The sequence below is a fragment of the Magnolia sinica genome, chromosome 19, assembly GCF_029962835.1.
Source record: "Magnolia sinica isolate HGM2019 chromosome 19, MsV1, whole genome shotgun sequence".
Classification (NCBI taxonomy): Eukaryota; Viridiplantae; Streptophyta; class Magnoliopsida; order Magnoliales; family Magnoliaceae; genus Magnolia; species Magnolia sinica.
This window is the reverse complement of record NC_080591.1, coordinates 10,971,674-11,106,295: the sequence shown is the minus strand read 5'-3', so window position 1 is coordinate 11,106,295 and position 134,622 is coordinate 10,971,674. Positions and strand designations below refer to the sequence as shown.

Genomic DNA, 134,622 nt, shown 5'->3' with positions numbered 1-134,622 from the left:
ATGCTTGTCCTAGTCCGCATGACCATACCGGATGGAGTTAACTCCCGACCTGGAGTACTCGGCCAACATACGCACTTATCCAACTTATCGAGTTATTATGAAAACTTGATTTTTCACAAACTTCGACTAAAACCAATTCAAAGCAATACTTATATATATATATATATATATATTTATATATATATATATATATATATATATATATATATATATATATATATATATATATATATGCTTTTTAAGAAAAATACTATTTGCAAAAGTCTAATAAAAACAACTCGATACTGTTGGCGGAGAAGTCTTCAAGTGCGTATTTATAGTTCTAAAAACTTGGTGTAGCTGTCACGGGATCTTCCCCACGCAGATGTGTAATTTGAAATTAATCAAGCTGCTTTCCTAGTGTAACTGAGTCTGGCCAATCAAGGACCTTTCGTCATAGTACACTAAAGTAGCAACACTCAATCTCATTCTCATATACACAAGTGGAGGGTAGCTAAGGACACAAAGAGTCACCTACGGGACTGGCTACTCACACATTGCAATGATTAGATCGAATCAAAGCAATCTGTAGGTAATAGGTCCCAGCACGTGGCTACAATCCACGTCGTAAAGTAGACAATACTAGGTGAATGTCGGGTCTACAATACGCAGGTCATTCTACATAAGGTGTGAATCATCTCATAACCTCATAACCTTGCTTTAATTTCAGGCCATAACATTGATCGCATGTAACAGAATGGAGCGATTATGTTATTCGACTGTATCAGTCTCATCTACAATCTTTATAAGATTATAGGCGGATACGACTTAATCATATCATCATCTTTTATTATTCACAATAAAGGGAAGTCCATACCTTAATTTATAAACATAGCCCCAAATGTACCTCTCTTGTACATTCAAGGTTAGTCAACTCGTGCGAGTGGGTGACCGGCCTGCCGACAAAAAATAGAAATCCTACATGATTTCAAGGTAAATGTTGATGATCTTCATACCTAGTTATATTAGTGTTCAATACTGAATAAAAAGGAATATAATATTCATTAATGAAAGATCAAATGCACTACAAAAAAAGTACATCAGTCAACCTTTCCTCAATCCCATCTGCCTGATGTGAACCTAAAATAGATATCTAGCTATAGGTTTCATCATGGGATTAGCCATCATCTCCTTAGTAGGAATGTAGCTGAGGGCGACCTTCTTATCTCTCACTTGATCACGGACGTAATGATACTTGATCTCAATGTGCTTAGATTTTTTGTGGTGTTTAGGGTCCTTTGCTAAGTCAATGGTAGAAGTATTGTCTATCTTCAGCGATATAGGCTGACTAACACTTGGTACAACACCCAGACTCAATAGAAATCTGCGAACCCATACACACTCCTGAACTGCAGCACAACATGCAATGTACTCGGCCTCCATAGATGAAAGAGCTGTGAATGTCTGTTTCTTACTCGACCATGAGATAGCTCCTCCTCTGAGTAAGAATACATATCCTGAAGTAGACTTTCCCTCGTCGGCGTCATTACCCCAAGCAGCATCTGAATATCCTTTGAGCTCGAGGCTTGTGCCTTTATAACACAACATTAGGTCTTTTGTTCCTCTGAGATAACGGAATATACGTTTAACGGCTTGCCAATGAGACTGTTCCGGGTTACTCTGATAACGGCTGACTATGCCAACTGCATAGCTAATATCCGGTCTGGTGCAAAGCATAGCATACATTAAGCTCCCTACTGCGCTTGCATAAGGTACTGAGGACATAGCCAATTTCTCGACTTTATTCTGGGGACACGATTTCTTGTCTAGCTTGGTAGCTTTATCCATAGGGGTTTCAACAGCTTTTGAATTTTTCATCCTGAACCGCTCTAAGATCTTTTGTATATAGGTTTCTTGAGACAAGCCTAAAAATTTCTTAGGACGATCCTTGATGATTTTTACCCTAATAATAAAGTTGGCTTCACCGAGGTCTTTCATCTCAAAGTTCGAGAATAGCCAATCTTTAGTCAATATCAACAATTGCATGTCATTACCAATTAATAGGATATCGTCTACATATAGAGATAGTATCAGAAAAGATCTTTCAGACCGTTTCATGTATACACAATGATCTTCTTCACTAATCGTGAATCCAAAAGTGGTGATGGCCAAGTGGAACCTCATGTACCACTGTCTTAAAGATTGCTTCAGCCCATAAATAGATTTTAACAACTTGCAGACTTTCTTTGGATGCTTTTTGTCCACATAACCCATGGGCTGTTACATGTATATCTCTTCATCCAAGTCACCATTTAAGAATGCGGTCTTTACATCCATCTGATATAACTCTAAGTTTAAATTTGCGACAATGGACAAGATCATGCGGATTGAGGAGAACTTTGCAATAGGTGAAAAGGTCTCCTCGTAATCAATGCCTTCTTGTTGTGTAAAACCTTTAACAACTAATCGTGCTTTATATTTGTCCACTGTACCATCTGCCTTTCTTTTGATCTTAAATACTCATTTATTACTTATCGCTTTGCGATTAGAAGACAGATCAACAAGTTTCCAGACTTTATTCTTCTCCATGGAAGCGATCTCTTCGTCCATAGCATTTACCCAATCGGCCATGTTAGAAGATGCATCCTGATACGAATCAGGTTCATCATCATCAACTGCAACGGAAGAGAATGTTTGCCCCTCAATATCGAAGTATCTTTGGGGAATCAATTCTCTTTCACTTCGACGTAACTTAGGAGCCTGCTGAGATGTCCTCCCACTGTCCTGGTGAACTATAGGAGCATCTTCATCTTGAGGAGCAAAACTCCAACTCTCCTGAGATACATCGGGTATTTTAAAAAGTTCTATTGGAACCTTTTGCTTCATTCGGCTTGGGTATCTGTCTTCAACGAAAGTCACGTCTTGGGATTCTATCTCAATCCATCGTCCATGGTCCTCATAAACTAGAATGTATCCCTTTGAATGCATAGGTACCTAATGAACACGCATTAAATGGTTTTACTATCAAGTTTACCTCTATGTTGAGTAGGTAGCAAAACATATCTCAAAGATCCCCAAGGGCGTATGTTGGCTAAAGAAGGAGTCCTCCCAGACCACATCTCATATGGAGTCTTAGAAATGGATTTGGATGAGACTCTATTAAGGACGTAGACGGCTGTTAACAGTGCGTCTCCCCAGAATATGGTAGAGAGATTGGCTTGTGCCATCATCGATCTAACCATGTCCAATAGTGTCCTATTTCTTCTCTCTACAACACCGTTTTGTTATGGAGTGTAAGCCATTGTGTACTGCCGAACAATTCCAACGTTTTCACAATATGATTTAAACGTTTCAGATGTATACTCGCCACTTCTATTAGATCGAAGGATTTTAATCTTTTTTTCAAGCTGATTTTCCACCTCAGCTTTATATTTAAGAAAACAATCAAAAGCCTCAGATTTGTGTGAGATGAGATACACATATCCATAGCGGGAGTAATCGTCAATGAAAGTGATAAAGTATTGACATCCGTTTCTGGCATGTACATTAAAAGGTCCACAGATATCTGAATAGATTATCTCTAGTGTGCCCTTGGACCTAGCCGCTTTGGAAAATGGCTTCTTCGATGTCTTCCCGGACACAATGGTCACAAAATGACAAATCAACTTTGGATAAGGAGTCTAACAGACCAGAACGTACTAGTCTTGTCATATGATCATTTCCAATGTGACCTAACCTCACGTGCCATTTTTGAGATTCAGATACTACATTTTTATTCGACATAGCAGATAAAGCAAGAGGGGCATTATCACAATCTACGTCTAGAATAAATAAATCTGAAATTAAATTTTTCCATGCAAAGATGAGGTTATTCAGTCTCAAAGAAACTCTAGTCCCGGAAAATCGAATATCAAAACCATCAAATAATAACCTAGAAACATAAATTAAATTTCGACGCATCCCCGGTGCAAAAAGAGTATCACGAAGGATTATTGTTTGCCCTATACGTGTACGGAGATGGAGAACGTCAATCCCTAGTACGTATTCAACAACGTTATTACCCATATACAACTTGTAACTACCTTTGGCTACAGGCTGAAATTCCTCGAGTCCTCGACGACTCTGTGTCACGTGCTTTATTACGCCTGAATCCAAAATCCACTCGTTAGATATAGTATCAACAGAAAGGATTTCAGAACAAATGCTTACATACAAAGTATCTTGTGACCGAGAAATTACCGTCTTTTTGTGGGCACACTGCCGAGCATAATGGCCAGAATTTCCATAGACAAAGCAGATTATATTTATTTTTTTCTGCTTCTTCTTTCCATTCCCCTTCTTGAGATTTGGAGGAGGTGTTATGGTCTTCTGTTCTTGATTATTCTTCTTCACCTTCTTGCGAGCTTTGAACCGTTTATTGTTAGCTTTTCACTTATGGGTCTTTGCTACAAAGGCCTTGGCCGAACCTGGCTGAATTGCATTCATTTCAACCTTACGTACCAAGTGGCCACAAAAGTCTCTGAACATAGTGATAGAATCAGTATGGTTCAGAATTCTTTTGATTTGGGCCCAAGATTCAGGCAAGGAACGGTGCATGGCTATAATCTTCTGATTTTCAGTCAATTTGCACCCAACATTCCTAAGGGCACCTATCATTTGCTCCATCTTATGAATATGATCTTTGATGGGACAGCCGACAGACATCTTGTACTCCTGGAATTCTAATTCCATTGCCTTAACTCTCGCATCTGACTTCTGCACATAGGCATCTATCAGTGCTTCCCAAATTCCCTTAGCAGTTTATGCACTTCATACGTAGGTATGAGTTCTTTGTGCATAGTGCTAAGAAGGACATTACGGGCTGATCGATTTTGTTTTCGCCACTTATTATACCGAGTCATCGCAACCCTATGTTCTTGTAAATTCTCGTTTTCAGCTAGGATGGGTTCCTCTTGAACTACATCGAGTGTGTGAGAAATGTCGTCCTCGTCCAGAAAGTATCGCACCGCGCGGGACCAGTCTTCATAATTGTTGCCGTCGAAATGTTATCCTTTCAGTTGTTCAGCGATTAACGCTTTGGTGGCCATCTCTACATTACATGAGTATCACTACTTAGCTATGATCTAAGGTATTGATATTAATCATCAGCATTTCTACGTGTTATATAAATTTTCAAAGTATAAAAGTAGTAAACGCATCTTAATGAGATCTGAAAGTCTACATACCTGAATAGGCGGTGTAGAACAATCAAGTTCTCCTTTTAAGAAGAGATTTAATGCTTTTATAAGAATAAATTTATATAACGTGCAACCTGCAATTACTTAGTTGCATGCATTATTTGATGGAGGAGAATAAACTCCCACTCAGGTTATGCACAATCTTTTTTTTATGTGTATAAGGAGTATCTAAGCACTAAGTTTTACAATTTCCAATGATATATATATATATATATATATATATATATATATATAAGGAGCTTAGATCTAAATACATTAAGCCAAATATTTTCTCATATATAAACATCATCATCAGAAAGAAAAATGAAGTACTAAGATATCAGGAGAGTTCTATCTTCACATCTGATCATGACCATTAGTGATGGATCCGATCATTACCGATAATGATCATTGTTGATGATGGATCCTTTCATCAACATTGATCATTATAGTTGATGATCGTTCCGATTACTAATGAGCTTTAGATCAACAGTGAAGAAGATATAATAAAGGAAACAACATTCTTGATATGTGTCCATCATCTCATAAGAAATATATATGATTAAATTAAAAAAAAATCAGGATATCACATTCAGGTTGTAACATATCTGAATGTGGGCCACACAATTGTTTCGTAGATTAAGCATGAATTCATCATATATGTGCACTCGTTTTTCAACAGATCTACACATGTGGAATTGGAAAAACTAAAACATAGTTGCTGCACCTATACATCAGCGCACGTCCGCCAACACGTATACTCTAGCGCATTGACCAAGTGCTTATTGTACTTCTCCAGTATAAATCCAAGCTCATCAAATGGATGGACGGTTTGGATTCAACACATATATAGTGAAGAGATCTGTGTTATACACGGATCAGATCCACATGTGCAGCTGATGTATATTACCACATGTGTTATAGTACAATACGGCTTGCCAATGAGTGGTACGCACATGTGCGGCTGATATGTTGCACAGAACAATGTGTTTAACCAACATGTGTGGCTGATGTTTCATAGTTCAGCGAACGTGTCATAGTGCAATACGTTGCTAACATGATTTGCTGAGATGTACATCAGCCAACGTTGCACTTGTATAGTAGCCACCATGTGAGATGTACAGCAGCTAACGTGTCATAGTGCAATACGTTGCTAACATGATTTGCTGAGATGTACATCAGCCAACGTGTCATAGTGCAATACGTTGGATATATGATTTAATGAGATATACACGTTAGATGTAATGTACACGTGAGATGTACAGTAGCCAATGTTGCACGTTTACAGCATGTGTTGCACACCAGCTACATATGTGTAAAACACATCAGCTAATCACACGTGTTTCAGTTAGATTTTTAGCAGACGTATTACTGTAAACAATCTACATGTGCAACATGGTAACGTGTTATACTACATCATGTAAACGTGTTGCTGTTAAACTACATGTGTAAATAACATGCTAGTGTGTTATGATACATCATATAACAATGTGCTGACATGTGTACATAACAACATGTTGTCATGTGTACAGAAACCATGTGTATAAAACAACATATGTACAAAACAACACCTGTACAAATACAAGGGTCTGTTTTGTACACACGTGTAAACATGGGTCTGATGTGTATACTTGCACATCATTCAAGTATGGTGAAATACGTCACCAACAACTTAAGCACACGTGGAATAGTTCAATACAACAACAATTGCTGTATATTATGTGATATGTACACGTATGTACTTCAATACAACAACTTATGTAAAGTACCAGAATGTATACATCCATGCCGTCCATCCGTTTCGACGGCTTATTTTAAGGCATGCTTATATATAATAAAAAAAAATCATATCCAAAGATAAAGTGCTAGTAGATCATTTTTAGTTCATCCATGAATGGCTAAGAAACTGTCCATTCCAAAAATCAATTGGGCCACATGTGAACCTTATTTATTTTAACCGTTGGTTAAAATTTTGGTATACATGAGGGGCCCACTCCATTGATATGGAGAACAAGAGCAAGATCTTAATCATTCATATGAAAATCTATTATTGATATAATATGTTGTGGCCATAAATCATGCATGACAGCTAATCAAGTGATTTAGATTTCATATACATCAAGTGCACCATTGTAATCTGAATTCTATTTTTCTTCTCAAGCCTAAAAACAAGCACGCCGAATGGATGGACGTTAATACAGAAACAATATTTTTGACGTACAGCAGCTATATTTCTGACGTACAACCTAAAATCAAACATGGATTCCAATCCAAAAAGAAAGGATGGGCCACTTACCTTTTTAGATGAATATAATCGAAGATCCGCCGTTGATTGCTCTGATACCATTGTAAGGAAGCGCGGAAGGTGAGCCCTCAAGATCTAACGGTCTACACGATGTTTGGAACCTTTACAAAGTAGAAGATTGACGCTCCAACGGCCCACCTATCTACTATTGGAGCAGATAGAACTATTCACACCTCTGATCCTATGGTATATAGTGGCCTCGAATTGCGATCTATGGATCAGATCGTCCCAAGGACAAGCTAAAATGGACAGACTATAGCGCACACAATTTCTCTCTGTATACTCTCGATTTATCGTATGACTCAATACTTTACACGAGAGAAGCGCATTCCTTTTTATAACAAAGGAAGGAGAGTTTGGGTGGCATTGGGATAAGGCCAAATAATCCGATAAGATCCCTATCTTCAATTAAAAATCAAATTCATATTTGAATTTGAAATTTAATTCAAAGGAAAAGACCGGAGAAAACATAGGACGTACCCACTAGTGATTGCTCACAAGTGGGCCCCACTGGCCTACGTCCAACAAATATAACACGAGTAGCCGGGGGCATAATTTTGAAATATATTTATGGGTCGGTTGGCAGCCTAGATTTGAGAGTATTTGGATGTATTTTAAATCTAAGGGTCATCTTTTTGCATTGACAGCGAGTATTTACGGAATCAAAGGTACTATTTTAATGTGTTTTGGAATCTCAATCCTTTGGCTGTGATGAGAGTATAATAGAAGTGAAATACCTTTTCTAACTCCCTTTTAAAGCAAGAGAGTCATATATGCAACAAATGCGTCATTAGGCTACTAATACTTTATGCATCTCATGCTGATGATACTCCAAAACAATCCAATGATAGCTTACAACAATAAAATCATATCAATAAATTTATCTGAACTGTCCGAGTGTTGTCCCATGTAAATGGACAATTTAAAAACATTTGTGAGTCACTTGTTTGTGATCTTTACATTTGTTGCCCACCCGAGGCTTGAAAATTACTCATTTTTTAGCCAACGTACACATTTCAATGAATTTATTACATGCATTCTATCAAGTATCACATGTATACTGATTTCAAATATTAAAGTTGATTTAGTTTATCAAATTCAGCTCTTGTGAATGTACTAAATTCCAATGCATTCCAAATACAAACTCACAAACAAAGGTATGGATTCCAATGGCAGTGCATTCCTTCCAACACAATTAAAGATTTGGAAACACTTAGGGTGTGTTTGGATTCTCGTATAGTATTGTTTTGCACTGTAAAAGAGTACGGAGCTAGTATTCCACAAACTGTAGCACAGTGTATGTCTTGAAGGTCGTAAACTACCACACCATTTGTTTTTTTACCCAGAATTCATATATGTATTAATTGCAGAATTCAATGTCGACGTTTGGGAAGAGACTCTTCGTTGGGCCCAACATGTGTAATTAACGGAGTACAATATATATATATATATATCAGGCATCTTTATCACGATTAGGTTCACAGTATCTGGAGGTGAATCCTACGGGATTTTCTCCCGATTTGCAAAAATGTCACGGTGGTACAGTAGATTGTAAAAGCTATTTCGGATGTACTGCGTGGGTTGCCCGCATCGTAGAGGGAGAGGAAATCTTGGTCCAACACCCATAGAGATGCGACTGTAACTCATAGGGTGCATCATGATATATACGGAGATAAGGAAGACCAACATGCAAGGGATAAGATCGATCACACGGCGTTTTTAGATCCCCTCTTCCCCAATAACGCAATGACATTGCATTATATGCAGAAGGTTTTAAAATTACCTGTACGCAATACCTGGATACCAGTGAATCTGTGAGAAGATTGTTGTAGCAGTTGAAAGCGAGATGGAATCAGGGCAAGTTCACGGCGACTCGCCGATCTACGGATCCTTAGACGAGCACATAACGTTCGCAGAGAACCAAGAGGACCGCACGTAACCATCCATGTCTCGGATCTTCTGGATCTGCAATGACATTCTCTTGCAGGATGATTAGTGAGGAAGAAGGGAATGGATGAGGGAGGGAGTATCTGCGCCTGATGGAGTATGTGCGTCTGATGGTCCACGGGACTGAAACCTTTGGTCTTTACTTTTTCGTCACATGGTGGTGCAGTGCAATGATTGCAATGCACTGCACGATGCATTGAACTCTAATAGGAGATAACGCGTGGTAGCCGAAATCTGGTTCGGCCATACACAAGTCTCTTGTCCATGACCGCTTTCAATTTGAATTCAAATGTCGGATAACGTACGGCCCACGTGTAAACACAGTGCAACACTACCTGGGCCATGAATCCAAACACGCCCTTAGATTCCAATATAATTGTGATTTGGATTCAAACGCATTCCAATTACAAGCTCCTAAATGGGCCATAGATTTTTTGAGTTTTGCTAAGCCAGCACAATAAATCTCATGTCCATGCCACACGTGGCAACCTGGCACATGAGTAAGATATATAATCCATCCATCAGTTGGTATGACCGTGAACATGTTTTACCAAAAATAGAATCTGGTCCAAACAGCATATGTGCCCCAATATTGCAAACAGGTGGATGGGTAAGAAAACCTGAGGGTCTTCAGAGCCATTCATTTGTTTTACATACCGTGGCCCACCTGACCAATGGATCAACAAGATTCTTGGGCTAGGGCAACAATGCAGTGGTGCCATCCTGATGGATGGATTGGATGTCACATGTATGGTGCGTGAGCTTTATTGCACACTCATGTGGGCTTACCAACGGTCAGTTCTTTTAGTACCTTAATGTTTGCCTTATTAAAGGACATGGATGGCTATTAAAGGGCTTTGAACCTAAAGCAAGGTATTCTGCAGACGATGGAATAACTCGTCTGCTTTTGTGATGCTAGACGAATACTGATGACAATCAGATGTACTGTTTTAGGGCGCTGACTTCGTTCTCGGTGGGTGAATGGATTTTTAGCCACTACTTCCATGACATCCCATTCAAAATTCTGATCTTGAAAATAAGTGTGATGAAAGATTTTTTATTTTTTTTTTGGCTTTTCTTGAGAACAAGTCACTCCTTGCTGTTGCTTGGGTTGAAAGTTCAAATATGTCTTTAGGGCCTGTATGGATTCGCGTATAAGAGTGTATTGTATTGTATCCAACTACTGTTTATCTATACGTTCGATCAATTTCACAATATATCCAAATCAACATGCCATAACTCAATGTTTGGATAGGAGGTATTGTTCGGGCAAGTATACATATTTTTCCTCTGATCAATGTTTGGATACGATGTGTTAGGGCTGCATATTGTATATACGTATAATATTGATAACACTTGTATGACGGTGGCTATTTTTAAGTTCTCAAAATGGAACCCAAGTGGGGCCCACTGTCATCTTTATGAATAATACTACTCGTCCATCCATTTTGTGATCTCATTTTAGTACATGTTGCCAAAATTGAACCGTATGAAAAGCGGGCATGAGTGTAATCCTCCTTAATTAGATGTCCACAGTTGAAATAGGGATGGGGCCACGGAAGTTTTGATTCATGCTAGTATGTTTGTTTTCAGTTCATCCCAATCGGAATGATGTTATTAACGTTATGGATGGCATCTCTAATGGACGAGGATGATTATTCACAAACATGACAGTGGGCCCCACCTGGGTTACCAGCGCAGGATTCTCCTGTGAAAGGCGTACACCCCATCAACGAGAGGCCTCTTGCACTCCAAGAGAGCCATGTAGCTTCTAACCTGAATCGGCTCATGGTTACAGGGTAGATGTATATTGCAGTACGATTGAGAAGGGAGATATTCATAGCTGAGCAATCGGCTTTCCGCCGAACAATCTGGTGAACGATTGCCCAATTTGCTACAATCTAACGTGGATCGAAGTGTATTTTTCGACTGTATTTTGAAATCAGACCTTCGGAAGAGAACCTTCTCAGCTGAATAGCCACATGCAGAAGGTTGAAGATGATTTAAGGCGCTGCTGGAGTAGAAATATTAGGTCCTCCTCAGATTAAAAAAAAACCCTCTGCAACAAACTCTGCCTCTACCGCACGCGAATACAGCGTCTTGAATAGGCTATACTGAAGGAAACAGAGTCGTCTGACAATACACTACTGTCGCTTGAATTTTTTGAAGAAAAGATGTATTCGTGTACATGGTGTTCCACGAATCTCAATTCCAAATCAAACACTGTATAATGTATTTTAACCCTTTTAATATAATACAATTCAATTCCCACCGCGAATCCAAACAGATTCTTAAATTCCATTCCTTTAAATGACGCTATTGGTTCATTAGACTCAAACGATGGGGAAAGATCTTTGATAACATATATATCTTGAGGGTGGTGAGATAGAATTTCATTTTTTATTGTTATCTTTTGAAATTCTTTTCATAAAAAATCTGGACTCTAGGAGTTTTAGAAACTGTTGTCACAGTAATTGAGCCTTTAAAGGAGCATCTGTCTTTAATTTGTCGATTCTAATAAAGAGATAAAGTAAAAAATCTGAATATTATAAATAAGAAATAAAAAATAAAAAATTATCTAGAGAGTTGAAGTATGTTACAGTCAGTCTTAAAAACAAATTTTCCCTCACAATAAAGATTTTAGATACATTAGGTCCCAACAACTCTGTCTTCGAGATACAACAAATCTCCTTCAAAATGAACACCTTTGATTAAGCGAACATGCAATCTTAGCCATACAAATCCAAGCTTGCTCTTGCCGATTTTTCCAGTTGAAAGAATGCAGAGAGAAAAAACAAAGAAGAGAAAGGGAGAGATTTTTTTTTAGCTAGAATAGAAGGACGAGATCATGGGTTTGAGTACCCATTATGGTGAAATCTTATTATGGTGTGAGTGCGTGTGTATAAATAAATATATAAATAAATAAATAAATAAAAAGAAAGGATGAGAAGCCTTTATATATATATATATATATATATATATATATATATATATATATATATATATATATATATAGCCATTAGACTCAAGGTGCATGTGAGCAACTCCGCTTATGAGCACATGTACGAGACATCACTAATGTAGAGAAAAACAAAATAGGCCGAAATGCACTGCACCCATGGCCGCGCATGTGCGAGCTTGATCCCATGGCATACCCTTGATTCCCATGCAAATGATAAGTTCAAGATTCTAATATAAGAGTAATTTTTCCATTTTCCTTTAACAGTTTTTTTTTTTTTTTCTTTTCTTTTTAATCCAATTTTCTTTTTCTAACAGAGAGTGAGTAAGAAGCACGGATGCAATTCACCAGAAGTCTATGGAAGAGGTGATGCGGTCTGCAAATATGAGATCCGGGCATTCAACAGATAGGGCCCACTTCGGAGGTGATGCGGCATGTTCCACCCATGCGTGAGATACGGGCTCTCAGTCAGGGGATGTCCAAAGTAGGCCCTACCTTCTGAATGGCCCCTCCCTCACACAAATGCCCGTCCTCTGTCCAAAGTAGACCCAACAATACAGAACCGCCGTTGATCTGGGCTTTTCACCAATGGACAGTTAGTCTCACATGCTGATTTCTCTATGTCATCAGGACCATCAGTTGGACCAGGACCCCTCTGAGAACATTACATTACCTCTTCACCATGCATGCAAGAAAGATTATACTGGTCCACTCATCAGGTGGTAGCATGCGGTCAGATGGCAACATGACCAATGTACTTTGTTCAATGTCCATGTGCAATAACGTGTTCACGTTGGGGTCCATCTGATGAATGCTCCAAATCCTGCACACATGCATCACCTGGACACGTGCTGTAATTCATCTCTTCAATCTGCCTTTGCTGTCACCAATAACAAAATCCCAATAACTGTCCAATGTGTCAGTTATGTAGAACATCCGCTCCATTGAAACGGTGGGTGCACAAAAATCATGTGTGTCAACTTAACAAGGCAGACCAGACCAAAGAAACTGATCCACGGCTAAGATCTGATCCAATGAACAGGTGCGGCCACCTAAGAAGTGGATCACCTTGATTTTCAAGACAGTAGACTTTATGATGTTCCCACCTTTTGGACGAGTTAAATGTCCAGCACATGTGACATATTCGCTGGAGGGAAAGACAGATTTCTAAGGTGAGGAAAATTTTGATACTGGCAGTGTGATGGATGATCCACAGGTACTTATAAATTGCATACTTCGAGCAACTATGTACGAGATGCTTATCTCACCAGTTCCATTGAATGGTTTGCAATGCCTAAACATGGCTGCTCGAAGATTGTAGGGGTAAGTAACATAGGCTAGGAGATTATTGATATTCAAAAGGGTTTTGATTACGGATTGAGGCATTGAACTGAAATTATGATTTGACCCGTCAGCTTCGAAAAATAACTAAAAATTTTGAGGTTTGAAATCTGATTGAATCCGATCAAAGATCTATTCATATGTAAAGCCAAGTATGGAAGCTATGAAGATGAGGGTTGCCAAAAAAGATTGGGCAACGGTTTATCTGGTCATCTAAAGTACCTACAAAATGAGACATCTCGATGCTATGTTTGTCAAGGAGATAGCATGTTTCACGACCTCCAATCTTTCAAATGGTTCAATAATTGTATTGAAGTTGCCTCACACCAATAACAGGTCGTTTTAACCAATGGCGTAGAGATCATTTCATGAGGCTCTTCGATATGATACAATAGAAGATGTTATGAATGACTTCTGAGCAAACACAACTGAAAAATCTATGCTGTCCTTCCAAAGTATCCAAAATCATAATAACCTTCATTGCCCGGATGATGGGTCCCAGTTTAGATGTATAATGAGCCAGAAATTGCTCTTATTTAATTTAGATATCTATAAGACTGGTGGACATACAACCATGTTTCAGCAAACAACTGTCCACGACTCAGAGATTAGTGTCATTCTACTAATCTGATCTTGGGACTGTAGCGTGATTTCCACAGCTTTATTTGAATTAATGCACGCCTGCTAACAATTTCTGAGTGCTTGAGTTGCAACCAGAGTATCAAATAACTCCCCAAGTATGTGGAGAATGGGAAGTGATCAAGGGCCTACGCCAACCGCCATTATTACAAATCAAAAGTGAAATCTTTCTAATGACCGTTTGAATCAACACCAAACATCCTGTTTACCTAAAATTATAAATTTACCTCATGTGCTCTAAAGAGCACTGTAAGTTATAGTGCTCCTAGTTCAATAGTCCAGTTGATCGATCTGAACCGTTCATCAAGTCCGTAAGACATTTCGCAGACTACCATGCAAAAATTGTAGTGATCAGATAATTCAATCCATCTTTGATTTACCTTATTTCTACAGACATACGTTTTCAAAGGCATGTATGGATGTTAACAATTGCCTAACAAAGGTGATTCTTTAGAATCATGAGCATTCCATGATGAGCTCTAACAAAGAGATGGATCAAATTGTTGTTTGGACCTATTTTTATATAAATGGATATTGACCATCCATATTATTGACCACTATCAAATGTTTCACACTTGTCGGATCCTTGTGATGTTTGCATGGTAGCCCATGGTATATGCGCTGAACATAATGAACAGTCTAGATCAGTGGATTGGACTGTCTAAGAGTCCCAATGCAACTAGGATCACTGTAACTTATAGTGCACTGAGAGCACCGGAAAAATCTCTCTAAAATATAAATATAATCAAAGATCATGCGCATGGGCGTGTGTGCATGCAATGCTGAGAATTTGATTGCAATTACAGTATCATCTCAAGTAGAGTAGCTTTTAGGAGCCTGTTATTTGAAATAAGACAGAATCTAGAAATTAAAATGCTCTGATATTTTCAAGAGGTTTGTTAACCACTCGTCTGTACAAGGCATACCATCTACACGCCACCACACATGCCACATGGCAGACATTCAATACCCAAGCCACCCATCAGACGGGTACGACCGTGTAGATGTTCTCGCACAAACATCAGGCTGGTCCACTCATCAGGTGGGAGAATGTTAGAAACAGGTTTGTGAACTGTGGCCCACCTGGTTTCTGAATGGACCTGATTCTTGGGCCAGGACATCAAAACAGAAGAATGCTCATGGTGGATAAATCTCGTACCTTGTGGCATGCTGGCATGTGCGGTGGCTTGTACCTGAGATGCCCTGCTGAATCCACACGTGTGGGCTTAGCAAAGCTCTACTTTATATCATCCACAGGAACGCAACAGGGGATCTGAAATCCATCACCGTGGCCGAGCGGATATATCACAGCGTCAATAGCCTGTTAGCATTGGATTATTCAAACACAAGCCAATCTCAACAAATCTACAGATTGAAGCAGCCAATTCCAAGTCTAATCTAAAGTTCTTTTGAGCTTTCTCACCTAGGAAGGGAAATCAACTTCCCTTCACAAAATCACTATCCCTACAGATGCTCACTCTCTTTCTCTCTATTGATCAAACTGCCGGATTAAGATCACGCTCGATTTCCTCTAAGGACCGGCCCTTTGTCTCCACGACATTGGCGGCTATGTACAAAACTGCAAGTAGGCAGACAGTAGCGAATCCCAAGTAGACAGTGCTGATCCCGAACTTGTTAACAACACTCAGGAAGTACAGGCCAATAACAAAGTTGGAAACCTGTGGAAGAAGCATTTTGAGCAGTTAATGATTGATACTTGAACCACAAAAACAACCCACCTTCATTACAACACTGCCAAAAAAAGGCATATTGCCCTCATTTTCATCTGAAAAATGACACAAAGGAAACAGTGCCAGAAAATGATGCTTTGGAGTAGGCTTTGCACAGTATAACTAGGCTTTCACTTCTCATGACCGGATCTGCTGTTTTCATGATCTGTTGGCAATCTAAATTGGCAGTTCATGCATGCTGTAATTCTTCTCTATCCCTTCCCAGTATCTCCTATATATCCAGTGAGTCTGAAGTGTGACCTGACTGCATATATGACTCACCTGATTAGTGGAATTTTCTCCACTGTATGGACTTGAGTATTTCTGTTCCAGCCATCCATTTGTAGGCCAATGGGCAGGTGGCGGTTAGGATTCTCTGACCAGTGCAACTTTTGGGCCCCAGCAACCTCACTCATGGTGCATCATTGTTGCCCACATGATGAACTGTGGTGAGGGCATGATGTATAGAACAGTAGGAAAAAAAAACCCAAGCTATTTTCAACCCATCATGGGACTAAAGAAACTAAGGACTGCTCATAAGCTCAAATATCTGGATCAATTATCCATTTTCTTGAATGTTTTCAAACACACACGCACGCACACATGCACACACACATGCACACAATTAATACTCCTGCAAATAGATTTTAAACAATAAGTAGAGGTGGCATGAGCTATTTTCCGATAAGAAATGATCAAGCACTGCCATCATCAGCACCATAAGCTCACCGTCATATGGCTTTTATTTTCCTGCCAATGTGTCATATTTGTAGGATATCCAATCCTTGCAAAAGGTCAGTCGCATCGTGTAAATCAGCTGGCATTAAAATCAGGCTGCTCCACTCATCAGGTGGGTCTAGACGATTGAAATCAGTGGATAGCTGACAATCCGATCCAAGATAAAGGTCTGGCCCACCTGATGACTAGATAGGTCTGATTTTCATGCCAACAAGGGATTCATGGTGAGAACAGACTTTTTCACTGCTTGGATGTTCAAAGGGAAAGGTGCAGTACAGTAAGCTTATGGTGCTGATGTCAATACATTATCATTTCTCTTTCATTTATATTGATATGCAGCCGAAGCTTGAAATGGAGGTATTTTGGTCAGTTAAGCAAATCAAGATTGCTCATGGTAAATTTCAGACTATGGGCATTCAGTTCATGAAAATGAACAATCGATAGTTCTCCCCAGACAATGAATGCATAACCCTAGATCTGTGTGACTTACCCAGTGCATGCCCAGGGACAAGGCAACTGCCTTGGCTCTGATTTTGGAGGCGAATATCTCTGGAAGTAGAAGAGCTGGCACAGGTCCCGCACCGAGTGAGAAGGACAACACATAGCTGTTCAAATTGAATTAAAACCCAAGTTATTCCAGTTATCAGGTGCTCAGCAAAAAGGGTACAGTTGGAAGTTGCTATTTTGCATCGAGCAGAATGGCCATTTTGCTCAATTCAGCTGCCTGCCGTAATGAACTTGCATGCCATTTCAAGCCAATTTTTCTGACTTCCTCAATTCTGATAAATGCAGAATGGGGTCTCTGCACTACCCATACAGAATCCTATTTAAAAATGCAAGTTGGCACTGTTTAAATAGAACTGAAATGAGTATTTGCACTCTTTCCAAACTGAGCCTTATGTAGGAAAAGTAGTAACTTACAGGACCGTGCCAAGAACAGCAAGGGTACCAGAATATGGTGCCAGGACACTCCAAGTGAAGGACAGGGAAAGGAGCAGCATTGAAAGAGCCTTTAAAAAATAAAAAAATTAATTAATTAATTATTATTATTATTATTATTTATTTTTTTAAAAAAAGAACAGAATCAGCAATCAAGAAATACAAGACAGGTGTGATATGAGAACTTTAGGTATCCCGTGAAGCAACCAAGAATCATGAGCATTAATCATGGGATCTGGAAAAAGAAACGATAGTATGCTTATGATTAGAACCAGAACCCAAGATGTGCACAAGTTAGAAATTCATAAACATATAGGTGTGCATTAATGCGTGGGCAATTGTTCCATGCAAGCAAAGTGGCATGGCCCACCATGCCGTGTACATCCACTCCAACCATTAGATGTGTCACCCAACTTTAGGTCCAGGGCCCAAAATTCAGCTGATCCATGATTCAGGTCAGCCACACCAATGGAAACAGTTGGGAGAGGGGATGCCCACCCTTGCTTTTACAGGCCCCACTGTGTTGTGTAGGTCACATCCACTCTGACCATTAGAGATGTGTCACCTGACATGCCCAGGGCCAAAATCAGGCCAATCTGGGCTTCTGGTTGGCCAGACCAAGGGGAACAGTATGGAGAGTGGGCGTTCCCCTGTATGGTGTTCCCGATCATGTGGTGCACCTGAATCATGGACGGGCCTAGCATTGAGTGACACATCCAATGGTCGGCATGGATGTCACATATGCATCATGGTGGAGCCCACCAGAGCCATGCCCAATTTACTCGCACGGAATGTCTCCTGCACCACTGCTCGCAGGGATGTTTCTCATATACATGGGTTTGAACCCTAAATGATGAAAAAAATCATTTACTGTTAGAATGCATCTCACTTTCAAAGATTCAAACCATGTGCTTTATATGAATAGGCCAATGATTTGAATAAGGTCATACCATTCCAGTGAAGCTGATGATTAGAAGACTTTTTCTTCCTTGCCTGTCCATCAAAGAAGATGCAATGGCTGTGCCTGTAAAGAAAATAGAACCCCAATGAGAGAGAGAGAGGGAGAGAGGGAGGGAGAGAGAGAGAGAGAGTCATGCATATAATCTGCATCTGAGAAATAAAGATAATCATGCATATAATCTGCATCTATGGATATGATGTTCCTAATCAGTGTACATGGATTGTAAAATTCTAAAGGACAGCTTCACTTAATAAAATGCTAACCAAAGACATTTGATGCACCAACAAGAGCACTCGCTGCAACATCAGAAGCAATTCCAGCGCTGCGGAACACAGCAGTCGAATAGTATACCACAGCATTTATTCCAGCTAGCTGTTGAAACAAGAACAGTGCTGCCCCCACGCTTACAACTGCAGTTGGACATACTCGTTAGTAACAACATGCCCCCATATTTTAGATTCCTTACCCTGTTTCAGCTCAAAAACATTAACAGAAAACAGCATAATGAAATGATTGCTAGAAAACAAATCAGCAGGACAACTTCAAAATTATGAGCTTTTTGCTTAGTCCGGATGTGCCCACATGTGCTGACTTGCCACATCAGGGGACATCCAAGCCAATCATTGGGAGAGCTCCCTGTGGAGATGATCTAGCCCCAAAATCAGGCCAGTCAACTCATCAGGTCGGCCCCACATGTAGGATACAATGAGCATTTCAAGAAAAAAAATGCCAACAACGACATCAAAGTATGCTTGCAGCCAAAGTGGTGACTGGATCAGCATACTTTTAGGCCAGGTCATCTACATGGAGGGGCCCACATGATGCACGATTCAGATGTCCAAGGCACATATGCCAACAACGACATCAAAGTATGCTTGTGGCCAAAGTGGTGAATGGATCAGCCTACTTTTAGGCCAGGTCATCTACATGGTGGGGCCCACATGATGCATGATTCAGATGTCCAAGGCACATACATGGCTGTGTATGGAGGGGTGAGTGTGGGCTCAGCAAAACTCTCAAATTACAGCAAAATTTCAAGGCATGCCATATTGGTACCATGGGCATGAAGTTTGTGTCTGTCGTGGCTGGATGGTTTTATTGTCATCAATAACTGATTGATTTGATGGATTTTACCAAAGCTACCCTTTCTCAGACTTCGCTAATGTATATTCCTTTCGCTATTCAGTTGGTTTGGGGCCAAAAATGCCTTAATTGGCCAAAAGCATTAATGGTGGTATTAATGTTGATGCTGTTGAGCTTCATGAGATACTTTCACTTTTCAATCTTGGGATTGGATAGAACAGTCTTTAATTTGGACCATCTCAGTAAATGGTGACCGTTGACCAATTGTAAGGAAACGGTGGTAATATTGGTACTAAAAATTCTTTGTTGCAGGATCCTTCTAACTAGGTGCTGCTCCTACTTCGAATCACACTTCAGACTCTCGCTCCTGCTCCCACTTCCTACCTATTTATTATTGTTCACAGTTTGAAATGGATGCTTTCTCACTCCAACACTTGAATCTATTGCTGCTTCACTTTATGCCGCATGCAACTATTAGTAAAATACTTGACATTTTACTGATCTTCCATATGGAGGATGGATGAATAATGGATTAGCATGCATCCAACATTTATGGTGTCTCTTCAGTTTATGATTGGGAATGGGACCATTATATGCTTTTGTGAGAGGTGTAGGCTGAGCTCATGGTCTTTTATAAGAGGCTACTTACAAGTAGGACTGGGGAATGCAATTATCTTGTAGCGGAAGGGGATGCGCTCACTAACTCTAATGAATTGCATGGTAAGGGAATTTACCTATGTAGATCAGTTTTTTTGTTTTGCACATTTTTATGGCTTTTAAATATACAACTCAATGTGTACAGACATGCGCATGCGCAGAAAGAGAGAAGTAAGCAGTAGCGTGAACCTCTTCACTAAATCATTCTGGAATGTTCAAGTGCAGGCAAGTGGGACTTTATTTTGACCACCACAAAAGGGCCATGTTATTGTCCACATAAGGGGCAAAAATGGAATTTGTATGTCCGATCAATAGTAAACTCATTTTAGCACAGTTACAGAAAACAAAAGCACAAGCACTATATAACATGGAAAGCATGTCAAATGTGCAGATATACCTTTCCAATAGCGTTTACTGAAAAGATCAAACCAACCGGCATCTTGTTCTGATGAACCCTGACCCCCGGCTCTTAAATCATTCATAACCTCAGCAACCTTTTCTTTTCCAAAGAGTGTCTTTATAGTGGTTTCTGCTTGAGAATATTTCCCTTGCTGTATGAGAAACATAACAGTTAGTTTACATTCTTAATAATTTGCATGAACAAAATGCAAGATTTACAGATACAAACAGTAAAATGTAAATCTAGATCCCAAGCATGCATGACCAGATTAGTCTTATAAATAAACCTGAAAAAGCCACCGAGGACTTTCTGGAGAAATAGCCATCCCCAATGCCATTAGGACAGAGGGTACAACTGCAATACCAAACATTGTCCTCCACCTGATAATAAGATGAATCCAATCAGAATGACTAAAGATGGATGACAAAGACCATACATTTGTAACCAGCTCCGACAAACAGCATTATTTCTCAAACATTCATGGATAGACTGAATCTGTCAAGTCTTCAAGGCAAATTATAGTTTGGTCGACTGATCCTCAGCAGCATTTAATTCTTAGCCCCAAGGCCCCAACATGTAGACCAGGGCATTCTTCAGGATATACCATCTATCACAATGGTCCTTTCCCATTCATGCAACTCATTACCTCATCTTTACTTCGTTATACTGGTGAAATACCATGCCTCATAAATCTAAAGTCATGGTAGGAACAATTACAGATATCCCACGAAAAAAATAAAAAATAAAATTGGACAGCAGTCACCAGTTGATCATACAAGTAAAATACCATGTATCAAAAATCTGAAGTCAGAGTTTGAATATTTCCAGATATCCCACCAAAATAAAAAGAAATAAATTTTGAAAGGCAATTACTGGTCAACAACTTCTCTAGAATCAGGTGAACAATACTCAACGATATACATCAAGAAACCTCACAAATTGCACCCATCAGACTTGCACAGCAATGTCATAATCATTATCATCTCATAATGGCAAATAATTGTGAAAAAGATGATACTGCTGGAGAGGAGAATTACAGTGATGTCATCTCTCTCATATTTCTTTGCCGTGTTCATCAGCTCTCTTAAATTTGGCAGCTGTATCCAAAACCATAAGCAGTAGTGAAATGATCTCCCTCTAAAACTGGTCTGAAACACCACATGCCTATCTGGTGTTTCAGAGATGGTAACAGAACTATGAGAGGAAGAAATATAGTGAAGGATTTCCTGTTAATAGCAATCAAGTGTGACCATCTGAACTATACGGTTACATCACTTTTTTCAGAACTGGGAAATCAAATCTATATATGTATATAGACAAAGTTAGTTTGCGGTAGTATTTTTTTAGAAGGCATTCTGGAACTCAGCTTGTCACTGTGAATATCACATTATACACTTCATTCTTCTGATTTAGAAATATTAATAGAATGACTGAGAGAAATACCATAGTGGATTTCCGGCTAAAGGCAATCCGGCCACCAAAGCTGCAAGAATTCCTATGCAAATGAAAAGTTGGTTGACTGATCCAAGTGCACCTCGAATCTCGGTGGGTGATATCTAAAGCCACCAAACATTTGATGGAAATAAAAAATTCGAACACTAAAGATTACATATGAACCATTTTAACTTCCAAAGTCCACTACCTCAGATATGTAAAGTGGCACAATGGCAGACGAGATGCCTATCCCAATCCCGGCAAGTAAACGACCAATTATCATCGTTTGTACACTCTGGGCCGTAGCACTGCAAAATTTTGCTAAGCACATTACACAAAATACCTTGCTACTACTAAATCCAATTTTACAAATAGTCAAAGAATATGTCACAGACCAGAGAAATGCTCCACTTGCAAGTGGGATTGCATCTAGTTGAAAAGTCCTTGTTCTACCGAATTTATCAGCTAACGCTCCCCCAGTGAATGAACCAACAGTGGCACCTGCAAGGGTTGTGCTAACAACCCAACCTGTCCAAAAATTTAAATGTTATGAGAATTTGTAATGTTGAACACTTGAAAGATAAACAATGGAGATCATATGAAACTCTATTACAAGGCGTGAACAAGTGTGGATTGAATGAAATTGTAAGGTCAGAAGGTTAAAATAGGTTAACTGTAGCATGCCATGACACTTAGTTTTAATTGGACTGATATGAATAAGAAATGTTGATTTGCATCATGATCAAAGAAATGCATCATTGCTGCACTTGCCTTGTAGCACAGTGTTCTCAACAATCCCAAGATCCTTAGAAAGGTATTCCAGAGCCCCATTCACCACACTGCAGTAAAAGAAGAATATCATGTGATATTTCAGTAAGCACCTTGTCCATTTACATTCTATGATGAGAAATCATAAAGATGTCAACAAGCAGCCTTACTCCAGATATACATCCTAAATGAAATCAACCAAAGTTCTTAAAGTGATGAGTTTAGAGAACAGGTGCCATTAAGTGGTCCAATGAAAACGTACCCTAGATGATATCCAAACAAAATTGCACCCAAACAAGCAACACCAACATATGGCAAAACTGTTCCAGAAGATTTAGTTTGGAGCTTGTCAGATGCAACATCCTCAACGTCTCCGTCTGCGACAAATTAACAGCAAAAATCACATGGTGAGCCCAAAAAAACCTAATGCACTGACAAACATGTAGGGATCATCATCATCATCATCATCTAAGCCTTATCCCAACTAATTGGCCCAGGCTACATGTATACAGGTGTATTTTACATGTGCATGTGTCTCTAGTTTTGCTAATGTCCCCCTCTTTATGGGGATGTTTCATACAACTAGGAGCAAGCCATAGTGCAAAAATCATGACAATCAGATGATCCTAAATATCCAATCAATAGCATGAAAAATGAGTGGTTGACTTGAGTGGAGAAACAAAATATAGGTCCAATCATCATCTTGAAATGTCTTTTTGATAGATCCCCCTTTGGATTGCTTATGATTCCAAAATAGCACTTTGGTTTGATTATTTTGACCATGTGATCTATGGCTTGTAAACAATAGATGGTTATAACATATTGGCCCCATTCAAAGGGTTAGGATCATCCAATCACTGTGATTATTACACCACAGCTTGCCCCCCATGGTTCTTTTTAATGAACTGTCCCAATAAAGGGTTGGGCATCCCACATGTCATTTAAAAGGTCATATGTTTTAGAGATCATTATTTGTTGGTTATCAAGACTACTTTTAATCCCTGCAAAAAAGAGATATGATCTTATTAAAATGAAGCGGACTCATTTTTTCAGTAAAGCCTTAACAGGCCTAAAGATCTATGCTAATACCCATGCCAACCAGTATCCAAAATGGGCACCCAACACACCAAAATCCTTATGAAAAATGGAGGATTGGTGGCACATAGAGTAAGGCCACATTTGGATGCACTACTGAGTTATATTGTAATAATTAATTCCAGAAAGTGGAGATGACCAAATTATAACTACCTTCTGTTGTACTAGTATTGAAGGACTAGGCTCCAAATCACGGATTCAGGTTGGACCTCAAAGTATGCAATTTGAGCACTATTATCATTGCAGATGGCAGGAATTGTCATTACAATCCGGTCATTTTCTCTTGATTGAACATAATGTTCACAATTCATTTAGTTATGAATCCAAACACACAAGTACAATAATCTATTGCTGGTTGAGGAATACATCACCGATTACTGTACACATACATTGAAACCCCCCCCCCCCCCCCCCACCAAAAAAAAAAACAAACCCAGTGATGCACTATATCATCTGATTGCTGTTGAGATGCAGAAGCAGGCATACAAACATGCAAACTCTGTCAAACAACTTAGGGCACCAATGCGAAGAATTTATCCAGTCAACTATCAGAACCTGTGGGAATATGACTTTTTAGAACTGAATGCCTCTACAGAGGAATCAAGACTGAAGACATCTCAAGAAAGGCAGTCCCTGATTCAGTCCCGCACTGCAGAAAAGAGACCATGTCCAATGCACCAATACTCAACCTGAAAATCAGGCCAGCCAACTCATCAGCTGGACTGCAAAACAAACTAGAAGTGTTCAGCTCAAAAAATATGCCAACCTTCGAAATTCAATTGACACATGCAGTCTGCCTGATGATTTGACCAGCTTGAACCAGATCATATAAACCGTACTGACAGCCTGATGCATGGCTCAGATGCCGCATCCATGCACCAGGTGGTCAGGTGTGCCCCACATGTAGAGGTGTCTACTCCCAAACAGAGAATTCAATGTAGAGGTGTCTACTTCCAAACAGAGAACTCAATGTAGAGGTTTCAACTCCCAAACAGAGAACTCAACGGATCGCATCCTTTAATCTGATAACAATTATAACTAATAACCGAATTACACAAACAAACATGATGAAAACATTTTAATTCCTCAATTCCCAAATCAAGAAAATATTTTACCCTACTAAAATTAAAACAAACAGATAATAAGAAAATCAACAGATTATCAACATCAAAATGATGCGTGCACGAACCAGAAGCTTGAGCTCTGACAAATCTCGCCTTTGCCTTCGACCTGAACATGATATCTACTCCCATTCTGCAGCAAGTAAGCCCTGCTCCCATACTCTTCGCACGGAGATCGGATTGGCCGCAAGAGCTGCTGTTTACCATACGCAGGTTACTCAGACCTGGAATAGTATTCCGGAACCCGCTGAAACTGGACGAGATTCGACGGTTCCGAAGCTCCGAACCTACACTTCCCTTCGCAGCTGCGACGGTTGAAGCTTGCATTTTACCCTGTCCATGATCCGAAGCATCAGAGTGAGAGAGAGAGAGAGAGAGAGAGAGAGAGAGAGGTGTCGATTTACAGAACAATCTTAAAACGGAAAGAAAAACAGCCGAATTTTGAAGAGATTGGGGGACGACGAAATCGACATCGACGAGACGATGACTGGTTCAGCCGTCCGCGGGACTACTTGAAATAGTAGTCATCAGGTACTGCAACGTAAGTGGGCGGTACAACCGAGGTGATCTGCACCGACCCTCTGGTCGGCCACATCGTGGATGTCCCACTGTCCGAAACTCCCGACAATGAGACTATCCAAACCGTCCGGTTAGAGCAATAATGTTGACCACTTCAATCTTAACCGTTCCACTTGCAGGCCCCGTCCGGGCCCACCGGATTGTCGAATCAGCAGGATTTCCACACGGTGGATGTTCCCACTCTACAGGCAGCTAAAATAATCCCCGAGGACTACAATTTCCGGTAGTTCCGCGGCCAACGACAGCGTAATTCACTAAAAATGCCACGAGCAGTGAAATCAAAGCAGATGACAGATGGAAATCCAAAAGAATCAAAGCAGCGATCGATCTCAAAACCGAACAAAATCTTCAAATTCGCCTAAAAATGCTTACATCTTAAAAAAATATCAAAAGATCCAAATCAAAACACACATTTACAGAGAGAAAGAGAGAGATCTGATCGAAATACAAAGATATAAGAAGATCTAAGCAATCAAAAGCAACAAAAGCAGCAAGAAATCCGACCTGATGAAGAAGATCTGAAGCGTTACTATCTTTCTCGCGCGCCGAAGAGCAGCTTCGTTACTAACGCTGCTTGGAAAAGCGAAGGAATTTTTAAAAAGGGAAGAGTTGCTTACTCGCTACCAACTCAGCAGCGGAAAAACTCAAGCTCATTGTTAGCTTCTTTTCTGTCATTTCTATGATGCTCGGCCCGAGCATGTTGTAACCCTTCGGGCCCGAGACTGTATCTGCAGGCGGGTGCATATTTCAGTACAGTCCTTTGAGCAGTACCGAAATAGTCTACACCACTTCTGAGAGCGTAAAATGCCTAAGCTCTGTGGGTCCACCATGTTGTAAATGTAAAATCTGTTCCGTCAAGCGAAAAGAATTATTTGAATGGTAATTAAAGAAGATGATCGGATTAAAATCTAATATGGGCCATACCGACAGAACAATATAAAATTCATTCCAAAACCGCTAAATTCACACGGTGTGGCCCAGAAGGGTTTTTATCAAGATGCTATACGTATATTATCTTCATCTAGATGATTTACACCTAATTAACGGGTTTGACGAAAGATGCACACCATCGTGGCCCAAAAACAAGCCTACGGTTGGCTTCGCATATCCATTGTTCTATATTTTGTGGCCTATATGAGTCATGGATATAGATCGATTTTTCCAAAGGCCCTAAAAATCGAATATAGAATCATATAGACGGAGTCGATTTTTCATATACAACATGATGGCCCCCACAGAGTTGGTTCTTTCACGCACAGGTGTTGCAGAGGATTCCAGTCCGATTGTGCGTGACTTCGGTTGTACAGTGACGTTCGGGTTTTCAGTCTGCACAATTGCGGTCCATGTTTTGGGTGATCCAAACCGTTGGTTTTGTGGGACACACTGTGAATGGACGGAGAACCAAAAGTGCCACAGATTGAAAAAGTACTAGCCCTTCAGAAGGTGGCAAACAATATGCGGTTAAGAGCGAAAATGGTTCGTCGTAATCAAGAAAAGATCCATGCCGGTTATGATCCTACAATGGGGAAGAATTTTTAGTTCACGACCTATCCATAGTGAGGAAAGTCGTATCAATGGTTCTGATTATTTAACGGTGGGCCACACGTGTAGAAACTGAAGACGCGAATGGTACTGTGCAGCTTTTTCGCCAGAGCATGTATACATTAATGCCTTCGTCTCTATCCTCTGAGATCATTAAACTCTGTGGGTCCCACAGAGTTTACTCAGTACGATAACTAAGGTAATGAGTTCCTCAGAGGATGTGTCTTATCCACGCCGTCCATCCGTTTTTTTTCAGATCACTTCAGGGCATTAACCCAAAATTGAAGCTTATATATTTTACATCACTTTAGGACATGAACTCAAAATTTGAAGCTTTTCGAAATCTTAAGTGGACCACATTACGTGAAACAGTGGGATGATGACGTCCGCCGTTGAAACTTTCCTATGGCTCACAGTGATATTTATTTATCGTCCAATCTGTTCATAAGGTCATACACACATGGATGGAGGGGATAAAAAGCTTTCATCAGTAGGGTTTAATTCCTACTGTTTCATGTGGCGTGGTCTATTTGCGCTTTGGATATGCTTCATATCTAATGTCATGCCCAAAAATGAGGGGGTAAAACGGATAAACGGCATGGATAAGACAAATAAATCACGGTAGCCCCCACATACTTTACTCGGTACGACAGCGTAATGAGTTACTATGTACGCAATCCGCTTCCGAGTAATTCGGGCTTTCCAGCATTGGAGCGTATAGTTCAGTCATCCAAACCGTTGATAACGTGGACCTACCGTGGATGGCATATGCAAAGAATCTCCCCTACTTGAAAATCCTAATCCTTTAATAGGTGGCAGCAAATAGGCAGGTGAAGTGAGAAAATACAGCAACGGTTCACATAACATGAAGAAGGCCAACTATTCTACAGCTCATATCTTCAAACGAGGGTAATTTTGTGCATGGACCATTCAAAGTGAGACCCACCGTAGCAATGGTTGGATCGGGGAACCATGGGCCCCTATTGTAGAACGCGAAAACTGAACGAATTATACGAACTCTTGATCCATATGCAATGTGGAAAAGGCCAAATATTAGACGGATAGGACCTTCCGATCTGAGAGTTTGTGGGTGTGGTCCATCCACATTGTAGCTCCGGTAGATGGACCGTCTGGATTGTGTGGGCCCCACCTGTAGGAACTCTAGGATCATATACTTCGTCATGGACAAGCTACCAAATTATGTAGCCAGAGTCTCCTGTCCGGAAGAAATGAAAAGATGCCATAACTCTACAAGTGGCTCTTTTATTTTATTTTTTGTATTTGTGCTGAAGCGTAGCGGGGAATTTGTTCTGAACTTGTATGCAAAGTGCAATTTATTCACCGCCCTTTCTAAGTGCTCTAGCCTCGCACGTGGAAACAGGGCGCACACGTGTAGCATCCAAGCCCGTAATCAGGCGTTCCCCCACCGTGTAGATTGTCTCATATCAAGGATTGCTGCATTGGGCAGATAATATTATCAGGTGGACCATATATGTGCAGAACAAATGAACGGCTAAAGAAATTCACCAATGGTACATGTGTCACCCACCTGATGATAAGATAACCCTGATTTTTAACCGGATCTAGAAAGAGATAGCCTGATGGGTGGCTAAGATATCACACACGTGTGCCTTGCTTTTATTTATGAGGCGACGGCTCTTACACGTGAGCATAGCATTTCTCATTTGTTCTATCTACGGTCACAGCGATCCTACCGTATCGTATGCTTGGGAGGGACTACATTATACGCTGGTTGCCGATCCATACGCAGGACACACCCCTGAACACGTGTCATGCATGTATTCAATCTAAACCGTCCAGATTCTGGATCCTGTTCTTGATAGGGTATACATAAAAAATTTTAAGCAAAACAGAGACTCGTAACTACCATCTAACGGACAGAAATTTGTTGAGAAGTCAACGGTTCAAATTTATTTATTTTTTTCAAAAAAGAACGACTCTTGATAAAATAGTCAAATCAATCTAATTTGGATTGCATGGCCCAATGGAAGTGTGGCCCACTATTCGGATGGTTTGGATTGAGGTGCATATAAGCCACTGGCTGTGTCTATGAGTATGGATTGTTATGCTCTCAACTACTAACTTTTTTTATTCTAAATTTAGTGATTTTTTTCAAAGAAGGCGAAATAAGATTTCAGATAAACTACTTGGATTCTGGGTGAGGTTGAACGGGTCGGGAGGTCGTTGCGCACGTGAGGACCCCTGGTGCTTCCCTATTTGAGGTTTGCTGCCCCACACGACCTTTACACCCAGAACACGTTCCAATCTGTCAATGTGTTGGACATCTAAACGGTGCATACTACATATATGGGCCCAGCACAATGGTTACCACACATAAAATTCAATCCAATTTACTCATCAGGCGGCTACACGTGTATGTTGAATTTGGAACGTTGGAAGCTTCTTACATTATTTTCATAATGGGTTGTCCAACTTGATCAGAAAACGAGCACGATTTTTTTGTATGTTCATATTCATGTGGAAGACACCTTTTGCACGGTTCAGATGCCCACAAGCTTTCGGAATTGGCACATGTGTTGCATGTGATGGTGCAGATGGAGAAATGTGTGCTACAGATAAAATGTACCAGAAAGAGCATTTGTTCTCTTTATAAGTGGGGCGCGGATTGGGTCCTACCCCTGCCATGCCGAGACGGACTACAGTAATGTGTGTTTTATCTACACCGTCCATCTATTTTAACAGACCATTTTAGGGCATTAATCCAAAAATGAGTCAGATGCAAAGCTAAAGTGGGCCACCTCATAGGAAACAGATGAGATTGAACGCATGCCATTGAAAATTTCTTAGCGGCTGCAAAAGTTTTTTTTATCAATTTAATATTTGTGCTTTCCCTTCATCCATGTCTATGTGACTTATGAACAGTTTTGATTGCTAATAAATAGCACGGTGGGCCCTAGAAAGGTTTCAACGATAGCATCATTGTGGCCGCTGTTTTCTGTGCGGTGTGGCCCATAGAGCCCCTATCAGGAGTAAGACGCAATCCACGTCCGGTCAAGAGCTGAACTGGAAGTGGATTGCATCCTGCCCTCTGTTCGGGTAAGGGCTATGTGGCCCACCCTGTGTGTGTGTGTATATATATATATATATATATATATGTGCGGTGTGTGTACGTGTGTTTTATGGACGCCATTTATCTATTCTTTTATATCCTTTAAAGTTAATGGGAGACCGTGATAGTATTTCTCAATCTCAGCCTTGGCATTAATAATTAAATTTATTGTGTCACTATACGAAAAGTCTCTGCAAATCAAATAGCGTTTTTAAGCTTGATCTTTGAGACCAACTATTTTGGTATCGGTCGACTCATATTCTTCTGTAAACTAAACTAGATCAAATTATTTATCATTAAAACACAGAAAGAATGGTTGGATGTCTCAGGATTAAGAGAAATAAAGAAATTCATGAACTCGACAAAAGAATAATTAATTTTAGGGCAAAGAATATTATAGTGCCAAAAGAAGCTAACTCGAGATTTGTGGGAACATATTTGATAAAAATTGTTCTAAAATATTCATAAAGCCAAATCTGGATTAGCCAAACAGGTCCACTAGAATGGTAGAAACTTTTGACAGTTGCCTTAAACATATTGTGATACAAGTGATTGAACATGAACGAGCCAAGAGCAAACTGACGTCCTTGAGTAAGTGGCTCGGCCAAGTGAATGTATTTTTGTGTGATTTGAAGGGTGCTCAAACAGAGCAAATGTCAGTGGATCCATTTTAGGAGAAAAGTCGTGTGCTCATCATCAACTTCATTATGGGATTTGCATTGAATAGCCATAAAAGTGGAGTAGGCTTTGCTGGCCCTGTCTAGAAGAACGAAGGTATGTTTATCTTTTAAGGAAAAACAAGGATAAATAGGCTCCCCAAAAGGCAGAAATGGGTAAATACACAAACATTCATGATTGTCAAACCCATGGGGCCGCATTCAAAATGAAATGTATTGGTCAATCGACTCCAAAATGTTAAAGTTACTACAATGAGAAAGGTATTGGCTAGATATTCATATAAAGAAATGCTAATACAGTCATAAATTATGACATGTCTCTATGTATCACAATGCTATGCTTCTACACGCGTATACTATTATGTCCAACCATTCATTGGTTTCAAGCATACACTCGAAACCTTAAAAGCATTGGTAAGATCTGGGAAACGATCAGATTGAATGAGTAGAACTTTATTGTGGCACCTTAGGAAACATGACCCTATTTATGTATTCATGAGTGACTTCAGGATGAAGGGTCGAACCAAGTGTTAAGTATGCCTTATTCAATTCAACATGAGTATTAAAGAGGAAGCCATTGATGATTCCGAAGAAAAGACATCTAAATCTTTTATGAAAGTTTCCTGGCGAAAGAATGGAACGGAGGAAGAGAAATATGCAGCCATGGTGATCGGAGGAAAATTGGACAAAAAAAGAAGTATGAGAGAGAGAGAGAGAGAAGAAGAAGAAGAAGAAGAAGAAGAAAGATGTGAAAGAAGGCAAAACCCAACCCTACAAGGTGTTTATATAGGCGACGATATGTGCGCATTAATGAAATGACAATTATGATTCCTTGTATAAGACGATTGTATGCAACTTGTCACAAGAATAGCTGCCAGATAAGAGGTAAGGGTCGTCATTAAGTTTTAACCTCGGTCAAGTGAAATCAATGGGGACTGACACATGGATGAACTATCATTTACATTAATTACATCGGGCAACCAAACAATCTCGCTTTCACCTTTTACTTAAATGTGAAGTAATATGGGAGGATAATATTGTACCCTATTGATGCAAAAATCTGGTCCACCCTCTTTAGACCTTCGAGTACCTACACAGGAAGAAGACAAAGGAGACACTGGCTAAAGCAGGGGACCCTCCGATGCCAAAGTCAAGATAGGAATCTGGGTCTTATAGTATTGAGGGGTTTTGGGAGAGTTTTTGCATACCTTTCACCCTTGAAGTCTCTCCTATTTATAGGAGAGGGAGGATCCCGCCGTACCGGGATTCTTTCTCGATATTTTAAAGATTTGTTGCGATCCTGTATCTTCCCGAAATTATAGAATCCCATGATCATCGAGATCTAGTGTTATCTTCCGAAGATCTTGAGGAAGATCTCTGATTTTTAGGAAGATCTTTCAGATACGTAGCTCGGTTCTAAGTCGGGTCGACCTCTGGCCGACCTATGGGTCAGGTTGATATCTGGCAAACCTATAGCCGACCCCTTGCTAATATCTGGCCGACCTCTGGCCGATCCATGGCCGATCTATGGCCAACCCATGGCCGACCTCTGGCCGATCTATGGCCGACCCATGGCCGACCTCTGGCCAATCTATAGCCGACCTATGGCTCGTAGTCTCATTCTTTGAGTGTCCTTACATTTGCATCACCCTTCTTGAAGATTAGCATGCTTTTGGACGTAGAAGCCTTATCAGGCTCGGGTTTCATTGGGCCCGCGCTGGTTCAGTAGAGTTGGTCCATTCCATAAGCCGACTTATCCACTTATCCATTTTTTCCCCTAACAGTAAGCCCCCCTTACTTCTTGGGCTGACCTATGGAGGTTCAAGAAGTAAGTTGGTCGAATTATACATGGTTGGCTTATGCCTAGTCGGCTTGTGCCCAGTTGGCTTATGCCCGGTCGGCTTATGCCCAGCCTAGTTGGCTTATGCCTGGTCGGCTTATGCCTAACCCAATTGGCTTCCTTAATAATGGCTGACCTATGAAATGGATCGGCATGGATGGATCCCTGGGAATCCCTTGGGCTGAGCTTTAGCATGAATGGATCCTTGGGAATCCTTTAGTCGCTAACGGAAGAATTCTCTCGTTCTTTCCTTTGCTCTATATCCTCAGCCGAGTTGTTTCCTCTTCGAACAACACAGATACAAGTGCGAGATCGAGCACTAAGCTGACTTGTCAAGGCCAGGATGACCTGAGCTGCCTAGGCCGAGCAAACATGCCAAGGCCGAGCTTAGCTGTCGAGGCAGAGCGGAACTGTTGAGGCCAAGCTAGGCTGCCGAGGCTTAGCTGAACTGTTAAGGCCGAGCTGATCTTGGCTAGGACCAAGGCCTTACTGACATAGTACACTGGGAGTTGTTTCCTCCCTTGCTCTTGGATTAAGGCCAAGCTAACCGTTGCAGCCAAGACTGCCAGGTAAAGCAGTAGTGGCTCACCTTGCTCAGGCTTGGAAAGTAATGGAGCTGACCTGTTGAGGCCGAGTTGACTTGTTGAGGCCGAGGTGAGTTGTTGAGGTCGAGCTGACCTGTCAAGGCTTGGATGACTTGGGGGTAGTAGATCCTCAAGCGTTAAACATTCCATGGGCGGGGTAAGAGCCCCTCATGTCTTCTAGTCGATATGTCCCTCAGTATTAGATGTCGAGGTCGGAGTTAGCTGATGAGCCTTATTGTTGAGCTGACCTTTCAAAGCCTAGCTATCGAGGCCAAGCTGACTTTCTGAGGCTGAGCAAACCTGGGAGTAGTATGCCGACCTGCCGAGGTCGAGATGACTTGTCGAGGCTTGGTTATCAGGTTTTCTTACTCAACTTAGCTTATTTCAGCATTTACTTCGGTCAAGTGTTCAAGGGAGTGTACCGATAGAAGTGACTTTCTAGATGTCGGTTGGTATGCTGGCCCCAGTTTTAGTCGTGTTCTTTCTTTCTTTTAGCATTAACAGAAGAATACTCACCTTCTTCCTTTCGCATCATGTCCTCAATTGAGTTGTTTCCTCTTCGAGCAGCACAGCTTCGGGTGCGAGATCGAGTACCGAGCTGACCTATCAAGACCGAATTGAGCTGTTGAGGCCGAGCTGAGCTGTTGAGGCCGAGCTTGAGGCTGAGGTGGTTTTGGCCGTTATGCCACCCAGCGAGTTCAGGGTTATTGATTCAGGAATAACTGAGATGACTAAAAACAGATGATTCAGGAAGAACTTCGACTTGGCTGTAGCAATGATTCAGGAAGAGCTTTCTTCTTTCATTTCGTCATTGTAGATTGTTTGGAGTATTTATGGTAGAGCAGGAACAACTTAAAATGTTGTTCCCACAGACAGCACCAAACTATTGATGCAAAAATCTGGTCCACCCTCTTTAGACCTTCAAGTACTTGCACAGGAAGAAGACAAAGGAGACTTTGGATAGAATAGGGGATCCTCCGATGCCAAAGTTAGGCTAGGAATCTGGGTCTTATAGTATTGAGGGGTTCTGGGAGAGAGTTTTTGCGTACCTTTCACCCTTGAAGTCTCTCCTATTTATAAGAGAGGGAGGATCCCGCCGTATAGGGATTCTTTCCTGATATTTTAGAGATTTGTTGCGATCTTGGATCTTCTCAAGATTATAGGATCCCGTGATTGTCGAGATCTAGCACTATCTTCTGAAGATCTTGAGCAAGATTTCTGATTTTTAGGAAGATCATTCGGATCCGTAACTCGGTTATAGGTCGACCTCTGGCCGACTTATGGCCGACCTATGGGTCAGATTGATATATGGCCGACCTATGGCCAACCCCTCACTGATATCTAGCCGACCTCTAGCCGATCCATGGCCAACCCATGGCCGACCTCTGGCCGATCCATGGTCAACTTCTGGCCGACCTCTGGCCGATCTATGGCTGACCCATGGTCCTCGTAGTCTCATTCTTTGAGTGTTCTTGTATTTGCATCACTCTTCTTGAAGATTAGCATGCTTTTGGACGTAGAAGCCTTATCAAGCTCAAGTTTCATTGGGCCCGCGTTGGTTCAGTAGAGTTGGTCCATTCCATAAGCCGACTTATCTACTTGTCCATTTTTCCCCCAACATATCCTATTTCTAACAATTTTGAAAAAGTCAATAGGAATGTGAGATGACATTACATAAGAGATAAAAAGTGTACGAAAAGATTTTTTTAGATATTTGGACGTTTTTTTGCGGAATCATAGTTGGCATCGATTTAATACTTCACATCATCAGGTGATAGACAAAGTAGTATGGCCAGGACATCTGGAAGTCAAACATGATCGACAACTAAGCCTTGACCGAGAAGAACAATGCTTGGCCAAGAGAAGAGGAATACTCAAAAGGAAAAACGTAACAAGAGAAATATCCAGATAACAATTTTTCGATTGTTATAACCATTAAATAATGAAGACAAACGTCCATGGAAATAGCTACGGCAAATATTAATAAAAAGTCAGAAGATTAGTGGAACAACAACATAATCAAATCCATCAAACAAATCAAATTTATCAATTTATCTTAGCTCAGCTTATCTTAAGAGCAATGACAATTTAATAGTGATAATCTTTTAGTTGTAATCAAAATTTATACTCATACGTTGAACTTGATCATTATCCAATGCAAGCAATTCTTTCAAGACATGCATTCTTGTAGTCAATCTTTCATGGTTGATTACAAGTTTTTATTTTGTTTATTTGTATTAGTATACTGAAAAGGTTTTTTTTAAAAATAGAAGTCAAAGCATAAATTTTTAAAAAAGCATTCTACCCTCTAACTATCACCTTATCATTATAAATATTCAATGAGTAGTTGAGTAAGCAACCAATCTCTTTATATCTTAGTTATTAATTGTAAGTTTGATGAATCTACTTATTTCATAACTTGGGGGGGAAGTCAACCAGTTTGAATTGAGCCGTTGTACCAATTCTAACAAGGCACACGCACCATATGTAACAGAAAACAATTTGAGTGCGAACACAATCCACTCATCAAGGGCCACATTACCACTTGGAAAAATGGACGGATGAATGGACTAAATTCGATGAATACTTGTGACCCAGTTGATGGCATGGAGTATGCTTAGGTAGAGCTCGCGGAATTCTATGATTCCCCCACACAAAGATATTGAAGATATGAATCTGGACACCTTTTCAATGTGACACGTGTGCCGCATCCGATCCGATCATTAGATGGGCCAAACGTAAACATGTCCTTGCCTTGAAATAAGGCAACCCAATATCGAAAGTGCTTGCTCTTGCTGACGTGGATGAACAAGTTCATGTGAATGAGATCCACCCTGTCCATCAGGTGCGTCACCTTGTGTTTTGATAAGGCCCCAGTAATGATGCCGATTCAATACTCAGGTGCGCTACACCATGGGCCCTATCAATAAAATGGTTTAAATTGTTTGTGGGGTCCACCATGGATTTTATATACCATCCAATCCACTCCCCTGAAGTGACGCACCAGGATGAATCGATTTGAGGAAATCAGGATATTCCGAGACTCATGTATATCACGCCACATAAATTTAAAGATTTTGGGCATGGTTTTACACTGTTTCCTATGGTATGGCCCATACAAGTCTTGGATTGGAATGGTTTTCAGGATCCATGGTAAAAATGTGTCAAGGAAACTGATGGACAGGATGGATCTGATGCATGTTACTTCCAAGTAGCGCTTACTTAGAGTGAGTGAGGCCCTCAGACGTGCCTACCCAAACTGGCTAGCACAGTCTAAACTCGTAGCCGTAGCCCGTAGGGTTGTCAATGGGTCGGGCTTGGGCCTGAAAAATCAGTATTTTGGATTGGCCTGGCCAGACAGCCTTGCTCGAAACACTTCAAAATCCAAGGTGAGACCTATCCTAGGCCCGGCCTGTTGACAGAACTAATCGTAAGTTTCGTCCTAAATTGTATATCGAATGGCCCACGTGATAAGTAAACTACCAACAATTTTAAGACATGGATGTCGATTGCCTACTTATGCTACCAGTGGTGAGGTGGCTACCGAACATTGCTCTATGGGCCCATCAAGATATATGATCCGTGACACCCAACTATTTTTCAGATCATTTAAGGGGATGATACCATAAATGAGGCGGATCCAAATCTCAAAGGGACCATTTTATTTGTCATCAAACTGATTTTGGAATCATTTAGCACCAAATTTGGGAGAGTTTGAGGGGATTTAAAAGGATACTAAATCTCTTAATATGTTTGGCATATAAAGCAACAGTGGATCCTAAATCCCTTCAAATATGGAGTTTGAAATCCAAAGTGAAAGCTTGAATAACATCTAAAATCTTTAAGTAACTAAACTATTAATCTATTGGGCACATGGTTCACCGGTGATATCTCAAAACAATCAAATTATCAATTGTATCATTATAATTATTTTAATACAATGATTTATACGGTCTAAGCATTGTCCATGTAAATCATGAGTTAAAAATCATTGGTTAGACACTCAGATGTGGTCTTAGCTTGTGGCCCATCCAAAATGAGCATATTATAACCATTATATTTATAATAATTAAAGATAATAAAGTTGATTTAGTAATTAAATTCAAACTACTTCAAATAAATTATACATGACTACCTTTGCATCAGAGGTGTTTTTGAATCAAGGGTGCCAAGCACAGGGAGGATTTCAAACTAAGGATCCAAATCCATGCTTCCAAACAGGCCAGTCACACAGACGTTAAAGGGAAAATACAAATATCAGCTTCATCAACTTTTGTAGCCCCTAAAACGTTTTTAATGGTGGCCTCCAATCACCACGGTTTCTTGTGTTGTGATCTACGTGGATTTGGATCTACCTCATTTTTGGGATCATGCTCCCAAAATGATCTGAAAAATGGATGGACGGAGTGGATGAAATACATACATCATAGTGGGACCCACGGAACACCGTCCACTAGCCACTGGTACTGACAGCGTCAGTGGGCCATTCTCTCACACGTGTGTCAAGTACGGGCGTGCACAGTTCACCTCTCCGATTTATTCTCGCGCGAATCGCTCAGCATTTCTCTCGTTGTGTGCGTTGATAGCGACAAGTCACCAAGTCCTCGTGGAATTTCTAGGAAGATTCGCGAGCGGAAAGGTCATAGAACCGATTCGCGGCAGACATACCATCTTAATAGGCATGTACAAGATCTGGAGCTTTCATCCGGTTATATCTGCATCAATATTCTGAATGATGAAGGATCTGGCCGTCCACTTATCATATGAGCCTGAATGGTCATAAAACCTCGACCAACTTTATTTTTTAGCATAGAAATATCTCTCCCTTGATTTTTGGTCAACCAAAAAAATTAACGGTAAGATCAACTTGATGCTTGGTCCTGTTCGTACATAGGTATTCCAAGTTGGCACGTGAATCGTGATCCAAGAATCCGCTCCTTCAATGTCTCCGTGCGCGAATCGCCTTAGTATATGTCGATTCAATCATTATTTTCTCCACGGCAAACCAGAAAATCAAAGCCGGCCGCCACTGTCTTCGTCAGTCACATGAAGAACCGCGCTGGCGTAACTCGCGTAGTGGCCACTAACTGAGCACCACGTGTGAGAACGCACATGAGATCCACTCCGTCCATCAGGTGATCTGCTTCATTCCCAGCCTAGAACTCATAAATCAGAAGATTCAACGCACAGGTAGGCCACATTACTTGGAAAAGTTGGTTTGGGGACTCCTGCCGTTACTCGTGTGCTGTGTCCTCCATGGTGTTTATATTCCATGGGTTATATAAAAGAAATCACGCAATTCCAAAGTTCATTTGGGCCACACCATATGGATTTGGCCATTGTTACCTATTGTGTCGTCTACATCGATCTTATTTTTAGTATCAATTTTAAAAAGGAGTGGAGAGATTGACGGACGGTGTGGATCTAATATTAGAGGTAGACATTCTCCCGGTATAGCCACGGGAATCACACGAATGGTAGCCAGTCACTGTACAAGTGCCATACATCCACGCACGCAAGTTGACAAGTCCACACATCAAAGTCGGAAGCGGATTGCGTCCGACCCCGCCCGGACAGTAATCCGTCCGACCAGGGATCCTTCAAGGCACACCTTGATGTATCTATTTATCCACGCCGTCTATTATATAATCCAAAAAATGAGGCAGATCCAACGCTCAAGTCAACCACATGGTTCACTCAAGTGGACTTCATGGTCCACTTGAGCGTTGGATCTGCACCTTGATGTATCTATTTATCCACGCAGTCTATCATATAATCCAAAAAATGAGGCAGATCCAACGCTCAAGTCGACCACATGGTTCACTCAAGTGGACTTCATGGTCCACTTGGGCGTTGGATCTGCCTCGTTTTTAACCCCATATATTAAAATGATCTTAGAAAATGGATGGACGGCGTGGATAAACAGATAAATCACGGTGGGCTCCATAGGATCCCTGGTCGGACGGAATATTGTCCGGGAGGGGGTCGGACGCAATCGGCTTCCATCAAAATCAAGGACCCATTGTGGCTGGGTTATTACCGTAAACTACAAAATAAGAAATAAAAATAAAAAAAACATTGATCCGAACAATTCTATCCATCAAAATCAGCCGCACATCCAATGGACACCAACTAAATTGTTAGAAACACCCGAGCACTCCATCCAGAATGGAGGCCACAATTTGGACGGTCAAGATCAACAACCAAGTATGCCAGAGTTGGTAAGACCATAATCCAAGAAAAAAATGCTCCGATATTCTCAGAGCACTATAAGTTATAATAGTGCTCATAGCTGCGTCAGTTCACGTGATCAGCGCAATCAATCAATCTGAACTGTCCATTAAGTCTAGAGTACAATTTATGGGCTACAAAGAAAATTTGGCATTGATCAGACGATCCAATCCATTCTCTATTTTACCTTATTTTTTCTAACCATCATTTTTCAAAACATGGATGGGATGGTTACAATCGCCTAATAAAAGTGATTCTTTTGAATCATAACCAATCAATGATGGGTCATAACAAATAGACGGATCAAATTGTTAATTGAGCCTATGTTATATAAAATGATCTTGATCGTCCATATTCAAAGTCATTGATCAAACAGTAAATATCTATCAGATCAGTTTGATATTTAAATGGTAACCTATGATTTCTATGTTGGATCTAATGAACAGCCTGGATCAATGGATTTGAGTCTCTAAGTATCTAAATTCACCTAAAAATACTGTAGCATTTCTCATCAAAGAAAGGCATATCATTTCCCAATTTCTACTTTTGGAGCTGCATTTACTAATGAAGCCTACTCCACTCATTTCCTATCTCTCTTCCCATGTTCTCTTCATCCTCTTCTTCTTCCCCTTCAATTCTCATTCTCTCTATGACCCAATTGCATATGGAAGATGTGCTCCGTTCCCATGCGGTAATCTCAACCTTACGTTCCCATTCTACTCTCAAGAAGCCACAGGCGACGACCCTCGTTGTGGCCTTCCAGGCTACGAGATTGCATGTAATACAGTGCTGAAATCGCCGACTGTTGTCATTGGAGGCAAAACATACGAGGTAAGAGATAGCTACCGCACCGATCGCCTTGTTATAGTCTCCGACTTCAGCCTCATCAGCGACCTTCGATCTCAAAACTGCGACAACGTGCAAAACGTTTCTGCATCAGTTCCTGCACGTCTAGAGCTAGTGGCGTCGAGTACCAACCTAACTTTGTTCAGGTGAAAGTTTGGTAGCTGTAATTTTAAAATTCGATGACTCAACCAGAAACTCGGTCGAGTCAACTCGGATTAACTCGATCTTGATTCTACTGAACATGTCAAGTCGATAAAGTCCAAGTCGACTCATACGAGTTGCATCAGATTCAACCGAGTCTTAAAATATTGGTCCTGTGTGTGTGGAGCAGCAGGTTGAAATTTAGAAGAGTGTGGTAACCAGAGTTTTAAAATCCAAAGACTCGACTCAAAACTCAATGAGTCAACTCGAGCCACCTGAGTCACCAGATCAAACGATCTGGATGGAGATCGTGTACCGTTTCATACCACATGTTGCAAGTTGCAACAGGTGGTCTACCTTCAAACACGGCGGTTGCAACAGGTGGAAACTGTTCGTCAACGTGTAAAAACTACGGTCAAACAAGGCGGTTGCCTATTCGCCTAACGTTTTTTTAAAAAAATTTGAGGAAAGCCGTGATGCTCTTGTACAGTGTGACGGATGATACACAGGCACTTAGAAATTTCACATGTGATATGCAATTAGGTTTAATTAAATTATCTAAATTATGGATTCCAGTTAAATGTATCATGAGCAAAAGTTACGCTTATTTGAGAATTTAGGTTACGAAATGGGAGCATTTAAGAAACCGTTAAAATTGAAAAATAACGGATTGTGATATTTGAAAAGACAAGTGTCCAAGAATAAGATGTATAAGGGGTCAGGATGTTTAGTGTTTCTTATGGGAAAACTCGGGTTTAAGTTTTCAAGGCCAATCATAAAAGTAAACCAGCAATAGAGACATACCAGTGGCCCAGCTTTTAAAGCATTGGTCATGACATTTTATTTTTTCAAACCATGGTTCAGGTGCGACCGTCGGCTCAAACTCCCAGGGGTATTCTTGGAAAGGGTTTCGAATTACACAGAATGTGGAGGGAATGACCCACTCTATCTTGTTAATACAGCTAATGGCACCGATCGCTTTAAAGCCGGATGTGGTGATGTAGACGGTCCAGATGGGTGCACGTGCTTCTCTATTCCTGTGCTCGCAGCTAGCCTATCGAATGCGAGTATGCTGTTGGAATTGAAGGGTTTGGCGGACGTTTTGTCGAGAGGGTTCCCACTTCAATGGCCTGTAGGTGTAGAAATAGAATGCAGCAAGTGCCAGGACTCTAATGAACGGTGTGGATTCGATGTGAAATCAAATGCGGTCGTGTGTTTAAGCAGGTAAGTTTGGATGGCTCATTAAACACTCTATCTGATTGGTTTTTAAGTGATGGACGGTGGTGAGGGTCCTGTTTCGGCTTTCAGCTTCTGCAAGTGGGGCCCATGGTTCATTGGCCCAAACTGCTGTGCTAGTGGTGTTTCGGTGGTCCATACACAAAATAACTCCCAGATGAGAAGAAAGTACAGAAATGGTTAACATAAGATCAGAAAATTGCCAAATTTCTATGGCTAGGATTAGGCCTGGCAATGGGCTAGGGACGGACCTGGATTTTGAACTGGTTGAACCCTCTGCTCAGATTTTTTATTTTGCTGGGCCCGGTCCAGCCCAACCCAGACCGAGCCATAGCTGGGATCTTCTAATCAGGGAGATTTTTTATGCATGTCCCATCACCTGATAGCAAGGATTGAGAAGAATGTGAACGTCCATCTTTGTGGACTCTACAGATTACTTGACATGGATGTGGATTCCTAGTTTCCCCTCCTGTACTTATGTTGGTACTGGTTGGTGCTCTGTGGGCCCACCATGATGAATGTATTTTATTCATGCCGTCCTTTGATTTTGCCAGCTCATTTTATGGCATGAGCCATAAATGTGGAGATCCAAATCTCAAGTGAACCACACCATAGAAATTAGTGGTGATTGAAGGCCCATTATTGAAAACTTTATAGGACCTATCATTCAACCTGTTTATTAGGTTGGTGATCGGCATGGATGAAGGAAAAACTGAAATATTATTTTCACTTAAATGTGTCTGTTAGATACAGGGCCTAAAAAAATAAAAAATTAAATTAAAAAATCTAATTAAACAATATTTTTATCATTTTCACTGTTATCACTTTTTTTAATTAATTCATTGGCAATTCAAGTGGGAGTGAATACAATATAGGATGGAATACGGATTTTCTGCTGAAGCCTTTTGCATGAAGTTACTGCACTGGAAACCTAGAAGGGGTCCACCATTATGTTTTTGAGAAATCCACCCCATTCATTCATTTTATGAGCTCATTTTATTACTTTATACCAAAAGTGAGCAGGATCCAAGGATCCAGAAGGAGTCCACCATTATGTTTGTGAGAAATCCACCCCATCCATTCATTTTATGAGCTCATTTTAGGACTTTATACGAAAAGTGAGCAGGATCCAAGGATCCAAGACTCAAGTGTGCCACAACAAAGGTAAAGGTGGTTAGGGAAATTCTTACAGTTGAAACCTCCCAGGGTCGACATTGATGTTTACATGCCATCCATACTGTTTATAATGTCATTTCTACTGGGATAACTGAAAACACAAATATTAGCCTGATTCAAAACTTCTGTGACCCCACCAAAATTTCAATTGTGGACATTCAATCCTCACGATTTTGGCCCACTTGTGTGTTGGATCTTGCTCATTTTTGGCTTCATGACCTAAAATAAGCTAAAAAACGGATGGACTGGGTGGATTTCTCACAAACATCACCACTTAGGTTCTCAGCTCAGGATATTGATGGACAACTGCTGGTACAAGTCTTTAGGAGGAAATCCACGTCCATATTGATGGACAACTGCCGGTACAGCTTGTGTACTGCTACGTCCATATTGATATGCTACACATGGGCCATTTTGGTAGTTAAAAGTATGGTTGTATTAGAACCATTGATACAGTAGTTGTACCAAATTTCTATTTATTACTTATTTCCAAGGTGACCCATAATGCAGGTTCAAATCAAAGGACGAGTCCAAGGCGGGGTCCAAGCTTCCGAAGAGGGTCATCATAGGTGAATGGAAATTCATTTCTTGAACAAAATCAAATTAAAAGGAGTTTTCATGGACAATAAGCATGCCCATGATCTAAAACATTGATCTGGATCGTCCATCTGATCCAACCATTCTAAATTTTTGATATTTCTATGCATTCAATCAATGGTCGTGAAATGGACTGTCCAATCTCAAGGATCGCTTTGATTAGACAATCATAACCATTGTAAAGTCACCCACAAAATGAGTATTATAACAGTGAAGAAGGTGGATCAGATGGTTAGGATCGACCCATCAATGTGATTTTGATATGGTAGCCAATGAAGAGTGGACCAACCTAGATTGTCAATACTTGGTATTTTTGGACTGTCCACATAATTCTGGGCACATCAGTTATACATGATCATTCCTCTTCAAGTGGACTCAAAATTATTAGAGATGTGGACTATCTAATTCTCATGTGCATGATTTGGACTGTCCTCATGGTTGGGCCCAACTTGATCACCCATGGAACAAAAAGTTACTCTAATCAATTGATCCTGACCATGCAATCAAGAGCCTACTAATGGATGGTCAAAAAATAGTAGTGATGTAGAGTAGGTTGCAGACAGTTTCATGGTCAAGATGGATCAGAAAAGGTCCAATCAATGACAGAAGTGATTCGGACCATCAGACCTTAAATCAGGCGTATCTCGCAATCTAGAATGAGTATATGATTTCAGGGTAGAACGAGCTACTTTAGCCACCGAACCTGTTATGCCGGGTTGCGCAAGTCGGATTTGTAAAATACCGCGATCGACGGTCGTTTCTCTATTTTAATTTCATTTTTACTATAAATAGTAAGTTTTAGTTTGATTTGGAGTTGCGTCCAATGTGAGAAGTGCATGGAATTATTAGGAGAACATATTGGTGAAGCCAAATAGGACACTAAGTATTTTTGGCCAAAAACCTTGTGCACTAGTAGACATCATAATTGTCTATAAATAGTAAGTTTATTATTTATAGTAAGTTGCAAATTATAGGAGTTTTAGTAATAGTTTGCTTCTCATTTCTCTCTCATTGCTCGGTATTACTATTTAAAGGGTTGTGAACTCGTTTATTTGGATCATCAATTAATTTCAAATTTTATAGAATTTATTTTCTATTTTGCTTAGCATTCTTTCTCGTAGATTTGAGAAATTTCCGTGAGGAGTCCAGAGAAGTTTTATGAATTTGGAACAGTTATCCCCCAGAGGAAGACAGTGCTCGACCTCACATCCTCCCCTGGGTTATCCATTCATAATGGTAGGATGCACATGTTGGACAACTTGTATGTGGTAGATACATCAAGTAGGCCCACAATGCCTGACTCTACTTTATCAGAAAAAGTGGATGAAGAGTATCTTGGTCATTTTCACCTATGAAAACTATTAAGTCATGATCTAGATTTTTCCCTGAAAAAGATACTCCCCACGAGACAGTCTAAGAAGGTTTGGAGCCCTTTCATGTCAAGAATAGTTCAAAAAAAAAAAGATTATAGTCCTTTAGGCCTGTTTGGATACCGCAAATAAATTACTTTTTCTACCTACAGTAGTAGATAGGTGACTTATTTTAGATAAGTTTGGTTTATGATTAGTTATAAGTAATTATTTTACTTAAAAGTACATAATTACTTTAGTTAATTTTTTTTAGCTTTTCTATTATTCATAAGTTGTTAAAGACGGGCATTGATAAGGAAAGACGGAAGAGATGAGAAGCTGATAAATATATTGTTTACCAAACGTACTTATCTTTTTAATAAGTAAAAATTAAGATAAGATATTTGTGGTATAACTTATCTTAAGCAACTTAAGATCCAAACACCCCTTTCATGTTAGAAATGGTTCCAAAAGAAAGGTTATAACCCTTTTCAAGTCAGAAAAAAACTCGAAAAGCAAGGTTTTAAGAACTACTTTTATTATAGTTCTAAGATCCGAGGTAAAAGAAAAAGGTTAGCATTTGGTGGTTAATCCACCGTAAACTTATGTGCCTGTCATTTGCCTAACCGAATCATCTGAAGAAGTTGAGATGTTGAAGATAATGATATAATTCATCCATAGGGCAATTAATGAGCTATGCCTGGATAGACAAATCCAAAATTTTAAATAGGTCCATCTCATCGAATGGTTTAAAATCAAGGCATAAGGCAACCATAGGTCCAGCCCAGTGACAAACCTATCCATGTGAGTCAAAAATATTGACATTAAAAAACTAAAAATAGCCTTTTAATGCACATAACAAGCTTTTAATCACTAAAAGGTTCGGTTCCATGATATAGAGGTAGACAGAGACAGACTATGTTTCAACACTGAGATCATGGATTCAAGTGCCCATGTGAAATACGTGTGTGAGTGTTTTTTTTTTTTTTTATAAGATTTCTAATCACTAAATATGTGCTTTTGCAGGTGCAGCAAGTGCAGGTACTTTCCTTATCTTTGCACTAGTGGCATTAGCCATCTTCAAATACAAGAACAAAGCACTATCAATCATCAACAAAGACCATATCAAGAGCAAAAGAAGTAGAGACGAGGACCGGAACGTCGACCAATTCATCAAGAGCTACCAATCAAAGACGGTGAACAAATATTCATATTCCGAAATCCAAAAAATGACCAACAACTTCAACAATAAGTTAGGCCAAGGCGGCTATGGCAGCGTCTATAAAGGAAAGCTAGCCGATGGCCGCTTGATCGCCGCCAAGATGTTAGAGAAGTCACGAGACTATGGCCGAGATTTCATTAACGAAGTCGATACCATTGGCAGGATTCATCATGTTAATGTGATACGTCTTTTGGGATTTTGCTGCGAAGGGTCCAAACGCGCTCTAGTATACGAGTTCATGCCAAATGGATCACTTGGCAACTTAATCTCCAACGAGAATGCTGGCCATTGCCTAGGTTGGCCCAAGTTGCTTGAAATCGCAATTGGAATTGCACATGGAATTCAATATCTTCATCAAGGATGCGACACACGAATATTGCATCTCGATATCAAGCCTCATAATATCTTATTAGACCATAATTACAGTCCCAAGATCTCCGATTTCGGGCTAGCTAAGTCTTATTCACGGAAACATAGTGCGGTCCCATTGACAAATGCGAGAGGGACCGTTGGATATATTGCCCCTGAAGTCTTCTTACGCAGCCTTGGCGGTGTGTCCCATAAATCTGATGTCTATAGCTATGGAATGCTACTACTGGAGATGGTTGGATGTCGAAAAATGGCCCGAATCATGACCGAGCATTCAAGTAAAACATACTTCCCAAATTGGATTTATGAACAGATGGCTCAAGAGGGTGAAATTGATATTACTGATTCAATTGTAGAAGAAGATGCCAGTATATCAAGGAAAATGGTCATGGTAGGCTTGTGGTGTATACAGATGAATCCGGTGGACCGTCCTTCGATTACTAGAGTATTGGAGATGTTGATGGGGCGTTTGGATGGCATCGAAATGCCACCAAAGCCGTTCTTGTTTTCGCCTCCTCGAACACACTCTCAACATGAAATCTCTTCTACAAGTACTGTTACACATGACATGCCACTCATGTCTCAGAGCACATAAAATGTGAAAAAATCAGTCTTTTTTTGCACTCCATACACAGCATTGATTAATTTAAAGAGAAGATTATTTGATTACATAAGCAATAATTTATGATTGGTAGGGGTGGCTGGCCTGGTTGGGACTGGGCCAATTCATCAAGTGGGCCACCGTTGTGTAAAAAGAATGGATGGTTTAAAAAATGTGGCTTTAAGTAATTTTTTTTGTGATTCTTGGTGAGTGAATCATTATACTTCCTGGAGAATGAATTGTTTTTAAAGAGTTATTATTGATAGAGAGACACCATGAAAAGACACCACCATTAACAGAGTTGCCACCTTCGAGAGACTACGAAAATGCATGTCATGAAAAGGACTTTATGTGTCTCTTGTTATTCTATAAATCACATCTTTGAGTCGTTCTAAAATAATAAGCATTCTTAGGAGTCTTTTCTATCCATTGATGCAAAAATTTGGTCGTCCTCTTTCGACCACTTGATACCTGCAAAAGAAGACAAAGATGAAAACCATGGTTGCAGCGGGGGACCCTCTGATACCAAAGTCAGACTGACAAGCTAGGTCTAGTAGAACATAAGGTTTTTTGGTGTGTTTTATAAGTTTGAGTGTGCGTACCTTTCGCCATTAGGAATGCTCCTATTTATAGTTGAGGAGGGGTGATGGCGTGGATCGCAATCTCCCTGCTTAGTAGGCACGTATTGTAGAGGGAATCAGATCCCAAGCATGTTGCAGGTATCTCCCAAGATCCTCGGCTGAGATCTCAGGTAGATCCATGTTGCAGCTATTTTCTGAGATCCTCGACTGAGATCTCAGGTAGGTACAGTTGGAACCAATAGAAGTGCGTGGTAGGAGTCCGAGGTGGACGGTCGTTCTAAAGATGGGTTTTGTCGACCCGGATTATCTAGTGAGTTGTAGTTGCGTTTCTCCTTAGAATGGAGCAGATTATTGAACTTTTGACCTGCCCTTGGGAGTCACGTCCGAGCACTGGAACCAAGCTCCTTTCTTCACGCAAGTTCCTACCTCAGGGGGGCCTTTGACAAGAGATGTTTCGAGCATCAGCTCGAAAATGGATAGGACCATGGAAGGGCTCGGCATTTGAGAGAGGTGGAGATACTTCTAATGGCCGAACTCGAGAAGTAGGACATTTCCCCAATAGCAATTTATAACTTTTCGGTCGTTGAGGAGCTCCTCGGTTATGACTGGTGCTGGCTGGTCACACGATGAGCACATGTGTCCGAGCCAACCCCTTCCTCTTATCCAATCCAGTTTTACCTATAACAGTAAGTCCCCTACTTTCGAGCTCGCGTCGTGGGCTCGGGAAGTAAGTGAGGTCGAAAAATCTTATGCATGGGATATTGAGCCTGCTCGTCATTAATGCGGAATAAGGCGGTTTGATGTGTAAAGAGAAAATAAGTTATGAAAAAAATAAAAAGTCAAAAGCATATATTGCAAAAGTAGGTTTTAGATGCCGATTTTTTATTTTTTATTTTGCATACGGAAGGTTACATTTCTTTGATTTAAGGGAGGAGACCTATTGTATCCGGTGGGTTTGCTATAACCTTCTTGTGCTGGTTTAATTAAATTGAGAGGGTGCAAATGTTGCTTAGAAGTTAGCAACACAGCAACATCTTAAACCTATTATTAAGTATGTATATTTTTTTTATTTTCTTTATTTCCACCTCTTCCATGTATCTCTTTTCTTCCACACATTTCAGTAACTCGACTGTTTATATGATACGCCTTGGGGATGGAAAAAAATTATATTAGACTATTTAATTCTTAACCAATCGACTATTTCCCTGGAATATCGATAGTCTCCTTTACATTTAGATCGTATTTGATTTTCCATTTCCAATTGTGACATTAAATGGTTGGAAATAGATAATAATTACTTATTTCTATACTTGTGTGGTGACACTGCATAGATTAGACTGTAATAAAGAATTTGCTACTATTGTTTGTTTCACGAGCAAAATCACTATAAAAGTAATAGTTTTATAATATAAACATGTAATAATTATAATTTCTATTACTTCTTTTGTTTACAAGTGTGTTTTAACTGTCCACTTATATAGGCTATAATTATTATTTAAATAAATTCTTCAGAATGATAATATAACTCATTTACTCATTTATTTTGCATTCCCATTGGGAAAACCAAATGAGCCCTTAAAAAAATAATTCAAATGGTTTATTTTAATCCGTCCAGGTAAGGTTCTGTGGGGCCCACCGTAATGTAAGGGCATGCCGCACGTGTGAGGAATTAGTCCCTTGAGAGTGCACTCGAACAACTGCACCTAGATAACCCAAGAGGCGATCCCGTTTCTCCTCGGACGGACCCGAGTTGCCTAGGATGCGGGAAGGAAGTTCCCGCGGTTGAAAGCTACGTGGGGCCTACCGAGATTTCTGTGAGAAATCCACCCCGTCCATAAGTTTCTACAGACCATTTTAGTACGTGAGCCTAAAAATGAGCCAGATCCAAAACTGAAGTGGAATACACTGCAGTAAACAGAGGAGATGGAATGCTCACCGTCAAAACCTTAATGTGAGCAAAGAAGTTTTGAATCATGCTAATATTTGTGGTTTCAGTTCATCCCGGTTAGAATGATCTTATGAACGGTTTGGATGGCATATAGACATCATGGTAAGCCCAGGTGTAGAATCTGATGGACGGGGTGGATTTCTCACCGAAGTACTTTCATGTACTAACACCAGGTGTAGAAATTGATGGACGGGGTGGATTTCTCACGGACGTCTCAGTGGGCATCATGTACCTTTACGATACAGAGAATAAAAATGTTCACCGTTGAAACCTTCCTAGAGCTGACCATGTTGTTTATATTCAATCCAAACCGTTCATAAGGTTATTACCACTGGGAACAAATATCATCATGATCCAAAACTCGTGGCCCACACAAACACAAAGTTTCCAATGGATAGAGCTCAATCTCCGCTGTTTCCTGTGGCGTGGTCTACCTGAGTTTTGTATCTGTCTGATTTTTGGGACTCTTGGTCCTATTGTGAGCTCGAGTCGATTTATCACCAACATTTATGTGGGCATACTTTATCACAGGCAACCGGCTGCGTCTTCCTGAGATTTTATAAGGGAGTTTTGTCGACTGTAAATCCCACCTTTTACCCATCTTCATTAACATTCGGAGCTTTACTTTCTAAAACTAAACCATGCTATACAGACATATTATTTGTGGACGAAAATACCTTTGCATACACGGGGGCGTCCAATACCCAAAAGAGGGTTGAAGGTCGTAGCTAAATACCCATGGCTACGGGTTATAACCGTAGCTATTAGAAACATAGACACTACCTCATTAGACTTGTAGTCATTAATTCTTGCTTATGTAGTGAAAGTACATACAACTACGGATAATTGAGCGAGCCTAATGTGAAATTGAACGAGCCTAACATGAAATTCAATGAGCCTCAAGAAAAATTGAGCAAGGCAAACATTAAATTCAGCGAGGCTAACATGAAATTAAGCGAGGCAAACATGGAATTCGACAAGCCTCAAAGGAAATTGAGTGAGGCTAGCATAAAATTTAACGAGTTTCGAGGGAAATTGAGCAAGGGAAATTGAGCGAGAGAAACATAAAATTCAAAAAGCTTCAAAGGAAATTGAGCGAGGCTAACATGAAATTCAACAAGCCTCAATAGAAATTGAGCAAGACAAACTTGAAATTCAATGAGCCTCAAGAGAAATTGAGCGAGGCAAACATGAAACTCAACGAGCCTCAATGGAAATTGACCGAGGCAAACATGAAATTCAGTGAGGCTATGCGGGGAAACTAATGGTCATATCAGGGGCTCCGTGGGCCCACCATGGTATATATTTTTTATTCATGCCGTCCATCTATCTTGACAAATCATTTTAGGTCGTAAGCCCAAAAAAGAGGCATATTGAAGGTTCAAGTGGACCACATCACATGAAGTAGTGGGGATTTAAAGCCCGCCACTGAAAACCTCCTGGGGCCATTGGATCAAGCTAATATTTATTATTATATTTTACTGTGGTACAAAACATGTGACCTTATGAACAGGTGGGCTATAGGAAGTATTCAATAATAAGAGTTCAATCTCCACTACTTCACGTGGTGTGGTTCACTTGAGCCTTCCATCTACTTCCTTTCTAGATCATCTACTAAAATGATCATCGAAAAAATATATGGATGGTGAGTATGAGAGTCATGCGCACCTACGCATGTGCGCATCTTTGCACACGTGTCATTGGCGCCTAATCTGAACGGTCCAAGTGATGTGGAATCCCATAAAACCCCAAGGGACAAATTTTCACCGTGATATAAAATTTTGGTGGGCCATAGCAAAGAGAAATGCAAATCAAGAGAGGAAACTGTTTTCATTTTTCATAGCCCACCAAAGTTTTGGATCAAATTAAAAATTGAGTTTGGGGGTTTCATGTGCTGCTTAACGTGGACTGTTCTGATTTTGGAGTCACATCACGTGTGATGAGTTTTCAAAAAGGTTCGCACGAGTTCCGTGTGAACTGATGCACAACTGAGCATTCGGTGTGTGTGTGTGTGTGACAGTGGGCCCCACAGAGCCCTTGACATGACCATCCATCTCTAGCCACGTCGTTGTGGGGTTAGTACCCAATTTGCACCCACACCATGCAGCCCTGTCCGTGGGGCCACCTTAATGTATTCATAGTATATGCTCACTGTTCATTTGTTTTTCTAAATCATTTTAAGGCATGAGACCAAACCGAAGCATGATTTGCGATTCTAAAATTCTTGCAAACATGAAAAATGGGGACTGGGAAGAAAATTCACCTGATGCCAAATTTTTTTAAGGAGATGATAGAACTCCTAGATATCTCTTTTCCATTACCAGTTCCACATTTTCCATAAAAATAAATTTCAAAGAAATAAAAAACTTCTCCACAAAAACAAGACTACACTCAACTGATTTTTTTCAGAAACAATTCAACTCTATTGTCATCTCTGATTTTCTGTATACATTCTTTGCAACCAATCCTCAAATCTTGCTTCATGATCTTCTTCTTTTAGTTTCAAGGGACTTACCTTTGGTTGAAAATGTCACCCCCTCACCTGATGAGGCATTGGAGTTTTGAGTACATAGCTCTAAGATCTTAATAATAGTTTCATGGTTGCAAACCAATGCTAAAGGGTGTGTTTGGTTGCACCAAATCCCTAAACCTTTTTGCAGGCATCTTCTCCACCTCCTTTTATTTTATTATTGTTTTTTTTTTTCAACATATAACATCATCATATCATTATCTGATGATCGTCTGAGCCTTATCCCAACCAACTGGGATCAGCTACATGAATCCTGTTCCATCCCAATTCATGAAATTTTGGCAGAAATTTGATGCCGGCTGCTAACTTGATGCACCCCTTATCCTTTATCCAGGCTTAGGACTGGCAAGGAGAGCACAAAATTCCCACAGGCATGGTATAACAGCCTACGTATCTAGTAGTCTATTACATAGGTAATTCACAATCAACGAGTTAAAAGAGAGGTACAACAAGATTGACTTTTCACAAGGTCACCCATCCTAGTACTACTCTTGTCCAATCATGCCTAACTGTGGAGTTTTAATGGGATCTGTTGCATTAATGTCGATATGATCACCCCCGTTCTGTAAGGAACATGGGAATGAAATTTGAATTAAACAAACCATAGACCCTCGACATGACACCCTGGGCATTTGTTTTTTCTTTTCTTTTTTTATTTTTCTCCTCTCATCAGTTGATTTGTGGGATGCTCTAGTCAAACATAGTTTTATGCCAAGCAGAGTAAAAGGATATGCAGACTGAATGAGGTCACAAAGTTGATATCTATCTCAACTTCTCCCTAAGTTTTTTTTTTATGACTCGGCCAAGTCAAGTGAACCCAACAACTCAGTTGTATTTTTATGTTGGTTAGAAACACATGCTCAAGTTATAAAAATATATCAATATTTCAAGTCTGGGCGAGTTGAGTCAAGTTCCATTGAGTTTCTGCCAGAGTTATCTTGAGTTTTTTTTTTTTTTTGTTAGCTTGTTAGTACACCCACTGCCAGAGTTATCTTGAGTTGAGCCAAGTTAAATTAAGTCGAATCAAGTTCTTTCCGACTCTTGATCTGATCAGGTTTTTCTTGGGTCATGATGAAATCTGTTCGAGTCGAGTTGACTTGGACAATGGAGGTTTTTTTTTTCAAAATTTTAAATTATGAATCTTAGATTCCATGCCTCTTTTGCAGTTGTGGCTCTCAATAGAACATAAATAAAGGGTATGATTCTTCAAATTTGGAAGAAGGAAAGAAGGGGGAAAAAAAAAAAAAAGTGCTAGCACTGTCTTCACCTAGTGCACAGGCAAAACACATCCACTTTTCATTGATTCTAATTCAGAAGAAAAATCTGAATTTCCTGATCAATGAAATGACTAAAAGTCATGGCACTGATGAAAAGAAGAGGACCAAATTAGAGTGGCGTTTGATAGACCGACAAGCACCTTTCAATGTGATACACATGCCAACGTGGTACATCTGTGGGACTGTGCATAAGATGGACCTCATCATGCAGATGATCTTGTGCAAAATTTTAGGGACAGTCCACTCATCAAGCAGGCCACCAGTAGCTGAAACAAGGGATGGTTTAAAGAAAATATTGCCAAAGGTTGCATACAATGGACGGTCAGCCCAGTCTTTAAAAAAAAAAATGCACGGTCAGCCCACATTATGAAATGCTCTGATGACCCCGTACAGGAGTCATGTTGGCATGTGAACCATGTATAAAGGTGTGTGTGGAATGGTTACCTGCAGGGCTACCAAACCCCAAATTGTGGTATTCTTGGTTTCAGCCTGTTAATCACATATTGTAAATTAAAATCAAAATATCAGATGCCTATTTAGACCACATGAAAATGTAGTATGTCTGCATGCATGAATGTTCACATAACCAAAAAAAAAAAGAAAAGAATACCATTTCCTATAAAAACACAAACAGTACAAATGGAGCACACTAACAGGATAGACGAATTACAAACCACAGCAAAAACATGTATACGATCAAAGACATTATTTGAGAAAAATTACAAATCCAATCCTTTACTTACCATGATATCAATCAAGAAGGGGGCACATGCAGAAACCAACAAAAAAGAAACTTCTGCTCTTCTTTTTATATGGTCCAAATTGCAGAGAGATCAATGCCCCCATGCGAAGAGTAATCTCTATAAACAGCAATCTGGTCTAAAAAATTAAGCAACCCACTTGAAAACCAACTCCTCTTTTTTTTTTCTTTTTTTCTTTTTTTCTTTTTCCCTAACAGCACAATGGAATTTGAACAATGGCCCAAGCAGCAACACAATCTGCAAAGAAATACCAAGTATCAGTTTCAAATGAGGATAGCCCAAAAAAAAAAAAGAAACAAAAAAGGCAAAATGATACAATTCTGGAGTTTTAGTCAGGACACTTTCAAAAGAAATGATTAGTCAGAAGAGTTCATTTTAAAGGAGAGAAGGAGGGAGCTAGCTTAGTAGCCATTATGAGTTAAAATGTTGTGGTCCACTTTTTTATTACATTTAAGTAAAAAAAATTGAATTGCAATCCAGTTCAATTGAGCATCCAACCTCACCATAATTACGAGGATGATTTGAAACTTCATGAATGCATCATTTGCCCACTTTAATCATTTAAATAAACAGAGAATGATACCACCAACCCCAAAACCAGTTAGTGACATAACTTATGTACGAAGGTCAAGTCATCGAAGGTTGTGGCTGTTGGATAGTGGTATCATCATCATCATAGCCTTGTCCCAACCATTTTTGGTTGGTGCCGGAATCCTGTTTTGCCAATGGTTCCTAAGGTTCCAACCTTGGCAGGTGAAAAAGCCTTCATAACCATTCTCACCACCTCAGAACTGTCCTTTCAGGTCTTCTTCCTAGTATCTTCCTCAAAGCTCTTCTGTTGAGGGATAAGTTCCATATATCATTTGTACATTGAATTTTAAAGTACTCTGGACCACTACACTCAATAGTAACATTCTTGCAATATATGAAAAGTGTCCCTGTATTTTCGACATACAGTAACACTCGGATGTTTACCGCTAGTAAGAAAATACATTCATAATCCCCTTCTCCTTCTTCCTCTTCTCTCTCTATCAACTTGGTGATAGTTTTTGTCCTTTGAACCTAACCAAGTTCCCCTCCTCACTGGAGCCGTCTCTAGTCTTCATTGCACATGACCAAACCGTGAGGGAGGGAGGGAGATCCTCTTCTCTCTCTATGAATTTGGTGATAGTTTTTCTCCTTTGACCCTAACCAAGTTCTGCTCCTTACTGGAGCCATCTCTAGTCTTCATTGCACATGAATGAGTACATGATCAACTGTTTGCTCTTCTATTTCGCACATCATCCACAATTCAGTTTCAATTTCCTTACGTATCCAAATGCAGTTTGAATCTTCTATTTCCCACTTCACACATAATCCACAATTCAGTTTCAATTTCCTTGCGTATCCAAATGCAGTGTGAATCTTCTATTTCCCACCACCCTTTCCCTTCTAGGAGCACACAACTCCAACCTAACCAAATCAAATGCATGTTCCCCCATCCATGCCAAAGAAAAATCCCTCTAAACACGTTCCATCTCAACTGTCAAGCAATATTCGAAATATCGATATCGCATTACGTATCGCACCCTTGGTATACAGATACATATAGGTTATCGCACAAGATATATCATTTGTATCGGTTAATTTATCGCACTTTCTGGGAAACATGGGGAAATATTAAGAAATTTATTGAATTTTTCAATGAAACTTCAGGGATTGTTAAAAAAGACCTTAATACATACTTTTAAATCATAACATCTCAAAAAAGAAGTGCACGTAACAGGTTTCTTTTGTATAGTGTCCTAAGCTATGAGCATTGAATTGTATGACTGAACTAATGCAACTATGTTAAAATGGAATGCATAACATTTAAAGTGTATGCGATGATCATTTCATCAAACACTCCTAAATACTTTGAAATTGGTGTAAATTGATAGCTAGTTGAAGGGAAATTTCAAAAAATATATTTTTTAATATTTTTTATTAATTTTTAATTAAAAATGATTTTTATTTTTCTGAAAATTGACGAGGATTTAACAAATCAATAGATCAACCCTCATACATGATTTCATGTTTAGACTACAACATTGCATGTAATTTGGAAGAAATTAGGAAAATTTTCCCCAAATCGAACTGCCTGCACTCAAATTTCGAAATTAGAGTGTATGTGATGATCATTTCATCCAATACTCCTAAATACTTCAAAATTAGTCTCAATTGACAGTTGGTTAAAGGACAATTTATTTTTATTTTTTAAAAGGACAACATAAAGAACTAATGGATATCAAAATCAAAGCTCCAACTCCATGATTTTTCATGCAAAACATGAAGAACCAATGGATTTGTAACCACTTGACACTGATTTAACATAATTTCAATTTTAAAAAATGGATTGGAAATTGAAAATGCTCACCAGATTGAACACGTGAGATATATCGGCACTGCATGTGCGTTTCGTATCGCACAGGTAGGATACAAGATATATCGTGGGATATATCAGCCAATACCATCGATATTTAAAACATTGTTGTCAAGCTCATGGAGTATTTGTTTCTTACACTGATTTTCTCAAAATATCTCATTGACAAACTCAAAATATCATGTTTTCCTTGCCAAGGGGTACTTCTGTCCAGTAATTCAAGAAGATTCTAAGGGTTTCGTCCGAAGACGCGATAAGTGCTAGATATTCACTGCCGTCCTGAGGCATTCAGCCAAAGAGCTGACCCCCATGAGTGGACCGTGGCCATTTACTCAGTGGGGATTGACATCATTGGGCCTCTGCCCTGAGGCAAGGGGTAAACCAAATATGCGATTGTAGCGGTCAATTATTTCACCAAATGGGCAGAGGCCGAGCTTGTGGCAAATATTACCGAGCAGAAGGTAACGAACTTCGTCTAGTAGAATGTCACCTGTTGGTTTGGCATCCCACACACCTTTGTGTCTAATAATGGGAAACAATTCGACAATGATAGGTTTAGGGGTATGTGCCGAAGGCTCGACATTGTCAACGCTTACTCGTCGCCTCGTCATCTTCAGTCCAATGGACAAGTGAAAGCTATGAATAAAATCAGCAAGCATCATCTCAAGACAAAACTGGAGCAAGCTAGGGGCAATTGGGCTGACGAGCTTTCGTTTGTTCTCTGGGCATACAGAACCACGGCTCAGTCAGCCACAGGAGAGACCCCTTTCTCCCTCTCATATGGCTCGGAGGCCATCCTCCCAGTTGAGATAGGGCTTCCCATCGCTTGGGTGGGGAACTATCAAGACAATCAGAATACCCAGCTGATTGTGGCAAACTTTGACTTACTTGAAGAATTGCGAGACGATGTCAAACTACAGGTGGTAGCTTGACATCAACAGATTGCCCGTTTCTACAATTCCAGGGTCAAAACAAGGCAATTTCGATGAGGGGATCTCGTCCTTCGCCGTGTATTCTATAACACTACAGAACCCGGGGTGGGGTCTCTGGGCCCGAACTGGGAGGGGCCCTACCGGTAGCCGCTCGGCTAAACCAGGATCCTATCGCCTGGAGGATTTGGAAGAACGACCATTGCCACACCTGTGGAATTTCGAGCATTTGAAAATCTATTATTCGTAAAGGGGAACAATGTAAGGGTCGGGACCACTTGTTATAGCTACATTTTGAATAAAAAATATTTTTCTACATCAAGTTAATCTACATGGGACTTCTACCGAGCAAGAAGATCCCGATGATAAGCAAATCACCTAAAAGATGTTCGCCTCGTCGTCTAAGCACGCTACAAGGGACCATTTCTCACATGCGAAAATGAGATCCTTCAGCGAGCCAACCCTTATAGAAGAGGTCGGTTCGTCATTCAAAAATTCAACAAACCCAACAAACACAATCCACAATCAACCTAAAAGGTATTATTAAAAGTATAAAGTGCAAAAGCGCCATGTTTTTTTACTACGAAAAATAAATAAAATCATTCTCTCTGAGGAGGAGGAGGATCGGCCAAAGAATTGGAGGGGTGAGCGTCGGGAGCGCGTTCAGCCTCAACAGCGGTAGGAGCATTCTCAGCATCAGTAGTAGCAGGAGCCTCCTTAGCATTATGGTGGCCAGACTGTCAAGGTTAATGTCTGGATAGAGACCTCTAACGTCGCCCGAACAGGCATTATAGGCATAGTAGTAGACTCTGTCCAGCTCGGTGGACCTCTCCGCCGATGATTTGAACTCCTCAACGGCCGCAATGGCTCTTGAAGTGGCTAAGGTTCGAGCTCGGCATATTGCTTAGCCAGCTCATCGGCAGTGTCACATTTGGCCTATCCAAGTTCAGCTACCGGTTGTGTATAGTCCTCCTCCACATGTTCAAGGAGAGTCTTTAAGATCGTCAGTTCGGACTCAGCCGAGTCCATGCGAGACTGGAGCTTGTTGACTTCCCCTTGAAGCATCAGCTCCCTTAGCTGGCCTTCCCTCACCAAGCCCTTCAACTTCTCCTGCTCCTCGGTCGAGGCCTTCAGGAGCCCTTCTAACTCAGCCTTCTCCCTCTCGATCTAGGTCCTTGCCTTTAGTCTCTCCCGAATTAAGAGAAACATCGGCAACGCCTGAAATAGGAAGAGTTAGAAAATAAAAAGCGTCAATCAGAGCCCGCAAGTTACGTTGAAAGCTTACCGTATAGCAGACCGAAGCGTAGTCATTGACAAACGACTCAGAAGGGGGGAGAGAGTGTTGACGATCGACGTCTCAATAGGGTGCTTGGCTGCCCAGTCGTTCAGGAGGGACATGTTGTAACTGAGCGGAAACACCTCCGATCCTGAGGGAGGGACCGGGTCAGCGGCCCTCCCGACGCCGCTAGCGGCTAAGACCTGAGGCTCGGCCTCGGGCATAGTAGCATTCCCAACCAGGACACCCGTCCTACCAGCCAGGAAATTAACCTTAGCAGCAGTGAGGTTGATATTGACAGGTTCTTCCAAAACGTCCCTATCTCAGGAGAGACTCACAGCGGCAGTCTCTTCGACCACCTCCTTTTCGATTCCGGGTGGATGGGATGGGGCAGTTGAAGGAGCCTCAGGGGCTGAGGCAGGGTTCGTGGCGGTCTCGGCCGCAGGGTGTAGTCTTCTTCTTCTTCGCCGTGATCTTCACACGCATCTTAGAAGCCATTATTACGCTATGAGGGGGACGCGGCATCAACGCCCTTTTCCTCTTAGAGCCTGAAGCTTCAGCCATACCTGACTAAAAAGGATCAGCTCAGAAACACGCCTACAGGGAAGACAAACCATATAAGAAGTCACGATACTCACCCAGAGCAATGGGGAGAGGCTTGAATCTACAAAATCTGGACTGAAAGAGGTTGTCTGGACTGATGATATCGTACCAGACACACTACTCTTCCTTAAGCACCCAGGCACTGACAACTTGGGCTCGAAGGAAGAGGGACAACTCTGGAGGACCTTTCGGGTAATCTACAAATAGGGGACACAAATCAAAATATAGAAGTGAGTTAGAAATTTAAAATGTAGCATGAATTTCAAAAAGTTCAACCTAGGTTGGAAAACTTAGTGGGCACTCTGACCCGCAAATTGCCCAGCTTGGAAGCAGATGCCTCCCACTCCCCCGAGGCCAAGAACCATTTTCCCTTTCAATCCTTATTAGATGTAGGGAGCCTAGTTATGAGGCCTGGGGTACATTGGGCCCTTGCTGAAAAATAATACCAGCACGGCTCAAGCGAGTCATGCTTGGCTTGGTACATAGATAGAAATTCGTTCGGCGTCAAATCCTTGTTCTTGAGCTGACATCAGATGATGTACGAGGAGGTCAGAATTCACTAAGCATTTGGAACGAGCTGGCCTGATGCAAGCTTCAGATGTGCGGTCGTCGCACGCACGAAAAGATGAATAAAAAACTGAAGCCCACACTGGAGGGCGCAGATGAAGATAGCGACATCTCCATTGGCCGGATCTCATGGAGTGTCGAGGGGGGAAGGAGCTCGGATGTGCACCAAATTGGGGATCTGGTAGTCGGCGTGAAGTTAAGCCATCTGAGACTCGACCAAGACTGAGCCCCCGGGAACGACCACCTCGGACTGGCCCCCTGAAGGCCTGGCCTTGGCCCTTCCAGTTGGATCCTGAGGTATTCTCTTTGATCCTCGGCCGCGACCCTTCGCTTTTGGGCCCGCAGTCCTCTTTGTTGGAGGCCTAAGAGGTGTCCAAACTCTCCGGCTCGGATTCTTCACCCACTGCTCGGACTATTAGGACTTCGTCCGAACCATCCGACATAATGTGTTTAAAAGAAAGCGAAAGAAGACTTGGGAAGAAGAGAACTCACAGGAAAGCGCTCTCCGAAAGATGATCAGCAACGCAAAACTCTCCAAGAAAATGAAGTGCAGGAGGATCGAAATGGAAGCGGAAGGTGACTTTTATAGCCTTGGTCGGCCATACAGCTGTTTCTGAAACTAAAACGGCGTGGCACCGAGTCCTACTGTATACGTGGCGGTAAGCGATTCATCTGAACTGACACCCTCGAGCCGTTCGCAGCTGGCATTAAATGACATTCAATGCGCCGATGATGCTCCACCTCTCAAGGTCCACGCGGCATCCCCTACTCACCCAAGCGATTCAAATCCTTAACTACCACCACGTATTCGCCCGCCACAAGCTCATACCCGAAAGGTGGCCGCCGAAGTACGGCGCCTCGATCGCGAGGAGCAATGATCACAACTATTCATTTCGATCTCACTGATTCATCATTAGGGAGGGAATGGCGATTCACTTCCCCGGGCACTTACTCCTTGAGTCCGAGCTAGAACTCAAAGAGTAGAGGGCTTCTGTTTGGGCCAACCTCGGAAGAGATGGACTCAGCTCAGCCAACTAAGTGAACTTGCCATAACAGGTCGGCTAATCAAAGCTGACGAACGGAGCCTCGGCTTGTCGACAATGGCTCGTATAGTCATGACTCGGCAGTAACCAGGGCTCGGTTTTCGAGTTCTTTTGCAAGGATTTCACATCAGCCTAGAACCCGGAAGAAGCCATTAGACATTCAACCTGACCGCCTTCGACCAAACCCTTCTTGCCAAGTCGCCAGGATTAACTCACCTATGGGCTTGGACTGTCACAGGTGAGACCTAGACTTCAAGGTCAGCTCAGATGAGAACATGGTCAGCAGTCACGTTGTGGGATCAACTCTAGTAACGCACGAGAAGAGTGGTTTCCGGCACACGATTACGAGATAACTGTCAATATCAGCGCACACGTCGTTCACGCCTAATGGCGATAGTCGTGCCGAGAATGACGGGCACGGTTACTTCAACCAAAAGGTATAAATAGAGGAACTATCTACGGTGAAAAGGTACGCGAAATCTCTCACCCGAAACCTACTCACACTACTTAGACCCAGATTCCTAGCCTAACTTTGGCGTCGGAAGGTCCCCTACTCTTGCCCGGGTCTCCTTTGTCCCTCTCCTGTGCAGGCTTACAGGGCTCGGCGCAAGTGCTCGGAGCTCGACAAAGGTGAACTAGATTTTTGCAACAATATAAATCAACAGTTAAAAATCATTGGTTAGTCACTCAGATGTAATCTTATGCTTGTGGCCCATCCAAAACGAGCTTATTATAACCATTATATTACACACTAGGTACTTACACTAATTAAAAATAATAAAGTTAATTTAGTAATTAAATTCAAACTGCTTTAACTAAACTATACATGACTACCTTTGCATCAGAGGTGATTTTGAATCAAGGGTGCCAAACACAGCAAGAGGATTTCAAATCGAGGGGTTCTAAATCCACGCTCCCAAACGAGCCAGTCACACAGACGTTGAAGGGAAAATACAAATGTCAGCTTCATAAACTTTTGCGGCCCCTATAACCTTTTTAATGGTGGCCTTCAATCACCACGGTTTCCTGTTTCGTGGTCCACAAGGATTTGGATCTACCTCATTTTTGGGATCATGCCCCCCAAAATGATCTGAAAAATGGATGGACGGAGTGGATGAAATACATACATCATAGTGGGACCCACGGAACACCGTCCACTAACTGACAGCGTCAGTGGGCTATTCTCTCACACGTGTGTTATGTACGGGCGTGCACAGTTCACCTCTCCGATTCATTCTCGCGCGAATCGCTTCGCATTTCTCTCGTTGAATGCGTTGATAGCGACAGGTCACCAAGTCCTCCTGGAATTGCTAGGAGGATTCGCGAGCGGAAAGGTCATAGAAGCGATTCGCGGCAGACGTACCATCTTCATAGGCGTGTACAAGATCTGGAGCTTTCATCCGGTTATATCTGCATCAATATTCTGTATAATGAAGGATCTGGCCGTCCACTTATCATATGAGCCTGAATGGTCATAAAACCTCGACCAATTTTAATTCTTAGCATAAAAATATCTCTGGCCCTTGATTTTTCGTCAACCAAAAAATTTAACGGTAAGATCTACTTGATTCTTGGCTCTGATCGTACATAGGTATTCCACGTTGGCACGTGATCCAAGAATCCCCTCTTACAATGTCTCCTTGCACGAATCACTTCAGTACATCTGGATTCATTCATTATTTTCTCCACGACCAACCAGACAATCAGAGCCGGCTGCCAACGTCTTTGTTGGGCACATGAAGAACCGCGCTGGCGTAACTCACTTAGTGGTTGACACGCACCAACTGAACACCACGTGTGAGAACTCACATGAGATCCACTCCGTCCATCAGGCTTGGATCTTAGAAATCAGGAAGATTTAAAATAAAAGTAGTCCACATCACGTGGAAAAGTTAGTATGGGAACGCCCGCCATTACTCCTGTGTTGGATCCACCGTGGTGTTTATATTCCATCAAATTCATTCATCTGACTTTCCTCACAAAGATAAAAGGTATACGCAAAAATCACGAAATTCAAAAATTTATTTGGGCCACACTACATGGATTTAGACACTTTAGGCATGATTCTACGATATTACCTATGGTGTGGCCTACATTGATCTTATTTTTATGATCAATGCCAAAAAGGAGTGGAGAGCTTGATGGACGGTGTAGATCGCATATTAGAGGTAGGCATGCTCTCGGTATAGCCACGGTAATCACACTAGCATTTTTGTCTGCCAGTTACTAGTAAACGTGCCATATAACGACGCAAGTTGACTAGTCCACACGGCAAAATCATAAGCGGATTGCGTCCGACCCCGCCCGGACCGTAATCCGTCCTACCAGGGATTCTTTATCGCCCACCTTGATGTATCTGTTCATCCAATCCGTCTATCCATTTTCTCATATCATTTTAAGATATAATCCCAAAAATGAGACAGATCCAAGCTCAATTGGACCACATGGTCCACTTGAGCGTTGGATCTGCCTCGTTTTTAAGCCCATATATTAAAATGATATGAGAAAATGGATGGACGGCGTGGATAAACAGATAAATCACGGTGAGGCTCTACAGGATCCCTGGTCAGACGGATTATTGTCCAGACGGGGTCGGACCCAATCCGCTTCCATTCGAAATCAAGGACCCCATTGTGGGTGGGTTATTACCGAAAAAAAAAACTGATCCGGACAATCCTATCCATCAAAATCAGCCGCACATCCAATGGACACCAACTAAATTGTTAGAAACACCCGAGCACTCCATCCAGAAAAGAGGCCACAATTTGGACGGTCAAGATCAACAACCATGTATGCTAGAGTTGGTAACACCATAATCCAAGAAAAAATGCTCCGGTATTCTCAGAGCACTCTAAGTTATAATAGTGCTCCTAGTTGCGTCAGTTCACGTGATCAGCGCAATCAATCAATCTGAACTAGTCTAGGGTACAATTTATGGGTTACAATGAAAATTTGGCATTGATCAGACGATCCAATCCATTCTTGATTTGACCTTATTTTTTCTAACCATCATTTTTCAAAACATGGATGGGATGGTTACAATCGCCTAATAAAAGTGATTCTTTTGAATCATAACCAATCAATGATGGGTCATAACAAATAGACGGATCAAATTGTTAATTGAGCCTATTTTATGTAAAATGATCTTGATCGTCCATATTCAAAGTCATTGATCAAACCGTTAATATCTATCAGATCAGTTTGATATTTAAATGGTAACCTATGATTTCTATGCTGGATCTAATGAACAGCCTGGATCAATGGATTTGAGTCTCTAAGTATCTAAATTCACCTAAAAACACTGTAGCATTTCTCATCAAAGAAAGGCATATCATTACTCAATTTCTACTTTTTGAGCTGCATTTACTAATGAAGCCGACTCCACTCATCACCTTTCTCTCTTTCCATGTTCTCTTCATCCTCTTCTACTTCCCCTTCAATTCTCATTCTCTTTATGATCCAAATGGATATGGAAGATGTGCTCCGTTCCCATGCGGTAATCTCAACCTTACGTTCCCATTCTACTCTCAAGAAGCCACAGGCGACGACCCTCGTTGTGGCCTTCCAGGCTACGAGATTGCATGTAATACAGTGCTGAAATCGCCGACCGTTGTCGTTGGAGGCAAAACATACGAAGTAAGAGATAGCTACCGCACCGATCGCCTTGTTATAGTCTCCGACTTCAGCCTCATCAGCGATCTTCGATCTCAAAACTGCGACAACGTGCACAACGTTTCTGCATCAGTTCCTGCACGTCTAGAGCTAGTGGCGTCGAGTACCAACCTAACTTTGTTCAGGTGAAAGTTTGGTAGCTGTAGTTTTAAAATTCGATGACTCAACCAGAAACTCGGACTCGTCAATTCGGATTAACTCGATCTTGATTCTACTGAACATGTCAAGTCGATAAAGTCCGAGTCGACTCATACGAGTTGCATCAGACTCGCCCGAGTCTTAAAATATTGGTCCTGTGTGTGTGGAGCAGCAGGTTGAAATTTAGAAGAGTGTGGCAACCGTAGTTTCAAAATCCAAAGACTCGACTCAAAACTCAATGAGTCAACTCGAGTCACCCGAGTCACCAGAGCAAACGATCTGGATGGAGATCGTGTACCGTTTCTTACCACATGTTGCAACAGGTGGTCCACGTGAAACGGTTCGTCAACGTGGAAAAACTACGGTCAAAGAAGGCCGTTGCCTATTCGGCTAGCTTTTTTTATTATTATCTTTTAGGAAAGACCGTGATCCTCTAGTATAGGGTGACGGATAATACGCAGGCACTTAGAAATTTCACATGTGATATATAATTAAGTTTAATTAAACTATCTAAATTATGTATTCCAGTTGCAGATAATTTCATGGCCAAGATGGACTAGAAAAGGCCCGAATGGAGGCGGAGATGATCTGGACCGTCAGAACTTAAAATGGAAGTATCTCACAAATCAGAATGAGTTATTGAACATATTGCACAAGCCAGATTTGCGTGAAACACCCTGTTTTAATTACATTTTTATTATAAATAATGAGTTTTGTTTGATTATAACTCTTCATCTGTTAGGCTTTATGAGTTGCGCCCAACATGAAAACTTCTTAGAATAATTATGAGAACAGTTGGGTGAAGCCAAATAGGACACTTATTATTTTTGGCCGAAAACCTTACACACTAGTAGACAACAGGACTATGTATAAATAGTAAATTTACTATTTATAGCAAGTTATGAAATCTAGGAGTTTTAGTTGTAATTTGATTCTAAATTTTTTTCCATAACTTAGTATCTTTATTTAAAGGGTTGTGAACTTGTTTATTTCAGTTGTCAATCAATTTTAAATTTTATAGAATTTATTTTCTATTTTCTTATTCTTTTCTCTGTGGATTCGAGAAGTCTCTGTGAGGAGTCCAGAGAAGTTTCGTGGATTCGGAACAATATTATCCCTTGAGGAAGACGGTGCTCAACCTCACGGCCTTCCCTGCGTTAGTTAGGCTTATTTGAGAATTTAGGTATCGAAATGGGGGGCATTTATGAAACCATTAAAAATGAAAAATAACGGATTATGATATTTCAAAAGACAAGTGTCCAAGAATAAGATGAATAGGATGTTTAGTGTTTCTTACAAATACCTTTTCCGTTGGTTATGGGAAAACTCAGGTTTAAGTTTTCAAGGCCAAATCATAAAAGTAAACCAGCATGGGGAAGTTAACTAGTAGAAGAAAGAAACGGAGTTTATACAAGAATTAGGGTAGACTTAGGGTTGTAAGTGAGTCACAGCTTGAGTTGGCTTCTATCATGAAAAATAGAATTAGAAGTCTAATAAACTTAGCTTATCGAATCTTATTATGACTTGATTTCTATCATTAAAAAGAGAATTAATAATGTTTATAAATAAGAAAGACTTTTGGTTCTCTCCAACTAAACTCAAAATATAAGAGGCTTAAATACGTAGATAAGAATTGGGAAACTGATCATGCTCACCAGACCTTAAGTTTCACTAATGTAAATACATATACACAATTAGATAAGAATGATTAGTTACAATAGAGTACAGTTACATTTGTTTGGATAATAGATATTTGAGATTTGACATGCTATCCATTTGGAGACAATTGTGGTGGTACGTTAACATGCCTTTGCCAGGGAAACAGATATTTGAAAATGTGAAGCTTAAATTGTAGTGGCTTGAACCTTGTAGAGCTTAGTCCTTTGGTGAAGATATCGGCAAGTTGATCAATTGTATCAAAAAAATGAAAATGAATATCTCCATGAGTAATCTTTTCTCGAATGAAGTGTAATATACTTCAATATGTCACAGTATATATGAGGAGAAGCTTGTAAACAAATAGTCAAATTGTGGAACACCATACGAATCCAGAGAAGTGTAATATACATGCATGAAACATTGGATTAAAGGAGAGGGAAATGACACTAATATTGTCACAGTATATATGAGGAGAAGCTTGTAAACAAATAGTCAAATTGTGGAACACCATACGAATCCAAACTAATTTAGCAACAATGTGGCCAAGGGAGCGGTATTTGGAATCTGTGCTTGAACGCGAAATAGTTGGTTATTTCTTAGTAGCCCAAGAGACCAAATTATCGTTGAGGAAAATCAAAGAACAGGTGGTAGGGCGGCGATTATCTCGAAAGAAGTAACTCATCATGTGTATCTAGACATGGCCTAATGATATCATGTAGCTCCCCTTTATCTTTTGAGAAGTTTTTATAAATAAGCACCTCACTAGTTAGGTTTTTACATCTTAGCACTTTTATAATTAACTTTGCAACATCATACCTTGATGATTAAGGCTTTTTTTAAACCATCTTAGTACCTTTCCTCAAATTATAGTAATGTTTATTGGTTTAAGCTCATGTACAGCGGACATGATTCATTAGCTTGAACTTTATAATAAATGTATAGTTTATTAAAGGGCAAGGCAAGATCATGCACATAAGGTTTACTTGATTTGGTTATGTAGGCCATTGATCTTATAGACATGTAGAGAGGTGGGACATACACCAACCAAACGATCCTATCCCTTTCACCAAGCTAAAAATAAATGGTAATGTAAGTCATCCAAAATTGTACAAATTATGGAAAGAATGTATCCTTCCATATAGAGGCTAAAAATAAAAATAAACCAAGGTGGAATATGTAAAATAAATAGATGTATAAGATGTGAAAAGAACATAACCCTTTTATGGAAGGGCTAACAAAAAAGTTTGATATTATGTAGAATGTGATGGATGATACCTATGCGGACAGATCCATACATGTTATAATGTATGAGAATCAAATTCAACCATTTAGATGTTAGGATCCACTTTAGAGATCTTATAAAAGCATGTCCTTTCTAGAATGATGATCCAACTGACCAATTAATTAATATTTAATGAATGACCATGCTTGTTGTCGTTTTATAGACAAAGGTAGTTTTATCAATTACCAAAAAGCAACCATTTAAACTTTTAACCGAAGGTACTGAGGTGCAAAAATCTAAACCATTAAGGTTCCTTGTTGCAAAGTCAATTACAGCAGGTATCGAATTGTAAAATCTTAGAAGGTACTAATTTATAAAACTTTCTAATTTTTTTCAACTAAAGTGATCTGGTACAACTGTTTGCATTAGTGGGTTATGATACAACTAGTTAGTGTGGTCTATGATGATGGTCCAATTCATTGCTATGAATTTTTGTACATTGTAGAGGACCCTTGGGAGGTGATGGTGCAAGAATTGCATTGATCAAGCAATCTCAATCATCTGAATCTAATCTTTATCTTGCAAAAACAAATGGCCATGATCAAGTATAAAAAGATAGCCGCAATCAACAACTTAAAATATGCATTCGATAGATCCACCTAAGATTGATTAAATTTCCAAATAAACACTTTCATCGGATAATCCTAACCATTCAATCTTTGGCTTGAAAAATGGACCAACCCAGCCAACATTGTTTAGTCAATGTGATCGTGTAATTGTTGCATGATGGTATTCAAATAGGCTAATCGATGTTGGGGGACCGTGTAATCACACAAAGATGAATCAAGCTAAGTATTCCAATAGCAGCAATCAAGCACAATAATGAGCATGCCTTAGATGTTATCGAACAACCTTCAAAGGATACCAAAGTGTTCAGCAACCATCATGAGAAAATCTAAAATTTTCCAATGGCATCGAGCAGCACTTCGAAGGTATCGAAGTCGGCTCGATGGCAACGAATTGTCATCGACATGCATGTTGAATTTCATATTTAAGACATCAATCAACAATTGAAAGAATGAACCGTTTAGATTGAAGATTTAATAGAGACATACCAGTGGCCCAGCTTTTAAAGCATTGATCATGACATTTTTTTTTTTAAAACCATGGTTCAGGTGCGACCGTGGGCTCAACCTCCCAAGGGTATTCTTGGAAAGGGTTCAGAATTACACAGAATGTGGAGGGAATGACACACTCTATCTTTTTAATGGCACCGATCCCTTTAAAGCCGGATGTGGTGATATAGACGGTCCAAATGGGTGCGCGTGCTTCTCTGTTCCTGTGCTCGCAGCTAGCCTATCGAATGCGAGTATTCTGGAATTGAAGGGTTTGGCGGACTTTTTGTCGAGAGGGTTCCCACTTCAATGGCCTAAAGGTGTAGAAATAGAATGCAGCAAGTGCCAGGACTCTAATGAACGGTGTGGATTCGATGTGAAATCAAATGCGGTCGTGTGTTTAAGCAGGTAAGTTTGGATGGCTCATTAAACACGCTATCTGATTGGTTTTTAAGTGATGGACGGTGTTGAGGGTCCTGTTTCGGCTTTCAACTTCTGCAAGTGGGGCACATGGTTCATTGGCCCAAACTGCTGTGCTGGTGGTGTTTCGGTGGTCCATACGCAAAATAACTCCTAGATGAGAAGAAAGTACAGAAATGGTTAACATAAGATCAGAAAATTGCCAAATTTCTATGGCTAGGATTAGGCCTGGCAATGGGCTAGGGACGGACCTGGATTTTGAACTGGTCGAACCCTCTATTCAGATTATTTTTTTTTTGCTGGGCCCAGTCCAGCTCAACACAGACCGAGCCTTAGCTGGGATCTTCTAATCTGGGAGATTTTTTATGCATGTCCCATCACCTGATAGCAAGGATTGAGAAGAATGTGAACTTCCATCTTTGTGGACTCTACAGATTACTTGCCATGGATGTGGATTCCTAGTTTCCCCTCCTGTACCTATGTTGGTACCGGTTGGTGCTCTGTGGGCCCACCATGATGAATATATTTTATCCATGCCGTCCTTTGATTTTTGCGAGCTCATTTTATGGCACGAGCCATAAATGTGGAGATCCAAATCTCAAATGAACCACACCATGGAAATTAGGTGATTAAAAATCTAATTAAACAATATTTTTATCATTTTCACTGTTATGACTTTTTTTAACTAATTCATTGGCAATTCATGTGGGAGTGAGTACAATATAGGATGGAATAGGGATTTTCTGCTGAAGCCTTTTGAATGAAGTTACTGCACTGGAAACCTAGAAGGGGTCCACCATTATGTTTGTGAGAAATCCACCCCCATCCATTCATTTTATGAGCTCATTTTAAGACTTTATACCAAAAGTGAGCAGGATCCAAGGATCCAAGACTCAAGTGTGCCGCACCAAAGGAAAAGGTGGCTAGGGAAATTCTTACGGTTGAAACCTCCCAGGGTCGACATTGATGTTTACATGCCATCCATACTGTTTATAACGTCATTCCTACTGGGATAACTGAAAACACAAATATTAGCCTGATTCAAAACTTATGTGACCCCACCAATATTTCAATTGTGGACAGTCAATCCTCACGATTTTGGCCCACTTGAGTGTTGGATCCAGCTCATTTTTGGCGTCATGACCTAAAATAAGCTAAAAAATGGATGGAATGGGTGGATTTCTCACAAACATCACCACCTAGGTTCTCAGCTCATGATATTGATGGACAACTGCTGGTACAAGTCTTTAGGAGGAAATCCACGTCCATATTGATGGACAACTGCCGGTACAACTTATGTACTGCTACGGCCCACCATCATGGTGTGACTCATCTTTTGTAGGGATATGAAATGCTACACATGGGCCATTTTGGTAGTTAAAAGTATGGTTGTATTAGAACCATTGATACAGTAGTTGTACCAAATTTCTATTTATTACTTATTTTCAAGGTGACCCATAATGCAGGTTCACATCAAAGGACGAGTCCAAGGCGGGGTCCAAGCTTCCGAAGAGGGTCATCATAGGTGAATGGAAATTCATTTCTCGAACAAAATCAAATTAAAAGGAGTGTTCGTGGACAATAAGCATGCCCATGATCTAAAACATTGATCTGGATCGTCCATCTGATCCAACCATTCTAAATTTTTGATATTTCTATGCATTCAATCAATGGTCGTGAAATGGACTGTCCAATCTCAAGGATCGCTTTGATTAGACAATCATAACCATTATAAAGTCACCCACAAAATGAGTATTATAACAGTGAAGAAGGTGGATCAGATGGTTAGGATCGACCCATCAATGTGATTTTGATATGGTAGCCAATGAAGAGTGGACCAACCTAGATTGTCAATACTTGGTATTTTTGGACTGTCCACATAATTCTGGGCACATCAGTTATACATGATCATTCCTCTTCAAGTGGACTCAAAATTATTAGATATGTGGACTATCTAATTCTCATGTGCATGATTTGGACTGTCCTCATGGTTGGGCCCAACTTGATCACCCATGGAACAAAAAGTTACTCTAATCAATTGATCCTGACCATGCAATCAAGAGCCTACTAATGGATGGTCAAAAAATAGTAGTGATGTAGAGCAGGTTGCAGACAGTTTCATTTTCATGGTCAAGATGGATCAGAAAAGGTCCGATCAATGACAGAAGTAATCTGGACCATCAAACCTTAAATCAGGCGTATCTCGCAATCTAGAATGAGTATATGATTTTGGGGTAGAACAAGCTACTTTAGCCACCGAACCTGTTATGCCCGGTTGCGCAAGCCGAATTCGCAAAATACCGTGATTGACGATCGTTTCCCTATTTTAATTTCATTTTTACTATAAATAGTAAGTTTTAGTTTGATTAGAAGTTGCGCCCAACGAGAGAAGTGCATGGAATTATCAGGAGAACATATCGGTGAAGCCAAATAGGACACTAAGTATTTTTGGCCAAAAACCTTGTACACTAGTAGACATCACAACTGTCTATAAATAGTAAGTTTAGTATTTATAGTAAGTTGCGAATTATAGGAGTTTTAGTTATAGTTTGCTTCTCATTTCTCTCTTATTGCTCAGTATCACTATTTAAAGGGTTGTGAACTCGTTTATTTGGATTATCAATTAATTTCAAATTTTATAGAATTTATTTTCTATTTTGCTTAGCGTTCTTTCTCGTATATTCAAGAAATTTCCGTGAGGAGTCCAGAGAAGTTTTATGGATTCGGATCAGTTATCCCCCAGAGGAAGACAGTGCTCGACCTCACATCCTCCCCTGGGTTATCCATTCATAATGGTAGGATGCACATGTTGGACAACTTGTATGTGGTAGATACATCAAGTAGGCCCACAATGCCTGACTCTACTTTATCAGAAAAAGTGGATGAAGAGTATCTTGGTCATTTTCACTTATGAAAACTATTAAGTCATGATCTAGATTTTTCCCTGAAAAAGATACTCCCCACGAGACATCCTGAGAAGGTTTGGAGCCCTTTCATGTCAAGAATAGTTCAAAAAAAAAAGATTATAGTCCTTTAGGCCTGTTTGGATACCGCAAATAAATTACTTTTTCTACCTACGGTAGTAGATAGGTGACTTATTTTAGATAAGTTTGGTTTATGATTAGTTATAAGTAATTATTTTACTTAAAATTACATAATTACTTTAGTTAATTTTTTTTAGCTTTTCTATTATTCATAAGTTGTTAAAGACAGGCATTGATAAGGAAAGACGGAAGAGATGAGAAGCTGATAAATATGTTGTTTACCAAACGTACTTATCTTTTTAATAAGTAAAAATTAAGATAAGATATTTGTGGTATAACTTATCTTAAGCAACTTAAGATCCAAACACCCCTTTCATGTTAGAAATGGTTCCAAAAGAAAGGTTATAACCCTTTTCAAGTCAGAAAAAACTCGAAAAGCAAGGTTATAAGAACTACTTTTATTATAGTTCTAAGATCCGAGGTAAAAGAAAAAGGTTAGCATTTGGTGGTTAATCCACCGTAAACTTATTTGCCTGTCATTTGCCTAACCAAATCATCTGAAGAAGTTGAGATGTTGAAGATAATGATATAATTCATCCATAGGGCAATTAATGAGCTATGCCTGGACAGACAAATCCAAAATTTTAAATAGGTCCATCTCATCGGATGGTTTAAAATCTAGGCATAAGGCAACCATAGGTCCAGCCCAGTGACAAACCTATCTATGTGAGTCAAAAATATTGACATTAAAAACCTAAAAATAGCCTCTTAATGCACATAACAAGCTTTTAATCACTAAAAGGTTCGGTTCCATGATATAGAGGTAGACAGAGACAGACTATGTTTCAACACTGAGATCATGGATTCAAGTGCCCATGTGAAATACGTGTGTGAGTGTTTTTTTTTTTTTTTAAAGATTTCTAATCACTAAATATGTGCTTTTGCAGGTGCGGCAAGTGCAGGTACTTTCCTTATCTTTGCACTAGTGGCATTAGCCATCTTCAAATACAAGAACAAAGCACTATCAATCATCAACAAAGGCCATATCAAGAGCAAGAGAAGTAGAGACGAGGACCGGAACGTCGACCAATTCATCAAAAGCTACCAATCAAAGACGGTGAACAAATATTCATATTCCGAAATCCAAAAAATGACCAACAACTTCAACAGTAAGTTAGGCCAAGGCGGCTATGGCAGCGTCTATAAAGGAAAGCTAGCCGATGGCCGCTTCATCGCTGCCAAGATGTTAGAGAAGTCACGAGACTACGGCCAAGATTTCATTAACGAAGTCAATACCATTGGCAGGATTCATCATGTTAATGTGATACGTCTTTTGGGATTTTGCTGCGAAGGGTCCAAACGCGCTCTAGTATACGAGTTCATGCCAAATGGATCACTTGGCAACTTAATCTCCAACGAGAGTGCTGGCCATTGCCTAGGTTGGCCCAAGTTGCTTGAAATCGCAATTGGAATTGCACATGGAATTCAATATCTTCATCAAGGATGCGACACACGAATATTGCATCTCGATATCAAGCCTCATAATATCTTATTAGACCATAATTACAGTCCCAAGATCTCCGATTTCGGGCTAGCTAAGTCTTATTCGCGGAAACATAGTGCGGTCCCATTGACAAATGCGAGAGGGACTGTTGGATATATTGCCCCTGAAGTCTTCTTACGCAGCCTTGGCGGTGTGTCCCATAAATCTGATGTCTATAGCTATGGAATGCTACTACTGGAGATGGTTGGATGTCGAAAAATGGCCGGATTCATGACCGAGCATTCAAGTAAAACATACTTCCCAAATTGGATTTATGAACAGATGGCTCAAGAGGGTGAAATTGATATTTCTGATTCAATTGTAGAAGAAGATGCCAGTATATCAAGGAAAATGGTCATGGTAGGCTTGTGGTGTATACAGATGAATCCGCTGGACCGTCCTTCGATTACTAGAGTATTGGAGATGTTGATGGGGCGTTTGGATGGCATTGAAATGCCGCAAAAGCCGTTCTTGTTTTCGCCTCCTCGAACACACTCTCAACATGAAATCTCTTCTACAAGTACTGTTACACATGACATGCCACTTGTTAGTGATAGATATTATTCTTGCCTTGATGGTAGGCTCTGATTTTGTCTTTCTTTGACTAGTGTATATATGATTAGAATATATTTAGAATATCCGACTATATATTTAGACTATATTTAGGATATTTAGGATATTTGGCTGTATATTTCATTCCTGGATTTTGCTGTTGTTAGTGTAGGCTCTGATTTTGTCTTTCTTTGGCTAGTGTATATATGGTTATATCCTAAATATATTCTAACCATATATACACTAGCCAAAGAAAGACAAAATCAGAGCCTACCATCAAGGCAAGAATAATATCTATCACTAACACTACTCATGTCTCAAAGCACATAAAATGTGAAAAAATCAGTCTTTTTTGGCACTCCATACACAGCATTGATTAATTTAAAGAGAAGATTATTTGATTACATAAGCAATAATTTATGATTGGTAGGGGTGGCTGGCCTGGTTGGGACTGGGCCAATTCATCAAGTGGGCCACCGTTGTGTAAAAAGAATGGATGGTTTAAAAAATGTGGCTTTAAGTAATTTTTTTTGTGATTCTTGATGAGTGAATCATTATACTTCCTGGAGAATGAATTGTTTTTCAAGACTTATTATTGATAGAGAGACAACATGAAAAGACACCACCATTAACGGAGTTGCCACCTTCGAGAGACTACGAAAATGCATGTCATGAAAAGGACTTTATGTGTCTCTTGTTGGTCTATAAATCACATCTTTGAGTCATTCTAAAATAATAAGCATTCTTAGGAGTCTTTTCTATCTATTGATGCAAAAATTTCGTTCTCTTTCTACCACTTGATACCTGCAACAGAAGACAAAGATGAAGACCATGGCTGCAGCAGAGGACCCTCAGATGCCAAAGTCAGACTGGCAAGCTAGGTCTAGTAGAACGTAAGGTTTTTTGGTGTGTTTTATGAGTTTGAGTGTGCATACCTTTCACCATTAGGGATACTCCTATTTATAGTTAAGAGGGGGTGATGGCGTGGATCGCAATCTCCCTGCTTAGTAGGCACGTATTGTAGAGGGAATTGGATCCCAAGCGTGTCGCAGGTATCTCCCGAGATCCTCGGCTGAGATCTTGGGCAGATCCATGTTGCAGCTGTTTTTTGAGATTCTCGAGTGAGATCTCGGGTAAGTACAGTTGGAACCCATAGAAGTGCGTGGTAGGAGTCCAAGGTGGACGGTCATTCTGAAGATGGGTTTTGCCGACCCGGATTATCTAGTGAGTTGTAGTTGGGTTTCTCCTTAGAATTGAGCAGATTATTGAACTTTCGACCTGCCCTTGGGAGTCACATCCGAGCACTAGAACCAAGCTCCTTTCTTTGCGCAAGTTCGTACCTCAGGGGAGCCTTTGACAAGAGATGTTTCGAGCATCAGCTCGAAAATGGATAGGACTATGGAAGGGCTCGACATTTGAGAGAGGTGGAGATACTTCTAATGGCCGAGCTCGAGAAGTAGGACGTTTCCCCAATAGCAGTTCATAACTTTTCGGTCGTTGAGGAGCTCCTCGGTCATGACTGGTGTTGGCTGGTCACACGACGAGCACATGTGTCCGAGCCAACCCCTTTATCCAATTTTACCTATAACAGTAAGTCCCTTACTTTCGAGCTCGCGTCGTGGGCTCGGGGAGTAAGTGAGGTCGAAAAATCTTGCGCATGGAGTGTTGAGCCTGCTCGTCATTAATGCAGAATAAAGGCGGTTTGATGTGTAAAGAGAAAATAAGTTATGAAAAAAATAAAAAGTCAAAAGCATATATTGCAAAAGTAGGTTTTAGATGCCGATTTTTTATTTTTTATTTTGCATACGGAAGGTTACATTTCTTTGATTTAAGGGAGGAGACCTATTGTATCCGGTGGGTTTGCTATAACCTTCTTGTGCTGGTTTAATTAAATTGAGAGGGTGCAAATGTTGCTTAGAAGTTAGCAACACAGTAACATCTTAAACCTATTATTAAGTATATATATTTTCTTTATTTCCACCTCTTCCATGTATCTCTTTTATTCCACACATTTCAGTAACTCGACTGTTTATATGATACGCCTTGGGGATGGTAAAAAATTATATTACACTATTTAATTCTTAACCAATCGACTGTTTCCCTTGAATATCGATAGTCTCCTTTACATTTAGATCGTATTTGATTTTCCATTTCCAATTGCGACATTAAATGGTTGAAAATGGATAATAATTACTTATTTCTATACTTGTGTGGTGACACTGCGTAGATTAGACTGTAATAAAGAATTTGCTACTATTGTTTGTTTCACGAGCAAAATCACTATAAAAGTAATAGTTTTATAATATAAACATGTAATAATTATAATTTCTATTACTTCTTTTGTTTACAAGTGTGTTTTAACTGTCCACTTATATAGGCTATAATTATTATTTAAATAAATTCTTCAGAATGATAATATAACTCATTTACTCATTTATTTTGCATTCCCATTGGGAAAACCAAATGAGCCCTTAAAAAAATAATTCAAATGGTTTATTTTAATCCGTCCAGGTAAGGTTCTGTGGGGCCCACCGTGATGTATGGGCACGTGTGAGGAATTAGTCCCTTGAGAGTGCACTCGAACAACTGCACCTAGAGAACCCAAGAGGCGATCCCGTTTCTCCTTGGACGGACCCGAGTTGCCTAGGATGCGGGCAGGAAGTTCCCACAGTTGAAAGCTACGTGGGGCCCACCGAGATTTCTGTGACAAATCCACCCCGTCCATTAAGTTTCTACAGACCATTTTAGTACATGAGCCTAAAAATGAGCCAGATCCAAAACTGAAGTGGGATACACTACAGTAAACAGAGGAGATGGAATGCTCACCGTCAAAACCTTAATGTGAGCAAAGAAGTTTTGGATCATGCTAATATTTGTGGTTTCAGTTCATCCCAGTTAGAATGATCTTATGAACGGTTTGGATGGCATATAGACATCATGGTAAGCCCAGGTGTAGAAACTGATGGACGGGGTGGATTTCTCACCGAAGTACTTTCATCTACTAACACCAGGTGTAGAAACTGATGGACGGGGTGGATTTCTCACGGACGTCTCAGTGGGCATCATGTACCTTTACGATACAGAGAATAAAAATGTTCACCGTTGAAACCTTCCTAGAGCTGACCATGTTGTTTATATTCAATCCAAACCGTTCATAAGGTTATTACCACTGGGAACAAATATCATCATGATCCAAAACTTGTGGCCCACACAAACACAAAGTTTCCAATGGATAGAGCTCAATCTCCGCTGTTTCCTGTGGCGTGGTCTACCTGAGTTTTGTATCTGTCTGATTTTTGGGACTGTGGTCCTATTGTGAGCTCGAGTCGATTTATCACCAACATTTATGTGGGCATACTTTATCACAGGCAACTGGCTGCATCTTCCTGAGAATTTATAAGGGAGTTTCATCGACTGTGAATCCTACCTTTTACCCATCTTCCTTAACATTCGGATCTTTACTTTCTAAAACTAAACCATGCTGTACAGACATTATTTGTGGACGCAAATACCTTTGCATACATGAGGCGCCGTCCAATACCCAAAAAAGGGTCAATGGTCTTAGCTAAATACCCATGGCTACGAATTATATCCGTAGCTATTAGTAGAATAGACACTACCTCATTAGTTGTAGCCATTAATTCTTGCTTATGTAGTGAAAAGTACATACAACTACGGATAATTGAGCGAGCCTAATATGAAATTGAACGAGCCAAACATGAAATTCAACGAGCCTCAAGAAAAATTGAGCAAGGCAAACATTAAATTCAGCAAGGCTAACATGAAATTAAGCGAGGCAAACATGAAATTCAACAAGCCTCAAAGGAAATTGAGTGAGGCTAGCATGAAATTTAACGAGTTTTGAGGGAAATTGAGCAAGGGAAATTGAGCGAGGGAAACATAAAATTCAAAAAGCTTCAAAGGAAATTGAGCGAGGCTAACATGAAATTCAACAAGCCTCAATAGAAATTGAACAAGACAAACTTGAAATTCAATGAGCCTCAAGAGAAATTGAGCGAGGCAAACATGAAACTCAACGAGCTTCAAGGGAAATTGAGCGAGGCAAACATGAAATTCAGTGAGGCTATGCAGAAACTGATGGTCATATCAGGGGCTCCGTGGGCCCACCATGGTATATATGTTTTATTCATGCCGTCCATCTATCTTGACAAATCATTTTAGGTCGTGAGCCCAAAAAAGAGGCATATTGAAGGTTCAAGTGGACCACATCACATGAAGTAGTGGGGATTTAAAGCCCACCACTGAAAACCTCCTGGGGCCATTGGATCAAGCTAATATTTATTATTATATTTTACTGTTGTACATAAACATGTGACCTTATGAACAGGTGGGCTATAGGAAGTATTCAATAATAAGAGTTCAATCTCCACTACTTCATGTGGTGTGGTTCACTTGAGCCTTCCATCTACTTCCTTTTTGGATCATCTACTAAAATGATCATTGAAAAAATATATGGATCGGTGAGTATGAGAGTCACGCGCACCTACGCACGTGCGCACCTTTGCACACGTGTCATTGGCGTCTAATCTGAACGGTCCAAGTGATGTGGAATCCCATAAAACCCCAAGGGACAAATTTTCACCATGATATAAAATTTTGGTGGGCCATAGCAAAGAGAAATGCAAATCAAGAGAGGAAACTGTTTTCATTTTTCATAGCCCACCAAAGTTTTGGATCAAATTAAAAATTGAGTTTGGAGGTTTCATGTGCTGCTTAACGTGGACTGTTCTGATTTTGGAGTCACATCACGTGAGATGAGTTTTCAAAAACATTCGCATGAGTTCCGTGCAAACTGGTGCACAACTGAGCATTCGGTGTGTGTGTGTAACAGTGGGCCCCACGGAGCCCTTGACATAACCATCCGTCTCTAGCCACGTCGTTGTGGGGTTAGTACCCAATTTGCACCCACACCATGCAGCCCTGTCCGTGGGGCCACCTTGATGTATTCATAGTATATGCTCACTGTTCATTTGTTTTTCTAAATCATTTTGAGGCATGAGACCAAACCGAAGCATGATTTGCGATTCTAAAATTCTTGCAAACATGAAAAATGGGGACTTGGAAGAAAATTCACCTGATGCCAAATTTTTTTAAGGAGATGATAGAACTCCCAGATATCTCTGATTTTCTGTATACATTCTTTGCAACCAATCCTCAAATCTTGCTTCATGATCTTCTTCTTTTAGTTTCAAGGGACTTACCTTTGGTTGAAAATGTCACCCCCTCACCTGATGAGGCATTGGAGTTTTGAGTACATAGCTCTAAGATCTTAATAATAGTTTCATGGTTGCAAACCAATGCTAGAGGGTGTGTTTGGTTGCACCAAATCCCTAAACCTATTTGCAGGCATCTTCTCCACCTCCTTTTATTTTATTATTGGTTTTTTTTTTTTCAACATATACCATCATCATATCATTATCTGATGATCGTCTGAGCCTTATCCCAACCAACTGGGATCAGCTACATGAATCCTGTTCCATCCCAATTCATGAAATTTTGGCAGAAATTTGATGCCGACTGCTAACTTGATGCACCCCTTATCCTTTATCCAGGCTTAGGACTGGCAAGGAGAGCACAAAATTCCCACAGGCATGGTATAACAGCATACGTATCTAGTAGTCTATTACATAGGTAATTCACAATCAATGAGTTAAAAGAGAGGTACAACAAGATTGACTTTCCACAAGGTCACCCATCCTAGTACTACTCTTGTCCAATCATGCCTAACTGTGGAGTTCTAATGGGATCTGTTGCATTAATGCTGATATGATCACACCCGTTCTGTAAGGAACATGGGAATGAAATTTGAATTAAACAAACCATAAACCCTCCACACGACACCTCGGGCATTTGTTTTTTCTTTTCTTTTTTTATTTTTCTCCTCTCATCAGTTGATTTGTGGGTTGCTCTAGTCAAACATAGTTTTATGCCAAGCAGAGTAAAAGGATGTGCAGACTGAATGAGGTCACAAAGTTGATATCTATCTCAACTTCTCCCTAGTTTTTTTTTTTATGACTCGGCCAAGTCAAGTGAACCCAACAACTCAGTTGTATTTTTATGTTGGTTAGAAACGCATGCTCAAGTTATAAAAATATATCAATATTGCAAGTCTGGGCGAGTTGAGTCAAGTTCCATTGAGTTTCTGCCAGAGTTATCTTGAGTTTTTTTTTTTTTGTTAGCTTGTTAGTACACCCACTGCCAGAGTTATCTTGATTTGAGCTAAGTTAAATTAAGTCGAATCAAGTTCTTTCCGACTCTTGATCTGATCAGGTTTTTCTTGGGTCATGATGAAATCTGTTCGAGTCGAGTTGACTTGGACAATGGAGGTTTTTTTTTTCAAAATTTTAAATTATGAATCTTAGATTCCATGCCTCTTTTGCAGTTGTGGCTCTCAATAGAACATAAATAAAGGGTATGATTCTTCAAATTTGGAAGAAGGGAAAGAAGGGAAAATAAAAAAATAAAAAAAGTGCTAGCACTGTCTTCACCTAGTGCACAGGCAAATCACATCCACTTTTCATTGATTCCAATTCAGAAGAAAAATCTGAATTTCATGATCAATGAAATGACTAAAAGTCATGGCACTGATGAAAAGAAGAGGACCAAATTAGAGTGGCGTTTGATAGACCGACATGCACCTTTCAATGTGATACACATGCCAACGTGGTACATCTGTGGGACTGTGCATAAGATGGACCTCATCATGCAGATGATCTTGTGCAAAATTTTAGGGACAGTCCACTCATCAAGCAGGCCACCAGTAGCTGAAACAAGGGATGGTTTAAAGAAAATATTGCCAAAGGTTGCATACAATGGACAGTCAGCCCAGTCTTTAAAAAAAAAAAAGCACGGTCAGCCCACATTATGAAATGCTCTGATGACCCCGTACAGGAGTCATGTTGGCATGTGAACCATGTATAAAGGTGTGTGTGGAATGGTTACCTGCAGGGCTACCAAAGCCCAAATTGTGGTATTCTTGGTTTCAGCCTGTTAATCACATATTGTAAATTAAAATCAAAATATCAGATGCCTATTTAGACCACATGAAAATGTAGTATGTCTGCATGCATGAATGTTCACATAACCAAAAAAAAAAAAAAAAAAGAATACCATTTCCTATAAAAACACAAACAGTACAAATGGAGCACACTAACAGGATAGACGAATTACAAACCACAGCAAAAACATGTATACGATCAAAGACATTATTTGAGAAAAATTACAAATCCAATCCTTTACTTACCATGATACCAATCAAGAAGGGGGCACATGCAGAAACCAACAAAAAAGAAACTTCTGCTCTTCTTTTTATATGGTCCAAATTGCAGAGAGATCAATGCCCCCATGCGAAGAGTAATCTCTATAAACAGCAATCTGGTCTAAAAAATTAAGCAACCCACTTGAAAACCAACTCCTCTTTTTTTTTTCTTTTTTTCTTTTTTTCTTTTTTTCTTTTTCCCTAACAGCACAATGGAATTTGAACAATGGCCCAAGCAGCAACACAATCTGCAAAGAAATACCAAGTATCAGTTTCAAATGAGGATAGCAAAAAAAAAAAAAGGAAACAAAAAAGGCAAAATGATACAATTCTGGAGTTTTAGTTAGGACACTTTCAAAAGAAATGATCAGTCAGAAGAGTTCATTTTAAAGGAGAGGAGGGAGCTAGCTTAGTAGCCATTATGAGTTAAAATGTTGTGGTCCACTTTTTTATTACATTTAAGTAAAAAAAATTGAATTGCAATCCAGTTCAATTGAGCATCCAACCTCACCATAATTAAGAGGATGATTTGAAACTTCATGAATGCATCATTTGCCCACTTTAATCATTTAAATAAACAGAGAATGATACCACCAACCCCAAAACCAGTTAGTGACATAACTTACGTACAAAGGTCAAGTCATCGAAGGTTGTGGCTGTTGGATAGTGGTATCATCATCATCATAGCCTTGTCCCAACCATTTTTGGTTGGTGCCGGAATCCTGTTTTGCCAATGGTTCCTAAGGTTCCAACCTTGGCAGGTGAAAAAGCCTTCATAACCATCCTCACCACCTCAGAACTGTCCTTTCAGGTCTTCTTCCTAGTATCTTCCTCAAAGGTCTTCTGTTGAGGGATAAGTTCCATATATCATTTGTACATTGAATTTTAAAGTACTCTGGACCACTACACTCAATAGTAACATTCTTGCAATATATGAAAAGTGTCCCTGTATTTTCGACATACAGTAACACTCGGATGTTTACAGCTAGTATGAAAATACATTCATAATCCCCTTCTCCTTCTTCCTCTTCTCTCTCTATCAACTTGGTGATAGTTTTTGTCCTTTGAACCTAACCAAGTTCCCCTCCTCACTGGAGCCGTCTCTAGTCTTCATTGCACATGACCAAACCGTGAGGGAGGGAGGGAGATCCTCTTCTCTCTCTATGAATTTGGTGATAGTTTTTCTCCTTTGACCCTAACCAAGTTCCGCTCCTTACTGGAGCCATCTCTAGTCTTCATTGCACATGAATGAGTACATGATCAACTGTTTGCTCTTCTATTTCGCACATCATCCACAATTCAGTTTCAATTTCCTTACGTATCCAAATGCAGTTTGAATCTTCTATTTCCCACTTCACACATAATCCACAATTCAGTTTCAATTTCCTTGCGTATCCAAATGCAGTGTGAATCTTCTATTTCCCACCACCCTTTCCCTTCTAGGAGCACACAACGCCAACCTAACCAAATCAAATGCATGTTCCCCCATCCATGCCAAAGAAAAATCCCTCTAAACACGTTCCATCTCAACTGTCAAGCAATATTCGAAATATCGATATTGCATTACGTATCGCACCCTTGGGATACAGATACATATTGGTTATCGCACAAGATATATCATTTGTATCGGTTAATTTATCGCACTTTTTGGGAAACATGGGGAAATATTAAGAAATTTATTGAATTTTTCAATGAAACTTCAGGGATTGTTAAAAAAGACCTTAATACATACTTTTAAATCATAACATCTCAAAAAAGAAGTGCACGTAACAGGTTTCTTTTGTATAGTGTCCTAAGCTATGAGCATTGAATTGTATGACTGAACTAATGCAACTATGTTAAAATGGAATGCATAACATTTAAAGTGTATGCGATGATCATTTCATCAAACACTCCTAAATACTTTGAAATTGGTGTAAATTGATAGCTAGTTGAAGGGAAATTTCAAAATATATATATTTTTTAATATTTTTTATTAATTTTTAATTAAAAATGATTTTTATTTTTCTGAAAATTGACGAGGATTTAACAAATCAATAGATCAACCCTCATACATGATTTCATGTTTAGACTGCAACATTGCATGCAATTTGGGAGAAATTAGGAAAATTTTCCCCAAATCGAACTGCCTACACTCAAATTTCGAAATTAGAGTGTATGTGATGATCATTTCATCCAATACTCCTAAATACTTCAAAATTAGTCTCAATTGACAGTTGGTTAAAGGACAATTTTTTTTAAAAAAAAAAGGACAACATAAAGAACCAATGGATATCAAAATCAAAGCTCCAACTCCATGATTTTTCATGCAAAACATGAAGAACCAATGGATTTGTAACCACTTGACACTGATTTAACATAATTTCAATTTTAAAAAATGGATTGGAAATTGAAAATGCTCACCAGATTGAACACGTGAGATATATCGGCACTGCATGTGTGTTTCGTATCGCACAGGCGGGATACAAGATATATCGTGGGATATATCAGCCAATACCATCGATATTTAAAACATTGTTGTCAAGCTCATGGAGTATTTGTTTCTTACACTGACTTTCTCAAAATATCTCATTGGCAAACTCAAAATATCATGTTTTCCTTGCCAAGGAAAAGTTTGGATGCAACTCGTGTCTTCTATATGATGGACGAGACACCAATGGAGTTCTATTACTACCCTTGATTGTTTGGAAGTTCGTTGTTCACTGTTCATCTGCCATAGTTATTCAATTTTCCTAGTCTCAATAAATGCATGTGTTATCTATAGTGATTGTTTATTGTTGGTACACGAGCCGAACCAAGTCGAGCTTGGCACAACTCGGCTCGGTTCAGCCAGCAGCCTATACCAGCTCAAGTTCGGCTCGGCTCGGTTCGGTCAACAGCTCGAGTCAAGTTCGAGTTTGAGCTTTCGAGCCGAGTTCGAGTTCAAGCTTTCGAGTCGAGCGTTTTCTTTCTAGTTTTTATACGGCGGGCCCTTTTTATATTATATATAATATAATATATAATATATTAAATAAGTTATATATATAATATTATATAATTAAGTTATAACTCGAGCCAAACCGAGTCAAGTTCAGGTCAGGTCAGGCTTGGAGCCGAGTTGAGTCGAACTCAGGCCAGCTTGAGCTCAGCTTGAAATCCTTTCAAGCTCAAAAAATCAGCTTGGCTCGGCTCGGCCCGAACCCAGCTTCAAGTCAAGCCGAGTCGAACTTATCAGAGCCAAACCGAGCTAGATCGGTTCGTGTTTGGTGTCTAACTTGCTTCTTTTATCTACTAATAGTGAATATTTCCTAGGTGTAGTATGTAACTATAAAAGAAACGAAATTATACTAACAATATGTATTTAAAAAACAAAGCACATTTATCTAAACTCTTCTTATTCCTTTACAATAAAAATTATATATATAAAAAAGAAAAAAGAAACTATTGCAAATTTAATTTTACAAGGTATGAGCCTTGAAATTTTTGTAAGACTCACACCTTCTACAATTGACGGCTTGTGCACATCCCTTACAAGGGATGGAAATGCCTTGCCTCCACCCTTTGCCTTTTAAAATACTTCTTGTAAGTTGTATGCTTGGTGTGTCCAACTGTTGTTTGTGAGTCAAGTCCATCATTAGTTTCTGTGATCCTTTGTTGCTATTAATGAGTCCAACCCAGCTCCAACACTATGATGACTTCAGTTGATGGAGATGAAATTGATTAATTTAGCTTAGGAGCCTTACAGGCTTATTTATACACGTGAATGCGTGATCAAATGACTAAAGAAATTCCCAAGGATAGATAACGAGGACAGAGACAATGGTAATGACAATGCTACTGATTATCAATAGCAACTTCAAATCTTTGACCTTTTCCAACAAAGCTTTGAAAATATAAATATATTTCAAGTATGCACATAAGCCAGGCTCTAAAAGGGCCCCAATACTTTTTATAGCAAAGGTGCGAGCAGTGTTTTAAATAGCGAATGGTGTGTAGCGTAGCGTACATCCCTCTGAAGCGTGAGGCATAAGCTACATAGCATTTAGCGTAAGCTACACGCTAATTCTAGATTTTTAATCAAGTTGCGCTTGGTTGCACCAATTTCATGACATTCCGCACCAAATTAGACATTAATAATGAAATTTAACAAAATTTAATGACATTAGGTGCAACCAAACGTAACCGAAAGTAATAGGAAAGGGCAATGAATAAGAATAAAGGTAAAGAAAGAGCGACAAAACTAATTTAATGCTATTTCCTTTTAATGATAACTAATTTAATATTGTTACTATGTTATTTTACTAAAAGCATGAAAAGATTAACTAATTTTTATTGAAATCAGAAAAATAAAATAGAAAAATGTAACAAATAATTGAAAACATTAATTGATTTTAATGTTGTAGTGAAAAATAACTTGTAATGTGAGCTACATAGTGCGTGGGGTAGTCTATGTAGCGTGTAGCATATGCAAATTATCATGTCGCATATGCTACACGTGACTTGAGAGCATGAAAAGATTAACTAATTTTTATTGAAATCAGAAAAATAAAATAGAAAAATGTAACAAATAATTGAAAACATTAATTGATTTTAATGTTGTAGTGAAAAATAACTTGTAATGTGAGCTACATAGTGCGTGGGGTAGTCTATGTAGCGTGTAGCATATGCAAATTATCATGTCGCATATGCTACACGTGACTTGAGCTATTTTCATGAGCTACGTAGCGTTAAGGCTAAGCTACGCCGTGTAGCATAAGCTACATGCTACATAGCGTAGCTATTTTAAACATTGGATGTGAAACTGAGGTATAAAAAATGTTAAGACAGAAATGGAGCATCCGAATCTGATGAGGACATCGTGCACACGCACGCCCGCACACCACCACCCCTACGCACGTACGTACGCAGAAGGAGGACCCCACCATCGATCTGGCTCGATGACGACGTCCAGGGAGGGCCTCCTAGCTAGAAGACAAGTTTTGGTTCAGAAAAGTGGCCCGATAGTCAAGAAAAGCCCACCATGGGATCTCATGATCGTGGCCCACTCGTCGGATTGATTTTATATTTTAGGTTTTGCTTATTGTTATTATTTAGAACATCGTGAACACTTTAGATTTCCTTGTTTGGTTTTTATTTTAGTTTACTTCATCGCCAAGTAATAGGTGTCGCACATGGTGCGAGTTTTTGAGTATAGGGTTCTCCCTATAAATAGGCACCCCTTGTAGTTCTTTTCATTCATTGAAGTTAATAAAAAATTTCTACTTTATTTTTCTGCTCTCTTCGTGAGTTATGGAAGAATCCAAAAGTGAGTGCGAAGCTCTCCCTTTTCGAAGGGCTAACTACCGTAGTGCGAAGCCACATCGATCCCAATTCACCCCCATCTTCCATCATCTTTTTTTCCATCTTCCCCCACCATCCATACTTCGAATTTGTCCTTTTGTTGCATCAGATTTCTTCATTGAAGCAGGTTTCCAGATTTCGTCCCGCAGGCGAGCTGAAACTTCGGCGGAGCATCACGCACAAACCGTACATCGGATCGAGCTGAGATTTGGGAATTTTGGAGTCCATCCCTGGCCGACCAGGGCAAAGGTGGCCTTTTTCTGAATAGTGAGCCGCACACACGTGCGGCCGGGATCACACGCACGTCCGTCTGGGCCATTGTTGCTGTCCACACGCAGGATCATCTTTTGGCTCAGGTTTTTATCCTCTTTTATCCTCTCATAGCCGTTTTTTTCATGAATCCTAACCCTATATTACATGATACCTAATTGATTTGCCCATTTTTATCACCTTAGGGTTCCTTGAATTGAAATTAGGGACTGATTTTTATGCATGAGTAGTTGATTTTATTTCCCTTTGACATCGTTTCGCTTATAATTTTATTAGTCCAGTCCTAGCCTGTGTCGGCTTGGACCCGCATAGATTCCCCTTTAATTGAATGTTTGGATTTTCATGTGCGATATGGAATTTGTGTGATTGTTTCTGAATTGGTGTGATCTAAGCCTGCAATCTTGCATATCATATTTAAATTCACGTCCTGCGTCAGAATCCCAAAGGGCCGTGCAAAATCTAGGAACATGGAAAAATAATAGAGCTTTCTTCAAACATTAAGATGGCAAAAAAGCATTCAGAAGGTTTCTACCGGATGGGAGTGTTATTCTAACGCCTGATGCATGTCAGGTTTTCACATCATAAAAGAAGAACAGAAATTTACATACGAATTGAATTATTTATAGTATTATTCCTTAGATTTGCTAGTGTTGTGCATATTAGTGAAGTTCATCATGATTAGGGTCTTCAGTAATTTGGGAAACCACCAGGATGCAGTCTTTCTCAAAGTGAAACATTTTGTTTTGGGATGGGGCAGAGTCTTATTTGATGGTTGGGATTGTCAAGGCCTTTTGTAAGCTCTGGGGGCAGAGCCTTTTGTAATCGGATGATGCCTTGTCATCCTTCTTGAGTTCAATAAAGTTTTGGAATCCTACAAAAAAATTAAAAAGAAAAGAAGTGAAGTTCATCATCATCTTAGCCTCAATGCAACTCCGAAGTCCCAACACAACCATTACACGCAGGCCTCAAAGGACGAATCCAGAAATTAGGCTAGCATGCATGCTTGAACTGCATGCACACCCCCTACCCCCCCCCCCCCCCCCCCCGACATGCACATGCCCTCACACAGAAATGTAGACCCCAAAGCTCCCAATTCATATGAGTGGATGCAAATAGCCAATTAAATGCAGCAAAACAAAAATAAAATGTGAAAAGGGTTAAAAATCATGCTAAGTTTCTAAAAACAACAGGTCTCGATTTTGAGCTCCTCAGATTATATCATAGCATTCGCCCACGAAAAAAAGGTTGATTATAAAATAACCTTAGAAGGAAATCATATCATTCAACTTAAACAAATTAAAATGAATAGGACTTTACCTAAAACTGGTGGTGCTTGTGGACATCAGAACAGTAATATCGATATTTTCACTGTTCTATATATACTGGTTCCAACTTTGATCCCTTGACTACTTGAATTGACAACAAACAAATCATACATTTTCCAATATCTGATGCAATTTTGGGACCCGCCGTCGAAATAACGGTTCAAGCCGGAAAGATGGAGCACCAATCAGCCACCTTTTAGCATCATACATTTCATTCCATGCTTGTACTATCTCATCAATCTTGAACACTAACCCTGAAATCAGCTCAAATATGTCAGCAGACTTTAAACAATAATCTATGATTCCAAATAAGTGCTTTTCTAAGTCTACATGCACATCCACACATGCAAGTCCAGCATGTGTGTGTGACATCTGACACATGCATCATGTGGGCCCTGCTGTTTCGGGAACCGGCCCAAAAATCAGCCCTACCAACTGATTAGGTGGGCCACGCATATTTGAAAAAAAAAAAGGTGGAAGGTGCATGCCAATGGTCCACGTTCAATGCATGTAGCTAATGACTTAACCAGCCCAGCTTTCAGGCCAGGTCATCCACAAGGTGAAACCCACTTGATACATGTCTCCCATGTACGACACAAAAGGGAAGTGTTTTGTGTGCAGATCTGTGGCTGTAGGAGGGAAAAAACACTACTGCTTAGATAGTCATCACATTTTACCTTCCTGAGCAGTCACATTTGAACAATGGTTCTTTCTCATAACTGCAGTGTCAATTCGAGAAGCTCCAGCAAGTTCGAATTTTTCAATGGCGGCTTCCAGACAATCCTCCCAAAAGTCCAACCCCAACTTGAATTCAATTACTGAGCGTTCATAGAGCAAAGTGCCCCATAAAATGTTGATTTGCGATCTCATGTTGGCGGCCTGCTCAGCAGCTTCATCTGTGGATACATCTTTGTAAAGCTCATCCATCCCCATTTTCTTCAACAGCTGTTTCTCCTTATCAGGCTTAGCGAGTTCATCCAAACGCTGCATCTCTTGCACCTCCCAAATCTCGCTGCCCTTTGCGATGTTGTCCTCAGCGTGGTCAAAAAGACTAAGCATCCCCTCATAAGGCCACGTGTCAAGATCCACCTTGCTTCCGACCGCAAAATACCAAGTAAGCTTCGCCTGCTCAAACTGCTGCAGCCCCAGTGCAAGTAAGCCCTCATAGAAGTTTGGCTTAATTTTGATAGCTTCTTTGTATCTCTCACTTGCCTTCTCGTATTCTCCACGTGCCCACTCATACGCAGACTGAACCTGCAAGAGTATGGTTTCTTTTGAAGCATCTTCCATCAAAAACACCCTCTTCCTTGCCCGGGAAATGTGGACGTTCCCCCAATTGAACAGCGCTAAGGCTGCCATCTCTTGAAACTTCCCTTCAGCGATTTCGAAAAGGTCCTGGGCTTCTTCACTCGTCATGGCATCCTCCATAGCTTCTGAGTAGAGCCTCATCCCAAGTTCATGAAGATCCAAGCATGTGTCGGAATCAAAGCCAACGTGGTTCTTGAACATCCGTGCAAATTCAATAATCCAATCATCAACATAAACGGATCCATTTTCACCACCAAGTCTTGTGCTCCCATTCTCAGAGACAGTCTTTTGGTTCATCTCGGACTCTGCAACCTCCACCCCATTATTTGATTCCTTGAAGAATGACGGCTCCTGCTCAGGATCGACTTCTGCGAGATACAGCCTAACTGATCCCTGAGGATCGGCAGATGCTTCAGCCCACCTTAGCTCTTCAGTGGTGGTGATTGTCACCAAGTCACCCTCTTCGTCTTTGTATTTAATAAGCATGGCCTTGGATCCTGGGAACCGATTCCGAACAATCTCCCTCAGCTGCAAAATGCTACAACGCCCAGGTAGCTGGGCGCTCCTTATATCCTCTCCAAACACCAACTTTGCAGTCCTCGGAGCTTCTTCCTTAGCATTACAGCTCTCCTCCACAACAGCCTTATCCTCAGTCATGCTCCCCTTATCATCGGTCTTTCTACTCTTCTTCTTCCTCGACTTCACTTTAGCTATTTTGAACTGAGGCGAATCCGGTCCCATGTATTCCGAAGCCAACCCGATCTCTTCCGCCCTCAACCCCTTTTTCTCAAGCCCCTTTTGGAGCTGCTTCGAAATCTCCAACGCTTTGAGATTGCTCGGCTGCAAGCTCAAGACCATATTGGTGTCTCTATATGCCAACTCCAGCTTGTTCAATGCTTCATAACACTTGGCTCGCTTCAAGAGGGCCTTGCTATATTTAGGTGAGACTTCGAGAGCCAGATTGCATTCATTTATCGCATTGTGGTACTCTCCAGGGCTCATCTTCATGTAGCAAGTAGCTATGTTGCAACGGAGGTATATGATGTCAGTGTGGTTTCGTGGGAGCAGCTTAAGGGCCTTCTCGTACTTCAGGATGGCTCCTTCATAATCCCGCTTCTGGAAAAGCTTGCTGCCCTTCTCTTTCAGTTCTTGAGACATGTTGATGAAGACAGTCGTGTCCTCATCAAAGGCTTTTGTGCTCCGTTTCACAGCTGAATCACCCGATTTCCCCCCATCGTGATGCTTTTTCTTGCCGCTGGGCTTCCCCATCACGATTTTGACAAGCAGGACGTAACCCCAAAGAAAAATTCAGAATCTCATTTCTCCCGCCCACAAAAATCCAATTACAGCACCGGGATTCCTCGAATTCCCGAATCCGTTCAATTGAATAAACGAATCCGAGCCCCTCCAAACACTATTTCTTCCTTTGAAACTCTACAAATTCTTCAGAATCACACTAGAAGTACCCTAAATTCATAAAATATGAGTTCCTCGCATACGGATATTTTCACCAAATCGAAGAAAAACAAGACCCAATCCGCTAAGAACACCGTCTCTGAAGACGCCTATTTTAAAATAAAATAAAATAAAATAAAAAATCACAAAACAAGGGATCAGAAAACTTATCTGGGAAACAGGTTCTCCTCAGGTGGGCCCTACACACCCATTTATAACCCTAATCATACACGCAAGGAAAGTATACCCTTTTCTCTCTGACCTCTCTCTCGCGGCTGCAAAAGAGGGAAGAGAAGGGGAAGAGAAAAAAGACGAGAGGAAAACCCTTCTTATGTCCTGGTGAAATCTGCCCACTGGCTGCTGTATCCCTCACAGAGCCTTTTCGTCAATGCCTGACCGTTGATCTAGTGGGCCCCACTCTGGATTTTCATGCCCTCTCGACCTTTGTATCGGTTTGGTGATCCTAATCTTGTTTCTGAACGTGGACCATAGATCACGTCCCGGAAAGGTACCACATCCTGTGGAATGTGGTACCGCACCGTCTTTACCCCCAACATGAATTTTTTTTTTCTTTTTCAGTAGGCGCATCGGGATCGTACAGTTGGTTATTACAGCTATGAAAATCACCTGTAGAAGTGTTATCCATGGTGCCACCTGTCTTGTCCACGGTGGCAGCGTGAATCTCATTAGGTTCGTAGCCATCACCTCTATCGCTACGGATATAGTCCGTAGTTATTTCTTCTGTAAAGTCCGAACAATCTACCAACATGGTTTCGATTCGAATGAAAGCCTGAACATGAGAGGCGAGAACATCTTGATCGAAAGCTCCACTACTTCAAATAGTGAGAAAGACTTTTCAAATTTTGGTCAAATCGATCAATTGCATAAAGTATTCGGTACATTGGTGAGACCAAATGGCTTCACAAGCCACTCATATAGGTATAAGTGACTCCGTAAGATCTAATGCAGGAGAGAAAGATATATCTTTTCCCGGATGAAATGAAACATTTAATTCATGTAACAGGAGAAAGATTTCTCATTCTTTATCTGGAAAGATATATGGTCATGAAAGAGGGATTAAGTGGAACAGAATTGAGCAGGTGGCAGAGTCGATAAGAGAAGTCGCCAGTTGACCCAGCCACATGGTTTGAATCTCCCGTGTCAACAACCTAAGGGAGCTTCTTACTTGATACAATTACAGATAATTGAGCAAGCCTAACGTGAAATTGAATAAGCATAAAATGAAATTGAACAAGCTTAATATGAAATTCAATGAGCCTCAAAGGAAATTGAGTGAGGCAAACATGAAATTCAACGAGCTTCAAAGGAAATTGAGCGAGGCTAACATGAAATTGAGCGATGCTAACTTGAATTGAATGAGCCTAACTTGAAATTGAGTGAGGCTAACATGATATTGAGCAATCTTCAAATGACATTGAACGTGCCTATAATGAAATTGAGTGAGGCTAACATAAAAATGAGCAATCTTCAAATGAAATTGAGTGAGGCTAACATTAATTTGAGCGAGCTTCTATTGATATTGAACGAGCTTAACTTGAAATTGAACGAACCTAACTCGAAATTGAGTGAGGCTAACATGAAATTGAGCAATCTTCAAATGACATTGAACGAGCTTATAATGAAATTGAGCGAGGTTAACTAGAAATGAAGCGATCTTCAAATGAAATTAAGTGAGGCAAACATGAAATTGAGCGAGACTAACATCAATTTGAGCGAGCTTCAAATGAAATTGAACGTGCCTAACTTGAAATTGAGCAAGGCTAACATGAAATTGAACGAGCCTAACATGAAATTAGCCTCTCTCAATTTCATGTAAGGCTCGATTAATTTCAGTTGAAGCTCACTCAATTTCATGTTTGGCTCGGTCAATTTCAGGTTAGTCTCGCTCAATTTCATGTTAGGCTTGTTCAATTTCATTTAAAGGTTGCTCAATTTCATGTTTGCCTCGGTTAATTTCATGTTAGGCTCATTCAATTTCATTTGAACCTTTCTCAATTTCATGTTTGCATTGCTCAATTTCGAATTAGCCTTGCTCAATTTCATTATAAGCTTGTTCAATGTCATTTGAAGCTCGCTTAATTTCAAGTTAAGCTCGTTCAATTTCAAGTTAGCCTCGCTCAATTTCATGTTAGGCTTGTTCAATTTTATTTGAAGCTCGCTCAATTTCATGTTTGCCTCGCTCAATTTCATTTAAAGCTCCCTCAATTTCATGTTAGGCTCGTTCAATTTCATTTGAAGCTCGCTCAATTTCATTTTAGGCTTGTTCATTGTCATTTGAAGCTTGCTTAGTTTTATGTTAGCATCGCTCAATTTCAAGTTAGGCTCGTTCAATTTCATGTCATTTGAAGCTCGCTCAATTTTCATGTTAAGCTTGTTCAATTTCATTTGAAGCTCGCTCAATTTCATGTTAGGCTCGTTCAATTTCATTTGAAGCTTGCTTAATTTCATGTTTGCCTCGCGCAATTTCATTCTAAGCTCGTTCAATGTCATTTGAAGCTCGCTCAATTTGAGGTTAGGTTTGTTTAATTTCAAGTTAGCCTCACTCAATTTAATGTTTGCCTCTCTTAATTTCATGTTAGCCTTGCTCAATTTCATGTTAGGCTTGTTCAATTTCATTCGAAGCTTGCTCAATTTTATGTTTGCCTCGCTCAATTTCATTCTAGGCTCGTTCAATGTCATTTGAAGCTCGCTCAATTTCATGTTAGCCTTGCTCAATTTTAGGTTAGGCTCGTTCAATTTCAAGTTAGCCTCGCTTAATTTCATATTAGCCTCGCTAAATTTCATTATAGGCTCGTTCAATGTCATTTGAAGCTTGCTCAATTTCATGTTAGCCTCGCTCAATTTCAAGTTAGACTCGTTCAATTTTATGTTTGCCTCGCTCAATTTCATATTAGTCTCGCTCAATTTCATGTTAGGCTCGTTCAATTTCATTTGAAGCTCGTTCAATTTCATGTTTGTCTCACTCAATTTCATTCTAGGCTCGTTCAATGTCATTTGAAGCTCGCTCAATTTTATTATAGGCTCGTTTAATTTCAATTTAGCCTCGCTTAATTTCATGTTCGTCTCGTTCAATTTCCCTTGAGGTTCATTGAATTTAATGTTAGCCTGGCTCAATTTCCTTTGAGGCTTGTTGAATTTCATGTTTGTCTTCCTCAATTTCCTTTTAGGGCCTGTTTGGGCGGTGGGATTAGAAGGGATTAGGTGGGATGGGATTCATATGGATCTGTGCCAATTTCACTCCATGTTTGGGTAGAATGGAAAAGCTTGGAATTACATTAAATGGAATTGCATTGGGTCCCGTGCCAATTTCACTCAATGTTAGCAAGTTGTGTAGGTCCCACCATGCTATGTGGGCTATATCCACACCGTCCACCCATTTATCGAGATTATTTTAGAGCATGGGCCAAAAAATTAGGTAAATCTAAAGCTCAAGTGGACCCCACCATAGAAAGCAACGGGGATTGAATACTTACGGTTGAAAACTTCTTTGGGGCCACATAAGTTTTGAATCTACCTCATTTTTAGGCCCATGCCATAAAATGAGGTTATAAAACAAATGAACGGTTTAGATATAACACATGTGTGTTATTCTCAGTAATTTCAAATGATGGTGGGTATATCCATTCAATGTACCACCGTATTACCAACAAAGCATGGAATTAATCTTATCCCATGACAACAGGGGACAATCCCTGCCATGGGTAATTATTATGTTTTTTGAATCCCATCCCACCTAATCCCTTCTAATCCCACCACCCAAACAGGCCCTTAGGCTTATTGAATTTCATATTTGCCTTACTCAATTTCATGTTAGCCTCGCTTAATTTCATGTTTGCCATGCTCAATTTTCTTTGAAGCGCGTTGAATTTCATGTTAGTCTCGCTAAATTTCATGTTTGCCTCGCTCAATTTCCCCTGAGGCTCGTTGAATTTCATGCTAGCCTTGCTCGATTTCCTTTGAGACTCATTGAATTTCATGTTTGCCTCGCTAATTCCTTTAAGGGCCTGTTTGTTTTTCAAAGAAATGGGAAATACCCGGGAAATAGTAATTATTACAATTTCACTGCGTTTGAAAATTCATGGGAATTTATGCCTGTGAAATTGGTTCAAAAGATGTAATTTTAATTTTTGAATTGCAAGGTAATGCGAATGATATATCCATTCCGTCCGTCTGTTTTATTACAATATTTTGGAGCATGAGACAAAAAATGAAGTGGATTCAACACTCAAGTGGCCCATGCCAAAAGAAACAATGGCCCTACAGAGTTTTTAACAGTAAGTATTCGATTCCCTTTTTTGTATGACGTGATCTAATTGGGTATTGGATATGCCTCAATTTTTTACTCATGCTCTGAATTCAACTAGAATAATGGATGAACAGTGCAGAGAAGCGAAATGCATCACAGTGGGACCCATGGATATTTTGTAATATTCTTGATTTTTGTGTTAAAAAGTAAGTAGTCAAATCAGGTAAGTTGTAAATGTAGGGGGAGGTAATTATTACTTTTTTACACTGCATTTACCATTTCACTGGAAAATCAAACACGCCCTAAGGCTCGTTGAATTTCATGTTTGCCTCACTCAATTTCCATTGAGGCTTGTTGAATTTCATGTTAGGCTCGTTCAATTTCATGTTAGGCTTGTTGAATTTCATGCTATGATCGTTCAATTTCATGTTAGGCTTATTCAATTTCATGTTAGGCTCGCTCAATTATCCGTAGTTATATGTACTTTTCACTATAAAAGCAAGAACTAATGACTATGAATCTAACAAAGCAATGACTACGCTATCAATGGCTACAATTATAATCTATGGCCAAAGGTTTTTAACTACGGCCTTTGACCCTTTTTTTGGTATTGGACAGAACCACCATGATATCCACAGTGCCACCATGGACAAGACGGAGTTTCGCAGTGGCATCGTGGATATCATGGTGCCACCGATGCCACTGTGAATGCAAGGGTATTTTCGTTCGCAAATAGTGTGTCCATACAGAATGGTTTATTTTTGAAAAGTAAAGTTTGAGAGCATTTTAAAAAGACGGTGGGTAAAAGGTGGGATTCACAGTTGGGAAAAACTCGATATAAGGTGCTGGGCGTGTTGGACGCAAACTGCGTACTAACGCTGCCAGTGGTGAGGTGGCCACTGGGCTAACGGATGGTGCCATGTGGGCCCCATCATGATGTATGTGTTTTATTGATGCGGTCTATCTATTTTTTAAAATTATTTTAGGGTATGAGCTAAAACATAAGAATACGGTGGGGGATTATTTAGGTCACACAGACATAGATGAATCGAAACACAAATACATCTTCATAGAAGACTTTTGTGGGCCCCAAAAAGTTTTGAATGGTGGGCTTTGAAGTACTAATATTTTTGTGTTAGGTTCACATGAGATTTGGATTTGCTTCATTTTTGGGCTCAGGAGAAGTGAATAAATGAGGTGGACACATACATCACAACAGGGCCTACAACATACGCAATCAGCATCAGTGCATGTCATGCAATTGATAAAACTATGTGGACTCAGAGTGGTCAGTACCTCGGCCAGACACTACCTAGGAATGTAGGGTTCGGCCACTCCGTGAAGTGTAGGATTTATCCATATCGTCCATCCATTTTTCCAAATAATTTTAGGGTACAAGCCCATAAATGAGGTAGATCCAGGGCTAAAGTGGACCACACCACAAGAAGTAGCGAGGATAATAGCACCCACCGTTGAAACCTTCCTAGGGCCCACCGTGATGGTTAATTGTCATCTATCCTATTCACAAAGTAGCATAGACCTGAATGTATGAAGGGAAAACACGGAGATTTTTCCCACTATAAATCTCACATTTTATTGACTGACTTTTCTGAATCATCCAAATGTTACTTTCCTTAACTAAACTACTACTATACGAATTAACTCTTTGTGGATGAAAATACCCTTGCTTTTACGGTGGCACCGCGGTAACATCGTCTACTATCAGAAAAAGCGTCAAATGCCGTAGATAAAGACATATGGCTACAGATTATAACTGTAGAAAGGTCGTAGCCATTGGTAGTATAGTCATTGCTTCATTAGATTCATAGCTATTAGTTTTGTGTCTACGAATCTAATTCGCAGCTGTTATGGGAAAATGTGAGCAGACCCGATAAGGACCGACTCAAGCAAACCGAATCGATCAGTAGGGCCTCGGAAGGAGAACATCGCGATAAGTCCGGCCTTGCTTCCGAACTATGATTCCAAAACTATGGTTACTGAGGAGAGACAGACGGGGCAATCCGAGCCAAGCTCTTGTCTGGAGCCCTCATCCGAAGAACTACGGTCCTGGATCGGCCGAGTCAAGCTCTTGTTTAGAGCTCTCATTCGAAGAACTACGGCCCTAGATCGGCCGAGTCAAGCTCTTGTCTGGACTCTCATCTGAAGAACTACGGCCCTGGATTGGCCGAGCCGAGCTCTTGTCTAGAGCTCTCATCCGAAGAACTACGGCTCTGGATTGGCCGAGCCGAGCCCTACTCACATCTCAGAGGCTAGAGAAGTATTCCGACCACGGACTCCGACTAATGGCTCGAGAGACCGAGTTCCGGAACCAACCCCAGTATGGACGTGGCCGAATATCACGCCCATAGATGCGCCCCATTAAGGCATATGAGAGAGTGAACCAACGCACGATCCAAAGATAGCGGCCGACATCTTCGCACGCGCGACATCTGCTTAATTGAGCAAATCATGTCGAGATTGACGGCCATGATCCCATCGTTGCATGGGTATAAATACTAGAGGAACCCATTACAACCGGTATGCAATATCTTGCACCCTCTCTCTACATTACGCAACTTAGACCCAAATTCTCTAGCTTGACTTAGGCATCGGAGGGTCCCTTGTTTAAGCCAGGGTCTCATTTGCTCACCTTTTTGTGCAGGGCCAGGGTTCATTCCGAGTTATCAGCATTGAGTGGAGGGTGGTCCAGATTTTGACCTTAATAGCAGCCATTGCTACGGTTATGGATAATTGACCGAACCTAAATGAAATTGAGTGAGTTTCACATGAAATTGAATATAAAATACAAATACAAACTTAATCCAAAACTTGTATGGGCCATTAAAAAAAATGTTGGATTTAGGGTTTAAGACAATTTGTTCAAATATACCTATAGTGCGTGTAGAGCTGGGCATGTCTGACCTGACCCGGTGAATCCAACCCGATCCGACTAGATCCGACCCGATTCAAACCGAACCGACGACCTGAATCGGTGCAGTTCGAGTAGGGTCAGTCTGATCCGATCCTTCATCGGATCGAGTTCGGTTCAATGTCAATCCGGACCGATCCGATCCGGAATCCGATCCGATCCAATCCGGTCATATAGTATGAAGTTAAAATAAATTGATAAATAAAGGGCCAAGGTTAAAATGGAGCCATCGGATGTTTGCATCATCAGTGCTTTTACCTTTTCCGATGGTATGGTCCACTTGAGCTTTGAATATGCATAAATTTTGGGTTCAACCCCTAAAATGATCTAGAAAAATGAATGGACAGTGTGGATCAACCACATGCATTCACGGTGGGCTCACGTGCACGCCAACTATACTGCCGTGTGTGGCCTGGATAAATTTCAAATTAATTACTTGTATCACATGCAAGCTACTGACAAGTGACAGGTTGAGTAGCTAGCGAGACTCCCTACTGAAGTGACGTCACCAGGTTCTGTGGGACCCACCATGATGTATGTGTGTGTATCCACACTGTCCATCAATTTGTAGAGATCATTTTAGGCCATGAGACAAAGAATGAGTCAAATCTAGATTTGGAGTGGACCCCACCACATAAAATAGTGGGAAGAGTGACTCCTATTGCTGAAACCTTCCTAAGGTCCACTATGATGTTTATCTAAGATCCAACGAGTTCACAAGTTAAGACAAACATGAAAGAAGGGAGAACACAAATTTCAGTTTGATCGAAAACTTTTGTGGGCCTTAGAAAATTTTAATGGTGGGCGTCACTCTCTCTAATGTTTTCTGTGGTGGGGTCCATTTGAGCTTTGGATCTGACTCATTCTTTGGCTCCTGCCCTAAATTGATATCTCCAAATGAATGGACGGTGCGGATACAACACATATATCATGGCGGGTCCCACAGAACTTGGTCACGTCACTTCAGTAGGGAGTCTAGGCTCTAGCCTCTAGCTACTCAACCTGTCAGTAGGCAGTAGATAATCCGCGTCCCACGCAAGCTACACAGGACAAGCTGTTGTAGTCTTGTAGATACGTATCGTGTGAAGACGTGCGCGTATGCGCTTCGAGCTCCGAGTTGTACAAACGGCTCAAATTAGATCAAAGTTACATGGGCCCCACCATAACGTTTATTTTCCATTTAATCTGTTAATAATGTTAAAAATAACTCTGGCCTTCCAATGACAGATGAATCTTGGTGCATTGATGGTCCTGGGCACACATGGTTGTATTATCATTAAATTGGAATCGTTAATCTATGTGACCCCACCAATTTTTTACTACTCTACAAAAAAAATTACCGAAAATAAATATCTTGATGCCCATTTTTCAGTCAGAATATCGCAAAAATGAAGAAAGAAATTTTGGATGGTCCAGAATAAAAGGGGAAAAATGACTGTTAACTTTATCGATTGATACCTCAATTTGTGTGGATTGTGAAACCTGCGCCGTCTGTTAGTAGGGCCCTACATTCATCGACTCTGTGATTACTCGTACGTTGGAGTGGAAACAGATCGAGACATGTGAAATGCACAACATTCTAGAAACTCCTCAATGGATAAGAATTATGTCATTCCTCGTTGGAAATGTGATGAAGACGCATATACTTCTGTCCAACCAATATGACATGCTTTCCCAAGATCCTCGTCGTTCGTTGGCTCCGAATAATTGACTGGTTCATTGATCAGGTGGGCCACACAAGTATGAGAAAATGGGTGGCTAAAACAAATCAACTGGTATTCCACACTCATCATATTTACGTATCTCGATCCGAACGATACCCAACCCGATCCGATTTGGTTTTCCTGACCGAGTTGGACTCGATTCGAGTTAGATAACCCAAACTTGGTTCCGAATCGGATCGAGTTAGATAACCCAAACTTGGTTCCGAATCGAATCGAGTTCAGGTAAGGCCATGTAGAATCCGGACTGAGTCGAGTTGAACCCAATCTGATCCAATTCGGTCCGATGCCCGGCTCCAAGTGCGTGCTTTCTTTGATAGAATTATCATTTGTGTCATTTTTTAACAAACTAAATTGAAGAAAAGAAGTAACAATTTGGTGAAAGGGTATTCTTATATGTCACCTACAAAAGTTTTCAACGATAAGTATGCTGTCGACTTGAGATTTGGGTCTTTACTCTTGCTCGGGTGGTAGACTCTCAGGAGTTTCAATACCGGGTTAACGGTTTGAGTACCCATAGGTGGTGAAACTCCACTAAGGCGTGAGTGTGCGTGCGTGCTTGCGTTTTTCTTTGTTTTTAAACGTTCCTAGCTACCGACGGGCAAGGTAGTACTCCATCCACACTGTGATATGGCGGCTCTTCTCCTATTCAAGGTGTAGTATCTATGTTGGATCCTTGCTCTTGCTCTTGCTCTTGCCCTGGCTCGGGTGGTAGACTCTCGAGAGTTCCAACACCCGATCAAGGGTTCAAGTATCCATAGGTGGTGAAAGCCCACCACGGCGTGAGTGCGCGTGTGTTAAAAAAAAGAAGAAGGTGTAGCGATGTTGAATCCGGACGGTTCAAATAGTTGGACCCGCTAGATAATAGTCTATATTTCAAATTACAACCAAGAACTCAATCACTGTTTTTGGAAATAGATCATTTATTTGTTGAATTTACACCCTTAATACTTTTCATTTTCACCGTCTCTCATAAGCCCACCAATTTTTCTATAAAAATCACAACTCCTTGCAACCTCTACCATTTAGATTAGATCCCACTACTGATGGTTCAGATTCGGGTTTAGTCAGTACACTTAGCTTACTGAGTTACTCAGTACGGAAATCGGATTGCGTACTGAGTTACCCCAACATGTCAGTAGCTAATCCGCGTCCGCAGGGAAGGTGCCTGGCTAGTATGGTACATTGTCCCGCACCATATCATTGCTCTTTCTCTGGGAAAATCAGAGCCGGAAAACCCGAACACGGTAGAGCTACCTGCCCACGGTACACATGGCAGATTGATAAATCAATCGGCTCCATTCACTTACATTTTCCTAGGATAGGGAGCCAGTATTTCAAACTGCTCAGCATTAAACAATCTTATCCGTCTGATTAGTGGCCATTATAAATTAATAGTCAATATTTCTTAGCCTAAATTGAGGAATACTGGTGGGTAAAATTATTTAATTTCTGTAGGACCCGATTGGTAAATCATCCTGCTGCATTTTGGGGTGTACACGAACCGTGGTAGCTCGGTTAGCTTTGCTGGACTCAACTTGAAAAAGCTCCAATTGACTTGGTTTGAGGTGAGCTCAAGCTAAGTCGAGCTGATTTTTTGAGTTTGAGCTGGCTAGCTCAACTTGCCCGAATCAAACCTAATTTGAATCAAACTCGGATCAAACTAGTTCAGTGAGTGACTCTTATTTTGATATTGATGTTGCTCACCGAGTGTTTGATAAAATGACTCAACAAGTGTGGCTAGTGACAAGTAAGGTTTGGATATGAAATAAATATATTTTTTTTCTTATTTTTTATGGTACTTAAAAAGTGTTTAATAAAATACCTGTAAAATTACTGTTGCTGTTTTAGATATAATAAGATTTTGAAGGTGTATTCCATGTATTTGTAACAACGCTGCCCAAGTGAACTCGGCTTGAGTGGCCTGAGTCGCTAAAGCCGTGCTGGTCAGTTAGGTTTGAAGACCGAGCCTAGTCGAGCTGAAGCCAGCTCGACTCAGTTCTACTGGATGTACACCCGTAACTGTCATCCTCTCCCTCAAAGAAGCCGGCTACAAAAAGAGAAATTCTTTGATACTCTTGCCCAGTGCATGGTTGATACACAAGCACTAAAAGCTTATAAACGTTTCATATCATTAGACAAATTTTAAACCGTCCAAACAGTGAAATCCACTTTAGATGGATTAAAAAATATCATTTACAACAACGTAATGACTTATCCAGTCGATTATTGGACATTAGTACGGTTGAGATGAAAGATATCCAACCGTTCAAATTCATAAACAAATGCCCGCGAATCAGAGGTTAAGATGGTTAAACAGATCTGATACTGGGGAGATGGACTATCTAGATTGTATCACATGAACTGTACAGTTCAATGTGAGTTAGTGGATGCCATGTATACAATTTGGAGTGGCTTAAGTATCAACCATCACACTCTGGCGGAGTATAAAAACGAAATGGACAGCAGCGATATGAACTTAAAAGAGCTTCTTTCTTCCATCTGGAAAAACAAGAAGAAAACAACCCCCTCGTTTTTTTAACGAGAACACCGCATTTCATTAGTTTTACAGAAACGACGGAAAATCAAAACGAGAAGAGGTGCAGCTATCGATTTTTTTGGACCTTATAATATCAGGTACGCTGATTAGAATTCCGTTCTCGCGTCGTCTTAGATCCGTGCCGATTCTTGGATTTTCATTCCTACCCTTTTGCCGATGTTTTCAGAATCTGACGATCTTTTGTCGGTTATTTGAAACCCTAGGCCATTGAATTCCGAAGCATTGGATCGTGAATTGAGGGAATCGTGATTTGGTAGGTTTGGGTTTTGGAGGATTGATGGAAAGATAGAGGTAGAAGAAGAGAGAGAAAGACAGAGAGAGAGAAAGAGACAGAGAGAGAAAGATACAGAGGGAGAAGGCGAGGGAGAGAGAGAAGAGAGAGGATGGCGTCTGCGAAGATGGGAGGTCCTTCAGCACCCGCCGTCCGTCGAGATCCATACGAGGTCCTGAGCGTGTCCCGGGATTCGTCCGACCAGGAGATCAAGACTGCGTATCGGAAGCTTGCTCTCAAGTAAGATTTTCTATTTTCTATTTTCATGAAGTTGGTTTTTGTTAGATTGTAGATTTTGTGATGATTTTGCGGTTTTCAGTTTCGGGATTTGATCGTTGAGGAATTATGGACGTCGTTTTTCTTCAGGAACTGGAATTCATCCTCTCCTTTTAGGTGATATATACAGTCGGAGATTTAATAACTAATAGTTACTGTGGAGATTTATTCATTAACTAATATTTACTGTGGAGGTGTATTCATTTTAGGTGATTAGGGAGTATTAGTTATTCAATCATTCGTTTTGAACAGGTGCTCTGAGTGATGTTTGAATCATGCTGTGTAATATGCCTGGTTTGAATGTAAATGCTAAAACCCCATTCACAGGACTTGGGCAGTGGGAGAGTCGTGTTTCGAACTGTGGTTTGGGCCTCTGGGACACTTCTCGTAGTAAAAATAGCAGTTTTTTTCTGTTGATCTGAGTGTCACAGCTAGACATTGGTAATTGCAATTTTCAGTTGATGTGAATGGCGCAATACCCACATGAGGGATTGGAGGAGAAAAAAAAGAAAAAGAAAAAGAAAAAAAGACCACTTTGTTACTGTATTCTTCTTTGAAGGGCGATGGGTAGAATTATCATAATGGGTAAGGAAGAGGCACTATTTCAGGATAAAGCCAACAATTTAGTTGAGGATGTGTTTGTATGCCCATTCATTGTTCTTTACTTAAAATCTGGATATTACAGATTTTATCTAATTGTATATCGTGGCCGTGATGTTACATCATAGAGTACAAATGGCTGTGGAAATAATTCTTTGTGATCCATCGATAACTTGCATTCTATTTGGTATTGACTTGTTTAATTCAGCCCTTAGCTGAAGTTTTAGATTTCTGGCCAACTGTCGAACTTATGGTTGCATGAAGAGAGAAGTGAAGCAGCAATAGATTTGGGTGCTGGAGCAGAGAAGTGTTTGTTTAAATTTTTTTAGCTTGTGTGAATAATAGGAAGTGGGAGTGTGGGCCCGGAGCATGACTCGAAATGGGACTGGCACTTGGTTAGAATGATTGTGCAACTAGGTTTTTTAGTTGGTATGTGGTGTGTTTTTTGATCCTATGATTTGAGCAAGTTGAATCGCCAACCACTGGAATAAGAGTGATAATTTTCTCATGTGCATAAGGTGAATAGGGGTGGTGGTCGAGGTAGGTCGGGATAAAGGCCAGGGGAGGCCTCATAGGTTTACTTGGGCAGACCTTTTATCTTAGCTTTGTGTCTTGGAAGATGAGGTCAGTTTGCATCGAGCTTTATGAAGCCCACATGCATGTGCAATAAAGCTCATGATGCAGGATGGTTTTCTAACTTAGGATGATAGATGAAATCACATTTTCAGTTTAAAACATGAGCAACAAAAGTATGAAATTATAGCAACCTCATCATAAACCAAACAATTAATCGAATAAGCAATTACATGTAATCCTAGGCTACCACATGCTCATATGAAGGAACTGGTAAGATGTTAATTCGAAATAGGCCCAATGGAATTAAGAAATTCTATCCAAAACATGAGGGTAGAACTATTTTAAAGGGAATCACCTGAGTCCTAAAGGGATTCTAAAAGATTCTAGGTATAGGGGTTTGGAAATTGGGGAAATATGAAATTACGGTTTATTTGAAAGGGGAATCTAGGGTTTTAGGTTAGGGTTTGGTTGAAGAAAGAAGAATAAGGAATGATGTAAGAAAATTACTGAAGTGAGGTCTACAAAACAGTCTGTATGGACTATCCGTACAATCATATGAATGTACATATTCACATGTATGGCTGGACTTTTTGTTCGGGTATTGGTTGTGATGGTTTGGGTTTTAAGAAGAAAAGCGTGAAGAGATGAGAGAAAATACTTTTGGAGCTTGAGAAGATAGAAGAGATGGGTGAACAAGGCTTCATACCAAGGTTGTTTTCATTTAGATTCACACCAAATGGGGTTTCACACCACATTCTCCATAAACACGAGAAAAAGAGGAGAGAAATTCCTGCTTTTTTATTAAGATCACATAAAAAAAGAAGAAAAAAAGGTTAGGTTTGGACATCCAAACCTTTATAGTCTAAAAGTTGGTCTTTTACAAAAGATCATTAATGAAAAACCTGTTTCCTTTTAATTCCCTACTTTGTAAATTACAAATAGCCCCCCGGTAAAAGCATAAAACCAATAAAACATGTAAATAAATCTCAAAAAGTAAACTAAGTGCTCAAATCAAAAGTCACCATAATCCTAAGAAACTAAGATTATCTGATAAACTCTGAAGACGTCCACGATCACGGCGGGCCATGAGCAAGTCGCATCCAACGGTTTGATCGTGAAGTCCTCGCGATCCAATAGTCCAAAAACATCCTCCATGCAAACCACATGCTATGTGGGGTCTTAGGCTTCTCCTCGGGATTTGAATGGGTACTCGCCTAGCCACAGGGACACTGGGGCCCAGACCTCCTTTGATATGTGTGTTGTAATGTGATGTCCCCATCAACTCATGCACACACCATAGATGTGCCTACATGGCATAATAGGTTTGAGATCCATTCCATCCGTTAGAACAACGCTACTATGTTGATGCCCTAGCCCGATAATCAGGTTGATCCACTGGTTAGTTGGGCCATAGCTGCAAAAAAACAAATGTACTGCTCTGAAAAACTTGGCTAAAGTTTTCTAACCCATCCCATCTGTTTCAAATATTGGGACCCGCATGCTGATTGGACCAGATTTTATTTTTGGGAAAATATGTGCAAGGTCGAACCAACTGATGGATGGATTTGATCTCGCCACATGTGCCATGTGTGTACATGGGCTTTATTGCACACATAATATTTTGCACCACATCTCAAGCACTCACTCAACTGAGTAGGTGGTGCGTTGTAGTTGGTTTTTCCTTTCTTGTCTTTTTATTTTATTATATATATATATATATATATATATATATAAATGGAGTTCAACAAGAAATTCAAATTATAACAGTTGCAAACTTGTTACTGCAATGTGTTGCTTGACATTTTGATTGTTTGCTTTGGTCTTGTAAGTAATTAAACTTCAATAGCAATAAGATCGCTGTTCACATTTCACTTGTCACAATGTTGCAGGACGGATGGCCTAGCCTTAAATGATGCATTGCGATCATCAACAAATTAACCAGAACAATTTGCATTAGAGCACAAAATAATGCTAATCAATCACAAGCTTAACGGATTCACCTATTTAACTAAGCTCAGATTCAGGACTAAATTACAACCCGTCAGTTAGATCTTATAAAACATGATTAGATAGGACCTATGGAAGTACTTGTCTTTGTTAGCGTTGATAGGCTAGGGCTGATTTAACGGTTCAAGGAATTGAAAAATAGGTTTAGATTTTCAGATTTGGGAATATAACGTTTGGGGATTTGGGTATTTTGGATTTGAGAATTGTGTTTTGAGGTTTTAGGGATTTGGGGTTATGGTTTTAGGGATTTAGGATTTTTTAGGAGACTAGGTTTGAGATTTTAGAGATAAGGGTTTGAATAGAGTAAGCAAATGATGAAAGGAAGGGGGATGCTGATCATACGGACAACCCTGCAAGTCTGTTCGTATAGACGTATGGACATGTGGGTATGGCTGTGCAGTTGTACGGTCAGGTGAGGTGGGTTGGATGGGAGTTTGGGATAGGTTAGGTCTTGGGCGTATGGGTTGGGAGAAAGAAGAACAAGGATATATGTGGAAATTGTTTGTTGATGGGGAAAGAAGATAAGAAAACTAGAAAGAAAGCGAAAGATAGAAGAGAAGAAATGTCTTTTGATGGAAGAGACTGAAAGAGAAAGATAACTAGGAAGCACTCCATGCCATCACACCAAATTCCTCCAATCACAAGAGGTTTACTTCATAAAAAAGAAAAGAGAAAAGAATTTTTTATATATTTCACATGCAATAATGGCTAGGGTGGGGACGTCCAACCCTTACATAGTTTCAGAAAGGACTTTTTACAAAAAGACGCTCTTAGATAAAAAAAAGTTTCACATAAAGACGCTCAATAAAATAAAATTTGTTACTAACTCCCTAAACTTGGCAAAAATGCAAGCTAAACACAAAAATAGCAAACATATAAACAATTAAATAAATTAAACTATTTCATGGCTCACGATCAAAATGTCCAATGATGATGATCCAACGGTCGGAATGGTCCAACTAAGTAGTGCACATGCATATTCTCAATGTGGGGCCTTCAAAGATGCATAATCATGCATGTGGGGTCTTCAACAAGGTGTCCCGTATCGGTATCGGTTGGCGTAACGGTGTCCTCCAAAACCGATACGGATACGGGGGCGTAACGGTGATACGGGGGCGTAACGGCGCAAAAAATTTTTTTTGCCAAAAAAATATGAAAAAATATGGATTAAATCCAGAATATTCTAAGCATTCCAAATATGCATTCATTTATAAATTGGAACATGTTTATGGTGGTGTAACGGTCCACTCTTTGGTGAGAAGTTGTATCGGACTGTCTGATGAATTTATGAACCAGATAACTTGAATTTGACTACAAAATTCATATATTTAATTTTCTAACTACCTACTATCAATGATAGATATATTCGAATGAATGTAAAATGAAAATATCTTACATTAGATGTTTGCAATTATTTTTGAGGAATTTCTCGAACATACCTGTGCAGTGTGCACGTGACTGTGATAGTGTGATTCCTGTCTATGACCTGTCATCCTCAAGTCAAGAATATTAAAAAAAAATATCTAGTAGTGTCTGATATACTCTCCTGCAACTTGATTAAGGATTACTTGATTGGTTGTCAGGGGAGCTATTTTAAATACAAGTTCGGCAGTGTCAAGTGTGTGCATGGCTTCTTGCAATAATACTGTTGTGAGCTGTCTGCTGCAAATACTTACCTTAACACAAATATATACTCACAATCACAATTCACAAGTCACCACCAAAATGAAAATCTGCGTTTTTGTGGTGCTCGACCTCCACATCATCGTCATCGTCATCGTCAGGCTGAGGCTGTCCAATAGGTATAGGTGCTGCATATCCATAATATCCAGTGCCAGAAGGAAATACTAGATCAACGAAACTAGAGGATGACTGATCCTGACTAGGCAACGACTCTGACCCGGAGTAAGGATATCCACCAGTGCCCGTCGAATAGCCATACTGGTGCCCATACTCAGGCTGTTGAGAATCTTGAGATTGAGAGTGCGTCTGCTGTGATGAATAACTTGTATTTGGATCTCGATATCTATAATCATATGGATATTGATCGGGAGGGCTACTCCAACATGAATGTGATGGAACAGGCTCAGTATAACCATCATAATTCAATTGACCATAAGAATATCCATCATAATAACCAAGACCATGAGCTTGCTGATGTTCCGGACCTCTCGGACCCGGTGCACCACTAGATGTACCCACCTCCTGCTAGCTGTATCGTGACTCGGTGCACTCATAAGTCCAACCTCGTGTACCACCTTGTCGATGTTCATCGACATCATGATCTGTAGACGGCTGTATAGGGCGCTAAGCAACACCAGAAGTGCCAGCACTAGGGGCAGGGGGGTCATCGTCATCATCCGACACGGTCACGCTATCACTGCTCGTACTCTTTTGTTGATCTTGAGCCGTATCCGTACGTGGCATAAACGCTGCCCATCTTGCTGGGTCCAACACATCTGCACGACTCTCTTGTTGCGCTCTGCGTATTTCTGGGTCATCAATTTTCAATTCTTCACTATCCTCTTCAATTTGCTTTTCCCTTATTTCCAACCAAGGTAGAAGTGGGTCATCCTCATCATAAATATTGTCCAGGTTTATTGGACAGTAGTCTCCGTCATCAGCAGCTGTAATGCTCCTATGATGTCGTCGCATTCTTAGTTTTATATTGTAGTGCATGAAGACAAGTCTATCTAATGTTCTAGCCTGCAATTTATTCATATTCTTTGAATGAATGAGTGCAAAACAACTCCAATTCCTTTCGCAGCTAGAGGAAGATGTTGTCTGGCTCAAAACTTTTACTGCAATTTTTTGGAGAGCCTTCGTACTCTCTCCGAAATTAATCCACCATTCGGCCGGTTGTAATCTAGATACTGCATGCTATGCAAGAGCATCTCCAAAGCTACGAAGGCGATTTCCAAATATATCTAATTCATTCAATGCCTTTATTTGCAGATCTAAGTCAGGTTCTAATATCTTTATCACATTTTTTAGCCCAACACGAACTTCATCATCCGCAACAAATGATTGGGCATATCTATACCTAGGATTTAGGTAATAACCTGCTGCATGAAGATCGTGATGGAGTTGTTTTGTCCATCTCTTGTCGATCATCTTCCAATAAGTCTCCCAACTTCTACAATCATGTTAAATTGCAAACTTTGCCTTATCCATGACATCATATAGGAAGCCCATGGTAGGTGCTTCATCGGATTCAACAAGACGGAGTACCCTCATTAGTGGCTCCATCACCTTTAGGATCGCCTTGACCTTTTTCCAATATTTTTTGTCCCGTATAGTGTTCGCAACTTCGACCGGTGTCCCCGATGTCTTCTTCCCATGTTTTGTGTTGAGCCATTCTCGGGGAGCGAACATCTCACTCAACTCTTCCCTATGCTGGAATAAACTCTCTAATGCTATAAAGTTTGTCGCGAATCTAGTCGCCGCAGGCCTCAACAACTCTCGTCCTTTTGTGAACTTTCTTATTATTGCAACTACTTGATTACGGTTGTAAATAAACGTCGTCACTTTCCTTGCCCTTTTGACCATTTCCTTAACATTCTTCTTCTTCCCAATATCTTCCAATATAAGATCAATACAATGGGTAGCACATGGTGACCAAAAAAGATGTTTTCTCTTATCCATCAACATATGTCTTGCAAGCTTATATGTTGCTTCATTATCTGTCACAATCTGTACTATATTCTCCTCTCCAATCTCGTCCACAACTTTATCCATTAGTCCATTAATATAAGTAGAATTTTTTGTTGCCTCTGAGGCATCAATTGACTTGTGGTATATAGTTCCTAAGTGGCAGTATACCATGAAGTTGATCATGCTGCGTCTGGTTGGGCCAGTCCAACCATCACACATGATTGTGCATCCTTTGGCTTGCCATACACGTTTAAAGGTAGCCACGTATGCTTTCACATCCGCAAACTCTGCATCTGTCCATTTCCCCCTAATCTCCTTAGTCGTGGGAGCTTTTATTCCTTCACCTGCTTCTGCTACTGCATCAATTACCACCTGCCAATATGGAGAATTGGCTGCGTTAGGAGGTATGTTGGCATGTATAAATAACTTTGCTGCTGCTCTACCTAATTTCTCAACGGAAGTTCTACTCCACATTTGTTTTATCTTCTTTTGTTTAGTTGATTCTTTCCTAAATAGGATTGGATCAATAGAGGGTCTCCTAGGCTCATTTACTTCTTCATCCAAACGTATAGGGGCATCACGTGAAGATGTCTGTCGTCGGCTCCCAAACATACGTCGTAACCCACCAAACCTACCCCCCCACCCCCACCTGCAGAAGCAGTTGCACTTCCAGTTGCACTCCCACTCCTACTCCCACTGCCCCCTCTGTATCACGCACTGACCTATGCGTGCCAAACATGCGGCGACGTTCTTCCTCTTCACGAGCTAGACGCAAGCTCTCTCTCCTAGCTATAGTAAATTCTCGATCTGAATCTTTGTCAGAATCAATAATATTTTCATCACGAATGCCCATATATTCAGCACCAAACACTTCCTGTCGAGTTGCATTCAAAATATCATCTTTCTTATTTTGTACAGCAGTACGTTTACCCTTCGACTCATCTAGACTAGCTTGCATTAAAAGCATTATCTCTTTCGGTACTTTACTACATGGCGCAACTTGACCCTTTCGATGTGCCAAATGTTGTTTGAGACGGGTAATTCCACCAGTCACTAGTCTATCACAATACTTGCACTTCATTTGGTGCCTAGTACCACCAACTCTCTCACAATGTTGCCATCCAATATCATCACTTACTTGTTGTTGGCCAGACCCAGACATTTCTTTAGGATTAGGTAGATACTAGATAATTAGATATGAGTATGAGTGTATGACTTATGTTAATAAAGATGATTTTATATTTTAACTAAATCTTAAGAAGCTCCGAGGCAAAACCTGTCCAATATAAGCAAATAAAAATATAAAGTCACTAATTCGAAAATAGAAAAAAATTATAAAATGACACCCCAAATCTGTAAAATGCATATTAACATGTTCTACTATGATTAACACATCGGCATGATTAAAACAGTAAAACAATTGTTAAAAAATTATTTTTCGAATTTTAAAAAAAAGGGCCATAATTAATGCGTAAATAGAAAAAAATATAAAAAAATTATAAAATGGCACCCCAAATCTGTAAAATGCACATTAACATGTTCTACTATAATTAACACATCATATGGCATGATTAAAACAGCAAAACAACCATTAAAAATTGATTTTTCGAATTTAAAAAAATGGCCAAAATTCATACGTAAATAGAAAAAAATATAAAAAATATATAAAATGGCACCAAAAATCTGTAAAATGCACATTAACATATTCTACTATGATTAACACATCATATGGCATGATTAAAACAGCAATACAACCATTAAAAATTGATTTTTCGAATTTTAAAAAAAATGGCCAAAATTCATGCGTAAATAGAAAAAAATATTTAAAAAATATAAAATGGTACCCCAAATCTGTAAAATGTACATTAACATGTTTTACTATGATTAACACATCGTATGACATGATTAAAACAGCAAAACAATCATTAAAAATTGATTTTTTGAATTTTAAACAAAAGGGGCAAAATTCATGCGTAAATAGAAAAAAATATTTTAAAAATATAAAATGGTACCCCAAATCTGTCAAATGCACATTAACATATTCTACTATGACTAACACATCATATGACATGATTAAAACAGCAAAACAATCATTAAAAATTGATTTTTTGAATTTTTTAAAAAAGGGGCAAAATTCATGCGTAAATAGAAAAAAATATTTAAAAAATATAAATGGCACCCCAAATCTGTAAAATGCACATTAACATGTTCTAATATGATTAACACATCATATGACATGATTAAAACAACAAAACAACCATTAAAAATTGATTTTTCGAATTAAAAAAAAAAGGGTCAAAATTCATGCGTAAATAGAAAAAAATATTAAATGGCACCCCAAATCTGTAAAATGCATGTTAACATGTTCTACTATGATTAACACATCATATGAGATGATTAAAACAACAAAACATATTAAAAAAATATAAATACCTATTTTTGACAAATTTTTGAAAAATGGCCCACCAAGCTTTGATTCAACAAAATCCGCAATATAATGTGTTTTTTCCTCAAATATCCAGCCAAGGTTGGTCGAAATTAGTAGTAGAAGGAGTGAAAAACAGTTTGGAAGCAAGAAGTTTCAAAAAAACAGCAAAAACGGACCTTAAAATGCAAAAAAAAAAATGTTACCATTTTCTGACCGTTACGGCTAGCCGTTACGGGCCAGTAACGACCGTTACGCCCGTAATGGGCCCGTATCGGCTGATACGGGCACAAAAAATCGTAACGGCCGATATGGCCCCGAAACGGGTAACGGTTCCCACCGTTACCGTTACGTATCGGCCAATACGACCGATACGTAACCGATTTGGCACACCCTGACTGGGTTAGGCACTTGAATTGGGTCCACGGGCCCCATGTATGCATCACCTAGCCATAAAGAAACGGGAGCTCTCCTCCTTTGGTATACTTTTGACTAGTGCTCGGATGTCCTCATCACACGGTGTTCTTCATTCATCTATGTCCTGCATCTTATGTTTTCTTCATTTACCTGTTCATTTGGTTGTATGAGTAAATTAATCACTATTTTATGAAGGCAATCAAAGAAATTGACTTTCTGTCTTGAATATGAATGTAGTTTTTGTCTCATATTTTATGAACAGGTATCACCCCGACAAAAATGCCAGCAACCCTGAAGCTTCAGAACTTTTCAAAGAGGTGGCATATTCATACAGCATCCTTTCTGATCCAGAGAAACGAAGGCAGTATGATAATGCAGGGTTTGAGGTGACCCCGCCCCCCCTCCCCCATGCTTTGAAATCAATGAGTAAACAGTAAGGTTAAGGTTGCTCATTTGGTTAGTGTTATATTGGGGATTAATTGTAGGAACTGCAGGGAGCTATCTGTGCTCGTTGTGCAAGTACAACAGGAAATGTTGGTTTGTTGTTGGTCAGAACTCACATAGTCATTAATTAGAATGCATGGGCTTCCGGCGTTTTTCTATTTATTTATTTCGCCGTGGTGTCACACGTTTAGATTTGGTTAAACATTAATCTTTCATCTTGCCTGAAAAATTGCTTGAATGTGTGCTAGAACATCTAATTTCTAAGCGGGTACTTAAAACAGGAATGATTTTACTGGACAGTTGAGCATCCCTGCAACCTTGTGATGTTGGTAGATCTTCATGTCTCCCTTGCATCTTTGTCATGCCTCTGGTGTTGCTTCTATGTCTCGTTTATTTGGATTCTAAATTCATGAGGCCTGTGTAGGGGATTGCTTCTATCTATATATATATATATATATGCAGGACCTGAAGACAACTTGGATATGTTAAATTCTAGTGCAACTAGAATGTTTCAAGGATAAAATCCTAGGGTTGACAGACATTAACTGCCTTGAAATTTTAGAAAGACCAACTTTGAATATAATTTAAGTGAACAATCATATGATCCAATGATTAAGGGCCTGTTTGGATAGAGGCATTATCTGATGTTTTAATGATGTCTATCTTTTTTTTTTCAACCAAGAAACACAAAAGAAGCAAAACACAACTGTAGCAGGATGTCAACCTCTAGTCACCTCCCCCGCAAATACAAGATCCAAAAAAAGAGGAAAACAATATAGTTGAAGTAGCTGCCAAGATCCAGGCCTAGCACTAGCTCTGACTGCCAAACTAACAGCTCTAATCTTCCAAAAAACTGTAAAACAATAGGATGTTGAGCTCCAGCGCCGCATGTTCCAAGTTCATGATCATATACACAATTTTCCTTTTTTGGAAATACTCCAGGCACTATTTTATCACCCAAGGTCCTGTTTGGATTGAGGGTAAACTAGAGGAAGCATTCAGTTTACATCAACAAGATGTTTGAAGTTATCCGGATGCGGAGGATGCTGTGGCAAACTATGTACTTTTTATCTTTTCCACCTCAACAAGGGATAAAAACCTTTATCAACAAGTCAAATGGTGGGGAAAAAGTTTGCATTTGATGTAATGTTTTAAATGACAAAATTGGAGGGAAAAGTGGTTTCCCTTTGTAGGATTGTAACCCAAACACTTTCAAATGCAAAGGCAAAGTATTTTCTAGGGCTTTTCTTTAGCAAAACAAACAAGTGCAAAGGGTTTGCTTCCCCTAGCACTGATGTCAGTTTACTTTCCACTCGTTCATAATTTTGCTTTCCCTCAAATCCAAACATGCCTCAAAGAATCTTGCCATTCCTTTCCTTCCAGAATCCCCCATATAATCCTAAAAACCCACCAAGGTCCATATAGTATTGATGTGACCATTGAATGGCCCATTGAACCAATCAAGCAGCAGAAACTCCAATAGATTCATTGAAAACCCACTGTGTATCGAATTTTGTGAGGAAACCACCTAAATCTCCTCAACCATCTCATAGTTGATGAATAGGGTATCAATTGGTTCTTCTTTAGTCATGCACATCACGCATCTAATTGGAAGCATACAATTTTGCTTCTTTAGGTCATCCCCACTGTAATAGCTACTAATGCAATAACACTTTTTCGTAGACTACCTTGAAGCATCCAAGGATCACTTTGACATTAGCCACCTAGGCTGCTTTAGCATTGCTAGGCAAGATGATATCATATATCTTGTTTTCTTATACTATCCTTAAGCTAGATGCTACCTCTAAAGTCGAAACATCTAAGGTCACTTTGACATTAGCCACGTAGGCTGCATTAGCATCACAAAACAAGATGGTATTGTCCATAAATTGGAGTTGCATGAGAGTCAACTCCAGATTTTCCACCTGAAAATCCCTAACATTATTACATGATGAAGCTCTTTCCATAAGCATGCTTAAGCCTTCTAACACAACTAAGAATAGAAGTGGGACAAAGGGTCACCTTGATGAATTCCTCTAGAGCTAGCAAGGAAGCCGTTGACAATCTATCTATTCTCAAGAATCGAGAATGAAGTTGCAGATATGTATTCTTTAATCCACACATTCCATCTTTCTCTAGAGCCCATCCTAGATACAGAGTAAAGAAGAAAATCCTAGTTAACATGGTTGAGCCATCACATTGATCTTGCAAATAAATTCTGGTTTCCCCTCCTTTAGTTCTAGAGTCAATGAGTTCGTTAGTCACCATGACTTCATCTAAAACTTGTCTATCTTTAACAAGGTATTCCGTAACGGTAACGGCACCACTGTTACCTTTAAGATACAGGTCTTAATGGCTATTACGGCCCCCGTAACAGCCGGCACGGTCTCTCTCTCTCTCTCTCTGGAAAAAAACCCAAAAAACCTAGATCTGCCCCTTAACGCTGAAAAAATATCCGAAAAACCTATATCTGTCCTGTAACAGACCATTACGGGGCTATTACGGCCGTTATAGGGGGCGTAATAGGCTGTTAAGTCGTTTATAGGTTATTACGTTTTTTTTTTTTTTTTTTCCATAACGGCTGTTATAGCTACTATGACCCCGTAACGTGTAACAACCGCCACTGTTACCTTTGCATAATGACCTTTATAGCCCCGTAACGGCCTTTATGGCACACCCTGCTCCTTAATGAAAGCTCGTTGAAACTGGGATACAATGAAAGCTCAAACCCTCTCTGATTGAAAGAACCTTTGCCATTGTAAATGCCTACATCAAAACTAATAGGTCTAAAGTCTCAAATTTCAGCTGTGTAAAGCAAAAGAGTTTCAGAAAGAGAAAAGAGAGTGCTAGGGTTGGAGGTTCAACCCTCTCTTATGTATTTTTTAAACGGTGACTATTTTGTTGCTAAAGGGCCATGGCAAAAAAAATGCAAAGAACCAAAAACAAAAGGAAAAATTACAACTGTAGCCAGCTTTCCAGGAACTGAACAATCGTCTTTAATGCCATCGCCCATTTTGTAACATGTGATTTAGCCCTACTATACACCTTCGATACTTGCCCTTTCTGATTCCTAAAACATCGATTGTTCCTTTCTTTCTATAGAAACCAAATACTTGCTAATAAACTTGAACACCAATTTTTTTTTTTTTTCCTAACCTTCCCTTTTTCCCCCACCATGCCACATCAAAAGGAATTGATCGATAGAACTCGGCAACACCCATGCCACTCCAAACAAATTGAAAAAACAATCCCACATCCTTTTTGCAAACAAGCCCTTTCTTATTAATAAGGCTAACATATGAAAAATTGCATGAATGCCCTTAAGATAAAGGGAAAAATAGGAAATAAAAAGATATTAAAAAACAACAAAGAAATAAGTGGCCCAGGGGCCCACGTCCTAGGTCTAAAGGCTCACAACCACCCCACACTACAACACTCTCCCTCAAGCGGAGGCATATATATATATATATATATATATATATATATAATCATGCCCAACTTGCCTTGAATACGTCGCCCCACCTCAACTGAAAGGGCCTTAGTGAAGATTTTAGCAAGTTGTTCAGTAGTCCTGATGAAGGGAGTAGAGATAATGTTGGCAACAGCCTTCTCATGAATAAAATAACAATCAACTTCAATATGTTTTGTATGTTCATGAAAAGGGGATTGGAAGTGATGTGAGACTGTAGCTTGATTGTCACAATACAAAGGGCACGCAAGTAGTCACCGGAAATCCTAACTCAACTACAAAGCTTTTCAAACACAAGATTTCACATGCAATATTTGCCATATCTCTGTACTCAGCCTCAACACTGAATCTTGCAACAACAGTTTGCTTCTTATTCTTCCATGGAATAAGATTTCCTTCAAAGAAAGTACAATACTCTGTTGTAGAACGATGATAATTAGGAGATCCTGCCCAGTTTGCATTAGAATAACTTTCAATATTCAGATTATTATGACAACTAAATAGAATGCCACATTTTGGAGAAGACAATGTAGCGAAGAGAATATACCTTCTATCAAACCAGGCTCGAGAGGCCCGCATCAAACTATATCACCTAGGCATTCTTAATATTAAATTGGTGCAATTGCTAATTCAGATTTGCGACAAGAGAAATGATAACACGAACTGCGCTCATCTTGCAAACCCATTTCAAGCGGTGGTCTGTGTATCAAGGAGGACTGGTAGGGATATGTGTTATTGAGTGAGGTTGTTCCCTTTGTCGCTCAATCTCTGGGGAAGTTCTTGTCATTTGGGCAACACCTATAGCTGATGCATTGATTTGAGAGAGAAAGATGGCCTTATCCGGGGAAAAGCTAGTTTGTCATGCTGATATCAGGAAGAAGCTTTTCTCCCCCTGATTTTGATTCACTCCCATCTCCTGCACACGCTTTCAATTGATATTGAGGTAAGTGAGTCATGAATTTCTCCTTGCTGTCAAAGTGGTGGTGGAGCTGTCATGCCATCGCTTGATAATGGTTCTTTGATTAGAAGAATTTTGGAAGCAAAATGCGGGGTGGCTGAGAATGGGTGGGACATCAAATTTGCATTTAGAAGTGCTGGATCAGCTTCTTGTAAGGCCATATATTGGGAAATTTCCTTTTGTAGTGTGTTCTTCCAGTTTAGAGTGGCCGAGTGGGTAGATGCAACAAAATCCACTTTTGGGAAGACATTTGGTGTTTGGATGTGCCGTTGCTAGAAGTTTTTGATTCCCTTTACTAGATTGCTTTGAATAGGGGTGACATGGAGGATTGTTTTTGTTAGTGGGTGGTGGATTATTTTTTTTTGGTTAGCTTGTTAGTACACCCACTGTCAGATCACACTTCTCTGTTAGCCACCCCCACTAGGGAATCGATGCCAAGACCTCGGTGTTGAAACGAGGTGTCTTTCACTTAGTGGGTGGCGGATTACGTGGTGTAAAATTCTATATTTAGGAGGAACCACTGTGATGTGGATATGAAATCTACTCCGATTATTACATGTGCCATCCCATGTTAGGCCTAGGGCTAAAAAAATAGGCTGATATGTGATTCAGGTGGGCGGTGGGCCCCACCAAAGGAAACATTTGGGAGAGAGATGTGCATTGTTGATTTTTTTACAGGGCCCACCATGATTATTATGTGAAATCCATGCAAACCCTTGGACATCACAAAAAATTACACATGGAGCTCTAAAACCAGGCCCATTCATGATTTAGGTAGGTCATACAAAGGGTTACAATTTGGAGGGTGAACGTCGCCCTGCACGCTGTTTCAAATTGTGTGGACCACCCGAGTCACTAATTGGGCTGATTTTTGAGCCCTACGTCTAATATTGGGTTACACACCTAATGGTCGGAGTGGATTTCAGGCCCACCTGAATCATGGATGGGCCTGAAGGGTTACAATTTAGAGGGTGAGTGTCGCCCTGTACACTGTTTCAAATTGTGTGGCCCACCCGAATCACAGATTAGGCTGATTTTTGAACTCTACGTCTAATATTGGGTCACACACCTGATGGTTAGAGTGGATTTCGGGTGTGGCCCACTTGAATCACTGATGGGTTTGAATTTTAGGCCCCATGCATAAATTTTTGTATGGCATCTAATGGTTCCCGTGAAGTTCACATAATCATCACGGTGGGCCCTATAAAAACTCAATGTTGCACGTCTCTCCCAACTGTTTCCTATAGTATGACCCACCTGAATCATGGATCAATCTAATATCTTAGCCCTAGGCCTAACATAAGATGGCACATGTAATGGTTGAAGTGGATTTCACTATATAAATGGGAAATGGTACTATGAGGTCGACCTCATGGGAACTTCCCATGAGGTCAAGTTGTGTGGGCCCCATCGTGATGTGTATTGAACATCTACCCCGTCAGTCAGATGCACCATTCCATGGTGGGCCATGGGCTTAAAAATCAAGTTAATCCATGACTTGGGTGGGCCACACCACATATAACAGTTGAGAGGGGTTACCCTCACATTAAAACATTCATAATCATTTATTGGCACCACCAAGATGTGGTTCACAAATCCAGACCATCCATTGTATGTGTCCCACTTGGATGAGGGGTTAGAGCAAGTTTCAGCCACATCCAAAACTCAGGTGGGCCTCACCAAGTACTTTTATATGTTTTAGGCATGTCTTTGCATGGTTTTAGATGGTATGGCCCACCTGAGTCCCGTATATGGCTGATTTTTGGGATATTCCATAACTTAAAGGGGTCTCGTCAAATGCACGGTTTTGATGTTTGGCACACATCATGCTGGGGCCCACACAGCCCGACCTCATGGGAAGTTCCCATGAGGTCAACCTTATAGTACCATGTAGCTATATATATAGGATCACCCATTCTTCCTCAACACCAAATTTATCCATTTCCACAACAGGTTTGCTTCACTTAAGGAGTCTAGAACTGGAAGATAAGAAAAGCCCTTGTTGAGAGCCCCTCAACTGACCTATGCTTCCACTGCTGGTGCTCGCCTCATGACTCCCATCGACAGGTGCCTTTCCAACAGACACGCGTTCCTGATAGACGCCAAAAGTCAACACTCGTCCACCTCCTTCGGATACTGTTTGCCAGTGTTGTCCAGATTGACCAAAACTTCCTGCTAAAACCTCTTGAAGCTAATGGTCCTTTCTGGTCCATCTGGCCTCTTGCAGCCCATATGTCCATATACATATGTGACCAGGCCTGCACGTCCATGACAATGTCTTCCTTTGCAATAGTTATGTTCCTCCTAATCTGAGCTAGAGCATTCCAAGTGCCATGGTTTTTCTGCGCCAGCCAATTTGTCTTAATTGGCGCATTTAGGAAGAAATGTTGAGGGCTTGCCTTCTTCCTTTCACAGCATATGTGCTACCCTCAACTATCGATAACACTACCAAATCTGGACTTTCATTGCCCTCAAATGGGATTCGGATCCTTCCAAAGATGTCAAAGATTTTTGTTTCTACCTCATCACTTGCTTATGAAAGAGCCCCAAGAAATAATCATACATAGGAACGTAGAGGAATAAACATGTGGATTTCTGATGCATGGAGAGGCACTCCCCAAACCTTGAACCAGGATGATCTTTCCGACGATGCAACTTTCTCGTCCCATCTCGATATGCTCAACACTATCTCCTCAGAACCTACCCATCCTTCCTGGAGAACCCTCTTAGCTTCCCTTCTGATGGCAGAATGTACATGCTTGTGCACTGCTCGAGCTTCTTGACATTGGTTGGCAACGCGGATGTCCAGTTCTCAATGGCCCAATATTTCAGCTCCTCCCTCGATTGATATGGTTTTGAAATCAACCTTCCTCACCAGGCATGTCTTCAGCAAGTACCTCTGGTTTTCTGCGGCTGAGTCTTCCACTGCCACATGCACCACGTCTTTCAGTGATATCTGTTACAGATCATTGTGGCTAGGTTGAATTCATTTGCAGTCCCTGGTCATGCAGTAAATTTAATTTGAATTATATCATGAATAGCTGAAAAAGTTCCATACTTTTTTTTTTTGCACAAATTCATTGATTTGTGATGAAAATTTTCAAGTACCTGTGGCTAGAAACCGTGATTTTTCTTCATGTTGCCATCACCACCATTAGCTTCTTGTTACATTCTGTGTGATGCTTTCTTACTATTGCATCACTCATCCTTGATTAACCAGATATTTTGCATTTTTGTGAAATATTCTCTCACTATCTTGTCTTATCGTAGCCGTATATTCCTCCTGTCTCTACTCATACTTGCGTGGTTTGGTGCTTGTAATAGTTTTGACTTGTGCGATTCTGTGATGACACAGGCTTTGGAAAGTGAGGGCATGGATATGGAGATCGACTTATCCAATCTTGGAACTGTCAATACGATGTTTGCGGCTCTCTTTAGGTGATAATTGAGTTGAAACCAGAGAATCTTTTATTTGTATCTGGGCCCTTCTAAATCTACATCTTTCTAAATGTTTGCAGCAAACTAGGTGTTCCTATCAAGACGACAATTTCTGCTACAGTTCTTGAAGAGGCAATGAATGGAACAGTCACAGTTGGACCACTTCCTCTTGGGACATCAGTTAGTGGAAAGGTGCTTCAATGCTTCTTCTCTTATTTTTGGGAACAGTGCCATGCTCTTTTGAGTGGTATTTCTTATTTTTCCTTTTTTTTTTTTCAATGCAGGTAGAAAAGCAATGCGCTCACTTCTTCGGGGTGACAATCAATGATCAGCAAGCCCAAGCAGGGATTGTAGTTAGAGTTACATCAGCTGCACAAAGCAAATTCAAGGTGCTAAGATTTGAAAGGATTTATGATAGACATATATATGTCGTCTACTCATGTGTTGTTGAAGTATTATTTATTTCTTTACATCATAAGCATTGTCAATGTATCTTCAAAAAAAAAAAAAGTACAGCAGCAGCATTTGCATCTTCACACTAATAAAAAATTTCTTTTGCAGCTCCTTTATTTTGAACATGAGGCAAATGGTGGTTATGGGTTGGCATTACAGGTGACCTACTTTCGAAGGAGTTTGTTTAATTCTATTATGGCCATCTCTTTCTCATTGGACTCACTTATCTTTAGTACTCTGTCTCTTTTCTCTATTACTAGTTGTTAAGAACATGTTGGGAATTCTTGCTTAGTCTCTTTTCTATATTACTATTTGTTTAGAACATGTTGCGAATTCTTGCTTTTGTTATTAAGGGCGTTGTGGTCATTATGTTTTTTTTTTTGAGAGAGTGAAAAACTTTATTAGGTCGAGGCAAAAGGAAAACAACAAAAGCAACGCAGAGCCGCCAAGGTGGTGGCCTGGCTATAACCCAAGAAAATCAAGATTACAATCCTTGAGCTTAGAAGCATTGACAGTCCACTCTATAACAACCAATTTGGCCCTTTGGAAGGTGCCCTCCGCCAACTTACATTCATTATTAAAACACCTCGCATTCTCTCTTCCCAAACAGCCCACCAAATTGCAAGCAAGGACATTCTTCATAACATCTTCACTTTTCCCAAGCCTATTCTATGCCAAGCGAGTAAGAGATCTCCCACCGACATTGGAAAAGACTAAGAAATTTTGAAGTGAGCTAGGATATCCGCCCAAATCAACCCAATAAGGGGCAATGCATAAAGAAATGGTTGACTGATTCCTCGTTATTCATACAACAAATACAAATATTAGGAATGATCATTGCTTTTTTTCGGAGGTTGTCGATGGTCAAGACCTCCTTTCTTCCAACTAGCCACTTGAATGTGGCTATCTTAGAGTGAACTTGATAGTGCTAAACATACTTCGTATGCTCCTTCATTTCATTGTGTCTTCCATCATTGCAAAATCGTGAGTAAAAGAATTGAATTGAAAAAGATCATGGTTTATCTAATCCCCAATTCATGTTATTCGAGGATGAGGGATCTAGAGTGTAGAAATTAATTCTGTCTAGAACGGTCCACATATTCTTCAACCTCCTCATCATGGAGAAAACATCTATATGGGGCTCCCATACCACACTCGCTATTTGCAATGGAAGAGAAACAATTGGCCACTGAGATAGAAGGGTCTAGAAGGGTCCAGAGCAAGACAACAGATATGGGGAAGGTATGCTTTCAAAGGGGAGGAACTCACCTAGACGTCGTCCCAAAACCTTATTTTGTCACCCTTCCTAAGGAGAACCCGACACCTTCCAAGAACATCGGCTTCACAGACAACACCCCCTTCTATAGAGTCAATGCTCTATAAAGAGAGGAATCCATCGTCCACCATTCTTCCCCCGAGCACCCATATTTACATTTAATGACTCCCTTCGAAAGAGCCCCATCTTCTCCAAATCTCCAAAGCCATTTCCCCATCAATCTCATGTTTATAGCTTTGAGGTCTTTTATACTTGCACCACCTTCTTCATAAGACTTGCAAACTTCTTTCCAACCCATAAGGTGAAATTTCTTTTTATCTTCTGCTCCTTGCCACAAGAACTCGCATCTTAATTTTTCAAGTCTTGAGAGCACAGAAGCTAGGCATTTGAATATCGACATAAAGTATCAGGAAAGATTCGTCAAGGCTGCTTTAATGAGGGTAATACACCCCCAAGTGAGAGATAACGATTCCATCTTGTGAACGTCCTTTCAAACCTCTTTACCACCTTATCCCAAAGATGTTTGGCTGGCTTACCAATAAAAAGAGGCATGCCCATGAAGGTAGCCGGGTGCGGCCTATAAGTGCATCAAAATATATTTGCTAAAGTTTTGACTTCGTTATTTTCCATGTGCACGCCATGAATCTTACTTTTTTGGATGTATACTTCTAAGCTCAAAACTGTCTCAAAACATTGGATTATCTATAATGTCCTGGTTTTGGAAATCTGAGTATACGAGTTGTTTTTCTGAAAACCTGAGTGTTAACCTTTAAAGATAACTAAATTGCACATTTTTTTTTTTTTTTCTTTTTCAGAGTTAGCAGTTTAGCATAAGAGGAGCAAATTAAGTATAAAGGAAATTGCATATACATTTAAAATATACGAGCGGCTGCCCAAATGGCTTATACAAACCAATGTCTCAATACTTACAATTACAAAATAAAATAATATAGCATGTGAAACAAAGTAAATTGCAATTAGTCTTGAGTTGTAAAATCACGCAACTTCTCTTGGCAAATACAACCATACATCCTCGACAATCATACCTTGCTCCTCATCAATTTGATCATGAATATTATTTAAGCCACCCGCACTACTTGTATGGTTATATATTCGATGAATGAGTGACCAACTCAGTGTGAATTTCCCTCAAGATTACATACCGTCGCATTAGTCAAGCATAATTTTAAAGAATAAGGCATTTAAAACAATACATGATGCAGTCTTATTTAAATGCATGGATGCGTGAGTGCACATCAATCTAGGGATGCTCATCCAGTTGGAATTTGGGTGAAGCCCATGCATATGGCCGGTCACCAGCGTAAGCACATCATGTGCGTACATCGCGTACGAGTATAGTGACTAAGCTCAAAGTACTCACGTACATGGGTCGATAGTCCATGGTCTGGAAGCTAGCGATACGATACCACACTTAAGGGTACGTGCTATAACATCCACAATTAGCCACCCGTTATCGCCCGTATGCTATGAATGCATGAATAGCCCATTCGTTGTTATTCCGATTACAACCGGCCAATTTAAGAAAGCTCAAAGGTCACTACGGGGGGCTCATCACTCAGCATAGGCTGACAGCTCGGGAATAATGTCCCATACTACCATCCTTGGCTCATGAGACTCTAACATTAGGATTTTTAATGAAACTTCATCGACTAGTGGCCAATCATAGTTCAACATGTGGAACTTACAATCGCGTGGTTATGTAAAAATAATCCATCAAGCTATTTGGGGCAAATATTAAGTCGAAGCCGTATAGGGAAAATATCAAGTCAAAGCCACATAAGACAAATATCAAATCGAAACTACATAGGGCAATTATCAAATCGATGCGATAAAAGGATCATCCCCAAAAGCCACATAGACACAACGATCCATGTATGGTAGGCCCACATCAAAATTTGATTTAACCCATCATTCAAAGTAGCCACTAGGTCGAGGGTCCATTATAATCACAATCAATCAAGTTACATCCCAAGTCTGGATGTACATATATATGTGGGTTTTTTTCACTAATAAATGTACCAATTCAAGTTCTATAAGCAATCCATAAGCGATCCACAAGCATGAGAAGATATACAAGTGCAACATATAGATGTTTATGCAAGATAAATATTGAGCATATACTTTAGAAATCAATTTCAACAACTAACACAAGTAATCATGAAATAGAGATATCAATTATCAACCGAAATTAAACCATAAACTATCACTTAAGCTAATGGGAAAGTGGAAAGCTCAAGGGGGAGAAATCATCACCTTACGAATCGACTATTGCTTATCCACTCTTAACTATGAATCAACTAACACTTATTCGTTTGACTCGGCAAATCAACCTGGTGCAATTGAGTGTGATGGTTCAAGCCTGATAAAACAAGTTAGATTTCTTGGAGAATGAACAACACCAGCTAACTATTGGCAGCATTAAGGTTTTTCCATGTCTGAAAATAACTAAGCAAGAAGGGAACCGACTCACTGAGTCGACTTAGTTGATTTGGACCCGGTTGGAAGAATCACATGACGAATGACGTTTGTGCTAGGGTTTAGGCTATGAAGCTGTCAATCGTTGTTGGTTCACCAGTTAAGTCCAACCTTGAAATAGACAGGGACTCGGTGATTTAACTGAGTTGACTCAGCAGCATCCAACGACTGATGCTCGCTCTCTCTCGTTCCTCTCTCTCCTTCTCTTTTCTCTTCCCTTTCTCTCCTCTTTCTGCTCCTTACCTCTTCCTATGGACCAAGCGGTGCCTGGACTGGACCAATCCCTCACCCAACTCGGTTTGGGCTTGGTCCAGACTCGGTTTGGTTCAAGTTGGTGCTGCAACAACACCTCCCTCTTTCTTCTTTCCTTTCTTTCTCCATTTTCTTTCCTTCACTGGGAGGACCTAAACTGAGCCTAGACTCAGCCCGCACCCGTTGTTTTAAAGCACGACTTGGTTTGACTCGACTTGAACTCGGGATGGAACCGAGACCACTTGGTGCGGCACAACCACCACGAGTAGCGGCTTTGACGGGCGCTCTCTCTCTCTCTCTCTCTCTCTCTTCCTTCTATCCTTCTCAATCTTCTTCCTTTCTTCAAAACCTCTCTTCTCATCCCAACCAGCCTCGACAATGGTTTAGTGCGGCATGAGCGTATGAGGAAGACGCTCGGAGCTTCAATGGCGGATTCATCCTCGGTGTGTTTTCTCTTGATCCGGATGTTTTAGGCTGATCTAATGGGTCTCATGAAGCTTAGAGGATGGAAGGAGTGGATCTTCATTGAGACTTTCCAGGTGGTTTCGAAGAAAGATGGAAACCGGCTGAATTTCTTTCGAGCTGTTGTAAGACAAGGAGACAGACTATTAGTGCTCGATCCTCCTCTCCTTTATGGTTCACCCTAGATCTCCAAAGCCGTTGGATGGAAAATAAATGGCCTGGATTTCACAGGTTTACATCAGCCTCTAGATACGGGTGGTTAAAATCGAAACCAGCCATGGTTTTGGTTTGCTAAGGGAGGAAGCCCTAATTGGAATTGTGTTTGGAACGTCGAAAAAATAGGTGGGGCAATTAAGGCCTATGGGTTGAAAGTCTCTAAAAGTATAAATAGGTGGGGTGATTGATACCCTTTTGAGTTGAAAGTCTCGTAAGCCCAATTGGTACTTACTGGAACCTCCATTGTCTAAGCCGGGTGGGTATGCATGTCAGGATTGCAACAAGTTCTTGTTGATGGTGTGCCAAATGGGGTAGAGGTTTAATCAGCCTACGTTATCCAACTAGGTTACTCATCATCTCGGCCGGGCCGGGTAGGTGAGCATGTCGGGATTGTAGTAGGTTTCTGTTGATAGTGCGCCGGATGGGGTTTGGAGAGAGTGTTGGCTGATTAGTGTGAAATGGCCTTGACATTGAAGGATGAATCGTAGTGATTGTGGTGGATTATTTCATGGTTTGCATTAATTCAATCATGATTTTGTCATATGTTGGATTTCACAAGTTATTTGTGATTTATTTTGTATGGAATTACATTGAAATATTTGTTTATCCAACCTTTGATTTACGGTATTTTGATAAGGATTTTTTTATTGGATTGAACGCATTTTCAAACTTGTGTGAGATATACTCATTGGATTATCGAGACCAATCATTCTTTATTGTGGATATTGAATTTCAGTAGTAGGGTCTAGTCAAGGAGCGCGTGGAGTGGAGTTCTAGCCAATTATTCTATGTAGTTTGGGTTTAGTTTCCTTTTGAGTTTTATAATTTTTGTAACAAGGACTTTTAGTAGTATAGTAGATGAGACTTTGGACTATAGTGGTGATTGAATTATTTTAATAAAATATATGTTTTATGGAATGGTTTGTAGAATTGTGGTTGTAAATGTTTAACATGTAAGTCATGTCCTTGGGTGCGGGATCAGGGTCAAGTGTGCTTGGGTGCTGGATTCGGGCTGTGACAATCTCGGCATTATTCATCACACTAGTCATGTTCTGTTACTGCATGGCGAGCTGCTTTATTATCCATTGCATTGAGTGACATTGACACACTTTTGAATTCTAGTGAACATGGCTAGCATTGATCTTGTCTTGTTGTACAGGAAGATAGTGAGAAGACTGGCAAGGTTACATCCGCGGGGATGTATTTTTTACATTTTCAAGTATACCGCATGGATACAACGATGAATGCGGTATGTGGTCTCTATCATCCTAACATCTTTGCTTGAAAATTTTGGCATAGTTGCAGAAAAAAAGTGGGGTTTATCTTGTGCTGGTGCAGTTAGCGATGGCTAAAGATCCAGAGGCTGCTTTCTTCAAAAGGTTGGAAGGTCTACAACCTTGTGAAGTCTCAGAGCTAAAAGCTGGCACCCACATATTTGCTGTTTACGGTCTGCGCTAGTTCCTTTCTCTTTCCCCCCCTTGAATTTTGTGGCTCATACAAAGTATTCTTTGGATGAGGTAATTATGATGATGCTTGATCGAGTGTAACATCAAACATTCTTTTGTTTGTCCCAACAAAGATAGAAGTGGGACCGATCTTTTGGTAACCCACACCGTTGATCTGCGGGCCCATCATGGTATGACCCATGCCCTACTATCTCACCTGTCTGATGATCCTGGCTGTCCGATGAAAATGGACTACTGCAACCATTGGTCCACTTTCATCAGGGATCAAATTGGCACACAATGATTATTTGACGGGGAGAATTTTGAGAACATATCCCATCCTGGAACTCACCATATGAATGGTTTGGATCCTAGAAGTTGGGGCCCGCAGTTAGTTTTTGGGGCTGCACAAAAGCTTGAACTAGCATTGTGTATTTCCCCATTCACTCTGCTAACTGATTTTAAAATTTTCTTCAGGGGATAATTTTTTTAAGACTGCTTCCTATACCATTGAGGCTATTTGTGCGAAGACATTTGAAGAGACGACGGAGAAGCTTAAGGATATTGAGGCTCAGATTTTGGCAAAGAGAAACGAATTACGTCAGTTTGAAACAGAATACAGAAAGGTATTATTTTCTAGTTATTTATTTATTTGAAACAAATGTACTAATATAAGCTGATTGTTCTGACTCGCTCCTGCTGATATTTGTGTAGGCCTTGGCACGCTTTCAGGAAGTCACCAACAGATATAGCCAAGAAAAGCAATCTGTAATTTGCTCAACATCTTTCCATACACATTTTAATAAAGTAGAATAGTGTTAGAAATAGCAGCCTTAATTCAATATGCCTTCATGGCCTTCTTTGTATTGTAATAGAGATCTGTTGCCATAGAATCCTTCAAATGGCTGTAGAACTTGTCCCCTTTTAATTGCTAACATCTGTTAGGGTGATTGAAACCTGTGATGGTAGGCCAACATTTACTTTAACAGGGCCATGACATTCATTCTAGTTATGCTGAAAATTCAATTGCTATTTGATAAAGAACCAATTTCTATATGATAGGTGTTTATTTGAAAGTGATTTTGGGTGCTATTCTCCACGGCATTTTGCAAATGATCAAGGTTTGATTTCATTGCCACAATGAATGCTGGCAATTTTTGTAAAAAAACTCATTACTTGTTTCTAATTTCCTGAGAATAAAATGCCCCTTGGCTTGTAGTGTTCTAGGTGTATCCTTTGAGACCACATGCATGCTTCCTGCTCATTTTAGACAAGATCTGAGCCAAAGGCTTACAGAAGCCATGTTGAAATTTCACATGGTGGTGACATTTAAAAACCATCTAACCTCAATCTGTTGTTGGTTTTCTGACATTTCCACATCCTCGTGATTATCAAATGGGCAGATTCTCTGATCATATTTGGAAGGGAGGCCAAGTTTTCCTCATTTCTTTAGAAGAATCTATAGTTTCTGGCTCTTTCCATAGGACGGTAATGGGATGGCTGTTTCTCTTGCAAAAGGGGGAGTGATCAGTGGGTCACTCCCTATCGCCTCTCATATTTGCTGCTTCCCTAGTGTTTCTCTTTTTCAATAAAATTTCAGTTGCCTTTTACTGACATTGGCTTTGTTCCTAGTTCAGGTGCTCTGTTTCAGGGTTTTATAGGCTCGTATTTCAGGATTTGAATCAGTTAGTGATTTCTCTGAATTTCATCTGCAGGTTGACGAGCTATTGAAACAAAGAGATGGTATCCAGTCGTCATTCACCACAATGAGAACGGTTACCAATGCGAGGGCAAGCGCGAGCAGTAGCAAAACTGCCAATGATGAATTCAAGGCTGAGAGCCCGGCAGAGGATGGAAATGCAGATGGAAAGGATAAATCCTCCAAGAAGAAATGGTTCAATCTCAATCTTAAAGGCTCCGACAAAAAGCTGGGCTGAAAGGGCTTCCTTCCCTAAGTATGAGCACAAGATTGAGGCTGCCCGCTTGTATTGTTGAAAAGTTCTTACTTTCCATCCTCATGCATGCTAATACAGGCACAGCCACCTGTGTAGGGGTCAGTGAAGGTCAGCGATGTATTTCTTTTTCTTCATTTTTTTTTTTTTTTTGGTTATGTTTTGTTATAGATTTTACAATTTGATTCTTGCATGAAATCTCATTTGGATGGCATGTGTATTTTTGTTTATCCATTAAATGGGTCGATCTCTTCACTCCCAAAACAGTTGCCTGTAGCAATATGAAAAATATAAACATATATGGATGTGAAATCGTAATAAAAACACATTCTTTTCATTCTTCTGGTAAGTTGTGGAAGGTTGCACAGCTTGCTGATAGGATTTTCTGGCATTGTGTTCGGATTCCTTGTCATCAGTTGCTGTTGATTATCCTCACCTTCTACAATAATTCTTGGTTCTCTGCATTTCACAGGCCGGGTCAGAATATCAGATGGAATGATCTTCCCCAGGTAACACAACTATTTTGCAGGGGAATGATATGGTCAGACCCGTCTGATTGAGAAATCAGAGACCCCCTTTTAAGGGGGAATTATATGGTCAGTGTACCTACATGCAACCCTGTATGTGGCGGGCGGAAGGTGGGTCATGGCCATTTGTCCTGTTGGTGCCTACAGTGGAAGAATGAGAGTTATGGAACCACTTGAATCGGTAAATCCTAACCATCCATCAGTGGCCTTGAAGTGGGCAGGAGAACAGAAAAAAAAGGAAAAGAAAAGAAAAAGAAAAACTTGAATTGACTGCTGTAATGTCTGATTGGCATGGTTTACATCCTCATCAACGCCCCATTAGCTGCATGGTCCTAATTCACCTTTCTTTCGGCCACTTGCATGGACAGAGGTAAAGCTGTATGGAGTTTCCCATCCATCCAATTGCATTGCATACATCATTTCCGCACCTGTAGTTGGATCTTCAGCTCCTATTATCCCTTTGTAGACATTCAAATGCTTGTGTCACATAATTAGATGCACACATGACGTGCTGCAGCCTACCTTTTCCAACAGTGTGTCCGTGCAGGGCACACCATGAAGATCAAATGGTGAAGAAATCAGGCTGTTCCACTTCCTATTTGGGCTGCACCATGAGAATAAACAGCCAGCCAGCGGTTTGACTCAACTCAACACGCTGGCATGGCCAACCTAATTAGTGGATTGGCAGAATGTTTTGTCTCACGACCCGATGGGTTCAAGAGGGAGATCGACCTGAAATGATAACTGAACCTTTAATGCTTTTTATTACTTCCCAGTGACTGATTAATGCCTAACCTTTCTGGCTTCCCCATTTCTTGCCACCATAGACGAGACTCCCGATTCCGCATATCCTTGACTAGTTGAAATGGGGGAATCAAGGAGAAGCGTTCAAGCTGCAGTAGGAGATGAAATAAACTCTGCAGTAGGAGATGAAATAAACTCTTTGGTGTCGGGGCCCAACACCGTAGTAATAAGAAATGCTCCGCCGGCCAGGCATATCCATTCGTAGCAAGCAATTCGCGGGGAGGGGCAGCATGCATGCATGCATCCAAGTATCGATCTAGAAATGTTGGTCAATTCACTGCGATCGCTTACATCCCCTGCTACGGGGAGCAGAAATATACTCCTTTCCCTTACAGAGGAAGAACTTGATTCTCGAAATAAGGGAACCATGCACGACCTTTCGCTACTCATTTTGGGATCGGGCTATTCGTGAACACCGGAACCAGACGCAGCCACTCGAGACGAGGGAATGTTGATAGTTGTCCCCACCTACTAGTGGTTGGCCCATGTATCACAGGTGTACTCTGCTGTAAACCTCTTCAAGCTCTCTGTGTGTGCGTATTGGGATTCTGCTAGAAGGGGAGTTATTTGATGCTCCGGCTAACCGTACAATTAAAGTCCACAAAAGTCATATATTCATATGATCAGATAAGCTTATTTTTTGTTCATAATGCATCTAAACAGGAACACAATTTGGACGGTTTGATTTGAACTACTTGTATCCCATGTACATGATGTATTAAGTAATTTCTCTTTAGTGTTTATGTTTTATCATTCACACTGCCAGAGTATTGAAGTTTTCCTCTAGCAAGTCCTGACATGGTAGCTGTATCTGGGCCCAAACCCATCTGAACCCCAGTTCAGGACCTGGCCTAGTTTCTGAAGCTGGAGCCCACCTTCCTGACATCAATCAGCAGCCCATTTGTTACCTTTCCTACTGCACTGTAGGTTATTGTGCTCTTAGTTGTGTAGGAACACTTGCATGGTCAAGCGGTTGGTCTGGACGGTCCATCAGTTTCACTCCAAGCGTTATGGGCCACCAATCTGACAACCTTATCCATCCCAATGGTTGTCTTCTTTTTCCATGGCCATCCCTTTTCCAACCCATGGATGGGATAGTTAGGATTGTCAAATAGAATTTGTTCTTTAAAAGCACATAGTCAATCCATTACGAGACCCATCAAATGGACGGTTCAGATTGTTGATTGGACATATTTGGTAAAACATACTCGACTGTCCATTTTATAGATTTCTGATTGGATGGGTTAGAACAACCTGAGTGGTATGATTTTTGCAAGCTAGCCCATGAAATTTGGGCTATTCCTAATGGACGGTCTATATCAATTGATTGGCTGTCCACTTCTTGTATAGGTTTGGGCATCATCATCGATGACTTACAATGTTTATAAGGACACGAGTGCAGAAGTTTCTACTCGACTTGGGCTGCCCATAGGTCGACCAAACACTTCAACCGAATGTGCTAAGATGATCCTGTCCATCCAAAAGTTGGTCTTCTTATTTGTATAACCATTTGTTTGTTTCCCAGCCATGTACGGGATGGTTAGGATAATCTGATCAAAGCAATTCATTAGACCCACGATAATCTACAATTTGTCCCACCAAATGGATGGTTTGGATTTTTTATTAGACATGTTTACCCTAAACAATCTTGACCATCCGATTTAAGGGATTGGCTGGACCAAATGGATGGTACATATCAATTAATTGTACTGTCCAAATATCCCTGTGCAAATACGACCTAGAGCCCTCACATGAAAGAGGTCTGTTAGGTTGTTTGTCTTCTTTGCATTTGGGATGGGTTGTGGGTGGGCCACATGTACTAGGTATGCTGGCCTGACAGTTGCATTAGTACGTTGCAATCTTGGGTTACAGCCCTTTGGAGATGCTTCCAAAAGAAGTTATCTGATACGTTGCAAGCTTGTAATGTTCCATACACATGCACACATAAACTGTACACGTGAAACGTTTGTAACTTGAATCCAACCAACCAAATATCGAGACTCTCAATAGATGTGACACAATCCCAAAATCAACTCAATCAAATGATCCTGACCTCTGATTAGTGAACCGTCCACTAATATCAACCAATCAGCCAACTACAAATACCAATTCCAAAACATTCTTGGGTCATGACCCATCCATAGTTAGTCCCATGATTTGAGCATATGTGATATGTTATCAACTTCAACATGCGTGTTTACTGAGTATCAAACCCACCAAAGTATCAAAGCATCCCACCCAAGTAGAAAATGCTCATGTGAGTGTCCTTACATCAAACTCACATGCATTCCATAAGCAATGGTACAATGAAGCATATATGTCTAGGACCGGCCATTGGTGAAGGGAAGTGATGAGTTGATAGTGGCTTTTCTCTTGTCTGTGGGGGGACCCCTAGCTATGCTTTTCTAGGGTTTCACATCTAGTCTGCCGTGCCTACATAATGTCCATACACCAGTCTTAGGATTCTCTCTATGACTCTGTCATAGAATCCAAAAGGAATGTATGTGGACATATCCTTCTTTATGGGATTTGTTACATTCGATAGATCAATAAGGGATTGTGGCGTCCAACATGTGTCACTTCGCCATTGATTAGCCTTCCTGGGCCATTGTCACATTTACCCACAGGTTTCTTGCTTGTAATTTTCAAACTTATTTTAATTGAGAAATGGTCACATCCAACTGAGGGACGATGAGTTGTAGTCTATCCAGTGGATAACTTCCAACCTATCATGTCTGCGGAATATCTGATCCGTCCAATAGGTTGGTGACACCATGAGGAATATTTTCTGCAAAAGTTAGCTCCATCCAATTATCTGGTGGGCCACACCTTAGGAAATAATGGATAGAAACTGATAAATAATAAAATATGAATGTGGTCTCTGTGATGAGTGAATGCGTCTGATTTTTTACTCAAGGTGATTTCATGGTGGGGCCAACCTATTGGATTGATTGGATGTTGCTTGCAGATGGCATATTAAAAGTTATTCGCTAGGTGGACTGCAACTTGGCATTTCTCATTTTAATTAATTAAGATTATAATCCAATGCTAAAACGTGGTGGGCCAACTATCATCATACGGCTATAGGGCGGTTTTTGTGCCATTATTTTAGTTGTGCTGTTAACCACATGTAATCATGATGAATGGTTCTAAGGAA

The 134,622-nt window shown here is 40.3% G+C and overlaps 5 protein-coding genes across 8 annotated transcripts; 3 read left to right on the top strand and 2 right to left on the bottom strand.

Annotated features, from left to right (window-relative positions):
- Nucleotides 1-15,655: 15,655 nt before the first annotated feature.
- LOC131234338 (plastidic glucose transporter 4) lies at nucleotides 15,656-26,555 on the bottom strand. Its single transcript, XM_058231146.1, has 14 exons — nucleotides 26,396-26,555; nucleotides 25,381-25,645; nucleotides 23,359-23,473; nucleotides 23,100-23,167; nucleotides 22,724-22,856; nucleotides 22,537-22,636; nucleotides 22,338-22,450; nucleotides 21,181-21,274; nucleotides 20,892-21,045; nucleotides 19,018-19,164; nucleotides 18,744-18,817; nucleotides 17,776-17,864; nucleotides 17,345-17,459; nucleotides 15,656-16,065 (listed from the first exon to the last, which is right to left on the bottom strand). Exons 2-14 carry the CDS (start codon nucleotides 25,637-25,639, stop codon nucleotides 15,883-15,885), a joined length of 1,644 nt encoding a protein of 547 aa, XP_058087129.1. The 5' UTR covers nucleotides 25,640-25,645; nucleotides 26,396-26,555; the 3' UTR covers nucleotides 15,656-15,882.
- A 13,858-nt stretch (nucleotides 26,556-40,413) lies between these two features.
- On the top strand, nucleotides 40,414-47,581 carry LOC131235341 (rust resistance kinase Lr10-like). The gene is made up of 4 exons (XM_058232485.1): nucleotides 40,414-40,848; nucleotides 41,708-42,067; nucleotides 43,766-43,824; nucleotides 46,228-47,581. The coding sequence occupies exons 1-4, from the start codon at nucleotides 40,421-40,423 to the stop codon at nucleotides 47,385-47,387; spliced, it is 2,007 nt and encodes a 668-aa protein (XP_058088468.1). The 5' UTR covers nucleotides 40,414-40,420; the 3' UTR covers nucleotides 47,388-47,581.
- A 6,812-nt stretch (nucleotides 47,582-54,393) lies between these two features.
- On the bottom strand, nucleotides 54,394-92,116 carry LOC131234346 (protein PHOX1-like). 3 transcript variants are annotated; one of them, XM_058231155.1, is made up of 4 exons: nucleotides 91,895-92,116; nucleotides 89,485-91,845; nucleotides 88,800-89,061; nucleotides 81,730-82,141 (listed from the first exon to the last, which is right to left on the bottom strand). In XM_058231155.1, the coding sequence occupies exons 2-3, from the start codon at nucleotides 91,382-91,384 to the stop codon at nucleotides 88,913-88,915; spliced, it is 2,049 nt and encodes a 682-aa protein (XP_058087138.1). In that variant the 5' UTR covers nucleotides 91,385-91,845; nucleotides 91,895-92,116; the 3' UTR covers nucleotides 81,730-82,141; nucleotides 88,800-88,912. The 3 variants fall into 3 exon arrangements, with proteins under 3 accessions (XP_058087139.1, XP_058087138.1, XP_058087137.1); XM_058231156.1 differs by lacking the exon at nucleotides 81,730-82,141 and adding an exon at nucleotides 54,394-54,727 and having other exon boundaries at nucleotides 89,485-92,116; XM_058231154.1 differs by having other exon boundaries at nucleotides 89,485-92,116.
- Nucleotides 64,713-74,650, top strand: LOC131235674 (rust resistance kinase Lr10-like). The gene is made up of 4 exons (XM_058232955.1): nucleotides 64,713-65,106; nucleotides 69,176-69,523; nucleotides 71,002-71,060; nucleotides 73,467-74,650. Exon 4 carries the CDS (start codon nucleotides 73,670-73,672, stop codon nucleotides 74,648-74,650), a length of 981 nt encoding a protein of 326 aa, XP_058088938.1. The 5' UTR covers nucleotides 64,713-65,106; nucleotides 69,176-69,523; nucleotides 71,002-71,060; nucleotides 73,467-73,669.
- Nucleotides 92,117-102,999: 10,883 nt separating the features above from the next.
- LOC131234339 (chaperone protein dnaJ 15) lies at nucleotides 103,000-130,471 on the top strand. Of its 2 annotated transcripts, XM_058231148.1 has the most exons (12): nucleotides 103,005-103,558; nucleotides 113,536-113,659; nucleotides 121,500-121,582; nucleotides 121,663-121,774; nucleotides 121,867-121,971; nucleotides 122,144-122,194; nucleotides 127,897-127,986; nucleotides 128,076-128,184; nucleotides 128,660-128,808; nucleotides 128,897-128,950; nucleotides 129,245-129,303; nucleotides 129,898-130,036. In XM_058231148.1, exons 1-11 carry the CDS (start codon nucleotides 103,431-103,433, stop codon nucleotides 129,254-129,256), a joined length of 1,017 nt encoding a protein of 338 aa, XP_058087131.1. In that variant the 5' UTR covers nucleotides 103,005-103,430; the 3' UTR covers nucleotides 129,257-129,303; nucleotides 129,898-130,036. The 2 variants fall into 2 exon arrangements, with proteins under 2 accessions (XP_058087130.1, XP_058087131.1); XM_058231147.1 differs by lacking the exon at nucleotides 129,245-129,303 and having other exon boundaries at nucleotides 103,000-103,558; nucleotides 129,898-130,471.
- Nucleotides 130,472-134,622: the final 4,151 nt, after the last annotated feature.

Excerpts from the sequence above, each read along its gene's own strand:
- LOC131234339 (XM_058231147.1), top strand. The coding sequence starts at position 103,431 with ATGGCGTCTGCGAAGATGGGAGGTCCTTCAGCACCCGCCGTCCGTCGA. Across the intron at positions 113,660-121,499 it reads ATGATAATGCAGGGTTTGAG|GCTTTGGAAAGTGAGGGCAT; the intron begins GTGACCCCGCCC and ends GTGATGACACAG. Across the intron at positions 128,185-128,659 it reads CCACATATTTGCTGTTTACG|GGGATAATTTTTTTAAGACT; the intron begins GTCTGCGCTAGT and ends AATTTTCTTCAG.
- LOC131234338 (XM_058231146.1), bottom strand. The coding sequence starts at position 25,639 with ATGCAAGCTTCAACCGTCGCAGCTGCGAAGGGAAGTGTAGGTTCGGAG. Across the intron at positions 22,857-23,099 it reads TGAGAACACTGTGCTACAAG|GTTGGGTTGTTAGCACAACC; the intron begins GCAAGTGCAGCA and ends ATTTTTGGACAG. Across the intron at positions 19,165-20,891 it reads CAGTAAACGCTATTGGAAAG|TTGTAAGCGTGGGGGCAGCA; the intron begins GTATATCTGCAC and ends GTCCAACTGCAG.
- LOC131235674 (XM_058232955.1), top strand. The coding sequence starts at position 73,670 with ATGACCAACAACTTCAACAGTAAGTTAGGCCAAGGCGGCTATGGCAGC.
- LOC131235341 (XM_058232485.1), top strand. The coding sequence starts at position 40,421 with ATGAAGCCTACTCCACTCATTTCCTATCTCTCTTCCCATGTTCTCTTC. Across the intron at positions 42,068-43,765 it reads GCGGTCGTGTGTTTAAGCAG|GTTCAAATCAAAGGACGAGT; the intron begins GTAAGTTTGGAT and ends CCCATAATGCAG. Across the intron at positions 43,825-46,227 it reads TCCGAAGAGGGTCATCATAG|GTGCAGCAAGTGCAGGTACT; the intron begins GTGAATGGAAAT and ends GTGCTTTTGCAG.
- LOC131234346 (XM_058231156.1), bottom strand. The coding sequence starts at position 91,384 with ATGGGGAAGCCCAGCGGCAAGAAAAAGCATCACGATGGGGGGAAATCG. Across the intron at positions 89,062-89,484 it reads AAATGTGACTGCTCAGGAAG|GGTTAGTGTTCAAGATTGAT; the intron begins GTAAAATGTGAT and ends AGCTGATTTCAG.